Genomic DNA, 144,179 nt, shown 5'->3' on the forward strand with positions numbered 1-144,179 from the left:
CAATAACTAGTCATGTTGACCATGTGTACCCTTGGTATGATGTGGTAGAGGTGGCCCTTTACATCTGTGATCTTCCTCCCCACACCCATAACCCCAGCCTAAACGTGAAAAAGACATCAGACAAATTCCAATAGAGGGACATCCTTCAATTTACCTGAGCAGTGCTCCTCAAAAATGTCAAGTCATTAGAAACAATGAGAGTCTGAGAAACTGTCACAACCAAGAAGAGCTTAAAGGGACATGACAACTAAATATAATGAATGTGGTATCCTGGATGGGATCCTGTAAAAGGGAAAAGGACACTAGGTAAAAACTAAGGAAGATTATTAACCTATGGACTTTATTTAATAATAATGCATCAATATTGGTTTATTGTAACACATATAGCATATTAATGTAAGATGTTAATAATATTATAATGTATACTGTGTGGGGGAGGCTATATGGGAACTCTGTACTATTTGCTCAATTTCTCTGTAAATCTAAAACTGTTCTAAAAATATATTAAAAAACTGAGGAGAAAGGAAAAAGAGGCATAAGTGCCTGCTATGGTCATATAGATGTATAGAATTAAGTGCGCCCCCCCCCCCACATATATATACCTACACACACAGTTCAATACCTTGCTACAGTCTGCGAAAATGAAGGCTAAGATATTGCATAGTAGTTATGTGTCACCTGCCTCTTAATTCACAGATCTTCCTAGTAGTAAGTCTTTGGCCACTGGAGCTTGGTTATTGATTCTCATGGCCATGATTTCTTAGAGAGAGAGGGACAGGGAGAGGAAAGGAGGTGCTGGGTGCTGTGCCTACTTGCGATGCTTTCTCATCATTTTGAAATATATCTATTTTGAGGTTCTATTTATTATGGTTAAAATAGTATGAAGAAAGAGTGAAAGAGAGAGTAAGTAGCTCACAGACTGAATGCTTAGGATCTCCTAACCCCCACTCTTGCAATTCACCATTGTCTTGGATAAAAAGGAGAGAAGATACTCTGTTGAAGGAGAATATCATTCCATATGAAGTTTAATATGTCACCTTGACATAAACTATGCAGTATGGTCTGGCAGTGGTTCCAAACCCTCAAGACTAGTAAATTGAATTACTGAAAAGGACAAAATTTGACAAAGTGTTCAAAAAAGAAGGAAAAACTATAAGGGGACTTCCTGGGATTTTAGGTTCAGGGTCGGCTGTCCCTAAATTGAGAATTAAGAGGAACTGAAGGGTTGTTGAAGAATATACCAGAAAACAAGTAAGTAGTTTATATTAACACATATTTTCCAATCCAAAGTGAGGACACAGGGCTGGAAAGTGTGAGGGAGTTTATAGGGACAAAAGGATGAACACATTCAACTGAAGCTGCTTTGGGAAATCTGGGCCACAGAGTCAATAAAAGGTGAAGAGGTTGGGAAAAGGCAAAGATAGATGAATAGGTAGAGGGTAGATAAGGTGTTGATCCTACCAGTCCTGCTTATGTTTTGTGATTGATGTGCATAATTGCTAAACCAATATTGATTTTTTCTTTTTTCTTCAAAGTAAATGAACCCCTATTTTATTATGTGGAGACATGCCTAGCTACAAAAGGCATTTCCTGGCCTCCTTTTCAGCTGTGAGTAGCTATATGACACAGTTCTGGACAATGAGTTGTAAGCACACATTTCTGAGAGGAGCGTCTGAGAAAATTATTTGAAAGGAACAGAATTAGCTGCCATTTGTCTTTCCCCTCTTTTCAACTAGAACATGGATTCAAATTTGATATGAAGAAACAGTGTTGCCACAATGAGCCAGCATGAGAATGGAAGATACCTGCAAAGTAAGAATGATGGAGGGGAAAATTCAAAAGGACCTGCATCCTTGAGGTCATCTGAATGTTACCATACGATTCTTGGACTGCCAAACTCTGGACTTCTTTTCCATGAGAAAAATAAAACCCCTGAATTTTCTGGGTTATTATTTTTATGGTTTCTGTTATTTCCAGCTGACCCCAATTTTAACAGATAGACCTCTTAATTAGAGCATTTGTTGAATACTATCAAATTCTTTTAAACAATGACTGAGAGTAAGAACAAGAACTAATGGGATCTCTGCTATACTTCATTAAGAACGGAAACCTTTGTATGGTGTCAGATGGGTACTAGACTTACTGGGGTGATCACTTCGTAAGTTATATAAAAGTCTAATCACTATATTGTACACCTGAAACTAATAAATAATATTGTATGCCACTGTAATTGATAAATAAAAAAATTGAAAAAGAATATAAATCTTTGGAATATAAATCTTCCTGAGTAGACCTCAAATGAAGTTGGTGCTGACGTTTTGGTTTCTTTCCTAACTGAAAATGATAGCTCTGCGGCTAAGAGGCGGTGTGCTGAAATGAAGTCAGACGATTTAGGTTTAACAAGAATTTAGTTCCCATCAGTCTGTGTAATCTTTGGAAAGTCTCTTAATCTTTTTGTACCTCTGTTTATTCATACATAAAGTGAGGTTAACGATACCTATCTTACAGGATTATTGTGAAAATGGAATGAGATATGCTGTATATAAAATTTAACATGGTTCCTGTCATGTTGTAAACACTTAGTAGTAAATGGTGATTATTGTTTCAAATAAGTTTTTAAAAGCTTGCAAACGAGTATACAAGCATAACGGATTATTCTTCTGATTATAACTATTCCAGTTAACAAGTTGCCTTTCAGCTCCAAACCCTCCTTTCTAGATCCAGCTCTGCAATGTTGGGGCTGGGACTCTGCAAATCCGATTTGGCGTTGCAGCCATCCCGCTCGTCTTCCATTAGGGGGCAGTAGAGGGAGACGGCGAGGCTGGAGGAGGAAACCTGGTACGGTCCTTCCGGTGCACTTCCTGTTGCTTTCAGACTGGCTTCCTGTTCCCGTGAGCGGCACTCTGGGGACGCTTTTCCACTCCTCTAGGGTCATTTCTTCCCTTAGTCAGAACTGAATCAAGTTTGCAGGTTCTCTGACACTTTCAAATTTCGTGCTCTGCTTCAGTCACCAGCGCTAGCCACACCTCTGTTATTAACGTATTTTTCAGACTTCAACAGATTTATTAGTTTTTGAAAGGAATGCATTTTGAGGAGAGAAAACATGGAGCGGAGCGGTATGGGATAGGAAAATGCAATGTAGCTGTTTGGCTAATTGTTTTATAAACACCACCTGAGTATAGGGAATGCACTGTAATGAAACATCACAATAAACGTTCAAAGGTCGAGGTGTTCGCTTAGGAAAGGCTGAAGATTTCAGTGTCTGGTGTTTGCAACGGAGGCCGTTCTTGGATGCATCACTGGGTGTGGGTGGCATCGTCCATACTTTCAACCGGGTTTGAACAGAAGAATGGCCACTTGGCCTACGTAGAACTACGTCAAGTGTTCGGTTTCATGTGTCATGTGACTACCTAAGGTCCTCAATATTGGCCGCAGTGTCCTCTGTTCTATTTCTCCAACGCCTGAGGAGCACACGCCATGAGTCCTGTTGCATCTCCTCCAACAAATCTGCGTTATTGTTTATGGCCTTTCGGTAGCACGTGGATACGTTGGAGGAGGGGCTGGCCGGCTGCAAAGGTCTGGCTACCACACCCCTCTTTTTTAAAAGTGTCTTCTTTTTAGGGTCTCAGGCCCATGGACCTCCTTTCGCCTTCCCAACGCTAGCTGAGCAGCATCCCGTACTTAGATCTGTTTCAGCTCTGCGGGCTCCTCCTCCGAGCTTCTAAGTTTTGATTAATTTCAGCCTCTTCTCTTTGTTCCTAGGTCCTAGGATTGTTAGCCGTTTCCTGCAGTTGCTATCTCTGCTCAAGCCAGCTCACCCTGGCTTTTGAGAGACAATGGTGAAATTCTTAGAAATTTTGCAAGTCAATTAATTGTTAAACTATTGGTAGCTAGAAATCTGCCATGGTGGGAGTATGTACATCATGGAAATTGGCAAATGCTATAAATCAGGTTTCTTCAACCACAGAGCTGGTTGAAACACTTGGCAACCCACCATTGCTTAGAGTTCTCTTTATACTCTGTCAGTTACCTAGTCAATAACTTTATTTCTAGTTAAGAATAGTTTATATTCATTTCTCTCTATTCAATAACTAGTGTGATTTCTGTATCCTGAATGGAACCTGAGTGATACATAACCTTGTAGAGCTGTGCCTCTATCAACCCCAGTTGTACTCCAGGAAAACTGGTAAGTGTGTATAGTTTTGTTTTGTTTTGACAAATATCTTTTGGAAAAAGTGACTGACACTTAGAATTTTATAAATGTTCAATTAATGTGAGTTGTATTATAACATTAATTAACATCAACAACGTGAGTAGATGCTGGTTCAGTCTCTAGTAGTCATGTGGGAAGCTATCTTGCCTGTTTTAGGATGTGTTACAGTTTGTAATTCTTTTCTCTGTATAGAAGGGAATGAGATATGAGAGCCACTAACCACATTTTTGCTGAGCAAAGAGGATGGCATGTTTCTTGAAAAAGCAAAACAAAAACATTTCAAATCATTTTTTAAACATGTTAGGATACACTGGGTCATAGGAATTTATTATAAATCTTTTGTAAAAGAAATATCCATTCTCTATTTTGGCACTGGTATAGATTTGGTTTCACATGTCAGGTTTCTAAAAAGCAAGGTATACTTGGTATCTCTGATTCCTTAAGATATATAGTCTGGCTCTTGATAACTATATGCTTTCTGTTATGGCTTTTGATCTCCATTTTAACTGCATAATTTTGCTTATTAGAGTTGGAGAAACCTTTCATTGGCTCTCCAAAGCTTTGATCTTGTTCAACATGTCTATGAGGCTCCACAAGGTTATATTCTGGGAAAAGATGCCAACATTCTAACACGATTATCAAAATAACTTGTAAGAAAAAGCAAACTTTTCACACAACTGCTCTATTTAAAGATGCCTTCCTTCCAATAACATTCATTAAGCGACCATCTGTTTGCCTTTGATTATCATCTGGACCACTAATAAACGAGTTTAATCTGAGCAGTGTTATTTGCACGCTACTTCTAAATTTAGTGCTTTTCAAAGAAGTCAGCAAGGCTGGCCTCCAGGAAATATTGGCTTTGATGTAACATCTGGTTTTCAGGGAGTTTCTGTGTAGTGCCCAACTGGGGGGTGGACCAAAGGGCAAGGGGAAATCAAGTGACTTGCCCAGAGTCGTGTAATTAGTTAATGACTTAACCTGGATTACCTGTGGTTTCTGTCTGTGACTGAAAGTCCTAGCCTGCATATTTATTATATGTTGTATAGATATGTTGTATAGATGTTGTATTATATGTTGTATAGCTATATACTATATATGTAGACATACCCACCCCCAACCAAATATTCACAAATATATAAATGTGTGGTTCTGTGAGACTAATTATAGATTTATTTGCATCTTTCTTTTTGGTGTTTTCTCTCCATATTTTGAGAAGAAAAGAAATTTCTCTGTATTAGCCTCCCTTTCTTAAAATAATATTGAAATAACTGTAAAGTGTAATTGCCTGCAAAAACTTCTCTACAAGTGAACTGATCTTATTCCTTGCAAGAGAAATGGAAGGTTAAAGTGAATGGACAACTCAGTTGATTTGAGGGAGACTGGGAGGCATCATCAATATTCAACTTTTTTTTTTTTTCAATTGTTTTCTCCATTTTTCCTTCCCTGGGCTGGGTATCACAGAGCTTTTCACACCTGAAATGCATGATTATAAAGAAAGTTCAAGGTTATGATGATTTTATTATAAAAGCAACTCCTTTTGGTTACTTTATGGGTCAATAAATTTTATTATCAGTATGTGATTTTAATATACTTGTACTAATCATAAGAATATAGTCAATATAATTAGTGCTTTTGGCTCTAAAGGTATTTTCACAATTGTGGTTTAATTTAATCTTCTTAGTTTTTTATTATAAAGTAGTTTGCATATTATGTATGCTTAGAATTTTTTTCCCCATTACCTAAAGGACCAGTCCAACTTTTAGACTGCTAAGCATATTTTATAAGCTAAGAAAATTAAAATTCTAATCTGACAAATTGGGGTTTAAGTCTCAGCTCTCCTGGCGGTGTGACCTTGGGCAAATCATTACATCTTTCTAACCTTCAATGTTCTCATCTGTTAGCACAGTGCTCTGATACACATTAAAAGGTCAGGAAATAGTCCTCAATATTTTTCATATTTTTTTTTTTTTTCTTTTATAAAGTACATTAGAGTCCTGTGCTGGTTCCTGCTTGACTCTTAGAAATTTTATGGAAATCACAGTCACACAGTGAGATGAGAAGAATCTTGGAACTCTTATAAACCTTAATTAGAAAATTAAATGAAATGGTGTGTTAATTAAATGAAATGGTGGACTTTTGTATTTGGCTGGACATGGTCCATTCCCTTTGCTTTGGGTGATGCCACCCTCATTCACTTTAAGGGAGTTCCTTTTGCTCTTTTCTGTACATTCATGGGAATATTGTCAGAAAAGTGACATGCCTTGTCTTAGCCAAGGGCTGGGCACGAGACCTACACCGATTCCCACACCATTTTAATTGTGCCACCTCTCCTGCGACTTTGAATCTTGGCGAAATAACACAAGGGCAGAAAAATGGCTGAAGTCACTTGGAGCCTTGAAGCGACCACCCATCAAAAAAGTCATGTGGTACAGAGTGTCTAAGAGCAGAGGCTCAGGAGCCATAGCCTGGGTTCAAACCCCTTACTAGCTAAGTGACCATAATTGGGGAAGTTATTTAACCTCTCTATGCCTCAGCTCTCTTATCTCTAAAATGGAGTCATTAATAGTACCTTACTCACAGGGTTGTTATGAGAATCAAACAGGTTAGAATATCTAAGAGTTTAGGATGTGCCTGGTACATATTAAATACAGTATACTTTATAACTGCAGCTGCTTATACTTGTACTGCTATTGCTCTGTTCTTGCCGTGATACTCTCAGGCCTCCCTTACTTTTTGTCCTTTCCTGATCCTGGTTCTCCAGCCTTCTCCTTGATTCTGAGAGGTACCTAAGGTATAATAGCTAGAGCTGGTTTCTGTTGCTTGCCACTACATTATCTTAAGCAATAAGAATGGGCCTGCGAAACCATGACATCTCATCGCCTCTTTTTATAGATTTTTTATGTAGATTAGAAAACTGGGTGAAATCTCTTGGCTGAGATCACTTAGCATGTAGATGGCAGTACTTGGATTAGTGCCTGACTGTCCTGACCACTACTCACGGACTTTCTTTGCTGGACCAGGATTATGTTTACTTTGTCCTTACTTTGCTCTTTCTTTAAAACAATGGCACTCCTAGCTCCTTGTTACTAAACCTTGCCTAATTTCTTTTGCACATGATTTTTGCATTCAGTCTTTATTTCTGTTGTTTGTCAGACCAAGACAGTTATAACTTGGGTCTCACTGCTATTTAGGGACTCAGTTAGGACAGATGCTTGGTCCTTGGCCCAAACCCTTTTCCATGAATCATACTCCTATCTTTTCATCTTGAAAAATTTTATTAAGTGATTCATTCATATTTTAGTTGCTTTATTCATGTATTCATTCATACAGTAAATACTTATTGAGCACCTATAATCTAGGAGCTGTTCTAGATGCTGGGGAAATGGCAATACATAAAGCAATGTCCTTTCCAGCAAGGAGCTTACATCCAGTGGATTTATAGACAGATAGAAGACATAGTAGTATGTTACACAGTGATGAAAACTACCAAGGGTAAGGGGACAGAGGGGGAGGGTTCCTGTATCATAGAGGATATTGAGGAAGCAGCATTTGAGCAGAGTCTTGCATGACGTGAGGATGGGAACCTTGTGATCTGTGGAGGAACAGTCACTGGGATGTGCTTATGCTTGGAATGTTTGAAGAATAACAAAGAGGCCTGTGTGGCAAGAGCCAGTGAGCAAGAAGAGCAGTGAGATCTGAGGGGTCGGAGAAACAGGCTGGGTAGGACATTGAATTCATAATAAGACTCTGGATTTTTTCTAAGTGTGGTGAGAACAGTGATGTCCTGGAGCCTATTTCCACTACTCATTTCATCTCTTCCCAACCTCGTGTTTGGTGAGTTCACACAGGTTGTTAGGCACTGATTCATTCCACTGGATGGAAAACTCTTAGAGGGTTAAGAGGAGGAGAGTGGCACAATCACATTGATCTTTTAGAAGGATCATTCTGGCTGCTGTGTGAACAGCTTGTAGCAGACCAAGAGTGAAAGCAGGGAGACCAGTCAGGAGTTTGCTGCAATAGCCCTGGGAGTGTTGATGCTCACAGTTTGGGAGTAGTGGTGGGATATGCATGCACTAGTGCATATATTTGGATGTATTTTGGAGCTACAGTGACAGTCTATGCTGCTGAATTAAATGAAAGTGTGAAGGAATAGAGGAGTCAAGGATAACTCCAAATTTGGGTTCTGAGCAATGGGGTTAATGGAGGTGCTGATTACTGAGATGGGGAAGACCGGCAAGTGGCAGATTGGGTGGGAACTGATATTCAAAAGTTGTAGTTTGGATTCCTGTTTCAAGAGTAGAAAAAAACTGAGGAACAAAGAAGAATACTTTTGGGGAAGAGTAACTATTATTAAAAGGTCATACTCAGAGGAAGATGGAACTAGGAAGTTGTCAGTTGGCCAGCTTGTTGCTGGGAATGAAGAATTGGAATTGAAACCTTTGAGGGCAGGTATCAGCCTGTTAGATGAAGAGTTGGTCCCTTTTTTCTTAAAGTATAAATAGGTTTCTCCGTAACATTAAAAATACACCTCTTGCATACTAAACACCTTGAACAGACATATGCAGAAAATAAAAACATTTAATTAATTATTGCCTTTCTAAGCCTCAGCAGGATTCTCTCCAGTGCCGAAAGAAACTGCTGATTACGATAAGGTTTCTATTGAACAATTCACTCTGATTCTTTTAGGCCATAACATTACGCTGGTTAAGAGAATAATGGTTAAGAGAAAAGGTTCTGGAGCTCAAATGCCTGGCTTTAAATCTCAGCTCTGTCTGTTTCCAGCTAGGTGACTGGGGGTGACTTGATGGAGCAGTCTCTTTCTGCCACTTGCAGGTCTCACAGCTGAAGGGAAATCCAGAGGTAACTGTGTGTTAATTATTAAAGCTTCTTTTCAAAAGTGACTAAAGTGATCTTTGCTCACATTTCATTGGCCAAAGGCAGTTATGTGGTCAAGCTTGACATCAACAGGGTAGGAATGTTTAATCTTCTCACAGAGAAGGGCCACACAAGTCACAAGACCAAGCCTGATTTCAGTCTCCACCAGGAAGTCACAATACGCATTTTGAACAATAATACAGACTACTTGAGAGTAATATAGATACAGGGTAATACATGAACCTCATCTTTAGTATCTAATGACATAGGATCTTAAAGCTCTGGTTCCATGTTTATTATCACTGACAGCATCAGGGTTCTCTTAAAAAATTGAAAAGTTCTCATTGACACCTACAAGGAACAGACCAGAGAATTGCAGTCCTGGCAGCTAATTAGAAGAGAATGGCTTTCCAGTCTTGGATTTTAGATGGTGCTAGAATAGTACATTTCTTTTGCAGGGCCTGAGTTTCTGTGGTTTAGTGTCTGGATTTTAGAATTGCTAGCTACTGCTTGGGTTTCTTCCCTGGCTGTCCCACAGGCACCATGCAAAAACTTCCACTCATTCTATCCCCTGGGTCTCATCATTTTTCTGTGAAACAAGGTAGACCAGTTGTCATCCACTCGACTCGCAGACATGTTGTGAGGATTAATGAGTTAAAGTTTGTCAAACGTCTCCAGCTCTGAAAGGTGATAAATAGAAGGCACAATTATTGGTATTTTCTATCTTTATTTAGACTTGTAAGGCCTTCTTAGTCACGTTTGAGATTTTGACATAAGCCAGCTGCTCTGGTGAATTTCACTTGTTTTACCTCTCTTCTGTTTGACATTTTTCTACCCTCATCTCATCACAGTGGCTTACTTTAAAGAAGGAATGTCAACCTTAACCTTTCATGTCCCCATCTGTTGAGATTTTTGTCTTGTTTTATTGTTATTTTGTGTATTTTGTTCTATCATTTACAAGATTGTGCTCTCAGACCTGTGCTGTTAGCGAAGTAACACAAAGACATAAAGGGTAAACTGTAGTCACATGTTTATTCTGTACGGTGCCTGGTAAGTTTACAGGGGGCTCAATGATTCACCAACACTATTCTCAAACAAAGGCTTCTGGTGAGCTCTCGATGGGAAAGTCTCATTATTAATTTAAAATAGAGTTCAAAACAAATGTTTATTATTAATATATTCAATGCATTAACATATAGATGCTCTCCACTCTTGGCTTTGACTAGATAGCATATATAGAGAGAGCAGAGCTGAGAACTTCTATATAGAGGTTGTCATTTCAGGGGAGTCATTTAAGTTGACACTGTTGTGTTCACTGTGATTTGCCTTTGGGGCACGGAAATAAACTGTAATCCTTCTCCAGCCAGGCAAATTTGGTTTCTCTCAAGAACATGCAAAGAGGTGGTTTCCATTTTCCCATTTTCATTCATTGCTACTGTAAGAGCAGACCTTTCTGTAGATTCTCGTTTCTCCTTTAAAACTTGCCTCTGCAAAGCTGGCTTGCATTAGACCCTCCTGACTCCAATCATGAATTACTTGGCTTTCCTTTAGCACTAATGGAGGAATGGTGGTATGGTAGATAATACCCTTGAAGAGCTAGTGTATGTGAAACCCTATACATAGTGAGGTTCAAGAGTTACAAGTAGAATATAAATCAGAAAATTAGGGTTCAAGTTTTGGATCATTCTTATATCCTACCAGCAAAATTTATAAAGTGCTTATTAGGAGTCAGACATTATGCTTGGTGCTGGGTGCATCTTCCGCCTTGACCAGGGTTCTCCTTTGGGCAAATCACTGAGCTTTCAAGCCTCAGTTTCCTATTTGTAAAATGGGAATAATACACTATCTTGTTTTCAGGACTCGTCTTCATTTTCTTTTGGATGCAAGTTACAGTGTCCCCTTATTCCTGTGTCTTTAGCCCAGCCATTCACTAACTCAGTGCTAATAGGAATGAGCTCTCAAAATTAAATCCTTGGCATCTTACAGACTTTGACTTTGACTCAAACTGTTTTTCTGTATTATTGAGTTCCTGATCTTTTTGTATCTTTTACTGTTGTAGTTATGTGCAAAATCCTTGGTCCAGCTGCAAGATTTGGCCTCAGTGCATTGATGCTTGTTTTTTTTTTTTTCTCTTGTGATAACCCTGGTGTACTACAGAGCTCGATCAAGCCTTGTCTGGTCCTGACATCTAATCTTGCAGGTGACCTGCTGGGCTGGTGACTTGATAAGGCTTGCTCTGGTCGGCATTAAGGGGAATTTTCGCAGATCTGGTCTCAGCCTCATTGAGAGGGGACCAGCAAGTGTTAGTGTAGTCATCAAGGCTCCATTTGTGTGGGGTTCAGGCAGGGCTCCAGGTCTAGTGAAAGAACCTGGGTCCTATTCAGGACCTGTGGCAGAACCAGTCATATGGTTACTCCCCTAACAGTTAAGAGAATGCCATAGCTTGGTGGGCTTATGAGAATACAGGGCTCATTTCAGCACACTGGATATTAAACTCATAGCACTAATCTGTTGCTGTGTTAGTTGGTGGGCCTTAGAGGGGATGGATCAGAAACTAAGTGGCTGTGGCCACACTTGGAGTTTTAGAGCTCACTGCAGAGAAAGACCAGGAAAGACAGATGTCAACATTTTGTAATTTCTAACGAATTACACAAATGTGGCTGTCATGATCTTTAACACTGTGTGACACATAGCAGGTACTCGGTAGGTATTTGTTAAATAATATCCATTGCTTTGATTGATTAGTTTTTTAATTGGTTTATTGGTTAGTTGTTTGCTTATTAGAAAAGATTCTTGTGTCTATTATACATTCTTCTCTTATTTGAAAGGCTGGAAGTGTTGAGGTGCCTGGTACTGGTGGTGTGGGAAATAGTACCATGAAAGAACAAGTTCATGTAAAGGCTCATTCCCATATCCAGTTAACAAACACTTTGAAACTGACTGTTAGCTGAGATACTACCTACCACACGTTCCAGTTTATTTATGCAGTACTCTCAAGTCTCCAGTGAGCCCTTGGTTCATAACAGTTCATTCAGTATGTGGTGATAGAGTACAGGAGTGGGAGAAGCCAGGGATTCCTTTTATCAGTCATCTTTATATTGTACAGAGAATAGACTGGCCATGGGCTAGGCCTTCCTGGAAGGGAGTCATTTAATACATGTTAATTTCTACCTCACAAGCATTTTTTGAGTTAGAACGATTAGATGCACGATTGTAACTGTTTCCTTAGGCTAACTGCTTTCGTTTTTTTTTAATTTTTTATTTGTTTTGAAGACTTGTTTAAAAGCTGAACAATATTAGTGACAATGAGTATCATTAATCATTGCTCAGATTTGATTAAGCGTTCTAAATTGCTCAATGCGTTATTCTATTTATGCTTCTAAAATCCTGTCGTTGATCTTGGGCAAGTTACCTACCCTAGTAGTTTCTTTATCTGTGCAATGTAAATGATCTCAGTTACCTTTCAAGAGTGAAATGAGGACTACATGAAACTATGCAGTTTTTTCTTTTTTTACGAAGCGCCTCCTATGTGTGAGGTACCGAGCCAGCTCGTAAGGGTGCAGCCATGAAGCAAATCTGACATTGTCCCTTCTTTCATGGCCATTACAGTCTAGGGAGGGAAACAGATATTAAATAATATGGACTCCTATTTAATTAAGATTGTAATTAGTGCTGCAAAGGAAAAATCAGGGGGGTGCTATGAGGGAATATTTCAGGGAAGTTAAGAATGGAGTCAGGGAAGAAAGTCTCCCTTGAGAAGGAGACGTATAAGCTTAGACCTGAGGATAATAAGAGTGAGAGGTAGGGAGACTCAGGGAAGACTGTTCACAAAGAGGAAATAACCTCTGGTGAGTGGAAACTGCCTTAAGGCTGTGGTGGCATTTCAGTGAACAAGAAAGAAAAACATGCATGTGAACTCGCGGGGGTCATCAAAGATCTGATGATGCAGGGCTCTGTAGGCTCTGGGAAAGAATTTTGACTTATTTCACTTAGTATCATGCTTTTAAGATTCATCCATGTTATAGCATGGCTAAATAATATTCCATTGTATTGTATACCACATTTTCTGTATCCATTCATCCATTGATAGACACTTAGGTTGTATCTCAATAAAATTGGAAAGAACAAAATAAGTTTGAATCTACTTTAAAAGTCATAGCAACCATTGAAACACTTTAAGTAGATTTTCTTTAACTTTTTATTTGCCTCTGATAGCATTTAGAGAAAAGTATGGAAGGTGTACAGAGTGGATGCAGGGAAACTGTTAGGAGGCTCCTGTGCTTGTCCACTGTAAGGTAAGAAGTGTCCAGGTAAGAAATGCTGGTGCTCTGGGAAGATGGAGGTGTCCATGGAAGTGGAGAGAAGAGGTGAGGGTAGGTTAGGGCGCGAGAGGGGTTAAGGATAACACCCAAGTTTTCTGATGTGAGCTAGTGTGTGCAAGGTGTTAGCAGTGTCTTTATTGAGAGACGAGACACTGGAGGACAAAAAGGTTTGGGGTAGACAGAGAATACTAAGTTTATTTTCAGGCATATTAAATTGGAGGTGCCTGTGAGACAGCCACATGAAGACAACAGATACACAAGTGAACACAGAATGGTTTAGAGCTCAGGAAAGAGGTAAGGATGGAGAATAGATTTTGATGTAGAAGGGATGGTGATTACAGTCATGGGATAGATGAGTGGCATAGGGAAAAGGTGCAGAGTAAGAAGAGAAGATGACCTACGACCATGCTGTAAGCAGTATCAATACAGATCGAGTAGGAGGGATAGGCCAAGAAGTCTAGGTGAAAATGGCAAAGAAGGCAATAGGGAAATTAAGAATATGCCGTCACAGGACCAAGGAAAGGGAGTTTTTAAGAAATAAGGCATGGATGGGCCCAAGGGATATTTTTGGAATGATGAAATGTTTTAAAATTGGACTGTAGTGATGACTGCATGATTCTGTACACTTACTAAAACGAATTGAATTTTACGTTTAAAATGAGTGAGTGTTATGGCAAGTAAATTATGCCTCACATTTTGTGCAGGAAAAAAAAAGAAAAGGCATAGTAACCATGTTGACAGTTGAAGAGTGATTGAGGCAGATGAAGACTAAGAAGTATCCTTTTTTTTTTTTTTTTTTTTCATAAAAAGGAGGCTTTCGTTAGAAAGGTGGAAGATTGTTTGGGAGGAGTTGAGAATTGATGGTGAAGAGTGGAGATAGTGAGTGCTGACTAGACTTTGTAGACCCTAAATTGCTTTGAAAACTGTAAATCACATTATGTTTATTGTGATTTTATTTCTCTAAGGCCTAACAAGCTCTTTCCTTAGAACAGTGATTTCCAAAGTGGGTACAAAGAGAAATATTAGAATTTTCAGATATTAATTTCATATAATAATAAGAAAAATTATCATTACCAACTTTTAATGTATGGATGACAGTGGCTCTCTTTCTTGGTCAGCATGGGCCTTTTTCATGAACAGTATATATGGTGTTAGGGGAAAATGTGGGAGTTTTACAAAGCCAAGGGTGGACAGTGGTACTGGCCTTGCCAACTTCTTCACTTTCAGTGAAATGTAGTACATTCCAGTTTATGTCCAGGTAAGAAATTTCACAGATTTTATTATTAGACTTTAATGAAACAAACTTTCAAAAAGTGGATGTTTCTTAAAAAATGTTCCTGTAATTAAATGATATCATCAGATAATTTTAATAATTTAACTACAAAGAATAAGAAAATGCCCCTTCTTCTTCTAATACAAGTTCTCTGTCAGTCCTGTTACAATATCAAAACAGTGATTTAATATGGCCAGAAGTTGGCCAAAAACACTTGAAACAATTACAATGAATTGAAATATGAGTCTCATGACTGTTGTTACTAAACTTAGTCCTGTTATTTTTCTATTGTGTTTAGTGTGCCTCTATTTTCCAGAGATAAAAACAGCTATAAATCCATTAATACAAAACACTGAAATAATCTGAACTCAGAAGCAATCTTTGAATTGCTGTGTCACAAAGTGTTAAGCCATAGCTTAGAAAAACCAAGCATTATCAGTGCTTTCATGGAAATTAATATTAATTATTTTGTTGAGGGCAAACTAATGTAGTAAAAAACCCTTAAAATGGGCTGCCCCTGCAATACTATTGTTTCCCACCTCGGTCAGTCCAGGGCAAAGACTCTGAAGAAGGTAAAGTCTATTTTTATATTCCCCTCCCCAGTTCCCATTAGCGCCCTTTTCCTCTAATCTAACCTTTTTGGTTATGCTCCTCCCATCCATCCACACGAACCTACTCCAGAAGTAGGTTCTGCTTATGCCCCTGAGCAACCCAGGTAGCTGTAGGTGACAACAGCAATTCTCAGACACTCATAAAGCATATATTCTCCTGCCCTGTCTGGGGGAGTGTAAATTGACAGCATATGTGAAAGATTTTTAGAACTCTGCATAGCCACTGACCCCAAAATTCCCCTTCTAGGAATTTATCATAAGGACATTTTCAGATCACAAGATTGAGCTTTAACGATGTTATACTGCTGATAATACAGAAAAACTGGAAACAATGTAAATGCCCAATATGCAGGTTTTCATTATGCTACTTCCACTTAGTGGATATTTCTCAGCCACCAAAAATGATGTCGCAGGCGAACATTTAGGGACCAAGCTGCTTGTGATACATAACACTTAGTGGGAAAAACATGTATTTTTGATTCCAGTATTAGAAAAAAAAATAATGGTAGAGAAAAGACTGGAAGGATATGCATGAAAACATTAAGAATAATTCCTTTTGATGAGGATGTGATGGGTGATTTAAAATGCTCTCTTTGTGCTTACCTAGATTCCCTACATTTTATAGAAGGAACATAACATGGGTTACTTTTGCAATGAGGAAAAATAAGTTATTGAAAAACATTGTCCTATTGCCCTTCTTCCCCATTATTCCCAAAGAAAGGAGAATCGAGATGATTGGGAAGATCAGAGTTTCCTGTGAGCCCATCGCTGATTGCAAATGGCCAGGATCCCTGATGCTCAGGATCCTTCAAACATAACACAGAGCATCTTTTCAGAGCAGAGGGAGGGGTAATGAGTGCAAAAGCATCAGCCACGGTTACTTGTCTTTTCTGTCTCTATCAGCCACAGAACCTATCTCTGCTGAGCCTACTTCGAGGCTCTTGGAACACAGCAACAAACATATGATGGCCTTGGCCTCAGGGAGTTTACATTCTAGTGAGCAAATACAGTCAATTAATAAACAAACCAACAAATACATGTGTAGATGTAATGAGGTCTATGGAAAAATATAGGTTAAGAAGATGGAAAAATAAAGTCGACGGAAAAATATAGGTTAAGAGATGATTGGGATGTGTGTGTGTCTATTTGTGGCAACATTAGATGGGGAGGTAAAGAAGGCAACTCTGGTAAGGCTATATCTGAGCAGAGACCTTGAGGAAATTATGGATGGACCCATGTGGCTATTTGGTTATCTAGGCTAAGGAAACATTCAGTGAAAAGGTCCTGAGGCAGAAATGTGCATGTCAAGTTTGGAGAATAGAAGTGAGTTACCATATAATCCAGCAATTTCATTTCTAGATGTGTACCCCAAAGAATCAAAGCAGGACTCAAACAGATTCTTGGACACCAAGGTTCAGAGCAGCACGGTTCACAACAGCCAAAAGGTTGAAACAACCTTTGAAAGGTTGAAACAAACATCCATCAATAGATGAATGGATAGACAAAATGTGATACAGATGTACAATGGAATGTCATCTAGCCTTAGAAAGGAAAATGAAATTCTGATACTTGCTACAGTGTGGATGAACCTTTAGAACATGCTAAGTGAAATAAGCAGACATAAAAGGACAAATATTGGGTGATTTCACTTATATGAAGTACTTGGGATAATCAGATTCATAGAAAGGGAACGTGTAATAGAGGTTGTCGGGCTGGTAGGAAACGGGGAATTATTGTTTAATGGGTACAGATTTCTGTGTGGAATGATGAAAAAGTTCTGGAAAAGGATAGTAATAATGGTTGCACAACATTGTGAATGTACCTAATTACACTGACTTGTATGCTTAAAAAGAGTTAACATGGTGAATTTTACGTATATTTTACCACAATTAAGAAAAAAAAATGATAGTGACTTGAATTAAGAGGCAGAGGAGGAGGTGGGCGGAAATGCTGGATCCTGGATATATTTTGAATGTTAGTCAATGGGATTTTCTGATGGTTTGGATTTTTATATGTGAGAGCAAGAAAGGAATCAGTGATAATACCAAGTGTGTGGGCCTGAGCAACCGGAAGCGTGGTTTCCATTTCCAGAGATGGGGAGGCTGTGGGAGGAGAAGGTACGGGAGTCAAGGGGAAGGTTTCAGTTGTGCTCAATTTGAGATGCTTCTGAGACACCCAGGTGAAGATGGTGAGTTATCCCTGTGCTCATCACTGGTCCACCCAGCCAGGCCTTCCCTTTGGAAATCCATTAGGACCTTGCTACAAGAAGTACAGAATAGGGCCTGTTATTTCACATACATCAATTACCTAAATTATCTCTTTATTTGAACATATTATCTGCCACAAATAAATAAACAGATAGATGGATAGATAAATATGTCAATAAAATAAAGCAAGCCAGCTTTCTAGGAGCATAGAGGAGGAGATGTGGTGTTCTGGTGATTATCCTTAATGTAGAAATTGTGGCTGTGTAATCTTGGGCTAATTGCACTTTTGAAATCAGTACATTTTGTTCATTATCTTTTATTATGAAGTGGCCCTAATTCACTTGGTGCTTCAGATAAAGTTTAATGGAAGAATCTCAGAGTCACCCTGATTTTCCTTACCTGACAAATTAAGGTAATATAATATCAAATCTAACCCGAGCTCAAAGTTACTAAATACTTTAATTTTCATCTGTGTTTTGTGTTGGAAAATAATTTTAATATTAAAGGACAGCTGTAGCCTGCTAATGACTTGAATACAGTTTGACTGTTTTCATGAAGTGCTCTGCGGGATGTCAGAATATTTAATTCAGGATGTTAAAAACATCCCAAAATGTCACAATAATTATATCACAGCAGGCAATTAAAACACTGGAAAATGCCAACTGACTAAGAGTGTTCCTTGTTATTTAGGAAACTATTAAGAACCTGACATATAAAGTAAAAAATGCTGGTTATAACTTTCTATTTCAATAGGCAATTCCATCATCATATATGAAATTGACACTTGATACAGTCAGGGTCATGCTAAATATGCAGCCCAAGGAAGAACTAAGAGATCTCCACTTGATCTTCAACTTTATAATATCTACATTCACACATGATAAGAAACATTGTTTGGTTTTACATATCATACCATATGTGCTGCAATACCCTCTATACAGTGGTTGTGTTAATTGTATCATATGTTGGCAGCCTTCATTGATCCGATTTTGCCATCCTAAATTATGGTCAATGGAATTATCTCCTTGTTTTTCAAGTTGTACTTTTGTAAATCCTAATGGATTAGCAATGTAGAGTTGAAAACCGGGGGCAGTGTTTGCTTAATCCTTGAGGATTAGAGTGTCATTCTCAGTGGGAATGTTCAGAATTGACTAGATGAGCTGGAAGGAAATATATTTAGGTAGGGTAAGGTACAGAAAACAGAGTGGAAAAAAGTCCCAAGAGTTTAAATGAAATTACAGGCATGTGGTTATCTTGGGTATAGGTGAACAGTTTGCCCATGCAAATTCTGAAATTCTGAAAAACATTCGGAAGAACTGTGTTAATGGACAAAGAACCCACAGTTAACCTGAAGCTGCATTTTAGAGAGCGATATCTGAGTTTAAAGTGGGTCACCTGAAGGGTTAAATGTTACCTTTAATCAACACACTTAAGAAGGATTTGTTAAGGTATATAATTAGCACCATAGCATTCATAGAGAGCTGGAATTATTATAACCAGCATTATTTTTGATTTTGGGAAATGTGATGGAAAACAATCTCCCTGCCTTCAAGAAATGTATATGATTCAATGAGGTAATGTCGTAAAGCCCTTAATGTGATGTCCAGCAGAAGGTAGTTGCTTAAGACATTTTAGTTTCTTCTTTCCTTTGTGAAAACAGACATCAACACAAAGAACTACAGCATAGAGGTCGCATTGGGGCTGAGCATTGAAGGATAAATAGACTAAATAGAAGAGGAAGACAATGTCTTGGAATAATGTCCAAATTCAGGGAGAGACTTCAGCGTGTATACAATTTGAGGGGGGGAACCCTCTTTCAGAAAAACAACAAAAAATTATCAATACAAAAATTAAGAACAAAAATGACTATTGAAGAATGAGAAAACACAACAAATTACACATTTAAAAATTCTGAAAAATACCGTAAATATCCTAAAATTTAGAAAAACAATTTTTATTTTTATTATCTACCTGCTACACCACTAGAACATTTCAGTTATTTAATAGCTGTGTACATTTTGATTAGGTTTTCATATGATGATGACTTTATATCTTCTATAGAGAGTATAAGTTGATAAGTCAATGTTTTTTTTTTAGCATGGTAATCAAAATTTGATTTTTTAACATTATTGATTTTTTTAGAGACCTTTTTAAGAAAAATTTTCTTTTTTGAAAAGCTTCACAACTCATTATTATTATTTTTAATTAAAATTTGTTGGGGTGACAATTATTAGTAAACTTATATAGACAACTCATTATTTATATGCTTCCTGACTATTTAAGTCTTCTCAAAGTCAGTGAAACCTCTATTAAATTTCTTCCAAATGTAAGTTGTAAGATTTCAGGGCATTTTAAATTTTCTTGTCCAGTGTAATCTTCATACCAGTAGAGTTTATGACATACATTAAGCAATTTGTCAATGATGTCCTCTCTGCAATGGAATATTAAGTGTTAAGCATCGTCTTTGTTGATTTAAGCATTTCAGGTCAAATTAGCAAGAAATTTAAGTCTTTTCCCAGTGTGTTCGTATAACTCCTTCCTTTTCATTAATTAGATTATGAAAATATCCAAGAGCCTGTTCATTACTTCTATTCAAAATTTGTTTCTTCCTCTTAGTCATTTCATTTGGTATGATCTGAAAGATTTTTGTTACAATTTGCTTTTCAATGTCAGAATAAATTTCACTGATTTCATTCCTTATCTTTATTGCTTGTATTTAACATTTTATTATTTTAATATGAAATTTATTAGGTATTTATAAAATAATTTAAAAGTGATACAAGAAGATACCTGTCATATATATATGCATACAAGGTAGGAGTCTATAATTCCTCACTTGTTTTATGGGTACATTTTTCCATATGGCAACAAAAATTGTGCATTTAATCTTGATCAAATATGCCATTTTCATTAGAAAAAGGAAAAAGTCTTTTTTACACTGAGATGGCTTGCAGTAAGTTCACTATACTTGGAAATGATTATGAACACTAAACCCAAAATAAATGTATAGTCAACTCGAGTTCCCTTAGCTAGATCCCCCAAAATGTCCTAGTCACTCCACTGCCATCTGACAGAAGAGCAAGTTAGATGGCAGACAAGCCAGAGTAGAATAGACAGCTGCCATTACCAATTTCAGTGAAAGTGTCTTCCTTTAGCAAAATTTTAAAAAACACATGACTGTATGAATCCCTTGCTAGGGTGCCTCCCAGGACTTTGGACGGGAGGTGAGGGCCTTGCTTCATTAGCTTTAAGGTAAATCTGCTTTTCAGACTTCTTAATATAGGTATTTATGATGTGGTTTCTGTTAACTTCTCCAGCTCAATCGCTTCACTTTCTCCCCTTGCTTTCCTTGCCTGAGCCTTACTCAGTTTCTCCCAGTTCCTTATCTCTGACGTGCTCTCTCTTACTCTGGAGCATTCCCTAGTACTGTTCTTTTTTGACTAAATATTTGTCCTCCACATGTCATTTGGGAAGTCACTTAACTACCCAAATCTGAGATAAATGTCTCTTGTATTTGCTCTCATGATCCAGTATATTAACAATAATGGTAACAACTAGTAATTAACAATTCCATGGTGCAATGTAATAGGAGCAATAATTAAAAACTGTATCATGTCTATTATTTAGTATGTACCGTGTTTCCCCCAAAATAAGACCTGGCTGGACAATCAGCTCTAATGCATCCTTTGGAACAAAAATTAATATAAGACCCAGTCTTATTTTACTGTCATATAAGACCGGGTCTATAATATAATATAATATAATTAATATAATATAATATAATATAATATAATATAATATAATATAATATAATATAATATAATGCCGGGTATAATATAATACTGGATCTTATATTAATTTTTGCTCCAAAAGACTCATTAGAGCCAATTGTCTGGCTAGGTCTTATTTTCGGGGAAACGCAGTACTTGCTTTCTCACCTGTATCTGCCATTAGAGATAATTGCTGTGAGAGGAGGGACTTCACTTTTCTTCTTCTCCGTTGTAACTCCATTTCCAGGCATGGTTCCTGGAACATTCAATAAATTTTTATTGAAATGAGGGAGGTGTAGAATATTCTGGGCTGAGGGAATAGTATCAACAGAAATAGAAGCTTAAAAGGCAGTATAGAATAGTAGTTGGGAGAGTGAGTTCTGGGCACAGATGTCTGTTGCTTAAATCCCAGGTTCATCAGCTCCATGATCTTGCACTAGTTCCTTAACATTTCTGTGCCTCTATTTCCTCACCTGTGAAATGAGGCCAATAGCAGTATCTACCTCATATGGACTCTGAAAATGAAATAGCTCGAAACATGTAAGGTACTTAAAACAATGCCTAGTACATAATAAGTATGCCATAAATATTACCTGTTATTAGAATTCATAGCTTATCCCAGTCAGAAAGTTTACTTATTTTAAATTAATCACCTTTCAGCTTTCATATCCACTTGACATTTACAAGACAAGAGGTCACTTTTGAGTTAGTGGCCTTTAGAGGTCATTGGTCTGGCCTCCTGATGTTACGGAGAAGTAATGTCATGTAGAGAAGCCAGACTAGAATCAGACCTTGACAGATCAAGTTGATGACCGTGGTTAGTTTAGAACCAGAGGCTTGGAGATGCATGGCTTGAAGTAACATGGGATGTAACGGTGGTTGAGCTGCTCCCCTAACAATGGTGGTTGTGCTCTCATGCTGTGGATGCTGCTGCGTACTTCAAGGATCTATATTACCCATTAATTTACCAATGTGGGTATCAGGCTCTGGAAGAGCAACAGACTGGGTCTCAGGAGACTTCTGACTTGTAATCCAGTCCATACTGGCTTCACTTGGATGTCATAAGGGCTAATGCAATGGGTGGGGGCCACCGGGATGATTCTGGATTCTGGCTCTTAGCCTCCAAGTCAAAAAGCTGCATTAATGTACCATCCCTAAGTATATGTCTGTTTAATTCTACATGCCAAGACCCTCCAAACAGGAGGAGGCAGTTCCCCTGTGTAATTCCGCACAGAGGCATGTGGAATTCTAGGACATTGGAGAATCTTGGATGTTAGAGTTCATGTGCTTAGAGAGATACCATGTATTCAGGGTTACAAAGAGGCAATTTTCCCTAAAATCGTTGGCTTAGGTGGCTGGCTTTGAAATTCATCCCAATGTACTGTGACTATTTTGCATGTCCTATCAGATGTTGCTCAAATAGCAGGACTCCCTATTCGTATGTCATTTTATTAGGAAGACTACTTATCACTTCTGCTCAAAGTAAGTAACAGGATCTTATCTAAAAACAATGATTTTGTCCACTGGATTCCGCTATCTTTCTTTAACAATAACTGTAAAGGACCTGACTGAACTTAAGACTTTGAAAGACAAAAGATTGGCTGAGAAACATAGAATGGACAATAAGGAATGAACTGTGCTTATTTTACTAAGCTCATGTAAATATACCCAGAACACTGCAAATAGTACAGAGTTAGATGGATAGAGAGATGGAGTGATAGGTAGGTAGACAGACGGATAAATAGATGCTTAGAATGGACCAGAATGGGTCTGGGTCTGGTTTTAACCTGTCTTCAGAGTGCCTGTTGGAAGGCATTGCCTTTGTCAGATGGGGTTACAGTGTCTTGTTATTGCATTTCAGCTCTGCTCATTTAAATCAAACACATTTAAAAAAATATTGATTAAACTCCTACTTTGTGATGGAAGCTGAGATAATTACTGTGTATGGACAACTAAGGTGTGATTCTCTTCTTTAAGTAGCTTACTTTTGAAGGGGTCTGGTGGAGCTCCTGTGACCTGAGCCAGATAGTTATGAGGTGTTTTGTTTTGTTTTGTTTTGTTTTGTTTTCTTGGTATTGTTCTTTTATTTCCATGTTGATTCCTCCACTGGACTGATTGCTTCTTGGTATGAGAATGTTTTTCCTCAGTACAGAACAACTTCAGTTGGTCAGAGTTCAGTCTTTTACCATCAATTAGAATTCAGCTACTATATGTTTATTGCATTAGCTATTTCCATTTCGACTTGCTATTGCACAAATTTAAGCAATGCAGGAAATAACACAGTGAAAAGATCCTCTGACTAATGCTTTTTTGCCTGTGATTGCTGAGGTGGGAAGAGGTTTATAGTCCACTTTGATTAGGAGCTGGAAAAAAAAGACATCCTCAAGTCTGGGTGTTGCTTAGAAGACTACTGTCTGTCACTCTAAAATCCTTTCCTTTAGTAGTGTTTCCTGTCTCCCACAAGCAGTTCAATTCCCTCTGAAAGAGATAACATTTAGAATTAAGAGCTGTTCCTTGTGAAAAAAGTGCAGTGCTCTTAGGCTTTTCCTGTTTAAAGTCTCATGTACTCTCTATGTGAACTACACTTAAACAGAGGTGTGTGAAGGCTGCTTCACAACTATAAAGACTAGGTTGTTTGGTTCGTTTACAGTTGCAAGTATTTTTGCAAAATTCCCACATTTATACAATGTCTGTGTGTGTACATTGTGCACACTTAAATGTTACATTTGTCTTTTATGTAATTATTATTATTTTTTATCATATAGAGAGCTTTTATATCATTCTCTTCTGGTCTTTAATCTGCCCAGTGCTATATTGCAGGAGTGCGTGAGATAACTACCCAATGACAGGTTAGGAAATTAAAACTCAAAGAATTGACTTGCCTCAATAGTGTGATGTAAGGAGCAGAAATAGGACTAATTAGGTGTTTGTTTCCCTAGAATCTTTTTTCTTTCAGCAATGACTTCCAAGTTCCACTTGGGGAGCGATGCCTTCCCCACCTTCTGTCTGTGTGGACCGGATGGGACTCCCCCCATTGTTTCCGGGGTGTATCTGGCCCCAAAGGCGTAAGACAATTGCATCTCCATTGTCTGGCCCAGTGATGAGTTTAGAGCAGGCAAATGACCACCACCGGCCCATCAGCAGGAATACTAGGCTTTGGGGGAGTGGCGTGGGAAATAGATCGTCTTTCCCCTGGGTTTTGTATTGGGAGGAGTTGGAGCTGGAGCTGCTTACTACTGCACGGAGTCTTGGATGAGAGCCAACAGAGCAGAAGGCAATGCCAGATAAGGAGAAAAAAAGAAACTATGTGCTGGTAACACCACCGATGTAGGTAAGCACCTGCATTAAGCCACACCCCAAAGTCGGCCTTACCTTTGGCCTTTTAATTAAGTGAAAAGCCATTTTCTGCTTACGCCTGTTTGGTTTGGGCTTGTAGTCCTATATGGTACAACTCTGTAGGTGAATAAGCCACAGTTTCACTTTCCAGTGACCAGTTTCCCAATCTGGAAAATGAAGGTGCTTTTCTAGCCTGTTATGGCTCTAACGTCACGATTCCATCTTGGTTCTCTAAGGGTCGTTGTAACAGTAGGCTGGGAGACAATGGATGTTTTTTGGTGTCTGACAATTTGAGTTTACTCTTGGCTGTGGTGTTTCTTTCCCTTTGGCAAATAGTTAATTTTCCCAAGGCTAATAGAACCTAGGAAAGATTTATTGTAACTCAAGATTTTGATTCAGAAATGGTTAGGCTGTCACCTTTTAAAATATTAATAAAAACTGTGAAGGTTTCAGGCAAAAGTTGACACCAGCTAGACTATATATCCAGTCTGACAGAAATCTATGCACTAAACCCATGCATTATTTTGGCATTAAATAATTTGTGACTTAATATATAAAGGGAGTAACTGCCTTCCATGACGATAAATATGGTCCCCAAAATTTAGTCATGAAAATGTGGTGCTTTGTTGTTGCAATGTTAAGCAAAAATAATATTGTATATCATACACTGAACTGAAAAGGGGCTGAATGATGAGGGAAGAGTCCCTTTTAATATCATCCTTCTCCTTACAGAAGAGAATTAACCCTTCAAAGCTGTCAGGTGGGGATGCTGAATGGAAGTTAGGAGCAAATTGCCAATTTCTTCATGGCCCTTATGTGTTGCATTGTGATGTTTTATTGCATTTGATAAACTGGCTAAATATCCTGTTTAGATATTCGTGACAAATCAAATGTTTGGGGAAGGTTACTAGGAAGTGATTTCTTATGGTGCCTGGAACAACACACACAGGTGTTTCATATTTCTGTGCTTTTGCACATGTGTTCCACCAGCCTGAAATGGCATTTTTGCCTTCTCCAATGAATGAATCCCTGCAGACCTTTCAAGAAGTAGTTCAACAGCTTTGTTTATATTTGGGCTCCTCCTCTAGGCATTTGATTGCTCTGTCCATGGTCCCACCCGTCCATGGTTTTTGTCGTAGAATTAGTCAGAATCTATTATACTGTTTCTCTGCTCCCTGTCTCTACCAGTGGACTTGGAGGATCTTGGATTCAAAGACTTGCCTCACCCTGCAAGTACCTAATACATGTTTGCTAGGTGAATAAATAACCTTGGTGGCCCTCATTTTGGAGCATCTTCTAGCAATGATGATAATAGCTACCCATTTTGAACACCTAATAGTGGCCAGGCAATTTATATACATTGCAGTTTATTATAATTTAATCTCTAACTCTGCAAAGTGTGTATTATCCTTCTCCCCATTTTGGAGATGAGAAAACTGAGGCTTAGAGAGGTTTAGAGGGTTTCCCAACCTGCCACTATTAAGGGGTAACGCAGAGATTCAAAGTCTATGCTCTTTTCTCCATATAGCATCTCCAACTTTACTTGAAATAGTTACTTAAAATTCTTTTTTAAAAGCTTCCTTTTAAACATTCCCTGAATATTCCCTTGAGGGCTCTGTTTCCTGCTAGATTCGTGCTACCTGCTTCCGTCTGCAAAATCAAATAAGCTACTTTGTGCAGCTCCTTCCTCAGGAAATCTGGAAAACGGAGCTGTTCTTTCTAGGAACACTAACAATTCATCTCCATTTAACGGCCCGGCTTATGATTTTCAGTTTAACCCATTGTGGCTCATGTTCGCTGGCCTGGGGTTGGGAGCCCAATGAGTCTAAAAAAGTTTTATTCCCAGCAAACAGAATTAGGAAGCAGAAGCAGATTTTTGGAAAGACTGGTTAAGAAAAAAGTTCTTTCAGTAATTGGAGCCAAACAAACATTTTGATTAAAATGATTTAATTCCAATTCTTTGCTTTGCCGGTGTGGATCTGGTCCACACCTATGATACTCTGCAGTGTACTTAACTCTGGGGATTGCCAAATGCAGGTTTGTGAACTTGACCTGCTCCAGGTTTTGATGAGGGTTTCATCAGACTGAAGAGAAATCAGAAACGAAGAGAGTATTAAGAGAGAATGAGATTGTGCCTCTGAATGTAAATGTACATATGTACAACACACACACACACTCACACACACACATACTCACTCAAACTCATATACTCACAATCCCTTTTCATAAGGATTGTTTTTTTTATTCTAAGATTATTTCTTTCTACCAACTTTTGGCATTAAAATATCCTTTCTCTGAAGAAATTATGGTACGAATAGAGGATAGATAATTTTCTTAATGCCGCAACAATACAAAATGTCTTAACAATAAAAATGTCTTAGAAAGTCCTGTTCACCTTGACTTGTGAGCACATTTTACGGGACTGTGAAATTCCTGAGAGCTGGAACCATGACTCCCTTCCTTTTTCTCTTGGTTCTTTGCTGAGCCACAAATAACAAATCCGCTCCCAAAGAAGGAAGACTAGTGTTTTCAGAGTGGTTTCCTCCTCTGGGCTCTAGTCTCACCTGCTCTCTTTTCCCCTCATTGGCAGTAAGAATATGATGCCTGTATCACTCATATAGATTTATGTCCTAGCTAATAATATAGATGGTAACCGTGCCTACAAGATAGGCATTTCTTTCTTTCCAGGGATTGCCAGAATCTATACAATAATAGATGCTCAGCTGTTTTAAAATCGATTTAATGTCAATAAGTTGGGGGAGGTGCTGGAAATTAGTAAGATAATAAGGATAATAGATTAAAATTAATATTTATTAAAAGTGCTTTCTATACAGTAGGCACTATTTTAAGCATTTTATATGTGTGACTCAGTCCTCCCTACAGTTATAATAGATGGGTTTTATCTATCGTTGCCTTCAGTTTACAGGGGAGGGGATACTGAGGTAACAGAGGGTAAGGTAACCTGTCTAGAGTCATATGGCTTTTACTTGACAGTGGTGGGATTTGAACCCGGATCAGTTTAGCTTGAGACGTCAACATTACTAACCACCACACCACGCTGCCTCCTGTCAGAACAGTTCTGACAGCTGCATCTGGAGAAGAATGACAGTTACAGCAGCAGCAGTTGCAACTAGAATTAGGATGATCCCAGGGCTGCACGTGTGCTAAAGGCTTTATATGGATTATTTCATGCTCACAACAACTCCATGCAATCTGGGCTCCTATCATCCCACTTTACAGATGAGGAAGCTGAGGCACAGAGGTCTTGAGTGACATACCCCAAACTGGGAAGTGGCAGAACCTGAAACTTAAGCATAGGTTTGTCTGACTCCAAACCCCTTGAGCTTGGATGCAGTACTTGGATGCAGTACTTAGATGAAGTACTTGGATGAGCGTAAGATTTGGGGGAGGAAAATTTCGTCTCCAGGCTTGTCAGCAGCTGAGCAGTCATGGCCGTGTCACTGGGCTCTCAGAGATTATTCCATCATCTATAAGGAGGAGGCTATGCATGTAAGATGCTTAATGAACACTAATGTGCTGTTTAAATGTAATTTATTTACATACGTGGCAGAGGCTTGTTCCATTTCCTGGACCTCTGAGCATTCTGGAGATTCAGAAGCTCACTGCCTTTCCTCTTTGCTTCCCTTGCTAGCTTTCCATACCAGCAGGCATCTCAGAAAGATTTGGGCTCCTGTTGCAGAATAGCTCTAGGAAATGTATTTCGAGTCACCGATCACCTCGAGCCACGGAAAGAAAATCAAGGCAGACAAGCACCATGCTCATTAGGCAGGCTCTCAGTTTTACCCAGCCACAAAGATATTAGGAAAAGATATTTATAGCTGACCTTTCAAGATTAATAATTCCCGTGAAAGAGAAACTGTGGTATTCAACGTAATTAAAAAAAAAAATCTTGAGTGTTGAAGGAAATAATTATTTTACTGTGTGTATTGCAGTTTGTTACATTTATTAAAAATTTAATAAAATGCACATGCATATCTATCACACTTAAACAACAGTGATAATGTAAAATCAGTTCAGTTTGTTTCTTTAAAATTGGATGTGTGACATTCTTATGACTCCTAATCATTTTGATATTTTAAAATATATGCATTGATCTTGTAATTTGAGAAAGTAAAATTTATAACAATCAGTTAATAAGTATCTCAAAAGTGGATCTTTTAGGCACATCAAAATCAATTGCTAAAGCATTCACGATTTTAAATGCTAGGGAATAAAAACAGAAAAAGATAAAATATTAACATGCTCCTTTTTCTTAACTTTTGATCTTCCCTTATTCTTCCTTTTGACTCTACTAAGATTGACAACTACGGATCTCATGTTGAAGTGTCATGTGTCTGGTGAAGATCTTCCTGGCTTATCTTATTGTCTAGAAAAGACAAGAATGAGGAGAATCCATTTTGTCTCCAAATAAATGCATTCTCATTGAAGCAACTTCAGTTGACAATCCTTATACCATATGTAATTAAATGCTTTGTACTTTGATCATAAAGTATGCCACACACTGAATGCAAAAAACCCCCACAACCTTTCTAAATGGAAGGGACTGGAGTTTTTGAGACTCGGAGGGCTGGGGTGGAGGCTAACAGGACACAATGCAAGTTAATATTTTGGGAATATTTGCTTAAGTACTGGATGCTTTTGGTGTGTTTTGGTGGAAATAAAAGGTTGTTGCAAATTAAGTATAAAAACAATTTAAAATAGTTTTATAAACATAAAAGCATTTCCTGAATAGAAACACCTTATCCTTTCTTTTTAAAATTGTAAATTATTATAAAAGGATTTCAGAGATTTTTATAAAAACCGTGAACACACCAAATAGCCATTTTATTTATGCATATTCCTTTAAAGTCTTTGTTCATATACTATAATAAGAATTTTCAATTTTATATTATTTATATTTGACATGACATTAAATTGACTTTATTATTATCATGATTAAAATCTACATAGTACCTTGATTTGCTTAGTTACTACTTATTTAATCATTTCCTTATTTTTTTGATAATTAGGTTTTTGTTCATTTATTTTGCTTTTCTAGAAATGACAACTACACATTCTAGGTTTTCTAAATATTTTGTTACTTTATTCCTATATTTTTCCTTGTTTTTGTGTATCCTGCTTTTTGCTTTAAAAAGTATGGTCTTGATAGTCATAGTTAATAATACAACATGCCTACAGAATTTATTTCGTGTGTTGAGTTTTTTCTTTTGGTCAAATTTTCTTCCCTCTGCCTGAGTTACTATTTTTTGCCATATTCTCAGAATGAAATCCTATTAATTATTTAATACCCAGCTTTAATATCTTTTTGCTGAGCCTTTCATTGATACTGGCTAGCAGTGTTTATCTTTTAAACATTATTTCTTTATAGAAGAGAATACATGGTAGTGCAATAATGTTTAATTTAAAAAATTTACTGCCTCTACTATACTGAGCTTTTGTTGAGGATGGGCCCACATATATCTCAACTTCATAGAACAGTTTTGGACAAATTCAATATTGATAAAATAACGGAATGAATTAAATAAAAGAGCTTACCAGGGTCTAGATCAGGGGTGTCAAAACTACGGCCCACGGGCCAACTGTGGTCCGCAATCCATTGTTAGTTGGCCTGTAGCAAATTCCAAAAATATATTTAGTTTACTTAAATAAACCAGGTGAGGCAATATGTACTTTACCTCGAGTGAGTGGCCTGGCTGTTTGTGTATTTTACCGCATATGGCCCTTGGTAAAAAATGTTGAAAAAAGTTTTGACACCCCTGGTCTAGATGAATGGAAGGAAAAATAAATAATTGCATTAGAGGAGTTCCGGGAGAGGAAAGACCATTTGGGGCTGGAAGGGTGGGAGGAGGGAAAGGGCAGGAAAGCTATTTCTGTTGAGCTTTGTTATGTGCCAGGCACTGTGCCAGGTACTTCATGCCCCTTATCTCATTTAACCCTGAGAATAACTCTTGAAATAGGTTCTTTCACTCTCATATTGCATATTGCAGATAAAAAAAAAAGTTCATAGAGATTGAGTAATTACAAAAGTTTACTCCACCATTAAGTTCCAGAGCTGGAGGAGAGAAAGAAGGGGTGTTTCTCTGAAGTTCCAAAGAAGGGATGGATGGGCGGATTCTGCATAAGCATAAGCACAAATACCGATAGAAGTGATCAGCTAGTGTCTATAGGTTTTGTGGGGAACAACCTGGCTAAGCTGGACAGTCTGAATGCAGGGGGAAGCTGGTAATCTGTGTTCATTCTGTCACACACGTAAAAATCATTAAGTCATTAAGATCTCTGACAGAGTGGAAGGGGTTAAGGTTTTGCTGAAGGGTGTGTCTGTATAAATAATGGTTACAGCATTGGCCTGGGCAACTCCTGATACCCAAGGCGGGTTATATTCTCACTACTGCTCTGTTACCAAATGATTATGCTTGAGCCCACAGGAATTAATTTATTGCCCAGAGCCTTTGGGAATGCCCAGTTGAGAGTTTTAATGAAACAAAAGAGATGGTTGAATCAGGAAAATAGTTCAAGATAGAAAGAAGGCTATACTACTTGAAGGATTACATTAAAAATCAAAATGCTTTATTTAAAAGGAAAAAGAAGATTAATGAAAGTTGTTATTAAATCTCCATTTTTCTTCTCTGTAGAAACACTTGTAAAATGAAATTCAACTTTTAGGCATCGGTGGTGTCTTAGTCCGTTCAGTATGCTGTCACAAAAATACCATAGACTGGATGGCTTATGAACCACAGAAATTAATTTCTCATGCTTTAGGCTGGGAAGCCCAACACCATTACACTGGCAGATTGGGTATCTGTGAAAGCCCCACTTTCTGGTTCGTAGATGGCCATCTTCTTGCTAGAATCTCACATGAGATTATATGTGAAGGGCTCACATGAGGTTATATGCGGGGCTGTGTAATAAGATGACAAAAGTGAAAATTAAACATTTGGGGATGAGGTGAACAGTGAGAGTCAGATGCAACGGCCCACATTGATCATTTCTGGACAGAAATTTAGATAAGCTTGATTGGTTTAGTCAAAATCCTGTGCTTATATAGGCTTATACTCAAACTGCCTAAACAAGGAGAGGTAGGAAAAGGGATTTTGAATTCTACCATGGAGAAGTGAGCGTCATAATTTAGGGCCTTCTTCAAACATATGAAAGCTGTTCAGAAGATGCTTTGAGAGCCAAAATATCATAGGCCCAATACAAATAGAAATCCTCTTTGAATCTACTTCCATCCCCTTTTTCTAGATTTGAGAGATCCATACAAATAGTGCCTGGGACTACTGTGTGTGGAAGTGCTGGCTGTGCGCTGCCCGGCTTCTCAGATTGTGCCATTCACACAGACTCGGATAGGAATGGCTCCCCTAGAGTTGTACACCTTGGCAGCCCTCAGTGTGCCCCTTGCGTTTACAATAGTAATGAATCACAGAAGCATTACCAATTCCCCAGTGTGATTCAGGTTCTCTCCTACTGCAGAACAGTGAGGGGTGCAGTCCAGAGCACGGACTTTGAGGTCTAACAGTCTTGGGTTTGAATTTCACGTCTGCCGCTTACTAGCTGTGTGGCATGGACAAGTTATTTAAACTATTAGTCTTATTTTCTTTGTAAAGTGGAGGTGCCTATACTTGTTTTCATCATTAAGTTGTTATGCATGCCTAACCCAGGTTGAGCATGCGGGAAAAGGGAGCTGTAATTAGGATTCACAAGCATTATCTCATATAATCCCATTATAGTCTTACAATTTAGCTCTAATTCACGGGGAAACTGAGGTTCAGAGAACATAAGACCTACCCAAGATGAGCTAACGGTGTGGTGGCAGAGCATGGATTCATACTCGGATTTGGGAGCCTGTGCTCATTCTACACTGACAGTGGATTTTTACCTGTTTCCAAGGAGGAATCTTCCATCTAAAGTCCTTTCCTCTGAGCCTCTCTTGCCTTGTCCAACATAAATAAATATCAATGCAGCTACCATCTGTCACCATGTAAAAACACTTGGTCAAATATATTTTAGCAAATGAAGCAAAATATCCTTTTGTTTGGTTTAGTGTAGGTATGTGTTATGCTTCTTTTGACCATCCAGTCTGTTTTTGAAGTGTTACCTAGGGAACAAGCATACAACACTGCTAATTTTTTTTGAGATCCAAGTTCAAAGTTGTTTGAATTGTTGGCTGAATTTCAACTGATGACCACTGCACTGACTGGAAAGTCACATAATTTTACTTTTTTTGTATAAAAATAACATTAAAGGTGAGAGAAAATTAAACGAGTTGCAGTCGGAAGCTAGCTAATTGGTATCTTTATTTCAGAATGTATAATTTGCACATAATTCTTAATTGCTTTGGGACATGTTTTATATATTTTTAAGTGGAAATAAATTTCACATGCCATGTTTTAAGAGGTATATAGCCATTAATGGTTTTAAGTTCCTTTCTGGAGTGGCACTACATGTGTAAAGTTGATGGGATCTTGCCTCTTCCTAGACTTACCTTTCTTTTTAAAGAAGTCTGGGTTTAAGATCAATGATTCAAAACTTTCACAATGCACCAACTGTCATTACAAAAATAATTAAAATTTAAAAATGAAATAAAAATTACCCAGCATCGCTTCCTCCATCTCAGGGACTGCAATATGTAAAGACAAGGCCAGAGCAGAGAGATCCAACCTGAAATGACACAGGATTTGGGGAACTAAAGGCGTGAGTCAAAGCAATGTTTGTGTGAGAAATGTGAGGCTTCTTTACCCAGGAGTATGCCATGAGAGCCAGTCTGAAGGATGTAGGGACGGAAATAGGAGGCTTCACAGTGACAGGTTTGGAGCCAGGTAAAGACTCCTAGGTTATGAACCTGAATTGCAAATGAATGAGAGAAAGATGGATACGATTTGTGTTCTACTTTAATGGTGGCAGGCGATAGAAACTTGGGTTGGTTGCTGCATTAAGGGGCCAGTGTCAGGGCAAACATGTCTTCACAAAGCATATGTTTTAGTTTTTTTTTTTTTCCTTATCTTTTAAGTCAACCAGAATTAAGTTTAACCATGAGGGACAATTTTCAGTTTGGTTTCCTAAAAGCAGAGCCTGAGAATATGGAGTCAAGGGAGGTATGTTAAACAGTCCGGGGCTGAGATTGGAATTGGGAGCCATGTATATAATTACCCAAGTGTTAATGTAATGGGTCTGGGCAGAGAGATGACCAATTATGTGGTGGGAATTAGAGACGCCGAAACAGAAGAAGCAGGATGGGAATAAAAGGCAGGAGGTGCTGGATGTGCTGAATGTAGCCACAGAGGCATTTCTTAAAGTGTCTGTGGCTTGGTCTGTTAGAGCCAGATGGGAAGTTCTTACGGGTTCTCAACCAGTTCAGACTCATTGCACCTTGAAGGGTCGGTAGAGTCTGATGGAGCGATATAAGGGGGAGGGTATTTCAATGGAAACGTGCTTAGGATGAGCCAATATGGGAGGAGCTGTGTGATACCAACATTATGTCATTTAAGGTTCACTTTCGTTCTACATCTGGGTTCTTTCAGTTGAATCCTTAGCAAATACTGAGATAATAAAGCCAGCTGTTGGCGATGCCGTGAGTTAGGGGGGTAACCATTAACATTGTTCTAAAGAGTCTGCCTCACACTTACATAATATCATTTTGATGAGTGGTGAAATATCAGGACAAAGAGGTCTTGGCCTGCCCTCTGAAACAAAAACTCATAGACAATAGTTTAGTGATTACCAGAGGGTAAGGGGGTGGGGGTGGGAATTGAGGGTAAAGGGGATCCAATATACGGGGATGGAAAGAGAACTGACATCTATATATTACACAATGTGATATAGAGATGATGTATTACAGAATTGTACACCTGAAACCTATGTAACTTTACTAACAATTGTCACTGCAATAAACTTTAATTACAAATAAATAAATAAATAAAAATCATTCAGACTGAAAAGATGGAGGACTTTCCGGGAAGTTCACTGGAAGGCCGAGTATTTTCAGCATGAAAGGGTCAGTGACAGTGAAGGACAATGACTAGACTGAGCAAACACTGAATAGAAAAAAAAGTGTGCAAGGGCCAGTAATTAGAGGAAAAGGAGAGGCTGAGCTTCCAAGAACTAGTCTTTGGAGCAGGAAGGCCTGAGTAATGCAATAAAGAGGTGCAGAATAAACATAATGGGAGTTGTGAGTGAGCTGCATCCACACAGGATGACCAAAGGAGTGGAGAACACAGGCAAAGGCTGCAGTCAGTGACCGGCCATGTCTGGGGGTGTGTAGACCAGCTCTCGGTGGGCGGGGGGACAGGTGGTTAAGACTAAAGCACAGGTGCTTCAGATGTATACGATATGTGTCTCGTTTAGCAAAATCATTTAGTGTATGTAACGTTACTCCCAAGCATGTTCCTTTTTAACAATTACTAGCTCCAGCTGACAATACCAGTAGGTTAGTGAAATACTTCAATTTGGTGGATTTTACCAGCCCCCTGTCCCCTGGATTAATGCCCAGACTGGAGCGTCTCTCCTAATTTGAGTCTACCTATCTCCTTATTCTCCTGATAGCAATGAAAGGGCTTTGGGTACTTGTATATTTGAAATAAAAGATCTTTGATGTAATGGAGTTGTGTGTAAGTGTAGACAAGCTGCCTACTCTTAAAAACACTTCACTTTCCAAGTGCAGAAAGGTGTACATTTAATGACAATGTATACAAATAAGTCACTCTAGATACACATACTGATATGTGTATATACAACGCTTCACAAATAGAAATAGACTAAAATGTTTATATGGACATGTAAATTCTTCACATTTGAAAAATATGACCAAGGACATTAAAATTTTCATAGAAGCGCTTTTTCAAAAGAATTGACTTCAGACTCGTTCCACCGGCAACAGACTGCATTGAGTTGATAGGAGGAGGACTAGGAAAAAATATGTGTCTTTGTCCCCACAACAGGTGCTAAGCCCAATGCTCTGTTGGAGAACAGTGCACTTTTAAACCTGTTCTGAGTGAATTGTTGGTAAATTATAAATCTGAGTTATTATAAATCTGGGAGCACTGAATTATTAGATTTAAATGAGCAGGCATGCATAGTCATCAAGTAAATGGTGTATAATCTAGTTGTAGTTACATATGGTGCTATTTGATAATCTAAAAAGCATGCATGGAGGCATAAAAATGCATCTCTCAATAAGATGCACAGGAGAGAAAACCTTGGCGTTATTGGCTTTAATATTTGCGGTTTTTACTATTTCTGAGTGACCTTGGAAAGCCAGGAAATGTAATCCTTTGCCATTTTGCACAGGCACAAGCTTATATTAGTCACAGAATTTATGTTAATAACTTTGTAAATTATTTTCTTTCTGTCCCTATAGAATCTGTATAGTTGGGAGTCTGTTGAAAATTTTCAGTTATACTTAGTCCATTTTTAGAGAAGTTATATGTTACAGTGACGTTTTAAAACATTTCTCATGGATGTGAAGGGTCTGGAATGTGAATAAAGGTATTAGAAGTATGTTTCCATGTGTAATAGGAATTCTGAGAGGGAACAGAGCCCAGTAATGATGAGCTGTTAGAACACATGTGTGAGTGGTCCATGAGTGGTGATAAAGAAGTGACGTGATTTGCTGTCTATAGCTGTTCTCTGCTATTGCTTTTGTGTTTCCTTGTAATTCCTAAAGAACAAAAGTGATTCCAGGGAGATAAGAAGGCCAAAACTGTAGGTCAAGTTCAAAGAGCAAGGCAAAGCTTGAGGGCATTTGGCAGCCAAGAGATTAAGGGCATGGAGGGCATGGATTGAGGAATGAGCGGGAGTTCACAGTAGCAAATGTAGGCAATGTCAGAGGAGGATGAGGATTGGAGGTTGTCATATTGCCTGGAACTGAGAGCTCCAGCTTTCTTAATAGGGGGTGGTCTGCTCTCGTTTTGAATATCACCTTAGTCATGAGACATTCTGTTTTGGGGTAGTTCTGATATTCTACAAGTTATCTTTTATATATCAAACACAAATCTTTATGTTCTTTTTATCCATTGGTATTAGATCATTTCTAGATACCTCATGATTCCTTAATTTAATAAATATTTAGTGGGGACCTGCTACGTGTTCCCTAAGAACCTAAAGATATACTTGTACACAGCACAAAGGCATACATCTAAGCATATTCAGTGTTGTTTAGTTTGATGCAGCAGCTGACTGTAAACTATATCAGTGCTGACCGACAAGGTAGGTTATACCATGTCACATCCACACAATGGAATTTTATGCAGCTATTAAAGAACAATGAAGTAGATCTGTAAGTGCTAACATGGGCAATTTACAAGATGTATGGTTAAATGAAAAAAATCAATATGCAGAACAATGTATAGAATATGTTCCCATTTGTTTTAAAAATAAGGATATAGATATATATCCTATATAGCAATATATGCCTTCAACATATGTGTGGAATTTATTGATTCCTTTAACTGAGAAATTTAGAGTTGCGATGTCCTCATGCAAGAGCCTCCCAGGATGTACTAGATGCTGCTTCTCGCTCTGTAGCTGGGTTCCGCTTCTCTGTTTTTGGCTTCATTTGTTGGACAGCTTCTATGCCGTTGGCAGCTCCAGGCTTCCGTGGTTATCACAGTGCATAGGAGACATTATCTACCTCAGTGTTCCTTTGTCAAATCTAATAGAATTCGTCTGGTTTGAGTTCTATGCCCACCCTTGATCCATCACAGTGAATGGAGGGATGAAGAGCCTTGACTGGCCAAGTGGGTCATGTGCTCACACCTGTGACTAAAGGTGGGAAAGAACATCTGGGGAGGGAGCAGTTCAGTGGAAGGGATGATTTGCAAATTAAACCACATTTGTCCATATCGTGACCTTAATAGCATCTTTTCTGATCATGCATGGCTATGGTGATTTTTCTATAAAAAGTAGCTAAAATCTGCTCCTGCATCTCAAGAAATTATTTCACTCTCTGCCACTCATTCTCAAGTTTGGGCACTCTCACCCTTTTCTTGTTCCCTTGGTTTCCAGCTTGTGGGCTCTTTTCTGTTTTTCCCTTTATCCCAGTCCATTTGGACTGCTAACCTGCTTGTGCTATCTGCCAGGGATTGCATTTGGTGTTCGTCTTTGACCTTGACCCTGAGATCATACAATTGTGTTTAATGCACTTCAGCCTCTGGGTATGCTTTGCTCCCCATCATTAGTTTTAATTGAGTTCAATCTCTGAGCTTCCCATGTCTGGGAGGGGAATCAGACAAAATTATTCAAACTCTTGTTCTGGTTGTTTTTATTAGTCCTTATGGATTGGCTAAAAGGTCTGCTTTCATGCCTGTATTTTTCTGCCAGGTCCTCTTGGTTCATATAAAGTTGCATAAGTGGATACTAAATTGAATATAGCACCTGCTCTGCTGCTTATTTCCAGTTAAGAAGCAGGAAATATTGCTGAGTGATCATAGATTATAAAGAATTAAATTATTTTATGAGCTCTTTTATTTTATATTCAAAATTAATCTGGTTGTTGGCACTCTGTTTCTGAATGGAATAGTTTCTTCATTGTGGAATAACATTAATTAATCTGGAATTGGTTTGGATTAAAATTGTTCTAATTGTGATTACCACAAACTGTCTAGAGAGGAGCGCAAGATAGTAAGGTAAGGATGTGTTGAGATAAAACTAAGTTGAGGGATGATATATTAATAGTGAAATAAAAAGGATAAAATTGGATAATTGAGTGAATTTTAAAAATGTGTGAAATGAGCTGGGCATCACCCAGATTCAGTCAGCCAGAGAGGCACAAGAAGCTCAGAACACAAAAGCTTCTAATTATAGAAATATATCTACTCAAGTCGTACATTGCTAGTTTTGAAATAAATTAGGGTTCAGAGAAAGGGACTGCCTTGGTTTTAGCTTCACAGATAAATTGTCTGATATAGTAATTGATTTGGTTGATACTTATTCATTCACTTATTCTTAGCCAATCATGGTGACATATTCTTTAGTCATATTTGTGTTTAACTTTTAAATGAAAACAATCCATTCATCATATAGCTGAGACCATGTAAAATTCCAACCCCTGCAAGTATTCCCCCCTCCCATCTTTAGGATTCACACATGTCACCCTCTTGCTCTGCCTGGCTCTTTAATATTTGGACTAATGTATTCAGACCATCTTTTTTGATATTTTATTTAGACTTCCCTGCATACTGGGCTACCCACTGGACCATTTAAAAGTTATATTATTCATCTAATTTTGTTTATTGCAAGAAAAAGAGAAAATAGAATTGTAAAGAATTACATAAAGACCAATTGTAATTCCAGCTACGTAACATAATCACCAGTGTCAAATAATTACTAATATTTTACTGTATTTCATCAAATCTAAGACATTATTAACTATAATTTACATCGTTTTGCCACTGAAAAAGAACAAATACTGTTAATTAAACCTTTTACGCGCTGCTTTATTTTCTATTAAAAGTTTATACTCTTTGGAAAAGTTCTTTTAGATACAGACTTCTATCATGGATGGCTTTAGAACATATCTAAAAAAGAAAACATGAGAAAAACACACTGGTTAAAATAGTCCTAAAACCTCTTCACATTCAGAATCCAATACTTCCATGTCACTTTTTGATTCAGTTGTCAATATCTGTGTCTTTCCTAATGGTTCATCGTCTGTGCTGTCAAAAACAGTGCTGATGCAGCATTGCTGAAAAGAGAGCTGCACTGTTGTCTCCCAGATTGTCAGGCAAGCGCATCCATTCTCTCTTTGTTCCTTTTAGCACTAGAACTCTCCTCTCCAGTTTTAGGTGGTCACCTTGTGGCCTAGTTAGAGACATTTCTGAGGCTGCCTGGTAGCGTGGTGCTGGGGTCTGAATGCTTGTGTTCCCCAAATTCCTGTTGAAATCCTAACCACCAAAGATGATGGTTTACATCAGTAGGTGAGGCTTTGGGGAGGTGATTAGGTCATGAGGGTGGCGCCCTCATGAATGGCATTAGTGCCTGTATAACAGGGGTCCGCCCCCACAGAGCCCCTCTGCCATGTGAGGCTACAAGGAGAATTCTGCAACCCAGAAGGGGGCCCTTCCCTTGACCATGCTTGTACCGTAATCCAGGACGACTAGCCTCCGGAACTGTGAGAAATAAAGTTCTGCTATTTGTAAGCCCCCCAGTCTGTGGTATTTTGTTGTCGCAGCCCAAGCTGCCTAAGACACTTGGTGTGACCATATTCTGACTGGTGGGATCAGAGAAGTGGTGTGTGCAACTTCTCGTTCAGGGCCTGAGGAGGAAGCTGCATGCCTTCTCCTTTCTCCTTTTCCCTTTCTGTGGGAGAAAAGCAGACATGGTGATAGTGAGCCAGCTTTAATCATATAGAAGAAGATACCCTAAGGGATGGTGGAACAACTAGGTAGGAAGATCTGGATCTTTGCTTTACAGGTAGGTTTGTCAGGAACTGCCTACCTGACAAGCCCACACAGCAGCTCTTACAGAAGGGAAAAATAAACCTTCCATTTTGTTTAAACACTGTGATTGTCAAAGCCAAATTAACATCCAATGTTATATACTATTTTTAAAATTCTTTTTTGAATTTAATATAATGTTGAGAAATACTTTTATTTACCATTAAATATTTTTAATGACTAAATAATATTCATGGTATAGATACACCATTATTGAACTAAATCCTGTTATTGGGAATTTAGGTTGTTCCAATTTTCTGTTATAAATACTGGAATAAAAATTCTAATATATATATTATATATATATATATATTATATATGTGTGTGTATATATATACACACACACACATATATAAACACACAGTAAACACATCTATTTGTATGTGTATGCACACAGAGATCTGTTTATTTCTCTAAAACAAATTCCTGTAAATAGAATTATTTGATCAAAGGGCTTTCACATTTTTAAGGCTTTTCAGATTTATTCTCAAGTTGACTGCCTGTACTTCTTCACTAATTTACCCTTCCCCTGGAAATATGTATAGATTGTTATAAACTTTTGGATTTGTAAAAATGTTTCTGAAATATAACTTGCATACGATAAGCCCACAGATCCGAAGTGCTTAATTCCACCAGTTTTCACAATTGTATATGCCCATGTAACTGCAACACAAAAAAGATATGGAACATTTCCATTCCCCAGAAATTTCTATTGTGCCCCCTTCCTCAATCCTCACCCCACAGAAGCAAGTACTGTTTTGATTTCAAACTTTGTCTATTTTTTGGACTTTATATAGATGAAATCATACAGTAGGTATTCTTTTGTTTCTAGCTTCTTTGCTTTCATTTTTGAGATTCATCCATGTTGCAAATATCAGCAGTGTTCTGTTGTATGAAGTTACTACATTAAGAAAAAATCTGTTCTCCTGTTGATAAATATTTGTGTTATTTCCAGTTTTGGGTTATTATGAATGTGACTTTTTGTGAACATATGTTTTTTATTTTGTGTCTCTTGAGTAAATACCTAAGAGTGGGATTGCTGGGTTATAGGATAGATGCATATTTAACTTTTAAAGAAACGGACATACAGTGCTCAAAAAATGATTGTATTAATAACAACTTTATGCTCCCACCAGCAAGGCATGAGAATTTTAGATGCTTCTCATGCTGACAAACATTTGGTATTGTCAATCTTTTAGATTTTAGCCATTCTAGTGGCTGTGGAAATGTTGCTTTCCTTTTGACTCCTTTGTATATACTTCTTTGCTATTTGCATATCTTTTGTAAAAGGTTTGTTCCAGTCTTTTGGCCATTTTTACCAATTGAATTTTCTTTTTATTGTTGATTTTTAGGAGATCTTCATATATTCTGGATGCAAGTTCTTCATCAGATAAATGTGTTAGGAATTTTTTCTTCCACAGAGTAGCTTATAAGCAGAAATTTTAATTAGGATGAGGTACAATGTATCAATTTTTTCTTTTATATTTAGTTGTTTCTTGTGTAGTCTAAGTTTTGCATACCACTAGGTTACAAGGACATTATTCTGTGTTTTCTTTTAGGAACTTTATGGCTTTAATTTTTCCAATACAGTTAATGATCCATCTCAAGTTAACTCTGTTATTGGAATAAGGTAGGGGACAAGTTTCATTTATTTTCCATTTTTTATAACAGGTTTTTTTTATACATTAGTTAAAATAACTTCATTTTAGTTTCTGCCAATGTGATATGTATAAATGGCATTTTATTGTTGTTTTATGCCTTGATGAACTCTTGACTTTAGCAAAATACCTCATTTTCTTTTTGAGAGATGTGAAATTGCCTTAGAAGTACTGATCTATTGACATCTGTGTCAATCAAGATTAGAAAATATCCAGAAGAATTATTGGCAGCCATCAATCTGTTTTAAATTAGTCAGGATTTAGACTGGCTTATGGAGCCTTAAGAGGACCACATTTGAATGATGTTGCTCAACGGGAAGAGGGTGGATTTTTCGAGATAGGTTAGAACAAAGGAAAAGACTCATTACACCAAAGTCTAAGAGTAGTGTAATAACTGTGAGTTCTGAAAACTATGAACTATGCTTCCCAGGGAAATAAATAAAACCTGTTTAAAAAATATTTAATATAAAGAAGAACGGAGAATGCATTTCAAGGAGGCAGCTTACGCTGACAAGTTAAACCAAATTACTTTTGGTGATTTTGACCTTAGATTTCTATGACCTACAAAAATTAGGAGGCATCATATGATGACAAAATCTGAGTTTCTCATAAAAGGGTAAGCCTCAACCTTGCTGGGTTTTTCAGGGATTATGTTGTATTTTACATAGATGGGCTAGAACTCTAAGGAGAGTCAAACATTCACACTCATTTTGGAGGGTTAATGTCTGGGAAAAGTGACTAGCTAAGCAGCTATAATTCCAATGGACAGTACATTTACATTTTTTAAATAATACAATTCATGTAATTCTTTATGCCACATAAATTTTTTCCATATATTTCTAGATATTTGGCTTCCATAGGATCTGTACAAGCTATAAAATGAGCTCAAATCTTTTTTTCTGGTAATTTTCTGTCAATTAATGTTTTCCCATGACCTCTAGTAGTTATGTTGTGTCATTTAGACTTAGAACCCTAAATAATTTTTCTCCATTCTCCCCATCTTCTTTTCTGACAAATGTAAAGATTATTAATTTAATTATCTTAAAATATTTCCCACATATATTGTATTATAGTTTATATTTTGTAACTCACCACATCTTAATTTCTTACTTTCTGTTTTGTGACTAAAAAATAAGGCCAGGCTTCAATATAGAGGTAATTGCCATAAAGAGAACGTTGTCATAATTTCCCCCAAGGAAGTCTATCTTGTTAACTGTTTAAAATTGCTTAGCACATTTTTCTTAAGGGATTTAGCTTTTTTGTGTGTGCTTTTATGCTGCTAAAAAACTACTTGATGTATTGAGTAGAGTTCTAGTAATATCTGTGACAGCAGTTCTGTCAAAACACTTGAAAAGTATGCTCACTCATTATGGAAATTTTGAAAGCCTCTGTCCCTTCAAAAAATGATGTTTTGCTTTGAAAGCTATGCAAAGCAGCTTAAATTTTGGAGCACCATTGAGAGCAATCCTCAGAGAAACCATTTCAGTTTTCTAATTTGAGAATCCAGGACAATATTACAGGAACCAGTCTAGACAATATTACTTTAAGATAATTCTAACACCTTCTAAAAGGTTCTTGGCACCAGAGAAGTTTTTTATTTTTCAGCATTGCCCTAATAATGGATCGGTAGCTTAAAGAATTGCTGTGCTTTAAATGCAAACCATTGAAGATCCAAATGCTCTGAGCTGGTCCTTTCTGACAGAGGAGAAAGGCCAACAAGCCAACCCCAAATGGTGTCATCGGGAGCAGTGCATAATTACCAGCCATCTGCATGTTGTGTGTACCCCTTTCTGTATGTGAAATAGGGCCAGCTCTATATGAGTGCTTAAAAGCTCCTTTCAAAAATTTTAAAATCCTTATTGAGACATCCCCTACAATGCAGAGAATAAGACAAACTGAAGTATTCATGACGAGCCCCCTCCCACTTCTTATTTTCTTAGAATATGTGTGCGACAGTTACAGCTAAATTAACATAATGCCATACCACCACCCTAGAAATGTTCATTGTCAATTTAAAAATATTCTATAGTTCATGAAAAGAAGTTAAGTTCTAGGAGCTAAGAAAATAGTGTTGTGTGTCTCCATCAAGATTATAGTCCAAAGTTCATTCCGAATTCTAACGGAGGCTGTACTTTACTCCCACAAACAAATGCTAGTTACTAAGGCCTCATTCAGAAGTTTTATTTTTTCTTGTTTAAAATGAACTTGATTTCTAAGTAGATATTACAAAGAATTGTGAGTGTGTGTGTGTGTGTGTGTGTGTGTGTGAGTGAGTGTGTGTGTGTTTAAGAAGGAAGTAACTGGTAAAGGAGCATATTCATTAGTTCCTGTAATAAGCCCGAGTCAAAACCAGGTGATGTTTTGGGTGTATGATAGCCTGGCTAGCTTAAGGGAACATATGTGTGTAGCCCCCAAATTCTAGAAGATTAGCTCATCTTACACAGATCGTGGGTACCATCCAAGAACACATCTTCTTGTTATATCCTTGTGGTTTGGGGTGTTATGTAAGGGAATCTGGATTGTTATAGAGGGGGAAATGGGACCTGTTGCCCTCTAAAGTCCCTTCTAACTCTTAGATTCCATGATGTTATGAGTTTTAATTTTAGAATGCTAAATGTGTTCAACAGTCAGTGAAAGTATGTAGGGTTATTATGTAAATTTATTTAAGAATATTTGAAGATCTGGAATTTAAAAAATGTTCATGTTTACATTCAAATTTTTAAAAAATGATTTTGCTTCCTATATATCTTACCTATAGAATTTATATCACTACTTTATACTCTTTATTTCCCACGACATAGAATCCTTTCTTTTGAGATTTTCAAGCCTAATTTCTCAGAGGTTTAATTTAACACACCTTTCCAAATGTAAATACGTAGTATGTTCAGGTTGGTATACAAATAGCCCTGAACTTCCAGGAGGGCTAACTGGTCACTTCTGGTTGTTTTTTGTCATTCACAAATGCAGCCAGAACTCAGTCTTTCTGAGTCTTTTGAGGTCACAGGACATGGTAATCCCAGAATATCATCTGTTGTTTGTGTGTCTCTTGTTCTTGCCACAAAACCGCAAGTCTTCTCAGAGCCACCTGATCTCGGTGTGGTTTTGCATGGCCAGGGGATGCAGTACTTGAAGTGTGCCGGGACTCTCTGAAGCTCAGCGTCTTTGTCCAACTGGTTTGAGCTCTAAAGAGTGGAGGAAGCCTTTCATTTGTTTTGGTCTTCAGATGCCATTTTCTGGTGTAGGATTGATCTTTGCATGGGGTGATACAGAGGAAAGATGCATTCCCTGCAGGGAAGTCTTCATCTCCCCCCTCGGGAGTGTGGTCAGGCTTCAGTGGACCTGACAAGACAATTATTATAGTAACTAACCTGATATGAATACCAGGGTTATGTGGTCATTTTCATTGTCAACTTCTTAAGCATGGACAATCTAATGAAGGGATTTTCTGAGGTGCTATATCCATGGAACTTAAGGGGAAGCAAATGCAAGTGTGTTAAATTCTCTCTTTTCCCCCTATTCAAGACTATTTTTAAAAATCCCAGTTCCCCAATTTTTAAATCTCCATAATAACTCCCAAATCTAGAATACTCTTTATTTAACAATGATTATTATAAATTGTACTCAGGAGATAACAAACACAGACTTGGAACTTATTCAGCAATAGTTTTGTGGTTCTGTTTACTGAAATTATATATATATATATATATGTATATATATGTATATATATACACACACGCACACACACACATATATATATCATATCACATTTCATTAATTCCATAAATATTTATTTCATGTTTACAATGTGTCATCAGAATTATGGATTCTCTGGAGACCATGAAGAGTATACGACAATTCAATAAAATTCTCGACATTTGAAAACCTGGGAGTGAAGTGGTCATAATAATAACAATCAAGAGATCCAATAATGGGAATAAATATGAAATAAATGGCTTATTAAAGAAATTGTTTTCAACAAAGTATAATAAAATTCTATGGAAATGTAGATAAATTCACAGTTATTTAAAAAACTATGAAACTTGGTATAACACAAAAATTAAACAGTATTGTTTATACAAAAGAGAAAAAAATTGCTCAGAGAATTTCTGCTTTCCCCTTGGCTGTGGCAAAATTTTGCTGCTCTGCCTTATTTTCTTATTTCCCGCAAGCTATAGTGTGAAAACAAACCTTTTATCAAAAGAACTAAAAATGTTTCAATGCAGTTCAAATTGATAAAGCAAGGTCTGTGCATTTCATTGTTTAGCATTGTTTTACATAATTGGAAGGCACGGTTTCAAGGATGTTGGTACTGAAATAAAATTTAATTGCTGATTTCATTTACATCCATGACTACAGACAGTAAGGGATTAACTCTTTTATTTCAAAAGTGGACGTTGTTTCTTTCTAAATCATATTTTGAAACATGTTATAAATTAGAGATTTTTATTTGACTTAATGCTGCCACCAGAAGTGACAGGGAACTGACATTTTCTTTTTCTTTTTGAAGTCACATAGTACTTATTCTGGACACTTTCTGTGCATTCCTTCATTTAATTTTCATAACTTTAGGGGGAAGCTGATCTCTGTTCATCTCCCTATTCACTCACATACCCAATAAATGTCTATTGCTTGCTTGGCAATAGTAATAACATAACGATGGCAATAGTCGTAACAATAAGGCGTGTGTTATACGTAGTAACGGGAAAAGTCTGTGCTCCAGCTTTGAGTGATCAGAAGGGGAGGGCTGGTTCTGGACTTGACATGTCACTGATGCTAAAATCCCTACTGATCCCAGTGCCCGGGGAACCATTGCAGAAGAAAGCGGTGAAGACAACTACCTGGAATTCGGTCAGAATTTCCCAGGATGCCTGAGTTTATGGTCTATATCACATGGACAGTCAGCATCAGGGAAGAGGTCCCTTTGCACGGGCTGATGATATTGTCTGGCAATGGGAAATAGGATTGTTGCTGTGGACAGAGAAAGCAGCATTTGTTATCCGAGGGGATACCTGGCAGCAGTTATTCTCAGGACTGAAATTCTCCGGGTGGGATTTTCGATGTACTAATTTAGACATTCAAAGACTGATATCACCGTGTACCCCAGGATAATAAGGTTGAATGAAGGGGTTATGTAAATATGAAGAAAGTGAAGCTTTGATAAGTCATACAGTGATAAACAAAGACACTGGGATTCAAACCCAGGCTTGTACTACCTCCTGGGGCAACTTTTTTGACCATTTGTAGACACTTATTTGAAATGTTTTCCTTGGAATTTGCCTTTGCAACTGCATGAAAAAAGTCTGTATAAAGTGGAGGACTGTTTGTAAGAGCAAAATGCTTCAGTAAATAGTGAGAAAGTCATTCCAAGTCGTACTCTGACTCTCTGTCCTTTGTTCATATTGTACTATTCACATATTCAGAGACAGAGTGTCTCTATGACTTAATTATGATGAGTATGATAATTGAAAGTAGGTGGTTGCATTATGCCAGAGGAGATAATTAAAAAAAGGAATTGCGCTATTAGATGGGCTTTTAGGACCATGCATTATCTTTATGAAAGATGATATTATCATTCTAACTATACTGTTGCTGAGATAAAAAATATTTACAGAGTCAACGCTTCAGATCAGAGAGTATTAAGAAGTACATTAGCTATAGATGGCATCCCAGAGATATCATTAAAAGTACTTTGGAAATTTTTATAAGCGTAAGCACAGGGCACTGACTTTCTTTTCCCCCCAGTAGTTTTATTATCAGTAGGACTGGCAATTCTTCCTCCACCTACATGTTCATAAACTGACCATACCTGTGTAACAGCACCCAGGTAAAGAAACAGATTATTACTTGGTCCCCAGAAACCACCTTATGCTGGGAATGGCCTGGCTTTCTTCTTGAAAATACATATCCCAATTTTCACTCCATCGCAGGCTTGAGAGTACAGTTTTTACATTTGTCTCTCATGTTCTTGATTACGTCTCCCACTCTCGTTAATTTCCTTCCCACCAGAAAAGAAAATACCTCCACTTTATCATTATCTTGTGTTATTACTTTTTTTTTAACTTTACTTTTTAACAGCTTGGAAACGTTAACAGAAGAGAGAATTCAATCCTTCATCAAGCCGAGCAACACAACAGCATCGTGTAGGATGGCAGGATTTTCTTCCCTAAAAGAGACAGAACATAACGCTGAGAAATAACATAGTACTTCACCTTAAATAGGTTAGCGAGAATGACGCTTTGTGTCTTCAAGGTAGCATATGCACAGACGAACGACAAAGTTGCTATGGAAACTATTGAATGATCGAAAACAACAGTTGCATAAAATTTATGTAATTCATGGATTTCTGAGAATTTTCAGCTCTAAGTTTATAATACACAGAACTTCTTGCCCATTGGGGCATTTTCTATTTGGTAAACACCTCCTTTTGTCCATAAACGCTGAAATACTTCTATTGATTGAATTATTCTGAAATACCTGCTGGAATCACCAAATTCTGTTTTGAAGGCTTAAAATTATTAAATATGCTTGTTTTTTATGTACACATATTTATACACACATATTATTCAAAGAGTCAATAAAGTCATATAAACAATTTATGTTATAATATAAAGGTGCTGTTTAGGCCTTTAGAAATTTGACAGGGATAAATAATCTGTGGAAAATGAGAAGACTGATACCTTAGAAGTCAGTACATTACAAATACTAATTTTTGACTCCAAAGTGGATCTGAAATTAGTTTAGAAAAGATGGTGGGAATCTATGTCATAGACCACAGATATTTTCACCGTCCTTTTCAAAAGAAAAACGTGAATTCATTAATTCAAGATGCATTGTTAAAAGCCTTCTTTGTTTTCAGTGTTTTCCCAGGCCCTTTGGGATACAGCAGAAAAACAAGGCGTTAGGAGCAAAATTCTTGTTCTCAGAAGGTTTACATTCTAGCAGTGGTGTAGGCAGATGGTAAACAAAAATATTAGCTAGCAATAGGTGCTACAATGAGAATCAAATAGGATGGCTATTTATTTCACTAGGAGGTGGTCACGAAAGTTCTCACCAGGAGATTCCATTTGATCGGAACCCTAAATGGCAAGAAGGAGGCAGGTGGATGAAGGTTTGGGTAACAACACCAACACAGAGGAAATGCTACGGCAAAGGCTTTAGGAGGTAGATGAGTTTGTTTCTCTCTCCCAAGAAGTATCACTTGCTTTTGGTCCCTAGAGCCCATATCCAAGTGAAATGCCAATGAGATCAGGCACGTTCAGGGTGGTGTGGCAGTAGGCCCAGGTGAAATTCAGAGACCACTGTGTTGTTTGACATTTGGAGTATGTATGACATTAAAAGGAAAGAAACGTTTTGCCTTTTTGTTGACTGCCTTCACTGCCTCCATGGACTTGATGCTTCAAAGTGATCTCCTCCTGCCAGCAGACGAAACAACATTCAACAGCAGTGTTCTAGCTCTCATACCTCTTTTCCATATACATCTTTTCTTTCTCTGTCCCTTTCCCTCTTTCTTCTTGCTGGCTGGTCTTCCCTTCTTTCTGCCCTTCCTTTCTCCCTTCCTTCTTTCCTTTATTTCACAAACATCCGTGAGATGCCTAGGGTGTGTGTAAATGACGGAAGCACAATACAAGAAGTTTTGTGGGAACAGATTCGTCAGTTGGAGTTCATGAGGAACAGGTGGTCCCCATCCAAGAAATTCAAACACACAGCTTGCTTCAGCTTTGGCTGATTTTCTGAGGCAGAATTTAAAAGTTCCAGATTCCCAAATTTCAAAACACAATAACCTCTTCTGTTTGTTTCACTTATTATAGCAAATGTCTCTCATTTGTGAGATCAACATTTTTGGCGTGTGCATTTTGAGGTGGGAGTGTGTTATGCCAACAGTCAGGGGAAAGGAAACTGTTTTCTAGGCATGAAAATAATGACTAATTCCTTTACATCAGGATTGGCCTTTGGGATTTTGATTTTGAAAACTTAACTCATTGATGGGAGGGGAAGAACAACGGGCATACAAATGAAGCCATAAAAAATGCAAAGTAGACTATGTACTAAAGATGAACATTAAGACCTATGATAGCACATCCAGACAAGAATATATTTTAAAGCAATTTTATAGCCATTGTATAAATGGGTTGAGAGAAATTATCTGTTTTGCCCACTCTGGACTTCAAAATTTTGAGTACAGTTGTTGACAGAATCAACATCACTTGGGCATTGTTATTACTAGTGTTTTAATTAACACTATCTGAGGAGGTTCGTTAGAATATGAAGGGATTAAAGGGTTCCTAGAGAATCCACACTAGCAAAGAGAACTGTGTACAATTTATTTACTATATATAACTTAACCGTAATTACATTTTAGTTCATTGAAAATAATAACTAGATATGAACTTCCTATCTCTTCTCACTAAGAACTTGCAAAACCCTTAGCCTTGCATTGCCAAGAGCAAGGTCCCTGCTCTGGGATGACTGGCATTCTCTCTTCTTTCAGTCTCTGTTGATCCACATCCCACACTACTTGGTTACAGAAAAGCTGCTTCATTGTAGATGATGGTTAATGTTATGTGTCAACTTGACTAGGCTAAGGGATGCCCAGATAGCTGGTGAAACATTATTTCTGAGTATGTCTGTGAGGATGTTCCTAGAAGAGATTAGCATTTGGTTCAGAAGACAAGGAAAGAAGATCCACCTTCACTAATGTGGGTGGGCATTACCCAATCTGTTAGGAGCCCAAATAGAACAGAAAGGTGGAAGAAGGGTGAACTCTCTTTTTTCTTGACCTGGAATGTCCATCTTCTCCCGCCCTCAGAAAACAGAGCTCCTGATTCTCAGGCTTTGGGACTCTAGTACTTTCGCCATCAGCTCCCCTGCTTCTCTTTGGACTCAGACTGAATTATATCCCTGGCTTTCCTGGTTCTTTAGCTTGTAGACAGCAGATTGTGGGACTTCTTGGTCTTTATAACCATGTGAGCCAATTCCTATAGTAAATCTACACACACACACACACACACACACACACACACACACACACATTAGTGCTGTTTCTTTGAAGAACCCTCACTAATATAGTGTATTAGGTTAAGACCAATTTGGAGAATTCTCAATATCTGATTCTTCCGTTGTTTGATGTTTGATGTTTAAGTTCTGCTATCATCTGATTCTTTGTGTCCTGCCCTCCCCCAAATTCTTATGTTAAAATTCTAACCTCCAAAGTGATTGTATTAGGAGGTGGGGCTTTTAGAAGGTGATTAGGTCATGAGGACAGAACCCTCTTGAGTGAGACCAGTGTCCTTATAAAAGGGACCCTAGAAAGTTCTCTCACCCTCTTTCCACCATGTGAGGATACAATGAGAAGTCTGCAAATCAGGAAGAAGTTTCTCTCCAGCATGGATTTCTCGCCATGCTGACACCTTGATCTTGACCTTCCATCCTCCAGAACTATGAGAAATAAATTTCTTTTGTTTATAAGCTACCCAATCTGTAGTACTTTATTACAGCAGCCTGAACTAAGACATCTCTTTTATTCACTCCTTTCCAAATTATGATTTCCAGCCTAACTCATCCCCGGCTTGTATATCCAATTGATATCTCCACTTGGATATCTAATAGTCTTGCAAAGTATGAAACCTGAAATGGAACTGTCAATTCTACCACCTGTCTTCCGTATCTTAGGACTCTACTTTTCTAGTTACATAGGAATCATCCTTGGCTCCTCTCTTTTTCCATAATTAACGTTCTAGACCCTTATTGAAGGTTGACTCCCTTAAATGGATGCAGTTAATGATGTTCCTGTGTCCACATCCTTTGCAATGTGGCTTTAATGTCCTTATAAAAGAGGCCCCAGAGAACTCCCTCACCCCTTCGCCATATGAGGTTTCAGTGAGAAGATGGCCATGTTTGAAGAAGCTAGCTCTCACCATATACGGAGTCTGCCAGTGTTGTGATCTTGGACTTCCCAGGCCCTAGAACTGTGAGAACTGTAAGCCACTCAGTCTCTGGTATTTTGTTACAGAAGCCTGGATGGACTTAGACAATTTCTAACCACACATTTTGTTACTTTTCTTCCATATTCTTTTCAAAGCACTGGCTGCCCAGGTCTGCTGTTGTACGGCTCTGTGTTCTTAGCAGCAACTCTCTTCTCTCTGCCAGGTCCCTCCAGATTTCAGCATTGGTGACCTGGGTTTAATCAATCCTGATTTTTGTTTGTGTGAAGCAACTTCCTGACTGGATCAGAACCAATAAACAATTCCTCTTTTCAATGACTATCTATGGACACTGTTGTCCTTCCTGACTCTACTGACAAACACCCCTCTGGCTATTAGAGTCAATAAGTTCTGACCTCTGTCTGCGTACCTACCTATCTTCCTGCCTGCCTCCTGCCTGCCTTCCTGCTGCCTGCCTCTGTCTACCCTCCTGATCTTTGTGCTCCAGATATTCTGGACTTTGCTTAGTCCTGGATCTGCCATATTCATGCTTGTCTCAGGGCTGCCATACATGCTGTTCCTTCTGCCTGAAAAGCTTTTCTGCTTGTGCTAGCTGATTCCTACTCATTTCTGAGATCTGTTAAATGCGACTACCACAGAGATGATGGCCTTGACCATGTAATCTACATTGGACTTGCCTGCAGTATATTCTCTGCACTAGTCAGTGTGATGATGCTAATTAATGTAACTTCCAAAGTTCAATGGCTCTACCCAAAGTTTATTTCCTACTCACTGTATTAGTTTCCCATGGCTGATAAAACAAGGTACCAAGAGCTGGATGGCTTAAAAACAACAAAAATGTGTTGCCTTACAGTTCTGGAGTTAGAAATCTGAAATCAACATGTCAAATGTTCTTTCTGACGGCTCTAAGACAGAATCCTTCCCTGTGTTTTCTAGCCTCTGGTATTTGCTGATACTCCTTGTTGTTCCTTGACTTGGAGATGCATCACTCCAGTTACATGCCTGTTTCCTTCCTGTGTGTTTCCACATGGTCTTCCCTCTGTGCAAGTCTGTCTGCGTGCCCACATTTCACCTTTTTATTGGGTTAGGGCCTACTCTAATGACCTAATTTTGACTTAATGACCTCTGTAAAGACAATTTCCAAATCAGGCGACATTCTGAGGTCCTGGGAGTTATGGCTTCAACACAATTCAACCCATAGTGCTCACGTTATATGTACGTTTTTGGTCAGTGGGCAGCTTTCCTATCTGTGATGATTTAGGAAGCAGACTCCTCCCATTTCATGGCTCTATTGTCTCTCATCTGATGAAAGAGGGACAAGAGAGTGTGGAGAAGACACATTACCGCATTCCCATGTTGGCCCAGAAGTGGTGCGTTTCCCTATCCCTTCTGTTCACACACCGCTGGGAAGGACTTAGCCCAAGGCTCCACCTAGATGCAAGGAGAGAATGGAAACTGCAGCCTGGTGGGTAAGGCTTCTTAAGCCAACTGTGGTGAAGAGCTGCTATGTCTATTTACACTTCATCACAGACCAATATTGTATAAAATCTAATTGAAATGTGTTATGTTTAAAAATGAAATTTAAAACATACCAAATAAAAGAACTTTTTATTATTAAAATTTAACAGACAAAAAATTACCAAAATTCCATGTTTCTAAATATTTAAACTCTCCAGTTCTATACTTACGGTCATCGTGGACCACTAACCGACAGTTTGGAGATGGCACTAGTCCATAGCCCACACGTTGAGTACCCCTGTCTTACATTGTGGAAGGGAGTTGTCTTTCTCAGCGTAGGCTGCTATAACAAAATGCCACAGATGCGATGGCTTAAACAACAGACATTCATTCAGGAGGCGGGGAAGTTCAAGATCAAGGTGCTTGAAGGTTTGGCTTGGTGAGGGTCCTCTTCCTGGCTTGCAGACAGACAGCGGCTTTCTCACCTTATCCTTTCATATGTCGGGGAGAGACCTCTTCCTCTTCTCACAGGGACACTGCTCCCATCGTGGGAGCTCTATTCTCATGACCTCATCTAAGTCAATTATCTCCTAAAGACTCCACCTCCAAATACCATCACTTTGAGGGTTAACGCTTCAAGATGAATTTTTGGGGGATACAGGGCTTAATATTTATCGTATAGGTGACTATCTCTGCCTAACTTTGATAACCTCTGGTACTTACCTCACCCCAGCCTTTACACTTTATTATACGTATTGGTTTGGCGTTTGTCTTTTCATCCCTTGGGCTCCAAGCTCCGTGAGGGTAGAGACCATATTTGGTGAGCTTATAGCTGTGTCCTCAGCACTCAGTTGAGTGAGTGCTTGGCATAAAGTTGGAAATTAATAAGTACTTGTGAAAATTCTGTTTCTGTTCTGCCCCTGGAACAATTCCTAAGAAAACATGTTTACCTAAAATTTGTGACATTAATTTATTTAACAGAAGCTCTATTATTTCCTTCAGCTTTATGTTTTCCTTATGTCTTGTTTATAAAACGCTCATGCTCTGAGTCTATATAATGCAGAAAAGAAGGATTTCCTTGGAACAATGGGCTTAATGAAACGACAAGCAGGTGGTCAGGCTGAGAGGCTGGCCTGGCTTAGGGCAAGAAGAGTGGCAATAGTTGTCAGGACTCTGACTGAACATAGGAAGAATACATTTGTAAGCAAAATAAGAATATTTTGGTAAAGAAGTAAATACTGAGCAATAAAGAGAAGGCCCAGCTAGTGGCAATGAGAGCTCTTCTAGTAAGACAAAAACAAAAATTAGAGATAATGACTGCTGAAAACATGTAGCCATAGAGAATGGAATGCCACTGAGTTCTGTAAAGGATACATTTAGTTGAGTATTCTAAATGCCAAAGTCAGATGTGTCCCCATTAGTCAAGCAAGAACCTAATAAAAGACTTGAGAAAGATTATTTGCAATATTTTTCTATAGCAGCTAGATATATTATTCTGCAGGAAAGAACTTGGGTGGATTTTTTCCTGATTTTCTATCTCAGAGTCTTTCTCAAGAGTCTGGTTGCTACATACAGAAAGGAATGTATTAGCACACAAATAGATAGCTAACATTTACTGAGAACTTGCTTCTGTCAGGTGCTGAACTATGTACTTATGTGCATTGTTTGTTAAACCCTCACAATAGCTCTACAAGGTAGATTTTATTTATTTTTTTTTTGCATTCCATAGGTAAGAGAACTGAATCTGTAAAAAATGAAGTGATTTGCCAAAGTCCCAGAGCTTGTAAGTGAGGAATACATACCCAGTTGTTAATAACTTCTTATTTTAATACCAAATTCAATCATCCAAAAGTCAGTCTTTCCCCAAGGACAAATAAATCACTGTAGATGTCTTGTAGTTTTAGAAAGAATGACATCCTCTGTAAGCATAGTTTTTACTCTTTATGTTATATTATATTACTTTACGTTGTGTTATACCATCTTCTGTTATTAATTTTTGGTGACAAAGATTTTTGTAACTGGTAACGGTTTGAATATGGCATCACACCAAATTTTCAGAGCTAATGTAATTCAGAATCAGAAGAACAAGATAATATATGGGGATTTAGATTAACATTATCCAGATTTCATATGCAACCCACTGCTTTCATATATTACCCTCAGGAGAGGTTCTTGAGCTATATAGAAAAATGTTAAACTCCAGTGACTCTAAACTAGCAAAATAATGTGTTAGAATGTTTATTGAAGATGGAATTCTGATGGAATAAAAGTTATTGCTGCAAAAAAGGAGATGATGGCAACTTTCAGTGACTCACTATCTTTCCAGCAGTTAAAATATGTTTTAAACCCAGAAGCTTTTGTTGCATATTACTTGAGTTTCCTGTCTAGCAATCTTATTGATTTAGTATGGTATGACCTTCCCTTCCTCCTTTAAAGTGACAGCCAACTCAGGTGTGTTCCTTTCCTTTTGTTCCTCATATCCTGAGGCTTGTGACAGATGTGTGGCCCAGTAGCTTAGTAAGCATCCTGGGAAGGAAGCATGGAAGGCCACTTGCTTGGCCTCTTGTCTGGAACACAATAAACCATGATATAATATGTTGTGTACTCTCAAAGTACTAAGTATATTATGCTGTGGATGCACAGATGAGGGAATTAGTTGTATTATAGGGATGAAGGGAGTCTTAACAGAGAAGGAAAAATTTAAGTATATTTTTTAATGCGTCAGACTAGCAGTTCTATGAAGGCAAAACTTAAATCGATTTGTGTACCACTGTATTACCCACAACTTACAACCATTCTTGAAACATAACAAGCACTAAATAAATATTTGCTCAGTGAATGAATAGATGGATAAATAATTGAGAAACCACTGTGGCATAGTGGAAAAATGTTAAGGATGTGGAGTTGAATATTCCAGATTTCCTTCCTGGGTTTGCCCCTCCCAGCTGTGTAGTCTTGGTAAAGTCACCTAACCTGAGTGTTAGTTTCCCTCACTGTGAAAATGGAAAGAGTAAAGCAAATGTTCAGATATCATTGTGAAAGTTAAATGAAGTAAAATATGTCAAAATACAAAAAAAAAGAAAAGAAATTAGACCATTAACACATTTAAGGTTGTTTGTTTTTTTTTGATACTGAATTTATAAAGATTTCTTTAATAATATACCTTGAAGCATCCTACATTTTTATAGTGGCTCTTTCAGATTTTATTAGGGTTAATTTCCAATTACCATTTTAAGAAATCTTGAAAGCAGAAATAAACTTAGCCACCACCCATTGTTATATAATAAGTGATGATGTAAAAATATAAATATATTTCCTTTCAGAAGAACAGATATTCTTTTTCGGCTCGGCATGGGCAATTTTGGTATATCTGAAAATGTGTAGTCATTTTCTACATACAAATATTGATATTTTTTCCTATGGTTGACTGTATTTATTTGAAAAGATATGTTCAGTGAGTTTAATAATACAATATCTGAAACTAGACTTTCGGAGACAAAAAGAGCTGATCACAAGCTATTCAGCCTTTCCCACAGTTCTAGACCTATTGTCCATGAAATCTCTCTTTTATAAAGCCTGAGATCCAGCATTTGCTTTTCTGGCAGTGTTAATAAAACATATTTTGACAAATTTAAATAAAAAGGAATTCCATTTTTTACTTTTATTTCTAAAAAATATTAAAAGGATACAGTGCAGTAGACAGTATTATAAGATGGCCACCAAGATTCCTACTCTGTGGTTTACATGGTTGATGTTATCACATCCCCTTGAGTGTGGATGGGACCTGTGAATATTAGGTTACTAATCAGTTGAATTTGAGTTAATCAAAGGGGTATTATCTTGGATGGGCCTGACTTAATCATGAGCTTTTAGAAAAAGGGGTGGCTTGGAAGAAAACAAATTGACCCATGTTGTGAATCGACTATGAGATATGAGGCAAGGAACTGTGGGCAACCTCTGGACACTGAGAGTAGTTCCCAGCCATCACCAGCTATAGTAGCAGGAAAATGTGGACTTTTTCAGTCCTACAACCCAAAGCAATTGAATTCAGTCAACACTGAATGAGTGAATGAGCTTGGAAAAGGACACCATCCTCCAAATGAGAACTCCAGCCCAGCTGACACCTTGAATGCAGCTTTGTGAAGTGGTAAACAAGTTCCAGTTAAGTAATGCCTGGACCCTTGATCCAGGGAAACTGTGAGATAATAAATTGTGTTGTTTTAAATCTCTAAAGTTGTGGTAATTAGTTATGCTGTAATAGAGAAACCAGTAGTACAGTTTTTTGCAAAACTCATTAGAATTCCTTTTCCTGGGGATTTCAATTGTCTGAAAATTTCTTCCTGTTAATCAGGTCCAGCCTGATTCTTAAAGTTTATTATGCTTTTTTCCCTTCTAACGTCCACTCAGCATTTTATTAGGAAGATCAACTTAACTTTCCTTTCAGCAGGAAAGCGTCTTTCTAGTAAAAGTGAGGAGGAGGGCTAGGCAGGTAATTTCAGGAATAGTCTATGAACATGCCTTTTATTTTTAACATTTTTTGTGCGTACATGCACATACTTAGTCAGACATGCACGTGCATGATGAGGCTTAACCTTTCACTTTTGACTCTTGAATGAAATCAGAACCTGTTTAGCTCACCCATGTTTCCCCCCTAGACACCAATTATAGCTTATCTTTTTCTGGGTTTCTTGGCAGAAATCGTATTCCAGTATCTATTCTTTTGCTCCTTGGTAATAGAAGTTTTACCATTTGGCCCATGGCTAGCATTTTAATAGATTACATTTCCCAGCCTCTCTTGCAGCTAGGTTCAGGTGAATATGATATAAGAGAAAATTATATTTGCAATTTCTAGGGCATGCCCTTAGAAGGAAGGAGTGAGGTATCGACTCTGCTCATTTCCTGTTGGCAGGAATGTGGCCATGGTGGCAGGGAACCATTCAACTTTACTGCAGGATGAGATGGAAGCCACATGATGGCAATGGCAGATCCATAAGATAGAAGAAACCTGGGTTGCAGGGAAGTTAAGGGTAGCTTTTTGTGACAGAACTTCTAATTGTCCCCAATATTTATTCTCCATTTCTTCTTTTTAGCTTTGGACTCTATGCCCCCAGATTTACCTAGACACATAGGCAACCAACTAGATAACTAATTTCTTAGCCTCTCTTGTAGCTAAACATGGCCATGTGACCAAGTCTTCACTAATGAAATGTAAACAGAAATGCACAAATTCTACCTTTTCCTAATTAAAACATGTTTACAATCCTTTTGGTGTTTTTGGGATAGAGGTTGGGTCAGTTCAATCCTGGAGATAAAGGTGGATTACTTGAAATTTTTGTATCAATTGGACAGATTGTCTAGCAGCTTTCACCATTATGTAGTATAATTGCAAGCAGAACATTTGGTTTAAGTGCCCTTTAGTCTGAGTTAGCTCCCTGTTCGACTTTTATCAAAGTACTGGTGTTCTGTGTTAGTCTTACCCTATTGCTAGTGATGCTGTCTGCTAGGAATGCCTCGGGGCATTCACCTTGGCCTGCACTCTTTGTGGAGAGCCCCCACTGACATTTCCCCAACTGGAGCCAGCGTTGTGGCCAGATCAGTACTTTGGTTCTTACTATGATTGTGAGACACACCTCAGCAGTAGGCATCAGGGAATTTTAAGAAGCAAGGTTTATTACTCACAAGTCCTGGAGGTTCCATGCATGCCCGTGGTGACACAGCGAGGTCAAGGAGAAAGAGAGAGAGAGAGAGAGAGATTAAACCTGGGGTTCTGCCTTTCTTGGAATTGAGGTTGGGGTGCCTAGGGTTTCTTGGGTTCACTCTTTATCAGTGAATTTAAAGGATAAAAATGAGAATTAAAGCAGGAAAGGAAATGCAGGTTCACTCAAGGGGTCATTTATCTGAGTCACCAGGGCTTTCTAAAAGGGGAACTTCATGGATGGGTTGCCCTGGCTCTTTATCTAGTTGTATAGCTGGCAGCATATTTATTAGAGATGGATGTCTTTGAAATAGATACCGTGGCAATCAAAAGCTTAATGTCAGGCACTTACATTACAATAAAAAAGCTAATTGTCAGGCACTTACACTACAAATTGTCATTGGCATTGTTGCTTTAGTTGTCTGTTTTATCTACTAGATTGTGATTCCTGGAAGACGAGGCTTTGGCTTAATATTTCTCTGAATTCCCAGTTCCTAGAATAGGGCCTAATACACAAAAGGCACCCAGTTGATGTTTGCTGAACAAATGAATGAAGGTAATGTCTGATGGTTGTGGGAAATTGGAAGGGAATAATGGGACTGTAGACTACATACAGAACTGAGAGTTAGGAGGTGGAAAGAAACTTGGAGAGATTATTTCCAAAGCTTTCATTGGTCATGGGGTTGGTTACTGGCATATCCAGAATATGAATATGTCGGCTGACTCCTAGTTTCTGCTTTGGCTATACCAGTGTAACTACAGCTATGTGTGAATCAGGAGATGTTCAGGAAGGACATCTTAAGGAGAGGTGACAGACAGGAGCAGGAGACAACACAGAACAAGAGTGTGTTTGTACATATGAGCATGTGTGTGTGTGTACCTGTGATACAGTGGTTTATAATAAGAATATACATTCGGTCTTCCTCTTGATTCCTGAAACAGAGCCCCTAAAACCCTCGGAATATCCTAAGTGATTAGTGCAATGACAGTGTCTTTTGTTATTCATAACAAGCCCCTTTCAGTCACACCTGAGTTTATATTGATGAGGTGATTTTTGGAAAGCCCTCAGGGATAGGTTGCTAGGGGAACCAACCAGTGATTAGAGAGTTGAAACTTTCAGCCCCATTCCTTGACCTCTGGGGAGGGAAGAAGGGCTGGAGGTTGAATTAATGGCCAGTGATCAATGAATTAATCAACCATAACTAGATAATGAAGCCTCCACAAAAATCCTTGAAGTATGGAGTTCAGAAAGCTTTTGGGTTGGTGGTAGGAGGGTGATACCCCCAGAGAGAGAATGGAAGCTCTGTGCTTCTTTGACCATACCTTGCCTTAGGTATCTTCTCCATCTGGCTGTTCCTGAATTTTATACTGAATCAGTAATCTAGTAAGTAAAATGTTTTCCTGAGTTCTGTGAGCTGCTCTAGCAAATTATCAAAGCTAAGGGGGTGGGGGAAGCACATGAGAACCTCTGATTTATAACTGTTGGGTAATAAGCCCAGGTGACAACCTGTCTGAAGTGAGGGGCAGTCCTGTGGGACTGAGTCCTTACCCTGTGGGGTCTGTTTCTATCTTCAAATAATGTCAGAACCAAATTGAACTGTAGGACACACAGCTGATGTCAGAAAATCGCTTGGGATGGTGAAATCTCCCACACGTCTGGTCAGAAATCTTGGAAGTAGAGTATGAAAAAAGAGTCTTCCCTTTCAGTACCCACACAGTGGGTTTTGGTCGGGTGCGTGAATGGTCATAACTCTTTACTTCCTTATATATCCATGCCTGTTGCCTTGTGACTTTGTGGGTTATCCCATTAAAGACGCAGAGTGTATTTCCCTACTCCTTTATTTTGTGTTCAGACACATGCTTTTGCCAGTGGAATGTTAACAGACATGACATAACCAAAGACTTGAAATAAGCCTGCGTGACTAAGCTTGCTCCTATTACCAGGAGCTGGACTGTAGACAAGTTTGAGCCCAGTCTAGAATCTGCTGACCCGCTGACAACCTTCAGACATGTGCGAGCCCAGGTGAGAGCAGTGAAATTGCTCAGCTGAGCCCAGTGTAAATCAATCTACCCACGGCAATGAGCTAAATAAACCTTCATTATTGTATGCTGCTGAGATTGCTATAACAACACTATTGTAACCATAATTAACTTGTAGGGATTATTGCTAGAAATAGGTGATATACATGATGGGGAGTGATGTCAGCAAAGGTTTTCTGAAAAGGGACTGTGTGAATTAAGGATTGCGTTTCAGTGGTAGGGCAAAGCCAGTGAAATGCCACATTTGCATGTTAGACTTATAGTGGTGTCCTCATGACACACATTTCAGTTTTAGATGGCACTATTCCATTCTAAAAGTGATTAAATTATTTTCATTTTACAAAGATTAAAGAGTCATGAAACAGTGCATTTCCTAGATAGGGATGAGTGGGAAGTAAGATAAATATGTATTCGACTCTTAATTATTGTTGTATAGTTGAAAAATTAGAGGAAAATCCGCTTTATTAAAAGATGTAGAGCTCAAAGTTATTTGTAATATTTGCACAATAAAGGGCATTTACTTTATGGGGAAGCCACTTTACTCCATCAACACATTTGCCTGTATAATTAGAGAACTCACCGCTGCCAAAAATACATTACTGACTTTAAATTATGGCAGGAAAGTGAAATGCTCTTGGCTGAGAATTTTTCAGATTCCTCTTGATTTAAATCAAGAGGCTCAATGTGAGGTAGTCTCTCCTCTCTCCCTTCTCTCCTTCTTCAGCCAAGTCCTCTGCCTCTGTCATCCTTAGAGCTCTTTTATTTCTTTGCTTCTAGCTAGGAATGTCCTTTATTCAACTTTAGTATAAACACATTCTTATGCCCTTTACTCATAATTCTCATATCTCTTTGTGTCCAAAATATACTAAGTTTAGGTGGTAAGGGCTAGGATCCCCAACCATCTGAGAAGACACCATGCTGCTATAGCAAGGAGACACAAAATTACATAGGCTCACACAAGAGCAAAATTTACTTCTCTCTCATTTAATGTTCCAGAAGGAGGGAGTAGTCCAATACAGGAAGAGGACTCTGCCTCACAAAGTCAGCCTGGAATCCAGTTACTTTAAGCATGTCACCCTGCTATTGATTAGGATGTTGTTCACATCTGCATTTTTGATGCTGGTGTTTTATGGTCACATTTAGGTTCTAGTGTTTAGGAAGAGGAAAAGAGAGAAGTAGAGGGCATCTGACTCCCATTTACGAAAGTGGCATAAAAGCTGCACACTATACCTCTCTTTACGTTCCATCGATGGGAAGTTAGTTACATGGCCATAATTAGCTGCAAGGGAGTCTAGGAAATGTATTAGCCAATTGATTGACCACATGGCATGCTAAGCCTTGTTGGTGGGGATGGAATATTAAAAGGAAAGAAGGAAAGACTGAACATTAGGGTCAGTTAGTAAGCTCTGTCACAAGGGATCTGTAATTTCCCTAGAAATGCATACATGTTTATTGCATGCGTGCTTTTATATAATAGCAAAATTCCTTAGTAGAGCTGAGGAATAAATTTTGATACCACTGCTACTCCCATTGTGTCAGGGATAGGAAATGCTATAAACATCTTCAGTGTAGGTTTTAAGATCTTCTGGTGCTGGAACCATGAACTAGGCAATAAACTGGCCCTTTCTTCAACTGAAACTGTCAACTAACTACCGTGTTTTCCCAAAAATAAGACCTAACTGGAAAAATAAGCTCTGGCATGATTTTTCAGGATGGCATCCCCTGAACATAAGCCCTAATGTGTTTTTTGGAGCAAAAATTAATACAAGACCCAGTCTTATTTTCGGGGAAACACGGTACTTAAAATGAAAAAAATGAAGACATTGTATACTTACAAAATATATAGAACAAATTATGGAATGTATTTTTCTTCCTTCAGAAATACTACTTTGAACAAAATAATATAAATAGAAGATTGTCAAATATATATCCTCTTATCTCTAATCCTATGTCACCAAATATCAAAGCACCCTGAAGTTGTTTTCTCCTTATATAATTGTATCAATAAGACCCCCAAATAATTTTATAGTTTATCTGGAAAAGCTTCTTTTGGGATTTGAAAGGGATGGAATCTTTCCATTCCATTCCATTCCATTCCATTCCATTCCATTCCATTCCATTCCATTCCCATTCCATTCCACGCTATGGAGTGAGTCCCTCCCTCCATCTGTCCTTCCCTCCCTCCTTCTTTCAGTTTCTATTATAACAATCAAGTTTCAGTCAGGAAGCATAAGTCATTCAATTATTTATTATTAAGACAGATTTATTGAAGTATAATTGATTTACAGTAAACTGCATATTTAATGTATAAAATTTGTTTTGACCTATGCATACACCTGCAAAACCATCACCACAATCAAGATAATGAGCACTTTCATCACCCCCAACAGTTTTCTCATACCCCTTTATATTCACTCCCCCATAACCCCTTGCCTCAGGCAACCACTGGTCTGCTTTTTGTCACTGTACATCAGTTTTGCATTTCCTAAAACTTTAGAAAAATGGAACAATACAGTATGAATTCCTTTTTTCTATCTTCTTTCATGCATCATAATTATTTTAATTTGATAAAATTTGTTCAGAATTTATTCATCTATGTTCAGGAGGGGTACTATCAATTGTTTTCTTATAAGGTCCTTGTTTGGTTTTTGTATCAGGGGAATTTTGGTCTTGTGGACTGAGTTAGGAGATAGTCTCTCCTCTTAATTTTCTGGAAGAATTTGCGTGAAGGTTGGCATACTTTGTTTCTTAAATGTTTGGTAGAATTCATCAAGGAAGCCATCCAGTCCTGGATTTTCCTTTGTGGAAAAAGACTTCTTTTAATTACAAATTCCTTTTCTTTAATAGATATATAGCTTTTCAGGTAATCTTTTTTTTCTTATGTGAATTTTGATAATTTACATCTTTCAAGGCATTTATCCATTTCATCTAATTTGAATTTTTGGCACATAATTGTTTTATCTTCTCAAAGAACAAGTTTTTAGTGTTGGTTTCTATTTTTTCCTGTTTTGTTGCTTTCTGCTCAGATCTTCATTTTATTAATATTTCTTTACTTACTTTGGGTTAAATTTGTTCATATTTTTCTAGTTCCCTAATGTGCAATCAAAGTTTGAGAACATCCTTCTTTTTTAAGATAGGCATTTAGTGCTATAAATATTTCCCTAAGTACTGCATTAGTGGCATCCCCAAATTTTGATATATTACATTTTCATTTTCATTCAGTTCAGTCAAAACATTTTCTAATTTTCCTTTTGAGATTTTTCTTTGATCTGTGGGTATTAGAAATGTGTTATTTACATTTCGAATATTTAGGCATTTTCCAGAAATATTTTTGTCCTTGAGTTCTAATAAAATTGAACTGTGGTCAGAGAACATATTTTTAAATGCACTGAAAAAATTTTTATGATCCAGAAATATGACATATTCTGGTAAATGTTCTGTGTGTACTTGAAAAAAAATTATTCTGCTGTTGTCGTGTGGAGTGTTCTATAAATGTCAATTAAATCAAGTTGGTTGAATGTGTTACTTAAATTTATGTCCTTACCAATTTTCTGCTTAGTCATTTTATTGATTATTGTGGAGGACTGAATTGTGTCACCCACCAACTCATATGTTGAAGCCCTAACCCCCAGTGTGATGGTATTTGGAGACACCAGAGAGTATGTGCGCTCTCTCTCTCTCTCTCTCTCTCTCTCTCTCTCTCTCTCTCTCTCATTCTTGCTCTCCTTCTCACTCTCCCTCTCTCTCTGCCATGTGAGGACACATCTAAAAGGTGGCCATCTGCAAACCAGGAAGAGAACTGTCATCAGAATCCAACCATGTTGACTCTCTGATCTAAGACATCCTGCCTCCAGAACTGTGAGAAAATAATTTCTGTTGTTTAGGTCACCCAGTCTATGGTATTTTGTTATGGCAGCCCGACCTGACAAAGAAAGTTATTGAGAGAGGGGTATTGAAATATCTGATCAAAATTAATTAATTTATTTCTATCTTCAGTTCTGTCAATTTTTGCTTTTTATGTTTTGAGGTTCTATTATTGGGTAACTATACCTAAATGTAAAAACTAAAAATTTCAAACTTCTGGAACAAAATATAGAAACAATTCTTTATGATCATGGATTGGCAAAGATTACTTAGGGCACAATAATCATGAGTCAGAAAGAAAAAATTGATAATTTAGAATTCATCAAAATTAACATCTGTTCTTTGAAAGATACTTACAGAAAAATGAACGGGCAAGCCATGGACTGGGAGAAAATATTCCAGGGCATAAATCTGATTAAAAACCTTGCATCCAGAACATATAAAGAACTCTTATAAGTTAATAATAGAGGACAAATTACCCAATATAATAAGGGGATAAAATATTTGGACACAAATATACAAAGGAAGATCTATAACTGGCTAATTATCACTGAAAATATGTTAAAACTCATTAGTCATTAGGAAATGCAAATTAAATCACAATAAAATACTCCTATACATCCAGGGGAATGACTAAAATTACAAGACTGACCACACCAAGTGCAGAGGAACTGGAACTTGCAAACACGGCTGCTGGCAATAGAAAATGGTACAACCCCATTCAAAACAGTTTGACAGTTTCTTATAAAGCTAAACATACAACTACTATAAGACTCACCAATCCCACTACTAGGTATTTATCCAAAAGAAATGAAAACATATGTCCATTCAATGACTTGTACAGGAATCCATAGCAATTTTATTTATACTATCCCTAAATTGGAAACAGCCATATGTCCAATAGCAATGCAAAGAAATCATTATCAGTAGTAAAGAGAAAAAAAAATTGCTAATTCTTATAACCACATGGGAGAATCCTGAAGACTTGATCCTGAACAAATGAAGCCAGACACAAAAAAGTACAAACTGCATGCTTTCAATTTTATGAAATTCTAGTACAGGCAGAACTAGAAAATGGAAAACAGATCATTTGTTTTCTGGGACCTTGTTTGAGGAGAAGTATTGATTGCAAAGAAGCACAAAGTTACTTTTGGGGTGATGAAGTTATTTGCATTTTAATTGGAATGATAATTATATGAGTATACTCATATATCAAAACTCATCAAACTGTATAGTTAAAATAGTAACATTTTATTTTATGTAAACTAAAGCTCAATATAGTTGATTAGAAAAAGAAATCAGAGGAGAATTTTGAAATGGATTTGAAACTGTCGTCTCAGTGAAGGGGCACCAATGTCCTGATACTGGTGTCATTGTGGTAGCATGATGACGCTGCTTCTACCAGTGTGGGAAAAAAAACCAAAAACCCAAATGGATTCAGCTGCTGCTCCAGAAACACACAGCTGGAGATAAAGAAGCACGCCTGAGGCGCTGTTCCCCTAGGAAGAGGGAACAGACAGGATGTCCACAGTAAGCAAACGAGATACGCAACTGCCGTCTTCCTCCTCTAGCCGGCGTCCTCCCTGTAGTGCATCCTGGAGCAGAGGTTTGGTTGCTGTCCCAGCTCACACAGTAAGAGCAGAGCGGGTTTGGAGCTGAGAGACAATGGCTTAATAATGGGAACACTGGTCAGTGATATAATTTCTGTGATCCTGAAAAGTTGACTGTGTATGAAAACCTACTATATTTAAAACATAAGGATTTGTTCTTAATTAGCTTCTCCTCAATTAATAAAATCTTTATTGACTAGCTTTCAAAAACAACCTATCAGTACCACACAGATTTACATGTTACTTCTTTGAGTGTACATAAAAACTCTTTCATTAGGGTTTTGATTTGCCGTGGGTTGCCGAAAGGTATTTTAAAATTGATGTCACTGGATATCATTATAAATAGGATTTTCAGGAGATACAGTTTAACATAATGCTCAATGGAAGGAGACATGCACGTTGTTTTTCAAGATTGTGTGTCAAGATTGTGTGTCTATGTATGGCAGACACATTTGTAATCTACCATAACTCTAAAAAGTGCTGGATCAAGTAGCTGACTGCAGGTGCATGAGGGAGGCCCAGCTGAGATCAGTTGAACCGAGCCCAAATCTCTGACCTACAGTTTTATGAGCTCGACAAATGGGTGTTTTACCAGGTCACAGTTTCATCATCCAAAGACAGTGGCTGCTGTCTAAAGATTTGCAACTGTAACAGACATTGAAATTTGTTAAAACAAAACAAAAGAAAACAAAAAAAATCAACTGGCACATCTACTGTGTGCCAAGCAGTATGCTTACTTTTATAGGATGGACAGAGGTTAGTGTTTGCCTTCAAGGAGCTTACAATTTTGTAGGGAAGGTAAAGCATGTGTATCAATAGCTGTAACAAAAATTAACATGAGATATCGCTATTCTAGGAGTATGAAAACAATACGCTGAGGGTGGACAGAAGGAGGGTAAATCATTTCAGATGGGGTTTGGAGAAACTTCTTTGGGGAAGTGGTATTTCAACTGGTAACCACTTATTCTTTCAAGAGTTCTCTGAAAGACTTCCTTTTTGGGGAAGGCTTCCCTGATCCCCAAAGCAAGTGGATGTTGCTTCTGTTGTATTTCCATAAAGTCATACCTAACACTTACTGAACACTTACTATGGACCAGACAGGCACTGGCCTAAGCTCCAATGTAGGGATTATCACTTTTAATCTAGACAGTAACCCTATGAAGTTGATCCTATTAGTCCCCATTATACCAAAGAAGAATGGGAGGATAAATAACTTGCTTATTGGTAGTAAAATTGCCCCAGATTCTGATCCAGGTGATCTGACTCCAGAACTTGGGCACTGATCTATCACATATGACTGTTTTTCCAATAAAGTCTATATCTTCATCAAAGCACTTTACCATATGGTTATTATTTGTACAGAGACCTGTCTCCTTCATGTTAGTTTTACAAAGTATTGTTCAACTTTGTTGCCATAGTGTGTAGCCCAGTGTTTGGGCCTAGTAGTTCCTCGATGAATGTCTTTGGAGTGGATAAATATGGTTGCTTCCGTAGTGCTTGGCCCTTGTCGTGCGGGGCGGCCTGTGGGGTCTCAGCTCCTGCTCCCCACATAAGAACGCAGGACATGGTAAGGCCAAAAAGGAACAGCCACAGAGCCATAGATAGGGGAGTCACACCACTATAGTCTCGCTGGTGGCTGTGTTGGAGACACAGGAAACAGGAGCCACACGATCTGCAACCCGCACTCCACCGTGCTAACTGCAGTCCGTGCTTGCTAGCTCAGCCACCATCTTCTTGCTAGCCCCCATTTTCTGCTAGCGTAGCCACAGCAGTTATATTAGTGGCCAATGGCTCACTGGTTACAGCTGACGGCCAGCTAGCCACAGCTGATGGCCATGCAATCACAGTTGATGGCCATTTACTACCTGAGTCAGCACCTCTCTATGTGAGGCTGAGAGCCTGGAAAGTGCTTTCTGGGGCTCTGTCCCCACAGCACTGTAGAAGGGAAATTACAAAGTGGTGTCCCCTAGGAGACTCCAAAGATCAGGAGAGTGTATATAGTACTCAGTGTTCAACCAGGACAACAGAAATCTGTAAATACTTAGAACAGAGGGAATTTAATGCGGAGAATTGGTTGTGCAGGTTTTGGAGGGACTGGGAAGTCAAAGGACGCTGTGGAAACCTCGAGATGAGCAATGCAGGAATCCATGACTGCCCCTCCACTGAAGGAACACGTGGAGGAGGTGGAGACCAAAACCTGTGCAGAGGGTCTAGAGATGCTGCTAGCGATGCAGCCTGAGGCAGAGAGGGAGGCACGGTCTACCCTGCTTCTTTTACTTCCTGTCTTCTAATTTATTTCCATGACTTCGCACTGGCTTTCACAGGTACCTGGAAATTCAGCCTGTAAGAGTCAGTGTACACATGATACAGAGCAGAGCAGGTTGGGGTGAGAACTAGATCTAAGGCCAAAGAAACCCAGGAGTGGTATAGGGTAGTGGGTTCTGGCATCAGCAAAATGTGGGTTGAAACTTGGGGTAGGCTCCAGAAACGGTCTCTCAAGAGATGGAGTCTCTCACTAATTTGAACCTGAATCTGGGCTGGTTTTGGGCCTGCATTTGGCCAATGGGAGAATAGTAAATGCAATGCAAGCAGAGGATTAAAAAGTATATGCACATTGGGACCTGCCCTCTCGCTGTGCATGGAACCCTAAGGCTACCATGTGACTGAGCCTGAGTTAGCCTTCTGGATGGTGGGAAGCCACATGGATGAGGACCCTCGTACCCCAGCTAGCCCCCAGCTGACCTAGCAGCTGACTGCAGACACGTGAGGGAGGCCTAGCTGAGATCAGTTGAGGTGAGCCCAAATCTCTGACCTACAGTTTTATGAGCTAAACGGTTGTTGTTTTAAGCCACTAAGTTTTGGGGTAGTTTGTTATGCAGCAAAACTAACTGATAGAGAATTCCAGATATGCTACTTACTAGCTATGTGACTTTTTGCAAATTGTTTAATCACTAAGCCTCACTTTCTATGTTGGTGACATGGGGATGATAATAACATAAGGACAACTGGGAAGATTTAATGAAATAATGCATTCATATGCATAAAACAGAGCCACACAGTGAGAGCTCAGTAAACTGTAGCTATTATGAGGACAATTTGAGGCATTTTCAGCCTGTCTGCTTTGTCTAATTGTTGACTCTCTAGGTGGAAAAATGATGAAGGGGTTATTACTTAACAGGGTGCGGATTGACACAAATGTTTTATTAAGAAACTGTCTTAATTTTCCTGCTGGCATGAGGCAAATGAAGGGGGCAGATATTTTGTTAATTAAAATCTTAAAAGTACATAATTCTGTCTTTGGAATAAGTCTACATGTAACTCTGCAAAACAAAATCTCTGAAACAGAGAATTTTCACAGAGGTGTGGCTTGAATAACAATTATGATTCCCACAGAATGTACATTTGTATTAGAGATGTTGTGGATAAGATTATGTCAAAAAGTGCAGGATAATAAATTGCTGAATCTCATCAGTTCACATAAAATTGACGTGCAGGGCCATATTCCAGATGCTTGATTGCAGTTCTTTAATATAATGAGTTGCCAATTCCCTTCTCTAGAAAGGATTGACAGATTGTAAAGCAATCTGTTGGTGCTCTTTGATGGTGGTTCTCAGTCATGCCACCACTGCTAAGGAGCTGGAAACCTCACCACCAGGCTTTGCTGTGGGACTTGTGTGTCCGTGTTGGGTGTTATGGCCATTCCCATTGATATCGGGAAATATAAGCTATCAGTTAAAGAGTGAGATTTGAGGAGTTTCAAAAAAAGAAGCAGAAACTGGCTAAGAATATTGCACAGAGGAGCCAACAATTAAATTACGTTGTGTGTTTTACGGAACAAGATGCCTTTACCAGAGACAAAGGAAAGCTGATAAAAATGAATTATAGGGAGATTAAAAGATCATGAAACCGAGTTTGTTGAAGCTTGCGTCTGTAAATCTTTGGGCAGAGGTGAGGGTGGGGAGAAGAGATTTGGTGTGGCTAGGAAGATAAGGTTGCCTTTGAAATGTGTAGGAAAGATCACGGGGGAGAAATAAGTTCACAGCATAATGCTGCTGATTTCTGGTTAGTAAATATGGTTGTTTTCAGTTGATATTTAGATATTATTTTATTTACTCAAATTATAAAAATAGTACGTATTCATAGATGGTAACGTGATACAGTGGTTAACATTTGGAGGTAGGCTGCCTGTGTTCAAATCCTTCATAGCTGTGAGTTTTGAGAAGTTATTTCACCTCTCTAAGTTTTATGTGTGTAATAGGGATACTGGTAGGACTTCATATGGTTGTTTTGAGGATAAAATGAGAATACAGCATGGAAAGTGCTTAAAACAGTGCCGGGAAAATAGTATCACTCTACAAATATTAACTATTGGAGAAAATTTGGAAAGGAAAGCAAAAATAATAAATAAATAAAAATACCACCTATCACCTAGAAAACAACTACAATTAATGATTTCCTTTTGGAATTCATGTCTTTTAAAAAGGATATTGGTGAACTCAGACAAAGTCAGGGAAGACTGCATCTCTATTAATTAGGACACTTTTTTTTTAGGGAGAAAATGGAAAATAAGATTGGTTAATTCAAATGAGAACACTTTGTATTTTATAGCAGGTAGGCTTTTAAATGAATTCAGAAGATGCCTTGGGATTGAATACTTGTTATAAGATGATAGAAAAGCTGGTTTTGAACATCTACCATAATGCAAAATTAGGAGAATTTGAGAATATCCAGCGTGGCTGAGAGTGTGGGGAAAAGGCTATATCTAAACACTGCTTTTGAGAGTGCAAATTGGTGTAGCCTGTGGGAGGGTTGTTTGGCAATGCCTATTACATTTTGTAATGTACATTCTCTTAGACCCAGCAATAGCGTGCTTGAATCTTTTCAAAACAGGGCATGTCCAAGAACATTCATAACAGCATTTTTAGCAACAGGAAAAGATAAGAAACAATCTAAATGTCTGTTAAAAGGGGGTAATAATGATAAACAGTGGTATTTCCTTACTATGGTATACTATGCAGAAATTAGAAATAGTGAGATATCTACATATAATGACTTCATAAAAATGTCATAATAAGGGACAAAGGTCAATTGCAGGAAAATGTATATAATATGATAACATTTATGTTAGAAATAAAAACAAAATTATAAATTTCTATGATTAGATAATGTGAAATCGAGTAGGAAAAAAGCTGAAAAGATACCAAGCTGATACTGCTTGCTTCTAAATCAGGAAGGGGTGGGCATGGAGAATGGGAACTTACATATTTTATCTCTATTGTTTGAATTATTTACAAGGATGAGGCAGTCATGTGTTTTTTTGTATCATTATTAATAAATTGAAAAGACTAAATATATACACAAACTTTGGTGTAAATTTATAGGATTTTTAAAAAGGGAAATGGCATTTGTGATTGTTAGAACATATTTTCAGAGAAGTGTCTAATTTTGTAGAAGGCATTGTAAAACATATTTAGCACAATTTGGCAAGTTCATTTATGAATGAACAGAAATGCACCCAAATATAAGATAGGCTTTTCAGTTCTGACTCAGACATTCGACTGTCTTCATTAAAAAGATGAAAAAAATTTTTTTAAAGGATCAGAATTGCTGTCTTGCTTAAATTTTTGCCAGAGGAGGATTTTCATGATTTTAAGAACAGTTATTTGGAGGCTGAGCACGTGGTGACCTCTTCCTTGATAAGTTAGTACAAGGGACACGGGTCCTTTCCAGCTGGGCTCTTGCCTTGCTCATCTGGTTTGCCAGTTTCTTTCAGGAATTTCTAGGGCTCTACTATACCAATGGTTCTTTTATTCTCTCAGCTTTATTGAGCTATATTTGACATAGAATACTGTGTAAATTTAAGGTGCATAGCATGTTGATTTGATAGACTTACATGTTGTAAAATGATTACCACCATAGTGTTAGCTAACACCTGCATCACGTCACATAGTTACCACCTTGTTTTTGTGGGGAGGAATTTAAGATCTACTCTCTCAGTAGCTTTCCAGTATATAATTCAGCATTTTAACTGTAATCACTGTGCTATACACTAGATCCTCAGAACTTATTCATCTTATACCTGGAACTTTTGTACTCTTTGACCAACATCTTCACTTTTCTCCCCACTCCGCAGCCACCGGTAGCCTCCATTCAATTCTATTTCTGTGAGTTTAGCTTTTACAGATTCCTCATATAAGTGATAGCACAGTATTTGGCTTTCTCTGTGTGATATATTTTACTTAGCATAATGCCCTCAAGATCCATCCACGTTGTGGCAAATGACAGGATGTCCTTCTTTCTTGTGGCTGAATAATATTCATATATATGAATACTATTTTCTTGTTCTTCATGTTAAGTGTAGAAAAATAGGAGTTTCTGATGAGCTAAAATGGGATGGTTCATTCCTTGGCCTATTTAGTGAATTATAGATTTGTAGATTATTGCATATTGCTTCTAGGAAGCCAGTAAAGGTTAAATAAAATTAACATGTTTTTAAACCCCAATTTGATTATGTTATTCTCCTGTTTCAAGCTTTTTTGGAGTTATATGCCCACTTTTATAGTGATTTTGAGCATTGGAATTTAAAGATACAAACTTTCCTTCAATTATTCATGTATTCATTTTTTTCACAAGTGTATATTGAGAATTTATCATGTTCCAGACAAATAATAAATTGCCAGATATGAATAATAGTCCTCAAAACGCTGAACTTAAAAAATGTTAATGTTATGTAATAAAATCCTTCTTTGCCTCAAGTAAAATTGCTCACTCATGTAGTCAGTCCCATTACGTAGTGAAGATCTGATGGTTATTTAATAAATTTCAATTATGAGGTCAAATGGATAGCTGATGCTGCAGAGTTGGTTTCCTGGATCAGAGGATCTGGTTTTGCTAGCCACAAAGATCAAATAATGGAGAATTTCCAGATAGCTACTTCATTTTGTGTTGGGTGGACACAGCCAGAGATGGGCAAGGAAGCTGTTTTAAAAGGCAGCATGATTTCAAAGACAGGGTTAACACTGGGGGAATGAACTCAGCATCATGTGGGAGACCACCGGTTCCACAAGGCTAGATGTAGCTGGTGTGACACACAGAGAGGACCAGGTATCTTAGGCTCTGGGATGGTCGAGGGGCCTGTGGAGAGTGGCACAGAGGACACTGGCTGAAGGGTTAGTCTTGGGGAAAAAGTCAGCGCTGCTGAAACTGGCAGATTCAGTGTAAAACAGGGTGAGTAGATCTGAGTCTTCTCTGACCTCAGATTTGGCACTTTTAATTGCTATCTAGGGTTACTGGCTGGGAAGCGTGGCTTTGGATTTTGCTAGGGGTGGACAGGTTTTAGGTGGAGAGATGGGTCAGAAATCCCAGACTGTTCGGGATTTCAGGCTGTGATCCTTCGGTGCAGGTTCTGTGTCCAGGTCACCTTTACATGCTGGGGCCAAACCCCGACCTCAGCTCTGTGTAGGTCACTCGAAGTGGTGGGATGCCTGCATCTATTGTTTCTTTATTGCTCTTCAGATAAAGGTCCCTCCGGAGTGAACTCTTCCCAAAGCTGGAAAGACCAAGGATATCTGAGAAAGGGTGTTTGTTTCAGCAGATATATTCACCCTGTAACCTCATCTTTAAAATTCATGTGCCCGAAAGGGAGCAACGGGCTTTAAAGACCTTTAACGAGATTTTTACAAATACAACTTCTTGCATGGTACACAGTGGTGTATTTAATATATAGTAAAGTCATCAGAGATTATTTATTTAATTAAAAAAATTGGGAAAAAAATCTTGAGTAGGTTGTATAAGCTCCACACCCCTCCAAACGTCCAGATGTCAACTTGCAGTGTGGGATGGGGGGAGAAAATCGGAAAGCCTGAACATTTTTTTTTTTTTTGAAGCATCTAAGAAGCCACTAAGATACCCAAAGAAAATATCAAACACACATTCTCTCAATCTTTTAACAATAGTGTGGGGAGATCCTGGCCTGTGCTCCTGGGATGGGCCTGAGTCAGTGAAGTCGGGAGTTTGGCTTGGTCTTTTCCAATCCCAGCTCCTCATCTTTCTTTCTGTGCCCCTCTCCACTTTAGAAAGACCGGAGTCATGAGGTTGCACAGGGGGCTTAAACTTCCTACAATAGACGATATTTGTGCCATCTCAGTATAGGTAGGCTTCAAGGTCTGTCAGCTCCATCTCCTGTGCCTCCTCTGTATGTCCTTTTTCAAGACAGCTCATATGTCACCTGCTCTCTCCAAGCCTTACACTCCCCTAGGCAGAATTTCCCTTCTGGGCACATTATATTATAATGACTTGTCTTCATGCCCAGCTCCGTGATGAGGCTGTGAGTCTATAAAGACAGCACTTTCTCATTTAGTGTCGTATCTCAGTGACAAGTAAAGGGATGACCTATAGAACTTGTTCAATAAACTGAATGACTAAATTACTCATACTTCGAAGCATATGCATTGGGAACCGTGTTTTTCAAGCGTTGACTTTGAAAGGGACAGTCCAAGGACAGAATGAGAGATCCACAAAATGTTAAGATCTTGTCATTATTCCTGAGGTATATGTGAGTCTAACAACTGAGTAGAGTTCAGGCTAGTTTTAAGAGCTCCAGAAAAGGTTTGAACAACTGCTCCAAAAGAAGACTGATAAAAGTGATTCTAATATACCATACGCAGAAAAGACATTGCCTCCGGCCATTGCCCCATTATCTTGGGATAGGTGAGTGAGTAAGAAACGGAATGACTTGGATGTATGCAGTGCTTTATAGTTTATGAATCCTTTCTCTAGGTGATTTCATTTGATATGCGTAAAACACTGTGAAGTAGGTATAGAGTTTTATTCCCAGTTTAGAGATGTAAAGAGTGAGGGTCAGAGATGCTAAATGACCACCTAGGTCACATAGCCAGTGCTTTCTTCATTCCATGTTGGCTATGAAAGGATGCCGTCTTGTTATCTGGCTGAGCAGAGCCACCATATAGCTCTTGTCATGGAATAATAAGAACTAACACTTATCAAGTGATTTTATGCCAGATGCTGGGTCAAGCACTGTTTGTGCATTGATTCATGTAATGCTCACAAAATGCATTATAATTATCCCCATTTCATAAGTGTGGAAACTAAGGCATAGAGAAGTTAATCAACTTGTCCACAACCACATAGCTGCTAAGCAGCAGTGCTGAATTTAGAATTCAGGCAGTCTGAGTTCAAAACCACATTCTGAACACCTCTAATACCTTGTCTTGCAAGAATACAGGTTCTGAAATTAGATCACACCAAGTCCAGAATATTGGCTGCTACTCTTGCTAACTGGGTATCCTGGCCAAGAAATGTAGCCTTTCCAAACCTCAGTTTTCTGATTTATAAGGTGAGGTTAAACATAAAGCCAGGAATAGAAGAATGAAATATGCCACCAGGTCTGACACATAGTAAATGTTCAACAAACGTTAGTTGTTATTTTGGCAATAGATATTCTGTAATCCATCCCTAGATGACTTGATGGGAGGTAGTGACAGGAAGTTATTCCTGGAACTTTGAGAATTTCGAGAACATAACAGATGAGAATAGAGCCATTAATTCACTCTAAGAAACAATGACTCCGAGACTACCAAAACCTGACTGTAGCTTAACCAATAGGTTGTGAAAGAGCATGAGGATGGAAGAGCAAAGCTCAGCATGGGAATCAGAAAAAAAAAAAAAGGTTTAGAAAGGCAGCCATGGGGTGTATGCATCCAACACTGTTAGGGGCGATGGTGACTGACCTAAACTGGCCATGCTCCTACCTGGGTGCTTGGAGGGTATATCAGTGTGCGATTAATCATGGCTGCATGACAGGAATCTGAATGCCAAGGAGTTATCTGACGGAGGATTTACTTTTCTCTCATATTAAGTCTTTCGACAAATTACCTGGGGCTGCTACTCCCAGAGACTGTGCTTCCTCCCATGTCTCTGCTCTGCCATTCTTGGCTGTCGTCCTCATGGCTGCCTCGTGACAAGGTGGCTGTTCTTTCTCTCCCCTGTTGTCTGCATTTAGGTAGGAAGGAGAAGGCACAAGAAGGAAGGAATGGCATTTATAGTAGGAAAGGAAAAATTGTCCAAAACTTCCAAAAAGCCTTCTGCTTATATGTCATTGACCAAAATTATGTCACGAGGAGCTATTGAAAAGGAAACATGTATTGGAAATAGATACTGAGTAATTGCGTAGCACTTTTGTCCTCCTGGACCCACGCTCCAGCCTTCTCCATCTCTCCTGCCCTGGAAGCTGATTGGTATGGATTGTATCACTGAGTTCTTGGGCCTTTGGCTTCCAGCTGGATTTGGCCATGGGACTGGATGTGGCAGGAGACTGAGGGGAGTGAACAGGGGGAGATCAGGGCATGTTTCCTCAGGCTGTCCTTGAAGGATTACCCAGAGTGGGCTGTGCCCTTGACCAAAGGTCACAGCTCCTCTAAAATGGCCCTCTATAGAAACTTTTCTTCTGGGTCCCAGTGGCCATTCCATCCTCAGTCTACTTAGACTTCAGGGGTTGTAAAAGCCCTAGCATCATGCACTTCCCCTACACCACACCCACAATTTTGTAAATAGTCCTTTTATTAAATCTTCTTGAAATCATCCTCATTTGCATATATGCCATCACTTTCCTGGTGGAAACTAACTGGTAGAGAAATCATTAATGTCTGCCACTCAGGGCATAGTCCTATATTCCTGTGGGAAAAATGGATACATTAAAGTATTATAGTGAATGACATAATTTATTTATTGAGCATCAGTGTATCAGATCATGAGGCTAGATAAAAATCCAATTTCTTCCCCTCAAGTAGCGCACAGTTATTTAAACATTTACATTGTCCAACTCGTTCTCCTTGTTCAGTTTCCATGCTTGTCAAATCAACTCTAAATTACAGTTTGGCTTTTTGTGTAACTTTCCCACAGGGATCAATTCACTTTTCATGCTGTCTCAGATACAGTTGACTATTAATTATATTCTTATTTAGGTAGGCATAGATTTTGGAGTCATATAGATGAGCGTTCTAAACTCCCCAGGATGTGTAAATTACATAAATGGGCAGGGTACATAATCTCTGTGGACCTGAGTAGCCTTACCTATATAGATGGGGCTAAATTGCAGTTGCTTCCTCTGATTGCTGTGACTACTGAAGGAATTCATGTCCACAAAGCTCTTAGCTCAGTGTCGGGTACAATAAATAAATGGCAGCTATTCCAGTTTACACATTACTTTCTTATATGTGTGGTACAGCTATCCTTAAATGATCGGTCATCTCTTGAGTGACCATTGAGTTTCTTGACTTGCAAAAATTAGGACCAGACCTTGGTCTATGATGACTTCACCCAGAAAATGCAACCAAGGAAGGTTCTGTGTGGGCAGCCTGCACGTTATTTTCAATCCTCTCCTTTGCTTGGGGATGCAATCCACCTTAACAAGAAAGTCTGAGTCCTTGGAAATCTGGAGTCTGGAGACTAGATCTAGTTCCAGCAGATAAGAAGAAGTAGGGTATCTAGGACGAGAAGAGGTGGGCAGGACCAGGCAGAAGCTCTGGGGCCAACAGGCTGCAGACGGGGTTATTTGAGTTCAAGTGAGTCAGTAAATAAAGGAAGCATCAAATAGTATAGATGAGCTGAATCGAGGGTACAGGAGGAACTCAAAAGCTTAGGAAAAATTCTGGCCAGGCAGGAGACACCAAAGTAGAATTCTGACTACCTGCTCTCTACAATTTTTTATGTCTTCTTCTCTGGCATGTGCAGGCATGTTTAAAGATGTGTGATTTTAGCCAGGGGAACAGAATTGAGAAGGTCTGATCAAAGCAGGGAGAGAGGGTTTAGGAATTCCAGAATTTCTCCCACGAAGACACTGATTAATAAAGATTATTTTGAGAGAAACTAGAAAGAATTTCCTTTGTTTGGCTATTGAATTTCCATAATCAAAAAGCTGGAAATAATTCAAAGAGTCTCTCATTATTAAGAATCTACAGAACAAAAAGCATTTTACTACTACTCTCTTATGTGGTTCTGATTATACATTGTTTTTAACTTAATAATACCTTATGATTGCATAGCACATTACAGTTTTCAAAATGTTTTTACTGTGATGATATATAATTTAATCATTATAGCAGCATTATGAGGTGGTTATTATCACTCTCTTAGAGGTTCAGTTCAGCTCAATTCCACTGAATATTTATTAAACACCTACTGTGTGCCAGGCATTCTGCCACATGCTAGGATTTAGCTTCCTTCACACAAGTGAAGACCATTCAAATGAGAACAAGTAAAAGTTACTTATCCAGAGCTTTCTATAACAAAAGAGTCAGCCACCATCACTTGTGTTTGGCAGGACTCAAAGGCAGGCAGAGGAGTGGGAAAGCTTTCTAGTGAAAAAAAAGGGAAAATTTCCGCTGTGCTCGGATTGGAGGCTATTGTCATGAGGAAGTTGGGAGTGGGCTCTCTATAGCAAAGCAAACTAAATTATTGGTTAAGGGAGCAAAACTGGCCTATCCTGGTGGATCCCAAGTTGGAAATGGGGGCAAAAATTAGGGAAGCTGTGTTATTGATCGAGTCCTGGCTGTTGTGGGTGGATTGCTATAGAGGTTGCTGTGTTGTTTCTTGGACTGGTTGCTGCAGAGGTTATGGGTCAGAGTTCTATTTCTAGAGGTGGTCTGACCATTTTCTGTTTGTATATTCAGTCTCAATAGTGTGTGTGACAAACACATAACAACACTAACAGGCCATAGAGTGGGGAGCGTCTGCCTGAGGAGATGAAGAAATGGGCAGGGAGGTTACCCAACTTTCCTGGAGTCACGAAGCACGTGGAGTGAAGAACTGGAGTTTAATTTGGGTTTTCCAGCTCTGCTCAGTACTCTCCACGGTCATGGCTTTGGGGGGTTTAAACTCAGTTTGGGGATGTTGTGAGCAGAAATCTTTCTTTTAGTGTAGTAGCAAGGCATTACTGAGCGTGAGTAAAATTTTCCCCTTGCGTCTTGTGTCAGTGTGCTGGTGATCAGATGGTGATGGTGATCATTAGAACATCTTGCTTATTTGCACTAAAACTTTGACAAGTAAGCCTGGTACAGAAACAAAGATGCTGCAGAGCCCAGCCCCAGGTCTCCCGTTTACCGGCCCGAGGTCTTCTTTGGGGGATCATGGGACTGTTTTCTGTTCTCCTGGGGTTTATCACCGTTATTTGCTCACCTACCACACACTGATTTCCCTGTTGGTTTTCGCTACTGCTTTCCACCTTCCTATACACCCCATCTCCCTCAGCAATCCTTGGAAAGTTTGACGACCATGCTGACCATCCTTCCGGTATTACGGCATCGCACATTCTTTCTTTATTTGTGTTTTTTCATTAAACAGAAAGTTACTATGCAATGATTAGGTAACAGGGACTGTTGGATGTCAGGAATACAGAAAGGAAATGACAGTAAAATGTCCACTCTCATGGTGCTTACACTTTAGTGGGGATGCTGACAAGGAAATGAATAAGTATGTTACGTCAGTTGGTGATAAGTGCTACGAAGAAGACTAAAGCAGGTCAAAGGAGGCAGAGTATGGTGTGTGTGTGCATGTAATGGGCACAGTTTCTTTAGGTAAGGTGATCAAGGGAGATCTCTCCAAGGAGGTGACTTTATGTATTTATTTATTTCACAATATTATTGACTATATTTCTTATGCTGTATATTACATCCCCAAGACCTGAAACTTTGAACCTCTTATTCTTCTTTATTTTTCTCTTTTAAAAATTTTCAGTTAGAGTTGACATTCAATATTATTTTATATTCGTTCTAGGTGTACAGCATAGTGATTAGACATTTATATAATTTATGAAGTGATCCCCCTAACTAGTACCCACCTGGTACTATACATAGTTATTACTATATTATTGATTATATTCCCTATACTTTACTTTATAATCCCTGACTATTTTGTAACTCCAATTTGTATTTCTTAATCCCTTCACCTTTTTCACCTTCCCCACAACCCCACTCCAATATGTCACCCTGAGAAATCTAGTACCCATCTGACACCATACAATATTACTGACTGTATTCCTTATGCTATACCCTACATCCCCATGACTACTATGTAACAACCAATTTGTACTTCTTATTCCCTTCCCTTTTTCATCCATCCCCAAGCCCCTCTAATCTGGCAACCACCAAAATGTTTTCTGTTTCTATGAGCTTGTTTCTGTTTCATTTGTTTATATTGTTCTTTAGATTCCACTTATTAGTGAAATCATGACATTTGTCTTTCACTGTCTGACTTACTATACTCAGCACAACCCCCTCTAGGTCCATCCATACTGTTGCAGATGCAAGATTTAATTTCTGTTTTACAGCTGAGTGATGTTCCATTGTGCATCCACCTGTTTAATCCATTCATCCATTCAGGAACACCCAGGTTACCTTCATATCTTGGCTATTGTAAATAATGCTGCAATGAACATATGTGTGAGCATGTCCTCTCAAAGTAGCATTTTGGGTTTCTTTGGATAAATACCCAGAAATGGGATTAGTAGGCCATTATTTGTCTCTTGTTATAGTCTTTGATTTAAAGTCTATTTTGTCTGGTGTAAGTATTGCTACCCCAGCTTTTTTTGTTTGTTTGTTTCCATTTTCATGAAGTACCTTTTTCCATTCTTTTACTTTCAGTCTGTGTGTCTTTCAATCTGAAGTGAATCTCTTGTAGGCAGCATATGTAAGGGTCTTGTTTTCTTATCCATTCAGCTCCCCTGTCTTTTGATTGCAGCATTTAATCTATTTACATTGAAAGTAATTGTTGATAGGTATGTAGCTTTGCCATTTTATTATTCAGATTTTATATATTTTTTGTCTTAAAGAAGTCCCTGTAAGGTTCCTTGTAATACTGGTTTGGTGGTGATGAACTCCTTTAGCTTTTTCTTGTCTGGGAAGCTCTTCATCTGTCCTTCAATTCTAAATGATAGCTTTGTTGGGTAGAATAAACTTGGTTGTAGGTCCTTGCTTTTCATCATGTTGAATATTTTGTGCCAGTCCCTTCTGGCCTGCAAAGTTTCTGTTGAGAAATCAGCTGATAGTCTTATGGGAGCTCCCTTGTAGGTAACTAACTGCTTTTCTCTTGCTGCTTTTAAGATTTTTCTCTTTGTCTTTAACCGTTGACATTTTCATTATGATGTGTCTTGATATTGGCCTCTTTGGATTCCTCTTGTTTGGGACTCTCTGTGCTCCCTGGGCTGTGTATCTATTTCCTTTACCAGGTTAGAGAAATTTTCCATCACTATTTCTTCAAATAGGTTTTCTTTTTCTTTTCCCCCCTTCTTCTGCCTCCCTCCCCCAACTCTGGTTTAAGCTGTTTTTCTCTATCTAGTTGTGTAGGATCCAGCTCCCTGGCCCATGCTGGTATTATGCCTTGCGTTCCCCCCAGCTGAGGCAGTTGGTTACCTGTCGTCAGTCAGCCGCTCATAGCAGCTCTCTCCAGCTGCTGGCTGCTCACGATGGCTGTCAGCTACTCATGCTGGCCACTGGCAACTTCTGGTAGCACACGGCAGCACACAGCAGCCCGCAGCAGCCCGCAGCAGCCGGTGCATCTCACTGGCCCATGTGGGAATCGAACTGGTGACCTCGGTGTTAGGAACATGGGGCTCCAACCACCTGAGCCACTGGGCCAGCCCCAAATAGGTTTTCAATTCCCTGTTCTCTCTCTTCTGCTTCTGGTACTCCTATAATGCAAATGTTGGTATGCTTGATATTGTCCCAGAGGCCCCTTAAACTCGCTTTATTTTTTTGGATTCTCTTTTCTTTTTGCTCTTCTGATTGGGTATTTTCTGCTACCTTATCTTCTAAATTGCTTATTTGATCCTCTGCTTCATCTAATCTGTTGATTCCCTATAATGTATTCTTCATTTCCATTATTGTATTCTTTATTTCTGACTGGTTCTTTTTTATGTTTTCTATCACCATTTTTCTGTTTCCTATCTCTTTGTTGAAGTTCTCCCTGAGCTCTTGAGCACCCTTGTAATCAGTGTCTGGAACTCTGCTTCTGGTAGATTACTTGTCCCCATTTTGTTTAGTTCTTTTTCTGGAACTTTGTTCTGTTCTTTTATTTGGGACATGTTTCTTTGTCTCCCCATTCTGGCTGCCTTCCTGTGTTTGTTTCTATGTATTAGGTAAGGCTGTTATATCTCCCAGTCTTAGTAGAGTGGCCTTATGTAGGAGGTATCCTGTGGGGCCCAGTGGTGCAGTCTTCCTGGTCACCTGAGCCATGCACTCCAGGTGTGTCCCTTGTGTGGGTTATGTGTGACCTCCTGTTGTAATTGAGCCTTGGTTGCTATTTGCATGTCAATAGGAGGGATTGACCCTTGTGCTCAATGGTTGTAAGGACTGGCTGTGACTACAGTGGAGGAGTTGTGGTGCAGAGGCTGACCCTACAAAGCAGAATCCGCCTCAGCAGGGCTCTGGTGCCTGCCAAATCCTCTCCTTGGGTGTGTCAACCTTGGAGGCGGCTGGGTGATGTTCCAGCTTGTTTTGAAACTGGCCACTGGACATGCCAGCCTGAGGGCCACCTGGGAGGGTACCCACTGCAGGTCAAGTTCAACTGCAGCCCATGCCCCACCTGGAGCCACTTTTTAGGAACTACAGATGGCTGCTGCCCGTGCCATGTTTGGAAGTGCCTCAAGAGGCTATGCTGTGAACCAAGGCTAGCTGCTGCTAGTGCTGGACTTAGCGCTGCTCAGCAAGAAGTACAGGACATGCTAAAGCCAGATGCTGCTTGTCTGGGTTCTGTGAACCTTTGAGAGATCCTAGGAAAGTCTGCAGCATGAGCCAAGGCAGGCGGTTTGTATGAAACAGCCATTGGAAAGGGCTTGGGTGTGCCTGAAAGTTGGGTGGGGTGGGGTCTTGAATCACTAGGGTGTGATGAACAAATAACACTGGCCAGCTTGATGGAGAATCAGATATGGCAGCCACCTGTGTCTTCATGTTGGAAAGGGGGAGGACTCAACAAAGAAACATTGGCCTCCACCAGCTCCTCTGTCTGGAAGAAAGCTTCCCCTGCATCCCCCATCCTGAAGCCAGATAACTCAGTTCCCCACCATATGTCCTTGCCACCTCTCCAGCTGCTGCCCCAGCACTGGAGCTCAGAGCAAGTGATTCCATTGGTGGGTAAGTTCACGTGCATCCCTTTAAGAGGAGTGCCTGGGACTCCAGCCTCCCTTCATCTCACTCCGTCACACTCTCTGCTGGTTTTCACAGCCAGAAACTATGGGGACTTCTCTCTCCAGCACTGGAATTCTGGGTTGGGGAGGAAGTATAGCCCCTTGCTCCTTGGGGGTGGAGGGAACCTCTGCAGCTGAGACATCCCTCCCGAGTTTTAATGGTCACATTCAGGTGTGGGACCAGCCTGTTCTGTGTCTCTGCTCCTCCTACGAGTCTCAAGGTGGCTTCTTCTGCATGTCCTTAGTTGTAGGGCTTTTGTTCAGTGAGATTTCAGGTGATTCTCAATGATGGTTGTTTTGTAGTTTAGTTGTAATTTTGATGTGGTCATGAGATAAGGTAAGCACAGCACTTACCTATTGTGCCATCTTGACTGGAACTAAGGAGGTGACCTTTTAGCTGAGGCTTGAATAGAGAGAGGGAATGAGCCATGGAAGTTCTAAAGGTATATCATTCCAGGAGCCATACTAGCAAGTGCAATTTCTGGAGGCATTGGAGTATTTGTGGGATAGCAAGAAGTCCTGTCAGGCTAGAGTGGGATTAGTGAAGGAATTTCTGAAGCTATAGTTTAATAACTATAATTTTTACTTGAGAAAGAAATGTCAGTAAAGGCTTAAAGAGAGCATTTGTTCGGTAATCCCGTTGGTTAAAGGAACATAGACAATTGATGTCCATTGTTTCTTTTAAGTATTAAGGATGTATATGGCTCTCCAGCTCATTGCACCTTTTTATCAGGGAATATTATGGTGTGTTTTGCCTTAACAAACTTTGAGAAGAGTCATCTTTTATTTTTGTTTTATTGTGTTGTGTTTTCACGTCCACGTCTTTGGCCGTGACCTGCACTTGTATAATGCTCATGTACTTGCAATTATATGATCAATAGAGAAAGAGGGAGGAACACAGGAGGAAGATGACATGAGTGTGGGACATTCAGTGGATACTGTGGGTTTGCCTGCCCACCACCACTTCTTCCTTCTCCTTCTAACAGTACTGTGCAGCCCTTTGATCTAAGGTACTCTTTACTCCACATCAACTATGGAGTTTGAATAAGAGCTGCCATCTTCTTATGCCACGTTGACCCCTCAGAATGGTGGATGATACCAGGATGGACAGTAGACTTAAGCTGGGCCAAATAGAGAATTTTCATAGATGTTTTTTGGGTTGGTGCTATAGAAAAGGACTTTTACCCTCTTGGATGGCAAAACCTACAGGTGGGTTGGGGTATGTGTGAAGATCTGTTGGTAGCTATGTTCTTTGCTTTTTTGTACTTTGTCAGACAGTATGAAGCAGGCACATCAACACAATAGCAAAGATGAGTGAGGGTCTGGTGGCATTTTATCTCTGGTTCCATTAACCTCTGAAACCTGGCTGTGTGCTTCTCTTCCCTTTGTTACCTGAAACTTCGAATACATTTCTCTTTGTAATTTAAGCAGGCTTGAGTTGCCACTTTCAATGGAAAGTGTTTGGACAAATACAAAATGCATTTAAAAATATACCATTTTGAGCTTGGGTACATTATTTTTTTATATTCAAAATCATGGTTATAAGTGATCCTATAAGTACCAGATGTAGTCCTTAGAGTCAAGTAGAGCAATACTTCTCAAACTTTAAAAGTACATACAACTCACTAAGGAATCTTGTGAAAATGCAGGTTCTGAATCAGTAGGTCAGGGTGTGTCCAGAGAATGTGCATTTCCAGTGAGCTCCCAGGGAACGCTGCAGGTTTGACGACCCAGCACATAGGGTCACAGATGTCACTTGTTAAATACATGCTTATTGAGCTGAGTGAAAACTTTTACATCCATATTGTTCTGTTGTGATTGGATAATTAAGTGGTGCTGTCAATTGGGAGAACAGTTTAACACTTTAATACAAGGCATTGTGAGGTTTCCTCACTAGAAAATCACACTCATGTTTTTTTAAGACTTGAAAATACAAATAACACATTAAAAAAAAATCCTTTGACAAATTGAGACCTGGTGTTTAGAGAGTGCACGGTTCAGTGGAAAGAATGATCATTCCTGGAGCCACTCAGCCTGGGGCTGGGAACATGCTCCATTCCTCTCCAACTGTGTGGACCAAGAAAGTCCTCATCCTTTCATCCATATGTAGTGGGTAATTTTATGGTCAAAATGTGCAAATATGAAATTTTCTTTGTTTCTCTAATAACTGAGCTAATCTTTTCAGTGTCTTAAAAGCGTATATATTTTTAAGCGTCTCTGTTTCCCCTAAGAGCAGGAAATTCAATCTTCCTAAACCTTGGTAAACTCAAGCACATTTTTCTTAGTCCCTTTTGGGTAAAATTTATTCAATTCAAATTTCTCCACCTGCTTCTTTTCTTATCTTGTTCGAAGATTTTTCATTGTAGGAGGGCTCACGTGTGGTTCAGGTGTTGGTGGGAGGCAGCCTTTACTTCTCATCCTTGATCTCTCTTATTTCTGTGCTGATATTTGATGCTTCTGTATCTTGTACATTTGTTCCTTGTCAATCTATTTTTAGGCCTTATCTGCTGCTAAATTATCTACAGCCCCTTGTGTTTCTGGTTTCTATGTTCTTGCAGACCATTTTGCATCCTTTTTGTCCCCTGAATGACCTCCCTAAGTCAACTGACCAATTCTCAGACACTTCTGAACACTCCCTGGGGGCAAGGGAAACATTTAGAATCTCTCGAGTTTCTCAAGGATGCGTCTTATCCATCTTTTATGAAACTATTCAATAGATATCAAGTGTCTCCTATGTAACATGCCTGGTGCAGGACACGAGCACCAATATTCTTAGCCCTAACAGTGCTTAGCGTACAATAGGTACCTAATGAAAGTTTATTGAGCACATGGATATTTCCTAACATGCAAAATTTTCTAGGAAGAAATGAAAATAGTTAGATAGATAAAATTTTCCCAAAATAACAACCAGTCATTCATGAAAATAAGTAGAAATGTTTCAGAATACTTTATCTAATACAATCTAACCTCTCTGAGGGTGGAGTGAAAATGTACTTTGTTTTGTACACTGAAACTAATATTAAAAAAATGTAATAGTTAGACATTTATCCTTTATACCCCTCACAAAGGGATAACTCCCCTCCCCCCATCTACTACCCCTCTGACATTGCATAAAGCCGTTACATCTCCACTGTCTCTATTCCTTATGCTGTACTTCTCTTCTTGTGAATATATATGTATATATATATAATATATATATATATATTATATATATATACATATATATATGTATATGTATATGTATAATTATAGCTGACATTCATTATTATTCAACTTCAGCGTCAGGTGTACAGAGCAGTGATCAGGCATCTACATCATCCCTGAGGTGGTCTCCCTAATAAGACAAATGTCCATCGGATACCCTACAAAATCTTTACAACATTATTGATTATGTTCCCCAGACTATCTTTCGTATCCCTGTGGCAATCTTGTGGTTACCGACTGTGCTTTCTAATCCCCTAACCTTCTCCCTCATCCCCATCCCCCTCCCATCTAGCGACTCAGTTTTTCCTCTATATCTCTGAGACTGTTTCTGATTAGTTTCTTCATTTATTCTATTGTTTAGATTCCACATATAAGTGAGATCATATGGTATTTGTCTTTCTCCGTGTGACTAATTTTACTTAGCATAATGTTCTCTAGGCCCATCGATATCATTGCAAATGCAAGAAAAATCACAAATCAACAGTTTATCCTTACACTTAAGGGATCTGGAAAAAGAACAACAAAATAAGTCCAAAGGGAGTACAAAGAAGGAGATAATAAAGATCAGAGTGGAAATAAATGAAATAGACACCAAAAAAAACAATACAAAAGATCAGTGAATCCAAGAGCTGGTTTTTCGAGAAGATAAACAAAATCAACAAACCTTTAGCCAGACTCATCAAAAAAAAGAGAGAGCGAGGACCCAAATTAATAAAAACAGAAATGAAAGAGGAGAAGTCACAACAGATACCACAGAAATATAAAAAATTTTAAGAAATTACTATGAGCAACTATATGCCAACAAATTAGACAACCTGGAAGAAATGGACAATTTTCTAGAAGCATACAACCTTCCAAGGCTAACTCAATAAGAAACAGAAAACCCAAATAGACTGATTACTACCAGGGAAATTGAATCAGTACTCAACAAGCTCCCAACAAACAAAAGCCCTGGACCAGATGGCCTTACAGGTGAAGTTTACAAAACAGCCAACAAAGAATGATCACCTATTCTCTTCAAACTCTTCCAAAAAATCCAGAAGGAGGGAAGGCTCCCAAACCCTTTTTATGAGGACACTATCACCCTGATCCCAAAATCAGACAACGATATTACAAAAAAAGAAAAAGTCCTTTGGTATCATAACAGGACACTGAAGATGCCCCTTTAGAGCATATTTGATGTTCTAAAGATGTCAGTCTATGGGCAAAATGTTTCACAGTGCCCAGCTGCGGTATCATTGATTTACTTAGTTGGGATTCTTGATTTACTTAAACCTTAACTTGTTATTTAAAGTGTCACTAATTCTAATACCTGATTATTCAAGACTGTGATAGTCCCTCACTCCAGCTTATTTCCTGCCTCCTCTCCCCTCCTTTGGCTACATTAGTACCTTTGTGTGCATTTTGTGGGTTAGCGGCATTACTGATGGATGGCGTGCTGGGGGCTATCAGACACATTTACAAATATGGAACATATCTGATTGTGTTGTTCTGACGTCTCTGTCCTATGTTATTCCTGGGTCTTGGAGATTTTTGTGGGGGAGGAGGATTGGAGCTACTTAAGTTTCCTTTGCCTAAACATGGCCTTTTATCTCTACAATGGCTTGATAGTGGATACTCAATCCTGGGGAATGTGGTGGGTTAGGAAGAGGGCTTTGGTTGGACGTGACTTACAGATTGCCTTTGCTCTGGAAATACCCAAACCTATGTGGAGTTTTACCAGCTTTCCCTGGGCCTTGGCTGGAGGTGGGTAGAGGGAACCCTTAGGTTGCTGGTACCAACAATCAAGTCTAATTACTTCTAATTTTCTTCCCTTCACTAGTTTTATGAAATTTAATGTGTTTTTGTTGAGAGAAAAAAAGGCTTGCACAATATAATTTATTCTTTTCTATTCTGAGTTGATGTCGTCAACTTTCTTCTCTAAGTCTGCCAAGCCATTAGCTTTTTAGAGTTCAAACCCCATTTTCCTTCTCTTATGTCTAGCTTTACCATAGACAACTTTAGCATTCAGAACTATTTTCTGAGCTCTGAATTAAAACAAAACCAAACCAAACAAAACCAACAGTCTATTCAGAGACTCATTTGACTCCCTGGCTTTTATCTTCATTAGCCCTCCCTGCAGAATGATGAAATCCCCTCTCCAAAGCTGGTGGATCACAGGGCAGCTGGAAGACTGAGGGAAGGAGAAACCTCATTCACAGTCCTAGAATTTTATCCCTTCATTATAAAAGCAGCAAAGGGTGGAGAGAGAGCCAGACGTGGAACAGGTTGACCTTCTCCCACAGGATCATTGCTACCTCTTGGGCTCTAAGAAATGTACCACAAAGTATGGAGAGGAAAAAGATAAAGGCAGCAGATTTTACTTGCAATGTTACTAACTTGCAACTAATTTGAAACATTTATATTAAAACAAGTGTTTTCTAAGTACACAGAATTTCCATGTAGCATTAACATACCCAGCTTGCAGAGCACTACCCACAGCCCTTGAGGGAACCTGTTGGTGCTGTTCTGCCATTAGGTGCAGGTAGTGGATGCCTTCCAGAAGCGCTGGGTGAAGGGAATTGTTCTAAACTGCTTCGCTGGGGATTAAGACAATTCTCCCCTTCCTCTTGAATGAAATCTTCAATCTCTATCACAGGGCTAAAGCCCAGTCTGTCTAAGAGAGGGAGCTGGCTGTGCTACAAGAATTCGTTTCCATCAAGTCCCATCTGTGCCCCGGATGTCACCTGGAGAGATGGCTTTTGGAAGAGCAAAACAGGGACAGGCCAAGGACAAAACATGGATGAGTCAGTCGGGAGCCATGGGGCAGGGGGTGGGGGGGTAGGGGGGGGGGGCAAGGCCTCGCCTTGCCTTCTCACATTGTTCCCGGGGATGAAGTGGTTTGTTTTACTGTTCCTTTCCTGAGCTTTTAAAGGCTGTTTTCTGAGATTGCAAAAGCTTCCTGAGACCTTTAGAAATTCTGCCTGAGCCCTTACCTATCTCTGAGCCCTTTTGAGGTAGAACCCTGAGACATTTGCTTCTCTCCCCAGGATTATATTTGTAATTTTAAGGTTATTTCTAATGACCATGGCTGAGAAGAAACAGAAAAATAATCATTTGTCATGGAGTTCCTTTCCCCTACTCAGCACGCGCGCGCGCGCGCACACACACACACACACACACACACACATGCATACATGCTGCAAATGGGAAAAATGTTTGAAATAGAGGCAGACTAATTATCCAGGTTGGAATAGGGCCAGGATATTGGTCATTGGATTCTCTCTCCTCCCTCCCTGGTTTCTTTTTCTCTCCCTTCTGTCATCTTTCCCCAACCATCAGGTGGGTGGGTGGGTTGCTGGCTGGCTGCTGGTTGGCAAACAGAAATAGTTTAGGAGCAAGTGTTCTTGGGGTATGTTCACTGAAGGATGAACCAGAGCAACAAAGGATGTTTTTCTTTCAACGTTCAGCCTATTTACATCCAGGGACAGTGGGTGGGGAGATGTAATTTGTAAAGGACTGCAGACACAGAAGTTTAAACCTAAGTAAGTGATAGTAATAGTTTCCGAAGTGAAAATATGGAATGTAGACATTAAATAATCTTGAAGAAATATGAGTGGGGTGGGGAGTGTTTTACCCAAAGAGCAATAAATAAGGGATGTACATATCTGTCACAGCAGATAATAAATCACTCCATTTCTGTCTGAGGGGTGCAAGAATGAGTGTGGACGCCTTCAAAGAGAATAGATTCCACTGTGGAATGGGCACGAGGGTAATTAAAACCCTTGAAGTTGAAGACACCAGAAATCGAGCAACTGACATGGGCCTGGGGTGTTCAATGAACTAGCCTTTTCCTGGTTGGTGATATGTCCTTTTGTGAGCCACATCACGTAGGTCATACCAGCAAACTGCTCACAGATGAATTAATTCATCAAAGATACACCTAATGAGTGCTACAATTTCTAATCTGGATTTCAAAGCTGCAGTCTGTTGATGTGCAGACAGTTTAAGAGGATTTGTTCAATAAGCAGAGATTTGTCTTGCAACAAGATGGTCTGGGCCACCTACAGAAGAAAGCAGCTAAACTTCCTCAACTGTCCTTTGAAGCTCTGTGGCAATGGCTGCCCCAGACCTACCTTTCCATGCCCGTTGCTGGCTTCTTCAGGCCCCATGATCCCTTAGTTCTAACCAGGCTGGGCCCTCACCACCAAAAGCACCCGTCTGCCTGATTCCGGCAAGTGTATCTTGGCTGATGCGCTTTCTTTGATCTAAAAAGAACTTTTTCTTCTCTTTGGCCAATCTGGGTACATAATTTTTCTTCAGGGCTCTCCCTCTAGATGAACATCTTACAAAACACCTTCAATCTGTGATGAGAGAAGGGAGGGAGGAATAGAAAAGACGATCTACTGGAATCAGTCCTCATTGCTTAGTGTGATGGGAGGGACACAGCCTTGGAACATGAGCTCCACTTGGTAACAGTCATGCTCTACTTTAGATCCTCATGAAGTAATTACAGTCACTATTTCACTTATTGCTTATAGCGATCCTATAGGAGAAAAGTAAAGCATGGAAAGATCAAATAACTTGCCAGGGCTATACATTGATTTGGAATTAATAATAAAAAAATCTCTTGGATTCCCATGCTGGATGCATACGGCTACTACGATCTCTCTGGCTTGGGCAAGTTATTTGTGTTTCCAGTACCCTCCAGGCCATATTTATCAATTGTGGACAAGGATTAGAGATTCAACACAGGACAATGCCTGGCAATGTTAAGTGCTTCCTAAGAGTATTTGGTTATTATTAACGAACATGGGGTTTTTCCACCCCTTGCTATTCAGAGTTTCCTCTCTGGACCAGAGAGTTTGCATCAAGTCCACCTGAGAGCCTATTAGACCTCTGGGCAGAATCATGGGCTGACTCTAGAACTCCTGAATCAGAATATTATCTTCTAACAAAATCCCAAGGTCTGTATGCACTGTAAAGTTTGAGAAACACTGGACGACTCCACTGCTTGCATACTCACTGAGGACAAGTCATGTTACCTTTTTCTTTACTCTTTAGACTTTAGTTCACACTTACAGAAATATGGTGGGGATAGTACAAAGAATCCTGGTTTCTTGTAGTGGAGAATGGTATTTAGAAATTAAGACCCATGGGTCAAGTGTGATCAAAACCACAGGATTCCTTCCAACTTTTCCCCTTTTCATATTTGTGACTCCCTTCTCTGATGTTGTAAAACCTGGCTCCATTATCCCCAATATATTTACATATTTGCTCCCTCCCTTTGTATGCAACCGGTTTCCTGATTGGCTGGTCTTCCCATTTGTATGGGTCCTGACCCCCGCCAGCTTACCACTCCACTTGGCGGCTTCTTAGTTGTTTCCTGGGGCAGCTCCGTCTAGCCCAGAATGGGTCTTACCAAGAAAAGGTTCTTTCTTGTATTGAACAAAACTATACTCTTGTATCTTCCTTTCCTCTCTTCCTACTTGGGAGTTTGAAATGTAAATGTGCTCAGATATAGCATGATGTGCTTGGAAAGAGCATAGCCTGGAACATGAGACTTTGTCCTGTTGCTCAACTATGTGAGACCTGCTCAGGCTGTGTTATCACCCATTGCTTCAGTTTTTCCACTTGCAAAACTAGGGACAACATGTCTACTTGGAGGTAATTGAGGACCAAAAGAGACAAGAATATAAATGGCTTAGCAGAGTGCCTGGTCCATATCAAAAGCAAAATAAAATGTCCTTCAAGCTTCCCACCTCCTTCCCTCCCTCCCTCTCTCCCTCCTCCCTTCTTTCCTTTAATAAAACATTTGCTAAGTGCTTAATCTGTGTTGTATAGCAGTAAACAAAACAGATACGGGGCCTTCTCTCAGAGATCTTACAGGATAGAGGATAAGTAGGTATTTGTTAAAAAATTACCTAAGCATACAGTTAGAAATTGTGACAAGTGTATGCCATAGGTGCTGGGATTTGGGAATGAGCTAGAGAGAGAAGGACCCTGCTCTCATGGAGTTTATATACAAGGTCTGACAATTAAGTTCATGGACTGGTTGCAACGGTGTTACTAACCTTTTTTGACATCAGAGGGATTATTCATTATGAATTTGTACCTACTAGACAAACCATTAACCAAGTTTACTATTTGGAAGTGCTGAAAAAGGCTGAGTGAAAAAGTTAGATGACCTGAGCTTTTCGCCAACAATTCATGGCTCTTGCATCACAACAATGCACTAGCTCACACAGCACTGTCTGTGAGGAAGTTTTTAGCCAGTAAACAAGTAACTGTATTGGAACACCCTCCCTACTCATCTGATCTGCCCCCAATGACTTTTTTCTTTACTTGAAGAGAAAGGAAATATTGAAAGGAAGACATTTTGATGATATTCAGGACATCAAGGGTAATACGACAACAGCTCTGATGGCCATTCCAGAAAAAGAGTTCCAAAGTTACTTTGAAGGGTGGACTAGGTGCTGGTGTCAGTGCATAGCTTCCCAAGGGGAGTACTTCAAAGGGGACTGTAGTGATATTCAGCAATGACGTATGTAGTACTTTTTCTAGGATGAGTTCATGAACTTAATTGTCCATTCTCATATGTTCTAGGGAATGCGAGAAACAATAAACAAATAAATGCATAAGATAATATCAGATAATGATGAGTGCTGTGAAGAAGCAAAAGCAGAATGATGTGATTATAATGGGGCCAGGAGACCCTCTTTGGAATAGGAGGCTGTGGGAGACGTCTTTGATGAGGTGGCCTTTGAATCGAGCCCCGACAGTCAAGGACTCAGTCACATGAAGATATAAGGAAAAATGTCCTAGGAAAATGGAACAGCTGGACAGAATGACATTTTGTTTGAGGAGCAGAGAGAAGGCCCATGTGAGTGGAGCTCAGTGAGTGACAGGTGGGTGGTCTGAGATGGGGCTGGAAAGGGAGGTCTAGCTGGGTCCTGGGGAACCTTGGACCCAGGTTGTTCTGTGCCATGTCACTCTTTGGAGGGCTCAGTTTACCTGTCTGTAAAAGGAGGATATTAACATTCCTCAAGCTGATTCATGAGGTTTGTTGGGAATATAAATCAAGATAAAATATAAGAATTTTGTAAATTGCAGTGTGATTATTTTGTCGTGGCTAGTAGACATTTGATAGAACTCTTGGTGATGAAGAGATAAACAAAAGGCTAAGATAACAAAGGAGCAAAAGATGGCCAACTATGCAGTCTGTCTTTCTCATTCCTTAAAGGAAAGAACTAGATGCACTTGGAAAAGGGCTACAAATTTGAGGTCACAAGAAAAAAAGCGTTTTTTTTTTTTTTTTTTAGATGAAACTTTAGAATATGTTTCCAGGGAGGCAGGTAGACAGCATTTAAATGGCTTGACAAAAACACTTTCTTTAAAATGCACAAGGAAAAAGGTTAACAATTTGAATCTATCTTGACATTTCCGAGTGTCAGTCCCAGGGCTATTTTCTTCCTTGCTTAAGATCATCATCTTTCACATATTGAGATTGCTATTTCCTGGGCTGGACCACCTCCCGTGGAGTGGAGGCTGAGCAGGAGCGTAAGTGGGAGCAGTTATTGGGCAGCATCCACACTTCCTGTGCGTTTCTCTCTTCTCCCCTTTGCCTCCTCATCCCCTGTTCTTGTGACCTGGTCATCATGCAGGGTCAGGGGGGGTTTCATCCCCTATTATCGGGGCCTGGTGATCATGTGGACCGCTGTGGTCTCCGACGGGCGCCTGTCCTTACACATGCCACAAAACGCTCGCTAGGTTGAGCAGGCCTTATGTTTCATGGATACCAACACTGCTCTCCAAGGAGCTTGGGAACTAGCACAAACAGAGCTCTTGGTGATGTGGGCTGGTTTTAGGGAAAACTGGAAGAAGGCAAAGGATGGGTGTCCTTTACGATTTTATCCTTTTTTTTCTTTAACCAACGCTGTGGTGGATCTCTTCCATTTATTCCTGCTGATTCCCTCTCCATTCTCTTTCCTTGCTCTCTGCCCCTGGAAGCTGACTTATATGGGCTACATCAACAGGGCTACCTTGGCTTTCTAGTTGGGACTACTGGGCCCCTGGCAGGAGATGGGAGGGAGGAAGGGCAGTGAGGCTAGGATATTTTCATCATTCCTGTAAGGCCTCTTTAGAGTTCCCATATACCCACACTGTTAGAAATAGCCCTTCTGTAAATAAACACTTCTCCCATCACCCCACTGAGGGTGTGCTGTCTGTGTGGGACCCTGACTGCTACAGGTACTGCAGGCTGGCTCACAAAGCCTGTAAGCGTGGCCTGTGCTAAGAGGCAGCGCCGTGTGCAGGAGAGGGCTCTGAGTTTATCTGGACTGTGCTTGAATGCAGTTTTGTTAGTCCCAAGTTTGTAACTCGAGGCTAATTTTATGTCTCTGGTCTTCAATTATAAAAATAGGATGATCATATCTCTAAACAGAGTTGTCTTATTTGATGCTAGCAAAAAATGTCTGTACACAGTAGAGCCTCAAGAAGTGCTTGTTTGTCCCTATTATAACAAGTGTTATAAGAAAAAAGGCCACATGAGAATAGGAGAGGGCCAGCAAAGCTGGTAAAAAGTGGAGTTAGGCCAATGCGTAAAAATCTCTTCATCGAGCCCCGGCATTGGTGTCTGTCTTCCCAGCTGCCCCCTCTGCAGAAAGGGGAGCTGAGAGATGTGTTGCTCCTCAGGTCAGGGACACACTAGCTCTCATTGGAGAAGCTCCTCTCAGGCAGCCAAGCAGAGCGTGCGCCAGCCCAGCTGGTGTCCTGCAGGCAGGGACAGCCCTGGGCTCCCAGTGCTCAGAGAATGGCAGCGATGACGAAAGTGCGAATGGTGGTGATGGCTGGAGGGCCACTGGGTCCCAAAATGCCTCCTAGACTTGGAATCATTTGAACTTTCACCCAGCCTCCCTTTGGATGCTGCTCTGTTTTTGCCAAGTTCTCACTTATCCTGCTGCCATGTTTCGCCCCACAGATGATTTATTCTCCACAGTAATCAAGAGTCTGCTTTTTAAGAGCAGAGCCCAGGGATACTCAGAGTAGGGAGGGGCCACTATAGATAGGGTCTGTTATTGCCGTGCTTATTTTAATGATGGGGAAAAGACACAGAAAGTTTAGGTAACTTGCCCAAGATCACACAGCTAACATGCCCAAGTTGGGCTTTGAACCTGGGCCACGTGGGTGCAGAGTCTGTTCACTTCATTATTCTATGCTCTCAAGGTGGTGGGCCTTCGGTCTGTTAAAACTGGCCTCGAACTGTTTGTATCTTTTCTTTTTTCAATCAGGAAATTAGTGAGCAAATCCTTAGCATTTTTTATTGTGACTTCCCTATGACCTTTTTCCTGTCCTCACAGAGCAGACATATTGGGACCCACACTGAGGGGTTCAAAGGCTCTGGGATCCCTATTCAGTAAAGAAAGGAAGTTGGACTGGCTCAAATGAAAGTGCACTGCACATGCACCTTGCTGCTTTTCCCACCTCTTGTTTCCCTCTGGGATAATTTCATGTTTCTGTGTTGGTTTTTCCTCATCATTAGTATGAATTCGTGAGGTCTGTCCCTCTTTCCTCCCAGGATGAAATGGGCAAAGCCATTTCATCTCCTATTGCAGGAACATTCTCCTTATTCCTGCCACATACATAGGGATTCAGTGACCTTTGCTTTTCCTATTACTTGCAAAGGTATCTGTCTTTGCAGGTAAAGTGACATGAGCTGAATGCGTTATACATAACAGTGAGGATGCCCCATTGGCTTATGTTACATCTGTATGGCATTTTTCATATTATCTGTTCACTTCTCAATATAGTCTAATTTGTGTGCTTTTTGACCCCTGTCATGCATTCAGCTAATATCTTCATTGGACTTTCCGCAACAATGTCTAGATCTGTTTTCTGTGAGATGGCAATTAATTTAGATATCTCAGTATATGAAAACATTCTGCAGTCTCCTGTCCAAAGTTCTATCAAAATAGGGATGTGAAAGATTAACACATTTAATTAATACACACGATATGTACTTGTTTCTAAGGCTGTCTATTCCAAAGGGAGATAAGCAGTTTACAAGATATAATTCTAACTGTGGGATGAGAATTTTAGTGCTATTTCTTTATAGTATGCATAGGAATGGTATGGCAATTTGAAATAGTATTATTGTATAAAGCAATTCCATGGAGCATTATAAATAGATCAAATATTCTCTCTCTTTATCTCTCTGTCGGACACGTGTAATGCATATATATAAGATCAGACATATCCTAAGTTGTACTATGCAAGGGTGTACACACTCACTCCCACACATGCACTTACACAGTTCTACTGACCCAAACTCAATAGGGTGCGTGACATTTTCGACCCCTGCTGACAGATTTTTACCCATTTATCCTACCATTGTTCCTGGTAGCTGTGACCACCTCCCTTTGGACTGTATCTCTTTTTTCTCTCTCCTTATAGAAATCCTTTCCTTCCTTTAAAGGCCAGATCAAGTCCCAATTCTTCCATGAAGCCTGCCCTGATTTGTCCAGCCCCCTGTGTTCTCTCCTTTCTTTCTGTTCATATAGGATTTATGGTCAATAGCTTACAATTGGATATTACAGTTATTGTCTAACTGCTTCAGGTGAATTATATTGCTCAGATAGGATTAGGGACCCACGAAGAACTCTGATAATATCTGTCTTTGCAGGTAAAGTGACATGAGCTGAATGCGTTATACATAACAGTGAGGATGCCCCATTGGCTTATGTTACATCTGTATGGCATTTTTCATATTATCTGTTCACTTCTCAATACAGTCTAATTTACAACAGTGCCTGGAATAGTGCAGGCTTTCAAAAATTAAAATTTAGCTATTTAATTAACATTAAACATTTATATTACATTAAAAGGTTGTTGCTTCTAATATGAAATATTAAAATCTTTTTATTCTTCATGAACATCTACTTGGATACTGGAGCTCTGTAACTGATGTCAATACGTATTGCTTTGTGTAATGCACTGATAAGGAAAGACAATAACCTGTGGTAAAACACTAAGCTTAACCATATTGGAACGTATTTAGCACCGGCCAGTTGTTTTTTCCTAGAACGGGAAGTTTTTCATCAGTGCAGTTTTCGCGAAGCTACACGTGCAGGAGTAGCCTTTGGGGGTGTTTAGAAAAAATCTGTCTCCGAGGAGCGTTTAGAAAGTTGGCTCACTGTCAACGTAGCTTCTGGGTTATCCTCAGCAGGGAGAAACTGATGCATGCGAAGGGAGTGGAAAGGAAAGCATGTGGATTTCTGTCCCGGTGGCTAGAGGGCTGCCTGGCCCCAGTAGGGACTCAATAAATATTTATTAGATTCACTTAGATATACTTCACGAATACTGATGTCAAGTAAGTTTTGTGATTTCTTCGTCTGTTGATCACAAATATTCATGCCAGACAATATTTCTGGAAGGAATTACATCAGCATAATGCAAAACCCAAGACAGTCTTTGCATAACCAGCTGGCCACGTTTTTGCTGTTAAGCACTAACAGGCCTTATCAAGTACGTTAGGGGCCCAAATGGTTCAGTTCCTCAGTTTCAGTACCAGTGAGGAACTTGATTCAAATGTGCCACAGTCAGGACCTGTCTGTCCCTATCAGCTGATGATTCCTGTTCCTTGCTTCCTTAACTTGCCATTTTGCCTAGAGAAAAGGCTTAGAATACGAGGAAGCTGGTAACAGGTGTAGTGTACGTTCTTGTTTTTCCTAGTAGCAGATGGTGCTGAAAGGAGATCATCTCTATGGGGCCATTACAGGATAATGCACGGGAGTAAATAAGCACAATCATGGGTCTTAACAAAGATAGCCGGGTCTTGGGGTCAGACCCACATTTGGAAAGGGTATAGATACAATGAACAGGCTTATCTGTAAAATCAGAAAGGCCGATTTAAAACTCTAGTTCTTTCCTTTGTATTTTCCTCCATATAAAAACACCCCCACCCCCAAATCAAACCAGCCTGCTTCTCACTTGAATTATAGGTAGTGTATTAACAAGGATCTAAATAAAGGGAAGTTCTTTGCAACAGTGCTTTGTACTAAAAGGAAAGAGGTAATTTTCCTTGGAGTTCCTTCCCAACCCCCAGCAATTTCTGTTTTTATTTTAATGGGTTTGATGGGACCTGGTCTTTTATCTTGACCTCTTAAAATCCAAAGGAGCAAAGGAAGGTTAATTCCAGCAATTCTCCCCTAATGTACGTTCTGCTGTTCTGTATCAAGGACGCTGCATGAAGATAATTTAACCTGGTATTGGACTGAGGATATGATTATTTTCTTTTGTGCAAAGGTAATTTTTGCCTTTCCTGAAAAAAATTAACCTCCATGCGTATTAGTTTTCTATATATGTATTCATATATTTGTATATTCATATGTATATGTGTAAAATAGATTATACTCTTATATTTCTTGTGTTCAAATTTGACAATGCCAGAGCAGTATTTCAGCAGGACCTAGGCTCATCTTCTCCCTCTCCTTGTTTAAATTTTATTTCTTAATATTCCAGCCTCAGCAGTATTTGAGGAATATTGTTCCCTTGGCCTAATGTAATTTTTTCCACATGATGTATTCTTAGTCTGTCCCTTATCTTCCCTTCACTTGCTGACACCACTGTTTAGTCCATTTGTGGCTAAAATGCGCTGAAAGCAAATACGTACTGTTTTAGCATTCTGCCTGATTCTTGTTCATTAGCAAGAGAGTCTGTCCAGCAGGTTGGTTAAATGGCCTTCACCCCTTTTAAGACAAATGAGCAAAGAATTCTGTGTCTTTGACAAAAAGAGGTGGTGCACAGAAATGAGCTTATCAAAAATAATAACATTTCCCAAAGCATCTGATTGTGTATATGTGTGTGTGTGTGTGTGTGCATGCACGTGGGTTTATACATGTAATCATGTATCCACAACTAGATTCATGTTTTTATTTCTCAACACTGTAATTATTGATGCGTTCTGAAATCTCATTATTCATCTAGATCTAAGACCAACTGAAGTGTTTCTTTTCCTGGATTAAAAAAATCATATTTAATGTAAATGTTTAAAATGTGCCTTTTGTACGGTAAAGTGTACATAAATATAGGCGTTTGAACTATGGTTAACCTCTGCCGTGCAAATATCTGTGGGCCCCAGTGGGTTAATTTTTGATTGCCTGCTCTACCTGCATCCTTGGAACGAAAGAAGCGTGCATGAGAAAGAACAAAAACAGATTGCCTTTGTGATGTCACGTGCATCTGCCTCTAAATTCCAGGATGGAACACAAATGGCAACATGAATTGAAAGAGCAAGCAGAAAAGAGATTGCTCTTGAACTGTGATGATTCCATTTTAAAGCTCTAAATTAATTATCTCTTCAGTTTTGCAATTTCTCAAACATGTGGTGCAAGTATAGGTGGTGCTGGGGTGTGCCGGGCAAAAGTCGATACATAAAAATTGGCTAAATCTGAAGAAATCTTGTCATTCCCCTGCCCTCTAATTTGGCTAAATTGCCAAGTAGCAATCACTGGGATATAAACAGAGTTAAGAGAATAATTTTGTATTATTTTTGGGGGGATCAAGGTCTTGTGTCTAATAGTAACGGACACGTAGAGAAGGCAAGGTTATTGTAATGCCGATCATATATGCTAAGCTTATTAAATAAAAACAATGCATTCTGCAACTGAGAATCCCATGAAAGATCTCCGCTTTAGTTGGACAACTTAATATGAATTTATTTTATTGTTTACCATGTCTAATTAGCCTCAGCTTCATTTCATAGGCAATATTTAATTATTGGTATTTTTAATTTACCTTTTTTAAAAAAATATTATCATCTTACCTCGAGTGCAATTATCTATTCCTGTCTAGTAGGAGTAAATTTGCTCAGGAGGAGTTACTGCAAGATAAACATTGCTTAGAAACAATGATTTTTCTATTGTACTTGTCTAGTTAATAAAAGGAGGCATTTTATTTTCCCCTGGTTACCACTTGTACTTTGTTCAGTAATTAAGGGAGTAAGTCGGTGCTCCTACATGTTAGCCTTCCTATAACCTCTGCAGATTTGTCCGGGATGCCAGAGCTGGTTGTGTTATGGTTTGGGCTAGTTATGGAAAAGCCGGGGATGAAAGCAGAGAGGATTCTAATAGTAACACCTCATATTAGTATCAATAATTTGACCAATCTCAAATATATAAAATACATCCTGCCTGAGAATAATTGTAGGTATCTTTTCAGCATGTATGAGTATGTTTCCGGGTTTTCAGAAACAGTTCTTTAGCCACAGTGAAATACGTTATAAAATGCACGTCATCTCTGTATACTTTCATGTATACACATTTGCTCAGAGGAGAAGCTGCATTTTGCTGTCAGATGAGGGTATGAATCCGAGCTCCACCACCAATTAGCTGCATGATCTTAAGCAAGCTACTTAACCTTTTTCTTAAAGCTTTTGTATTCTCATCTGTGGAGTGAGAATAATATTGCTTACTTCACAGTATTAGTGTAAGGCTTAAAAGAGGCAATGCATGTAAGGCGCTTTGTGGTGCTAAACACATAATAAGAGTTCAATAAATATTTTAATTATTCCCATTGTTAAAGTGTATTTATATAGAGACTGTATGTTGGACTAAATGGTTGCGATGCTGATTTTTGGACAGAGTTCATGAAATCCTTCTACTTACTTTTCACTTTGTCAATAGAAAGCACAGTTACAAGCAATCCTTGTGAAGGATACTTTTCTATCTCGTTCCACTCGTACTTCAGATCTCCACCCAGATGTTTTCTCTTCTTGGAACCTTCTCCTCACTCCACTCCCTCCTGCTGGGACCTTTTATTCTGTGTGGCACGGCACTCTAACCCTATCTCTGAAGGCTCGGTCGCTATGTGTGGACTATAATTGGTTTCCATGCCTTCCTCTCCAAAAGGTGGACTTCGTGTCTTGTTTATCTTGGCATTCCCACTGCGTTGTGCACGTGTGGTCATAGCAAGAGAGCAATAAAGATTTCTTGAATAAATCAGTGAAATATAAACTACTATTATTTAAGTAGGCAAATCAGCACTGATCTTCTTCAGTGATGTTGTCTTCCCTTAGATTACTTTCCCCTTGCGTTATCTTTGACCGTGCTTTTGTTTTTTTATTCACGTCATCTTCAGAACTTGTGACATAACCTTTTAGGATGTTGTATCATGCCACATTTAGGAGAGTTATAGGTCATTTTACTTACACCCCTTAGATCCCATGTGGTAGCCATTCAGATGGGTGGGGGGAGGAACCTTTTCTGAAACCATTACATTTTTAACTGTTTTAGTTAGTGGGTTGACTTGCCAGTTGTTAAAACTGAAATGAAAAGTGGCCAGGGGAAGTCACATGAAAGTAAAGTTGTCGTCTAGGGATGGCATTGTTTATGGAATTTGATTTGCTACTTACCAATTGCTTGGTCTTTTCCTAGTATGTATGTCGGTGAGCTATGATGCTCGAGTTTCTGGAAAAGCCTAGAGTCTTACTTACAGATCGTGGCCCAAATAGGCAATTGCTTTAGCCTACACTGTTCCTACTAATATATGAAACCAAGGAAAGGGAATTATTTTTTAACCATAGGTGAACCTTTAATGATTGTACACATTAAGATTGAAAAGATTAACCTATCTGAAAGTTCAAAAAAAAAAAAAAAAAGAAAACACCTAATTGTAACCAATTAAATATCTCAAAGGCAGGAAGAAAAACAAATGTTAAAGGTAGATTTTATGTAATTTATGTAACTTTGATTATTTGTACTTCAGATTTCCTTAAATAATTCACCAGGAACAGTTGGAACACCCTCTCTTTCCCACAGAGAAAATGTTATTTCTTTGTTTGTTGAAGCACTTGCTAGATCTCTAACATATTGTAGGTGATATTTTGTGTGACAGCAAAAATATGTGAAAGTCTTATTAGGTACATGTTACATTTTGAAAATTAGCTGCAAATAAAAAATGATTCCTCAGAGGCTATTTTACTTTTATAGAGATAAAATCAATGACTATCATATTAAGAGCTAAAAATGCAATATTCTGGGCTTAGCAGTGAGGTTAATTTTTTGTTATTTAGCATGCCCTCATTTAACATCCATTCACCTCTATTACGACCAGGCACATGGAACGTGAAGATGATTGGGGAATGGCCCATATGCTCAAAGAGCTTATGAAGCGAGGACAGGAGAGGAAAAAAATATCCAAATAACTACAACACAAGGCACAACATGATAAGCACACCAAGGCAGGTACTGAGTTGTTGGCAAGTTCAGAGCCCTTGTATGCAAGAGAGACTCCATATGTGGGAAAGTTTAGGAAGACATCTTGGAGATTGCGGCCTTAGAACAATGCCACAAAATATGAGTAGGTCTTTGCCAGAAAGAGAAGGGCTGAAAGTGATGGGAGGACATTTCAGGTGGAGGGAATGGTGCGAACCAGTTGTGGAAAAGGACACTTGGTGTGGTAGTGTTTGCAGCACAGGGACATGGGCGGGTAGCTGGTGCAGGAGACACAGAGGACAGGAGTGGGAGAAACGTCTCAATTATAGGTTAGTCCCTTCTCATGAAGGAACTTGACCACATGGTTAAGGAATTTGGAATTTGTTCTGAAGATAGAAGCACTAGAAGTGCCTGCACAGCGGAGTGGCAGCATCCGCCATGCTTAGGAAGACTCCTTTTGTAGTGTGTGCAGGTCTCCCGTTGATGGTGGGATCAAATCCCAAATCCTTACTGTGGCCTATAAGTCCTGACTGTCTCTCCATCTCTTCTCTTGCTTCTGTTGCATCTCTTCTCAGGCCTCCTTGTGCTCCAATCCCACTTGGATTTTCTTAGCCTGGGGCTGGGGGTACCATGCTGCTTCCTGCTTCTCCCATACCCCTTCCACAGCTAATATCTATTTCTTCTTTCACAACTTAGGTAAATGTCACATCCTCAGGGATAACATCCTTGGCTACCACGCATCTTTTTCCATTTCCTTTGTATTTATCACTTATCCCAATGATGGAATTAGTAGTTTACTGTGTCTCTCTGCCTGTTACAGATAAGAGAAGTGAGGCTCAGAGAATTGCATTTAGTTGATTTTATGCAATGATTTCTTGTTTGTAGTTCTTGGATTTGAAAATATGAATGTGTCCTCTTTCAGAATAGCTAGCCATTATATGGAGGTTTATAATTTTCATGTTCACAGGAATGTGATCTTTATATCTCACTTGACTTTATAACATTCCTGGGGAGTGTGTAGAGCAGGTGTTACCTGTTTTTTACAAAGTGTGGTTGAGGGCAGAGAGGTGATTGGCCCAAGGACATGGCTATTAAATAACAAAATGGGACTTTATCCCTTCTGACTTTCCTGGTCTTTTTGATTGAGTTGTTTTTCCTCTCAAATAGAATATCATGAAGAGAAATTAATATAAGTGTAAAAAATGCTGTATAGTGTGTAGCATAAACATTCGGTATGCAGTTAACATATGGAGAAATGGCGGGAGAACAGAGAGCCCACCAAAAGAACAGAATAAAGTCAGATAAAGGCTTTGACACACATCCAACTTTAGCTAGAGAGCAACAATTCTTTAAGTCATTTTGAAAGATTGGCTAGGAACAAAGTATTTAAATTCTGCCTAAATGACCTCAATTTCTATTCCAATAAATTACTGGTCTTCTTAGCAATTAGTCATCCAGCTTGTCAACCCTATGAGCAGAAGATTTATTTTCTGTTTCAGGCAGTTCTGTTGAGCAGATGGGCAGGCTGCCATGTTACAATGGCTATGCTTCCAGGTGATAAGGGGGGTGGGCAGGAGTGGAGGGGCGGGGGGCAGAAGCTGGGATTATCATCTCGAGAAATTTTCTCATTGTTCAGTCAGCTCCGAGTTGATATTCAGGCTTTGTTCTAAAATTTAGTTTTCGATGCAGTTTTTGGAAGTTGGGAGACTTTTTCCTATTACTATGTCTGTCTGGCTCAAGGCCAGCTGGGCAGAGGGGAAAGCAGAGTGCGTGCCGGGTTAGTCCTAGCAAACATTGAGGGAGTGATGCTTAGTTCATCATCTGCAAGGCAGGATCTTGAGTGGCAGCCAGATTTAATTACTTCGAGGTCACCGGAAGGTGCTGTGATCTGAAGCAGGACAGGGGTAGCAGACCAGAGCCTGGAGAAACAGAAAAAGGGGACCAAAATGTAGGAAGGAGCAGACTCAGAGCAGTGACTGATCCTGTCAGAGGATGTTGCCTAGGGTTGTATTCACTGGATTGTTGCAGGGATGTGTCATCTTGCCCATGGGGTCTTTGTGGAGCTTGCAGCTTCACATAGTTCTAAGTTGCCATGAACATCGTAGGTGAAGCCACCTCCCCCCGAAGCTCCTCCTAAGACATTGTTCTGATAGTACCATCAAACCTAGACATCGTGTGTAGCAAAGTTTCTGTGAGTGACACAGGCAAGATTTCAATTTGGCCGTTTTAGTTTAATGCAATCGTTTCCTGTCTTTCCCTTTTGGACCCTTGATTTGCTTCAGGAATATCTCAATATGGCAGTTAGAGTGATCCTGTTAAAATATGTCCTCTCCTGTCCCTTCTTTGTTCAAAACCCTTAGATGGCTTTCTATTTCACTTGGAGTAAAATCCAAAGTCTTTAAGCTATTTACCCTCCGACTCCTTACTTATGGGATCTTACCGTCCATTGCACTTACTCGCTCACCCACGCAGGCCCTACTGGTGTCCTTGCAGCTACTCAACTGTACCAGGCGCACTCCTACACCAGGGCCTGGCACTTGTTCTCCTACCTTCTTAGATTCTCTGCTGGCCTCCACAAGTCTCTTCTTCGTTACCTTCAAATCTCTGTGAGCAATCCCCTTATCAGAGTCCATTCCTGACTACCCTACTTCAAACTTCACCTCACGCCCTCACCATCCTCCTTCCATGCTTTATTTTTGTAACTTTCCATACTCTTTACTTAATAAGTTTATTGTCTGCTCCTCCTTAATGTAAGGTTGCATTAGGGCATTTTTTTTTTTTTGTCTTTTTCAAAACATTTTTATAAACTCTCGTGTCCTCAGTGTCTAAAACTATGCCAGGCATATAGTAGGCATTTAATAAGTATTTCAATAAATAAATAAATTGGGCTGGCTCCTCTGCTCTATTTTTTTTTTAAACCATCCATCCATCCATCCATCCATCCATCCATCCATCCATCCATGATCCAGTTACTCATCACTTCCTCTGATACTGCTCTCCATTTTGTTCATTATTCTTCAATTTCATTTGCATTCTTTTTCATCCTGATCAATCTAAATTGGTTTCCTTCTGAAAGCCTTTATACTTGCCCCTCCCTTCACCTGGAAAGCTTTTCCTCATATCGTCTCGTATCATTAGATCTCAGCTCAAATGTCTCCTCCTTAGAGAAGTCTTCCTTCACGACCTTACCTAAATCTTCTCCTGTTCCCCACCCCAATTACTCTGGTCACTGTGATGTTGTTACCCTATTTTGCATCATTTTGGGAATAAAATATCACCGCCTGGAATTATTTTGTTCATGTATTTATTTACTTATTTACTGCCTCTCTCTCTTCCTGTCTTGTCCCCTGGTAGAACATAAGTTCCATTAGAGTAGAGACACTGATGATTTTGTTTCCCATTGCACACCCAGTATCTCTGCCAATGCCTGGAACATGTTTGCTGCTTAATAAATATTTGTTGTTTGTCTGATTAGGAATACGTTTCCTGGAGTTAAACTACCTATATTGCAACTTCAGCTTCACCTTGACGATCCCTCTGACCTAGGGATGGTGTTGGACTTTTCTATGCCTCAGTTTCTTATCTGTGTATGAGTGTTGTAATAATAAGTCTCTCATGTGATTGCTGTGGGATTCGTGATACCAATAATAACAAGGATAGCTACCACTCCTGGGCAGTTACTGTAAACCAAGCACTGTTTTAAACTCTACCTGTATTTAATTATTTAATCCTCATCACAACCCCAAGAAGCGGGCACTATTTCAATTCCGTATTTCAGGTAACTCAGTTAAGTTTTGGAAAGGCAGATAACATGTAGTTGCTAAGAGATAGAAAAGGGATTGAAGTCCAGGCAGTTTGGTTCCAGAGCCGGTGCTTTTACATGTGCTCAGAATATAGTAATTACTCAATAAATGCCAGCCATTGTTGTTATTAACTATATAACATTACAAATGAATACACTGTAAATCTTATTATTTCCTCAAAGATGTCCACTGTGAAACAGTCAGCATCATATTAGATTCCAGGAAAAGCAAGAGGAAATTCACACTGATGTTAGAGTATAATTTGAAAATACAATCCTTTCATTATTTAGGGAGTAATTAAAATACATACAAATAAATTTAATTTGGTCATTAAATTTTATTGAAAATATAACATGTGCTATATTATACTGGCAACTGACATTTGTTGAAACAAGCTTCCAGAATGCCAATTTGGCTTAGGTAATTCTGTGAAAGAGGTTTCAATATCTGTGTTCTGAATAATTCCCCAATAAAAATATCTTGGCAAATTACAACATACAGACTTTCAAATTTGCTTTTGAAGAGTTAAAACTGAACTGCAAATCTTTAAATGTCAAGGGAATACTCTGCTCTTTGTTCTACACTTTGCAACTTGCATTATGGACATTTGTATACTTACTATATTTACTAAGCTGCATATTTTTTGAGAGCAGGTAATGTACTCATATTTTCTTAATTTTTTCCCACTATACTTATGCCAGAGCCTTGCATTTTGTAGGGAGTAAAAAGAAAAATTTTTTTAACCAGTCATAGATAACTATTCTTAACATGTACATATGTGGGATTTATATTTCATATTCAGGGAAATTGTCTTTCCTGGAATTAGATCATGACATTGAGTGATGAAGAGCTATACATGTCAACTACAGTTTCTGGGAGATGCAACACCTTTGTTCAAATGGAAGATTTGTGTTTAAACTTCTATAAAGGCAGTGCATATACCCAGGGGACGCATTTAGAGAATTACAGGATTTTAGAGCTGGAAAGAACATTGGGACCCTATAACCCAATGTTTTCTTTTACAAATGAGGAAACTGGAAACCAGGGAGAGTGAGTGACTTGTCTAAAATCATACAGCTAGTTAGTACCACAACCAGAGCTCAGACCCAGGTTTCCTCATTCCTGTTTTCAGGCTTTGTCAGAAGGAAGAGGCAATATGCTCCAGGAATTTTGCTTTCCTGTCACAGACAGTAGAACTTAGAAGATCTAGATGAATCAATAGTTAATGTGCCCTGTAGATCACCTGTTTCAAAAAATGAATGCATTTAGCAAAATTTTTATAAGTCTTTTAACTGAATCTGTTAATAAGAGTCTGTGGTGAGTAGAGGTATGTATTTTAGTTTTAGGAAAAATAATAAATTTCTCTGATTAAAATAGTACACTTTCATTATAGAAATTAGTAACATACAAAAACCCATGGAAATAAAAGTTACCCACCATTTTACCATCCTTAGGCAGTCATTGTTAACTTATGGATATTTGGTTTCTATATTTCATGTGATATGTGTGTGTATGAATATATATGCGTGTATAAACTATATGGTTGTATATGGTAGAGACCAATTATAAACATATTATACGAAGTGTGATTAAAAAATACAGTGAATATTTAAGTAAAAAAAATTATTACAGTAAAAGACACATTGCCATTAACCCCCTTTGAAATACTCCCCTTACTTCAAACACACTTATCCCATCATTTTGCCACTTTCTGAAGCAGTTCTGGAAGTCCTCTTTCGTGAGTGTCTTTAGTTGTGCTGTCGTGGCTGCCTCGTCCTGAATCGATTTAAAATATTTACCTTTCATGGTCATTGTGACTTTGGGGAAGAGCCAGAAGTCACACGGTGCCAGATCTGGTGAATAAGGTTGATGAGGACACACCATAATGTTTTTATTTGACAGAAATTGCTGTACCAGTATTGATGTGTGACAGGGAGCATTGTCATGATGGAGGATGAAGTAAAGACACTGACAAGAGAGGACTTCCAAAATTGCTTCAGAAAGTGGCAAGAACGGTGGGATAAGTGTGTTTAAAGCAAGGGGTAGTATTTTGAGGGCATTAATGGCAATGTGTCTTTTACTGTAATACATTTTTTTATTTAAACATTCACTGTATTTGTTCACACCTCGTATATTAATATGTATCAATACACACCTATTGTGTTTCCCCAAAAATAAGACCTAGCTGGACCATCAGCTCTAATGTGTCTTTTGGAGCAAAAATTAATATAAGACCCGGTCTTATATTATAGTAAAATAAGACTGGGTCTTATATTAATTTTTGCTCCAAAAGACGCATTAGAGCTGATGGTCCAGCTAGGTCTTGTTTTCAGGGAAACACGGTATATTATTATATGTAATATATATTATGTAGTTTTATATACATGTAATTAACATTTGCTTAATTGGGATCATATGAAACATTATTTTAAAATTTTAAAATATGTTGAATATTCTCTCTTTTCTTATCCTTTGTCTAAGTTTAACTTTAGAATTACTTCGCTATTGGGTAAAACTCACTTTGGACGTGATTTTTGGGGGGATAGATGTTTACTAACTCAGTTTCTTAAAAGTAGAGATTTATTAAGTATTTCTGTTTCTCCTTGAGTCATTTTTGACATGTGATAATGTCACGCGGGGTGTCATTCAGCGTCTCAACTCCCGCTCCCCACATAAGAATGCAGGACATGGTGAGGCCAAAAAGGAACACCCATGGAGCCATAGATAGGGGAGTCATACCACTATATTCTCTCTGTCGGCTGGGTTGGAGACACAGGAAGCAGGAGCCATACTATCCGCAACCCGCCATCCACTTGTCTCTGCCAAACAATCTCACTTGCTAACAATCCGCTTCTCTGCAATCCGCAATCCACACTTAGCCCTTGCCAGCCACCATCTTGTTGCTAGCCCCCATTTTGCTGCTAGCATAGCAATTATATCACAGCAATTATATTAGTGGCCAATGGCTCACTGGTTACAGCTGATGGCCAACTAGCCACAGCTGATGGCCCTCTAATCACAGTTGATGGCCATTTACTACCTGAGCCAGCACCTTTCCATGTGAGGCCGAGAGCCTGGAAACTGCACTCCTGGCTCTGTCCCCACAGATAGTTTTCAAATACATTGGTGTAAATTTATTCGTAATATTATACTTTCAAAATCTATTTTGCTTCTAGTTTTGTCCCACTTGTATTCATAATATCTTTATGTTTTTTGTTTTATTTATCTTATTTACTTTTGGATCAAATTTGTCAGATTAAAGTCAGTTTCTTAGGCGTTTCAAAGAACCAGCTCTAGTGGACACAGATATGCATCCAGATCGTTCTTTTAGGAAATCCTTGTTGTCCCAGCTACTGGGCGTGCTATCAGTGGACAGCCTTCAGCTGTCAGTGCTTTCAGGACTGCCTCAGCTACAGAGAACCACTGAGTCCAAGGTCACATGCTCATCCCCCCACCCCCCTGCCAGCAGCTCACATACAATGACTGATTGAAGCCGGGGTAAAAAGGCCAGCTAATTTGGTCCAGTGTGGGGCAATTTTAATGAGTCAGTTCAGCTTCAGAGATCTCCCATAGGGTTAGCTGAAGCTGTTTGGCTTGCACTGCAAATCATCTTCTCCCTCTGCTTCCTCCCCTTCTCTTCCACAGGTGTTAATCCCAAGAACACTTCTTAATAAGTGTCCTGAACACTAAACTCTTAGAATCAGCTTCTTGAAGAACCCAAACCTCAGCAGTTAGTACCAGGAGTAGGCTGAGAAAGATGGTAATAAGGTGGGATTTGGAGCTGCCCAGTGGGCAATGAGGTTACCATTACTTGATGGCAGGAAGAACACAGATAGCCCTGGCAGAAGGTGGTGGTCCAGTTGTGAAAACTTTCATTGGTGGTAATTTGGGATATTTTGCTAGAAGGCAATGCATTACTAGCTAGTGTGAGGTATTAATCATTTGTAAAAGATGGTAGAAACAGTAAGTAGTAGAAGGACAATGGGATTGGATAGCTGTTGCTATGTTGTATTGAAGCTCTTGAAAAAAGACAATGAAAGACTGAAAATGAGTAACAGGCAGTTGAAAGCCAAATGTGAAAGCCTAAGGGCCTCTTTGGAGGACTGCATCCCGTAATGCGAGGGAAGAAAAAGCTGAGGACCGGGTCTGTGACTTCATCAAAGAGTATTTGAGCTCCAAAGAGTAGTTCAACTTCCAACCAAGGCATGTCTGCTACACCAAGGGCCCCTGTTGGGAAAGAATGGGACTGTGACACTTGGAATGGGGACCTCAGAGCTGATACCCTCCCCCAAACTATGTCCCAGAAACACGCCAGTGGGCATAAGTAGGGCATCTTCCTAATTAGGATCTGCCCCACCTCTCCTCCTGGCCATTAAGGTTCTAACTAGGCTTAAGTTGCTGCATGACCCAACTGGGAATATGCTAGACCTGATAAGGAAAGCAAGGGACCATACCCCAAGGAGCAGCATGACCCAGCCAGTTATGAACTAACAGAAGCCAGGGAAGGATACATAGTAGGACTGTGTTTTGAGGGTGCTTGAACAAGGGGGTCAGAAATTAAAATTGGGAAGGGAGAGTTCATTGATTTTAGAATAGTCACCTGAGATACAAGATTTAACACCTTGAAAAGACCCCAGGTGATGGTATAAAGTTTTTACTAGGATGGCTCCTAAAAGCATGGAAAAAGTGATGGCTCATGCTAAGTGAGGTCAAAATCCCCTAAATACTGGTATCCTTATAAAACAGTGCTGTTTGGACACAGAAACCAAAATGCCGAGAGGGGTGATGATGTGAAGACATAAGTAGAAAGTGGAATTATGTTGCCACAAGCCAAGGGATGTCTGGGAGTGCCAGCAGCTGGAAGAGGCAAGGAGGGATGTTTACCCTGCAGGTTTTAGAGAGAACATGGCCCTGACGACATCTTGCTTTTGGATTTCTAGCCTCTGTACTGTGAGACAAAATATTTCTGTTATTCTAAGCTACTCAGTTCATGGTACTTTGTTTTGGCAGTCCTAGGAAACGACTATAGATAGTATCAACAAAAGGTTATGAACAGAGATTGTAGAGTCAGACTGCTTGTATTTCAACCCTAGCCCTATAATTGATTAGTTATGTAGTCTTAGTAACTTTTTGTGTATAATCTATGTCATCTCTCTCTGGGCCTTGGTTTCCTTATCTATAGTATCTACATTATAAGATATTATTCAATAATAAATAAGTTAGTACATACAAAGCACTTAAAATAGTGCCTGACACATAGTAAGTACTATATAAAGGTTAGTTTCTAATATTATTTTCTCCATATTAATCTAAAGTTCAATGGAATTTTAGTGAGCTAATAAGTGTCTTTTTATATTGCTAAGTTTATGATAACACGTTATATAACAATAGGTAAGTAATGTAACACATTTCCTATGACTCAGCAATTCCACTCTTAAGAGTTTCTTAAGCCCTCAAGAAACTCTTGAATTTCTCCAGGAGGTAGGTACAAGAATATGTGTAGCAGTATTATTTGTAAAAGTAGAGCTATAAACACCTATATAAGAGTCCATAAATAGGAAACGGATAAATAAATTTTAATATACTTTGCAAAAAAGGAGCAAAATAAATGAACTGCAACTACAAACATGAACCTGATGAAATTCATAAACACAATGTTTAGCAAGACAGGCAAGACACTGAAGAATACAAACAGAGTGGTTCCATTTGAATACTACAAATAGTTCAAATAGTCCAGTTCAGATAGTACAAAGCTAAACAATATATTGTTTGGGGCTGCACACTTTTCTGAAAGGAAATTATAAACATAAAATTGAGATAGTTGTTTTTTGGTAAGGTTATTATAGAAATTAGTATTTTATAGGAATTCGATTGGGGAAGGCTTAATTGAATTGCAGTTGGCTTAAAAGCTATTGGTAGCATTCTCTTTCTTAAACAGGATTATAGATAACGTGATTACTTTTATAATTGAACTTTAGTCAATGTATATTTTATATATGTTATTTTGTCTGTATGAAATATTGCACAATGAAAATTGATTCAAGACTTTCTATCCTAAAAAAAAAAAAAAAAGAAAAATTATAGGGAACTAGATCGTGATGGCCTTTTCCTTTGACTTAACTGAAAAACGTAGCCCTAAATATTGAAAAAATTAATAAGTTCTTGACTGTCCCATGGGGTACATCATTGGTAATGGATACCTTTATCTTCTAGTCTAGAGACTGGGCTTGGGAACATAGCATCCTCAAGATTTGTAGGGGCTTTTCTCAATTATCTATAGTTCTATTTTCCTGAAACCATTGCCAAAAAGGATAGAATGAGAGAAAATGATATATGTCTAATAGGAACTCAAGGTAAAGAGGACTGGAAAGAAGTCATGCAGAGGAGATAACGGCTGGGAATTTTCCAGACTTGAAAGACATGAATTCTCAGATTCGGAAAAAAAAAAAAAAAATGAAGTTAAATAAGACTCAGTCTTTCATAATGAAATTGTAGAACACCAGAGGAAAAAAGATCTGAAAAGTAACCAGAGAGAAAAAGTCAGATTACTTATAAAGGAAATATTATTAACGTGAGAGCTATTTCTTGGTAGCAATAACAGAAACTGGAAAACAACAGAATATCTTCTCAAAGGAGAGCCTTAAAGATTCCTGGAGAAGATGCTATTATATATTATTAGTTTAATAATAAATATAAGTCAAGAAGCCTTTAGTGGAAAACTCTGGAATAAGAGAGTACTTGTTTGACATTTATGACTTATTAAGATTATTAGAGCAGTATATTAGTTTTTTATTGCTATTATAATGTCACTGCAAATTAGTGGCTTAAAACAACACAAATTTATTATCTCACAGTTCTGGGGGTCAGAAGTATAAAATAAGTTTTATTGGGTTAATTTCAAGGTGTTGGCAGGCCTGCATTCCTGCTGGAGACTGGGAGAGAATCTGTTTCCTTGCCATTTCCGGATTCTATAGGCCGCTTGCATTATTTAGACCATAGCCTCTTCCTCCATCTTCAAAGCCAGCAATAGCTGGTTGAGATTTTTCTCATGCTCTGTCACTTTGGCACTCTTTTTCTGTGGTCAGATCTCATTCTGTCTTCCTCTTATAAGAATACCTTTTTTTAAAAAATTGGGTCTTTTATTTAAAGTAATATGTTCACAGGTCCTAGGATTCAGATGTTGACATCTTTGGTAAACTATTATTCAGCTTACCACACGCAGAAAGGAAACTTCAAGGTCATTGTGCCCAGATATTATAATGTGAAGAATTCTGGATTAGCAGGGAATCTGGGGACATTTGTTTTACTTTGTCACTAACAACCAGCGTGACCTTAGGCAGGTCTCTTCATCTCTCTGGGCATCTGATTCTTCCTTCTTTCCTTCATACATTAATTCAAGAAATATTTCTTGTGTATTTCCTATATACTGGGAATTATTGTAGATTCTGTGAAAATGGCACTTATTCTAAAAGAATGAGAAAGCACATGTTTAAAGCACCTAGTAAGATTCCCGGCATCTAGTGAGAATTTAATAAATCAAAACCATTATTATTAATAATGTTATAGATTGAACTAGAAAACTAAGACATATTAGTTGCCACTACATCTTCAGAAGTTGAGTCCAAGAGGGCAAACATTCACTCACTGAGTGTTTGTACAATGCCTACTGTGTGCATCATGCCAGATGCTGGCAATACCAAGACAAGTAAGCTCTGTTCCCTGTTCCTGAAGAGAATGTATAAACACGAGTAACTGTACAAGGCAGAGTCCTAGGAGCACAGAGATGGAATCACAGAAACAGCATCGTCGGCTGACTAAGCCCGGTTTGACTCCCAGAGGTGGAATTCTTGTCCTTACAAAGTGAATCAGTCTCTGGAAAGATCAGCTGAAGTGTGTGTGTGTGTGGGGGGTCTACATTCTCTTTGTCTTTTGTGCTCTTGCTACTCTCAAGTTTCTTAGTCTTTGGCTCTCCCATTACACCATGTTTCTGTGTGTGGAATTGCCCTCCTTTTGTGCTATTTCTCTCTCTGTCAGTCTGTGATCAGCAATATCACACTGCCCTTCAAGGTTTAGATCCAATTGCCTACAGCCCTGTTTCTATGTTCCCTGGGAAGTCCAATTCTCTCCCCAAGGGGTCTTTGGTGCTTCTGACTCCGAATTCCTTCCTCAGCTGACTATTACTTTTGTCTCACGTTCCATGGTGGTCTTTCTCTTCTCTGTGACACACCCTATATGAATTTGTTTTTGTTGTCTTTCTATGGATTTTCTCTAAACGTCTACACATTTGTGCATGAAACAGCTGGCAATTTGGAGAGGTGAAGAGACTTTAGTTTGTAGCAGTGCAAACAAATCAAGATAGGCTATTATTCATTTCGGATTTTGAGTCATATGGCAAGTCTAGCATAGGGATTTCTTACTGGCTCACTCTGAAAGGTCCAGTTATTATTTGTGTTGCTCTGTTCTCTGCTTTTCACTACTACTTAACATTCTGTTTGTTTCTAAGGCAGAGAATATTAACATTCTCTCAATGTCTCTTCCCAACTCTTGCTCTCAAGGTCTATCCTTCTTCAGGCAAGCTTTATCAGAACACTTTCCTAATCGAAGAAAGTTCTCTCCCGAAGAGAAACCTGGTAGATATCAGCTACTCATTCATCAACATTAACTCAAATGTCACCTCTTGTGTTAAATGTGCTTCTCTCTTCTTAGGCAATTTATACTTCCTTCCACAGTGTACCTATAGCTTATAGCACTTATTCTACCATGATTATTTGCTTTAGTTTCTGTCTTTCCCACTTAACTTGGGAGGGACTAAATCCTATTTTTGTAAAAGCAATGTGTTATTTTTGCCTAGTCCAAGAGTGAGTGTCAGTTGATAATTGTTGCATGAATGCGTGCCTGTAGGATCAAGGCGTACCTTAAAACAATTAGCGGGCCCCCCAGAATTGGTCTGATACCTTTTCTCAAAACTCAGAGATCCTCAAATTTAGGGCTGCACCCAGGTAGGAAGTCTTGCTTGTTATTTTTGTCCTCTAGGCCCATTTGTGTTTATTTAATTAATGTGTCAAGAACTTTATATGCGTGACCTCCTACCATCCTTAAGACAACTCAATTATGGGGATATTAGTATCCCTGTTTTAAAGAGGTCAAGGCTGAGGCGAGGTAACTTGCTCACGATCACATAGTTACAGAATGGTAGGAAGAGGATGAAACCCAGGCCTGTCCCTCAAGCTCCTTCCATTGCATCACATTCTCCACCCACCAAAGCTCTTTAGCTGCGAGGTGATTACTTGGCTTCCTTTGGGCAGCAGACTGGGGAAGGAGGAGGCTCCATTATGATACCACCAGGGGGTTGGTGCCATGACATTCAGGAATTCCTGATGACTGCTGCTGTCAAAATGATTGGTGGCCACTTTGAACGAAGGCCAGGCTGCTGGCTGCCTTTTGGGTTAGCAAAGTGTTGCTTTTTCCTAAAATAACACAGCAAGCTCAGCTGTTTGAAGTGGTGCTTTGGTATGTCTCTGTAGCCTTCCTTCTGTCTACCTTGCTTATGACTTCCTTCTGATGGTGGCCATTCAGTGATATTTTAGACATCCCACAGTGGCCATTGCGACACTGGGTCCTACCTACCTGGAGGGTATTGGCTGCTGTTTTCACTGGCAAATGCTCCTGCTGTATTGACTGTCCTGGAAGGGATCCGAACTAATATTTCAATATGCTAATGAAATTGTTCTTGCTTGAATGATTGGAGCTGCCCTATTGGAAGATTAATCTGACAGCCTTGGGAAGGTAGACGGGAGCAGCGAGACATAGAAGGTAGACAAACCAATTAGAACATTAAAGCTGTGGGAGAGAAGGGATCAGGGCCTGTACTAGAGTGGCAGTGAAATAAAAGAAAAATACAAGAGATAGTAGAGCCATAACTAAGGTGATTGCTGAGGCAGTCCCAAATTTCCTAAGCTTACAGAAGTCAGGGCATTGAACTTCCTTATAAAACTTTATTTTCTAAGGAACCTTCATACACTGTTGGTGGCAATGCAGACTGGTTCAGCCGCTATGGAAGGCAGTGTGGAGGTTCCTCAAAAAATTACGAATAGAATTACCGTATGACCCAGCAATCCCTTTCCTGGTTATCTACCCCCAAAATCTGAAAACATGTATCCATAAAGACATGTGTGCTCCAATGTTCATTGCAGCTTTATTTACGGTGGCCAAGACATTGAAACAACCAAAATGTCCTTCGATAGATGAATGGGTAAAGAAGTTGTGGTATATATACACAATGGAATACTATTTGGCAGCAAGAAAAGATGAAATAGGACCATTTGTGACAACATGGATGGATCTTGAGATTATAATGCTAAGCGAAATAAGTCAGACAGGAAAAGCAGAGAACCATGATTTCACTGATATGTGGTATATGAACCAAAAACAGCAATAGAACAAGACAAACAAATGAGAAACAAAAAGTCATAGACACAGACAATAGTTTAGTGGTTACCAGAGAGTAAGGGGGATGGGGTGGGTGGGAGATGAGGGTAAGGGGGATCAAATACATGGTGATGGAAGGAGAACTGGCTCTGGGTGGTGAACACACAATGGGATTTATAGATGATGCAATACAGAATTGTACACCTGAAATGTATGTAACTTTACTAACAATTGCCATCCCAATAAACTTAAAAAAACACACAAAATACCCACTTTATTTTCATTTGGTCTCAAATTTGATGGAGCATAAATTCAATGTAATTCAAAAAGCATTTGTTGAGCACATGCGATATGCCAGGAATGCTCTTAGTAGTTGTGAGACCAGCCCTCAAACATCTTGCAATATAGTCAGTGATATAGATAAAAGTGCGAAATATGGTTCACTTGAATTGTGAGATTTGGGGGAAAGTTATATGAAATCGTTGGCAACTGAGATGGGTTTGACAGATGGGTGTGGCTTTTAACAAGCGGTGCTAGAGGAGGAGATAAGGTATTCCAGACGAAAGAAGTTGTATGGGGGCCAAAGAGGTGCCAATTTGGAGTAAAGGTGTCCGTAGGAGATAAAACTGGAATTTGGTCTTCATTCATATTTGTAGGGTGAGGAAGTTTATTCCATTTAACAATAGGGAACCATTGAAGAGTTTCATGCTAAGTAACATGATGTGAGCCGTATTTTAGGAAGATTAGAATCTGGCAACCATGAGGGGGGTATGTTGTTAGGAAAATAATTTTGAACTTGAGAAGCAGTGCACTTGGGTCCTTGGTGTAGCTATTTTATTCTCTAGTTAAGCAACCTTAGATCGCTCATTTAGTCTTTCTGAATTAAGATTTATTCATCAAGAAGAACAGATAATAATCTCTGAGTTCCTCAAAGGTTGTGAGCACCAAATGAGACGGATGCATAGATTTAATAATCAAATAAGACTAAATCAAGTTATTGTTAAAGATCGGAATGGACTTAAACAAGAGGGTTCTATGAGGATAGAGAATGTGATGACTGTTTGAGGTGATAAATGTGAGTATCAACTGAAGTGACAGTGGAGGAAATGGAAGGAAACAATTTAAAAATAATAACTAACACCTTCAGAGTCCTTCGTAAAAGGTGTTCTTCCAGGCACTTTGTATACATTAATTCCACAACCCCATGAGGCAGGAGCTATTATTATCTTTACAGAATGGTTAAAAATCTTGCTCCGGTTTATTCCACAGGGGAGGTTAGGATTTGAACTTGGGTAGTTGACTCTATAGCTTCTGTTTTCACTACTATGAAACTAACCTTCAACGTGGTAGGGGAAGGTTTGGTTAGCATGGAATTTTTGTATTAGTCCTGCTATTAACATGTCGGTAGGAAGATATTGTATAATGGTCCAGTGTATGGATCTGGAATCAGACAGTTTGAGTTTACATTCTAGTTCAGCTAGTTTTCTTAGCCCTCTGGCCCTTGGTTTTTCCACCTGTAAAATGGGGATTCATTTAGTACTTAGCTCCTCAGATTGTTGTGAAGATGATTACAGATAATCTAGTGAAGCACTTGGTATAAAATTGCCCAGTTGATTTTAGCCATAATTATTTTTGTATTTTGTATCTGTTTTTCAGAGCATCACTCCATTCAGGGTTATGGTCCCCCCCACCCCCAGCCTGGGTTGATCTTTCTGTTGCCTTTGTGTGTACCAATTCCATAGTATCTTTAGCATTGAGTTTCAACGAGAGCTGCATTGTTCAATACAAGCCCCCATGACTTTCAAAGCACTGTTGTCTTTGATTTATTGTGACTTTCTGTTGTGCACTTGACCTTTGTGGGTTTCAAGTAGCTCTGTCTAGGAAAAGTTACTTGCTCTTCCCACAGAAAACTCTGTTCACCGGAATAGAGTGAAGGTGGCTTAATCCTGGATGAGAACAGTGTCAGAGGGTTAAGAAAGTGGCCGGAGACTTTGTTGCCACCAAGCAGGAATGACAGATGGATTGGTCTCTCTCACTGAGGGTTTCAAGCCTACAGGAAAAAAGACATTGGTTATGAGGGAAAGACAGCACTGGATATTGAAGAGAGGCTTTGAAATCACGCAAACCTCAGCTGAATGCAGCTTTGTGCTGACTTTGTGACTCTGTGACTTGATCTCCCTGAGCTTCAGTTTCCCTTTTTTAAAATCTTAAGAGTAACGATAACCTCATGATACAGTGAGGATTAAGTGAGATAAAGTGTAAAACGGAGCAGATACTTGATAAATGCTATGGCTGATTTCCATATTTAGGCTCTTTTTTTAAAAATTTATTTTTTAAATTTATTGGGGTGACAATTGTTAGTAAAATTACATAGATTTTAGGTATACAATTCTGTATTACAGCATCTATAAATCCCATTGTGTGCTCACCGCCCAGAGTCAGTTCTCCTTTCATCACCATATATTTGATCCCCCTTACCCTCATCTCCCACCTCCCACCCCCTTTACCCTCTGGTAACCACTAAACTATATTTAGGCTCTTGAATGAGGAAGGAAAGTACCCGCTGACTATCATGGTGCTTTCCTCACACGTTCTGAACGCCTCCAACGGCCAAAACTTTGTCCACTGAGATGGGAGACAAGTTTGAGAGCCATTCTTATTCAAAGGTACCTAGAATTGCCGATGTCATTCATTTTCATTTTAATTAAAAAAAGTGTCTTGCAGAGATAGTGCCATTACCTCCTTAACCAAGTGACCACGCTTGACATCTCTGATGCGCTTCAGGAGGAGTTCACAGCATCACCTACAAGTGCTCTTACTAAAAAGATTTAAATTGAATCTAGTCAAGTGTCTATACCTAACTTCCATTTTACAAGACATATGGGGGATGGAGGATCAATGATGTTGTGAGGAAATAGCCTAGAATGTGAGACATTCTATAAGAAAACTGGTCTGGACCCCTTAAAAAGTCAGTGTCATAAGAAAAGAAAAGCTAGAGAGACTGTTCTAGGTTAAGAGTGATAGCAGAGACATGTAATTATATGCAAGGTATGGACCTTAACTGGGCCCTCAACTGGAAAATAAAACTGGTATAAAATACATTTTGGGACAATTGGTGAAATTTAAATGTTTACATACTAACTGTTGGAAAACATGTTTGACACCTCTCTTCTCACCCCCACACTAAACCTCATCTCCCCTATCTTCCCTACCTCTGGCCCTATATTCTGAATCAGTTAGTGGGTTTGTGATGGGGCTAGGACATCAATAGCTAGTAACAATCCCCCAGGTGATTTTAATGAGAACCACAGCCCTAAAATAACTCTTACTCTAGTATATTGGGAGACACATACAAGATAGTTCACAACAACACTGCTTGTAATATCATAAAATGCAAACTACCCACATGTCCAGTAGAATAGATAAATGGTGCTGTTTGTAACAAAGGAAAATAGTTGCTTGAAGTCCTATGAATGTCTGACAGTTAACTTTCTGGTCCCTTAAACTGAATTCCCAGTTTCCACTTGCTCTATCCTTTTGCTCCAGCATTAGTTGTATATTACAATAATGACATTCCTAGACATTGCTTTAAGACCTGAAGTTACCACTTAATTTCTGGAGATTGCATTCACTGGTTATCAGCATCGCTAGAGTGAATTTTGTCATTTTGCTCGGATATATAATTTCCAGCTTCCAGTTTGTGGTTTTTGGACAATGGGAACTGGTTTGCTTCTTTAAAAGCCACTTGCGGTAGTCTGCCTGGAATTTAAAATTTTATGGCTTATTCCATTAGTCCCCGTGATATCGCCCCATCTGAATTTAGCTAACTGAGCAATTGCATAATTAGCATTTCTCTCCACTCGTACCTTTGCCTCCCTAATGAGTTGGGAATTATATTTTCACAGTGTGTACCAGGAAGGCAGACATGCCTGGGATGACTTTCTGAGCTAATAGTCTCTCTCTCTTCCCTGTAAACTCCCAATTTGCTATTTTGGTTATAATTTTTTAAAAAGATGTCCTAAGGAGATGGAAATATCATTATTTAATAAACTTAACAGGTTTGTGTTGCCTCATAAGCTCGAGTTTCAGCATTCTTACTTTCACTATCAACTTAATTAACTGGGTCTCCCCTCATGAAAGCAGCAGTGGTGTTTTATTTCTTACTGTTGAGATGTGTTAATGACCCATCAGCAGGGTATTAATGTTCATTTTCACCCAACAAGGACTGAAGATACAACTTTCACAGTTTATTAATTTTAAGGTTCCCTGGATCAAAATCATCTGTGAAAGGTAGAAGCCTCTTAAATATTTTAATGCACTTACTTGGTTTATGATTATTGGAGCCCACGTTTGTCTTGACAAATGGTAGTATATTAGTTCATGAATGGATAATGGTGTGTGATCAAGGTAAACACCTTTTGGAGCTTCCAAGGTAATTTCAGAAACTGTCACCAATTGAAAATTTAAGATTCAGGTGCATTTACCACTATTAGAAAGAGATCTGTGATAAGAACCTTTGGATTTCATTTTTAAAACGTTACAGGAGATAATGGTGTGGCCTAAAAGAACATTAAATATAGAAACTTAGAGGTCTGCATTTTCTGTAAGTTTTTTGCAGAGCACCATGCCAAAACAATTCAGTTAGTGGGTGTGTCAGTTAGCGTTTGCATCATAATAAACCATCCTACTATTTAGTGGTTTAAAATGACAACCCTTTCATTAGTTCACAGTTCTGTGGGTTCGTAATTTGGGCTGGGCTCAGCTGGGTGATTCGTTTGCTAGTTTCGGTTGGAGCTCACTCGTGTGTTGTTGGTTAGTCAACAGGTTAGCCGAGGGCAAGTTGGTCCAGGAGAGACTTCAGATGGGATGGCTGGCCTCTGCTCCATGTTCTCTGACATCTTGTAGGAATCTAGCTGGGCTTCTTCACATGATGGTGACAAAGGACCCAGGGGCATTGAGAGACGACAAGCCTGAGGACACAAGCAGTTTTCAAGTCTCTCCTTGCACCGTGTGTTTCGTGTTGTCCTGTTGGCCAAAGCAAGTCCCATGGCCAAGCTAAGAATCAGAGTGTGTGTGGGAGGGGGAGTGGAGGGAGGATGGGGGGATGGGTGGGCGGAAGAGGGGAGCTATCAAAGGCAGGGATATAGTGAGGTGTGGACAGATCAGGGCTACTACTGCAAACAATTCACCAGTGTGATAGAGTATTTGCCTAACTTACTGTAGACAAACATTTTACTGAGTGGATTCTAGGAAATGGTGGTTTAGGGAATATGTGTACATGGTATTGGAAAGGGAATGCTGAAGTTAAATAAATTTGGGCAATATTGGATTAAGCAAAGTGAAAGAGGCTTCTTCACTGCAGGACTTCTCATAGTTGTTAATATGCTAAGGATGATTGCAAATCTTCAAGCATAGATGCAGAATTTCCCAAACTTATTTGACTATAGAACGTTCTATTTCCCCCCCACCTGCCATGTATCTTCTTTAGAGATATGTGATCTTTAAAACATATTTAAAATGCTCCTATAGACAAAAGATGAGCTCCTTGACTAGCCTTTTATTTTTCAATCCTTGTTCTTTTTCCTTAATAATTAAAAAAAATTTTCAACTATAGTTGGCATACAATGAATATTATATTTGACTATGTCCCTAACTGTATCACCTTAGTGTATTCACCTCATGATTTTTTTCCCCTTCGTTCGTTTGTTCGTTCCTTCCTTTTTTTGTTTTTACCTGTTACCTAGTATTATTGAAACCCATGTAGTTTTACTAACCATTGTCACCCCGATGAATTTATTTAAAAATGGAATGAGTAAATTTTACTATTAAGTTTTTCAGGAAGAAAATAAATCATGGTAGAGATTGCTGTTGAGAAAGGAATTCTGCTTTTGAGGAAGGGATGGCAAGAGCATGGGGCCTTGTTATGGATTGAGGTTTAACCTAAAGCTCTGATTTTTATGGGGTTATCACAGAGAGATTCACTTTCTGGCCCTCACAGGCCAAAACTTGCTTTCATCCCAGGCCTTTGATCTTTGTGCATGTTCTGCCTGACATGGTGCTTTTTTTTTTTTTTTTTAATTAAATCTGGCAAGTTTCAGTAAGCATATTTTTGACTTTCTTTATTTTTTCTCTATATATCACATTGTGTGCTCACCATCCAGAGTCAGTTCTCCTTCCATCATTGTATATTTGACCCCTTTTACCCTCTTCTACTATCCCCTCTCCCTCTTTACCCTCTGGTAACCATTAAACTGTTGTTTGTGTCTATGGATTTTCATTTCTTTAGTTGTTTGTCTTGTTCCTTTGTTGCTTTCAGTTTTATATCCCACATATGAGTGAAGTCATATAGTTCTCTACTTTTTCTTTCTGACTTATTTCACTTAATATAATAATCTCAAGATCCATCCATGTCACAAGTGGCAGTATTTCATCTTTTCTTATGGCAGAATAGTATTCCATTGTGTATATATACCACATCTTCTTTATCCAATCATCTATTGAAGGGCACTTAGGTAGTCTCCATGTCTTGGCCACCATGAGTCATGTTGGAATGAACATCGGAGTACATACTTCTTTATGGATAAATGTTTTCAGACTTTTTGGGTAGATACCAAGAGAGGGATTGCTGGATCATCTGGTGATTCTATTCTTAATTTTTTGAGGAACTTCCATAGCAGCTGTACCAATTTACATTCCCACAAACGGTGTATGAGGGTTCCTTTTCCTCAACAGCCTCTTCAACATTTGTTATTATATTGTCTTATTGATGATAGCCATTCTAACAGGTATGAGGTGATATCTCATTGTGGTTATTTGCATTTCCCTAATAGCTAGTGAAATGAATATATTTTTCATATATGTGTTGGCTGTTTGTGTGTCTTCTTGGGACAAGTGTCTGTTCATGTCCTCTGTCCATTTTCTAATTGGATTGTTTGTCTTTTTTGTTGTTGAGTTGTATGAGTTCCTTATGTATTTTGGATGTTAGCCCCTTATCAGAGGTGTTTGCAAAAATTTTCTCCCGTTCAGTTGGCTGCCTCTTTGTTTTGTTGATGGTTTCTTTTGCTGTGCAGACACTTTTTAGTTTGATATAATCCCATTTATTTATTTTAGCTTTTACTTGCCTTGCCTTTGAAGTCAAATTCATAAAATGCTCTTTGAACCCAAGGTCCATAAGTTTAGTACCTATGTTTTCTTCTATGCAGTTTATTGTTTCAGGTCTTATGTTTAGGTCTTTGATCCATTTGGAATTAACTTTGGTACATGGTGACAAATAGCAGCCGAGTTTCATTCTTTTGCACGTGGCTTTCCAATTCTGCCAGCACCATTTGTTGAAGAGGCTGTCTTTGCTCCATTGTATGTTTTGGCTCCTTTGTCAAAAATTATCCATAAATACATGGATTTATTTCTGGGTTTTCAATACTATTACATTGGTCTGTATGTCTGTTTTTCTGCCAATACCACACTATTTTGATTATTGTTGCTCTGTAGTACAAACTGCAGTTCTTGTTCTTTTTCCTCAGGATTCTTTTGGCTATTCAGGGTCTTTTGTGATTCCATACGAATCTGATGATTTTTTTGGTTCTATTTCTTTAAAAAAATGCCATTAGGATTTTGATGGGGATTGCATTAAATCTGTATATTGCTTTGGGTAATACGACCATTTTAACTATGTAGATTCTTTCAATTTATGAACATGGATTGTCTTTCCATTTCTTTGTGTCTTCAATTTCCTTTAGAAATATCTTATAGTTTTCAGTTTATAGGTCCTTCACCTCCTTGGTTAAGTTTATTCCTAGGTATTTTATTCTTTTTGTTGCAATTGCAAAAGGAATTGTTTTTTTCATTTCTTTTTCTGAGATTTCATTGTTAGTATATAGGAATACAATGGGTTTTTGTACGTTGATTTTGTAGCCAGCAAATTTACTGTATTTGTGTATTGTCTCTAATAGCTTTCTGGTGGAGTCTTTAGAGTTTTCTATATAAAGAATCATGTCATCTGCAAAAAGTGACAGTTTAACTTCTTCATTCCCTATTTGGATGTCTTTTATTTCTTTCTCTTGCTTGATTGCTCTGGCTAGGACTTCCAACACTATGTTGAATAGCATTGGTGCTAGGGGACAGCCCTGTCATGTTGCTGAATGTAGAGCAAAGGGTTTCAGTTTTTCACCATTATGATATTAACTGAGGGTTTGTCATATATAGCCTTTATTATGTTAAGGTATTTTCCTTCTATACCTATTTTATTGTTTTAATCATAACTGGATGTTGTATCTTGTCAAATGCTTTTTCTGTACCAAATGATATAATCTATGATTCTTATCTTTTATTTTGTTTATGTGATGTATCACACTGATCTGTTTACATATGTTGAACCATCCTGTGCCCCTGGGATGAACCCCACTTGATTGTGATGTATAATCTTTTTAATGCATTGTTGTATTCGATTTGCTAGAATTTTGTTTAGGATTTTTGCATCTGTATTCATCAGAGATATTGGTCTGTAATTTTTTATTTTTATTTTTTATTTTTATGTTACTCTTACCAGGTTTTGATATCAGGGTAATGTTGGCCTCATAAAATGATTTAGGAAGTATTGCCTCTTCAATTTTTTGGAAGAGTTTGAGCAGGATTGGTATTAGATCCTCTTTGAAGGTTTGGTAGAATTCACTAGTGAAGCCATCTGGTCCTGGACTTTTGCTTTTGGGAAGGTTTTGGATGACTGATTCAATTTCGTTACTGGTGATCGGTCTGTTTAGATTTTCCAGTTCTTTGTGATTCGGTTAGGAAGGCTATGTGTTTCTAAGAATATGTCCATTTCTTCTAGGTTGTTGAATTTGGTAACATATGGTCCTTCATTGTATTCTTGTATGATCCCTTGTATTACTATGTTAACCGTAGTAACTTCTCTTTCATTTCTGATTTTATTTATTTATGTCTTTTCTCTTTTTATCTTAGTGAGTCTAGCCAAGGGTTTGTCAATTTTATTAATCTTTTCAAAGAACCAGCTCTTTGTTGCATTAATTTTTTTTATTGCCTTTTTGTTCTCTATTTCATTTAGTTCTGCTGATTTTTATTATTTCCTTCCTTCTGATGACTTTGGATTTGTTTGTTCTTCTTTTTCTAGTTCTTTAAGGTAATGTTAGGTAATATTAGGTTGTTTATTTGGGATTTTTCTTGTTTGTTGAGATAGACCTGTGATGATATAAATTTTCCTCGTATTACTGCTTTCTCTGTATCCCAGTAATTTTGATAGGATGTATTTCTATTCTCATTTTTTCTATGTATCTTTTGATCTCTCCTCTTATTTCTTCTTTGACTCAGTCATTCTTTAAAAGCATATTGTTTTTATCTCCACATATTTGTGTTTTTTCCTGCTTTCTTTTTGCAGTTGACATACAATTTCAAAGCCTTGTGATCAGAATATGTCTGGTATGATTTCAGTCTTCTGAAATTTGCTGAGGCTAGTTTTATGTCCCAACACATGGTCTATCCTTGAGTTGTTCCATGTACTCATACCCTAGAAAACAATGTATAGTCTGGTGTTCTAGGATGAAGTGCTCTATAAATGTCAATTATGTCCATTTGGTCTAATGTGTCATTTAAGGCAGATATTTCCATCCTTACTTTCTGTTTGGATGATCTGACATGATGCTCTTTTCAAGGCTTGCACATGGTTTCATGCCATTTAAGTGTCATTTCAACAGTTAGTGCCTCAGCCCTTCCCTGACTACACTAACTGAAGCAGCCCTTTCCCTCCCTTAATTGTTCCCTCCCCAGTTTTTGTCTCATCACCGAACTGCTTTATTTTCCTTATGCACTTAGCATGTTCTGATATGACTTTATCCATTGATTTTTTTATATGCTTTTTGTCTGTCTCTGTCCAGCTAGAAATTAACCTCTGTGAGAGCAGGAACCTTATATGGCCAGAGCCTCACACATGGTCTGGCCCACAGCTGCAATGTAGTGAATATGTGACTGGATGCTGAATAAACAGAGACCTGGCAGAAAGTTCATCTTGTGGACTTGGCAGCGAAGGTGTCACATGGTCATTCCCTGAGTCCATCTCTCTTCCCTGTGGCTCTAGATTTTAGTGCTGGGAGCCTTCCTGGCTAAGGGAGAGGAGACCTTTGATACACATCACATTAGTCTGAGTGTCAGCTCTGGACCTGCAGCAGGCAGAGACTTTGAGGTAGAAGTGGACAAACCTGTGAAGATCCAGGGACAGCAGAGATGGGGGAGGTGAAGTGGAGGAATTTTATGCATTCCTCCAAGTGGGCTGGGCTGTTTCCTGGCTCAGTGCTTTTGCTCAAGAAGCAACCTCCACTTACCTTTTAGGGCTCAGCTCCAGCATAATGAGCCTTTCCTGACTTCTCCTCCCAACGATAGAATAAGCTCCTTTCTCCCTTCATGTTCTCCCATGTCATGAAGACGCTTCCCTGACCTTATTGCACCTTATTGCACATCAGTATATTTGACTGTAGAGGCGTCTGCAGTTTTTATCTGGACAGCATCCATTTCTCTTTTCTTTCATAAGAGCACCTTGATTTCTAAATTCATGTTCTCAGTTCTTGTGGTTAGGTAGAACTGACCACCCTCCCTGCTTGGCAAGGAGCAGGGGATAACTGGCCCATTGGCCATGCCATCTCCTTGACCACAGTAACTGGTTTATGAAACATGAAAAAAATGCATATCACAAGCCGGATGAGTCAAGCCCAGTACTTTTGCTGGAATTATTGGAAAACAGACTCTCCACTTCTATGGTTTTGACAGACGAGTAGAAGATAAGTCTGGACAGGCTGGAGGAGATTTTACCACCAAAAGTGTAGAAACGGACAGTAACAGATATCAAACAACATGGAAGAAAGCAGGTTTTTTTATGGAGACAGAATTCTGTTATTTGAATATGTGAATTCAGAAGTTGCCAGTTGCCTGATGCAACTGTACCTTTCCAGTGACATACTGTTTCTCTTTTATGTTTAGGTCAGTTTGGATTGAAATTAGCCTCTCTTGTAATCGGTGTCCTGGCTAGGCTTTCCAGGTGGGAATTCCCACCTATTCTCAGGAATTTTTTTCGCTTTCCCGTTCCCGAATCTTGAGATATAAACTGTTTTCTGTTCTCCACGATGAATCGTTTCCACAAAGTGATGGCCGATACTACCAACCACCTTGGTTCAAGGAGCCGATTTTCCCTATTTCCCAACCAACTCTTCTCAGGATTTGGGAATGGAAAAGTGAAAAAAATTCCTGAGAATGGGCAGGAATTCCCGCTGGGAAACCTTAGCAATAAATAGGAAAAATGTCTAAGAGATACACTGTGAGTAGTACATTTATTTCCCATTGTGGGTATTACTGGGTTCAAGGAACTGATTTTTCCCATTTCCCGACCAACTTTTCTCGGGATTTGGGAATGGAAAAGTGGAAAAAATTCCTGAGAACGGGCAGGAATTCCTGCCTGGAAACCCTAGTCCTGGCTAGTGCAATGCTTTTTGCCCACAACCAGCGTGGGAGCTTCTTGAGAGCTGAGACTATCTCTTTATCATTTTGTCATCCCACCCTCAGCTCAGTATCTGTCTCCTGACTCCGCCTGAAGGATTTCATGAATTAGTGAAAGAGATTAGTAGGCATCGGATTACATCTTTCATGACAAACGTGGGATTTGGGATTTTTGTCTTCCCTGGTTTGCTCACACAGTTCGCTGTGTCATGGACTGGGGCTGTCAGCAACTGGAAGTACTTCTTCCCTGCTTCTTTAAAATGTCCATTAGCTTGTTTCACTGTCATTTGATTCTTTGTGCTGAGGTGCAGGGGAAACAAATTCCCTTTAATTGAGGGTTCCTGTTAGGAGGATTTGCATTATTGCTTGGTTTTAACAAACAGGATATTACAGAAACTGGTGATTAATGTGATGGGAAGGAACAAACATGCTATATGAGTCATTACATTAGACCCAACATGTTTAATGGCCTGTTATGCAGGGGCCCTGCTGGGGGAAAGACAAAGCAAAAGGCTTCAGAGACTAATTTTGTTTTTCAAACTGTCTAACTTATAAGCAGAGAGCTGTCGCCATTCTTTGAACTGCAAAGCAAGCACCAACTCTGAGGAATTTCTTTTCTTCCTATGACCAGTGGGTGTGGATGTAGGTTGACCCATGTTGTTAGGAATGTTCTAAAGTGACATGATGAAGGTAGTGATGGTTCACTCTTGGGACCAGATAAACTCATTGATGCATTACATCTGCTTTCATGCCTAGATAGTAGACAAGTAAGAGAGACACAGTTTAAAAAATCATAATGAAAACACACTGGGCTTGTTCCAAGGTCTGTTTTCAGAGGGGAAACATGCTAATCAGAATACGAAAGCATTGAACTGGGAGTCGGGAGTCTTGGTTCTAGTGTTAGCTCAGCTTCTGCTTGGATGCATCCCCTTGGGCAAGGTAGTTAAGATTTTGAGCCTTAGTCTCATCTGCCTGAGAGGCTTAGAACTTTCTATATCACAGAGTGATGGTGAGCATTGAGAAAGGATTTGTGAAATGTAAGGCACCATGAATGCAAGGAAATTGGATTATCAAGTAGTAGTATTACTGATAATTATACTGCAGGTCCCATGAGATGCCTAGAATTATCAAAGTATGTTCTCAGATATTTTCCAGGAATGTGCATGAAATTTCTCTCCACTCCCATCCTTGGTAGCTCTAGTCCATTCTTCACACTGAAGCTAGAGTGATATTCCAATAAAATAAGTCTCATTTTATCACTTCCAATGCTTGAGGGCCCTCAGGGGGTTCCCATTGCTGTTAGGATGGAAACCAAGGTTCTCAATGTGGCTAACAAGGCTCTGTACCATTTGGCCCATTCTTACATCTCCTTGCTCATTTCACAACATCTTTTCTTTTGCTCTCTGCGTTCTACCCACCTTGCTTTCTTACAGGAGCTCAGTGCATTGTGTTCCTTCTCATCTCAGAGCCTTCGCACATGCTGTTCCTTTAGCCAAAATGTTCTTCCTTCTCTGCTTCTTAACTCTCACCTCATGCGGTAGGCTGAATAATGATCTCTCCCTCGTCCTCCAAAGATGTCCATGTCCTGAACTCCAGAAGTCATGAACATGTTATCTTACATGGTAAAAGGGACTTGGCAGATGTGATTATGGATCTTGAGATGGAGAGATTATTCTGGATTGTAAAGATGGGCCCAGTGTCATTACAAGAGTCCTTATCAGAGTGAAGACAGTGAATCAGAGTTAGTAATAGGAGATACGATAATGGAGGCAAAAGGTTGGAGTGAGTATAAACAGTTACCATTGCATGTAGCAGGTCTGCCAGTGAAGCACGTGGAGAGGGCCCATGGGCCATTCTTGAGAATGCCATCAGTGGAGGCTTATTACAGGAAAAGACTCAAGCGCTGATGTTTGAGCAGCAAAAGGGGTCTAGCTGAAGGGTTTGGGGCAGAGAATGTTTGAAGTAGCAGGGACACGTGGGCATACATTCCTGTGACAAAAACCGGGAAGAGCACAGAATGTTCATGTGTGCAAACGGTGATGGGTGAGGTTGGAGAAGTCGAGGGCCCAATTACCAAGGGCCTTATGAACGGTTTATTTATGCCAAGAAGGGCTGTGGGAGGATTTTAAGCAGGGGAGAGAAATCATGAGATTTGAATTGTTGGGGGCAAGTGGGAAAAGGGAGACAAGGTGGCTTTCTGTATTTGGCAATGGGTGGGAAGACTTTGTCTGAAAAGGGAGTGGCAGTGAGAATGAAGTGAACGTGACATACCCTAGAGATATTTCGGAGGTAGCCTCAATAGGACTTGCACTGATAGGATATAGCAGGAGAGTGAGAGCCGACATTCCTCCTAGATGACTAACTTGGAAAACTGAAGAGATAAGTGATGGTGCCATTCATTGAGATAAGGAACAGGTGAGGAGAAATGCACTAAAGGCAAAAGTCATCTCAAAATATCCTTAACAAACAGATGCTTTGTTAAGAGTCTGTGAATTGAGCTTTAAGATAGAAGGGCTGACCAGGATGGATGGCAGATGGTAGAAGTGATTCTTGTTGTAGATTTGGTCTGAAGGGGGTAGATTCAGAAGACAGGCCACATCTGAGAATGCCAGATAGAATCAGGATAAATATAGGGTCATGGATTCAAGTTCCCAGATTTGTTTATCTGCACAGTATAGGATCAAGAAGACATAATTTCCTGTATACGGAAAAGATATCTTACATAACTGAACACAAACCCTAGAACATTATGTAGTTTCTGAAAAGCTAACGTGACCTTTGGTAGCAGTATTAGAGACAACATTTAAAATGAACAAGAAGGGGCTGCTACTCGACCCTGAGCTGCTCAGTCCACTTCTGGGGTATTATATTCAGGTTTGGATGCCACAAATGAACAATAACACAGAAAACCTTGAGGCTATTCACAGGAGAGTATCAAGGATGGTGGAGCAATTTGAAGCCACTGACAGAAATGTTTCAAGGAATTGGGGGTGTTCTCAGAGAAGAGAGACTTTGTGTGTGTTCCTCGGGGTTTTGGGGGAAGATGCATAATATTATACAAAGGCTATCACGTGAAAGAAGCATCAGTCTTACTTTATATTCTCCCAAGTGATAGAACTGGAACTAATGGAAGTAGATAAGGAGGCTAGGGAGATGAGAAGCTTTGTGTTGAACACATTTGTGTGGAACAGCCTTGCACTAAGTATTGAATAGAGTATCACAGTTCTATCACACATAAAGGAAGACCACTGAAATAATTCATTTTTATGAAGTTGAAAGAGGCTGCCTCAATTCAATACCTCTGGAGGTTTGTATGTGGAAGTTTATGTTCAGTATTCACAGGATCCCTAGACTAAATGGCTTCATGTCTGTTTTTTCTCTGAAGGACACTAGTTATGTTGCGGATGAGGGTCTGGGTGTACCAGGCTGCTCAGGTGAGGGTTCTTAGGATTAGGGTCAAGGATGAGGGAATAGCAATGGCTGCCAACCCCATGCATTCACTATGGTCTCATCTTTACTAGAAGCCAAGAGGGAGTGGGGGACTGGCGTGTCCATGAGTGTGTCTGCTTGCCATCTGTAGTTGAGCTGTGTGAGCTATGACCACACGCTGAATAGCTATGTGGGAGGAAGGCAGATCTGTGCACCTGGAGTAGACTGGTCCAAGGGATGATCTTGACTGATCCCGCCCATCATTTTTAAAAATGCGGTATCCTTGAATTTCAATGATCTACAGGACTTTATGGTTCAGCTTCCCAAGTGACTTCCGATTCAAATTCTGCTGGGAATGACAGTGGCTTCTCAGAGGTAGGAGTTCCTGAAATGTCTCAGGATGACACAACAGTCTCTATGGAAGGCAGTGTGGAGATTCCTCAAAAAATTAAAAATAGACTTACTATATGACCCAGCAATCCTTCTCCTGCGTACCTACCCAAACAATCTGAAAACATTTATCTGTACAGATATATGTTCTCCGATGTTCATTGCAGCTTTATTTATGGTGGCCAAGACATGGAAACAACCAAAGTGTCCTTCGATAGATGATTGGGTATAGAAGTTGTGGTATATACACAATGGAATACTATTCTGCCACAAGAAAAGGTGAAATAGTGTCATTTGCAACAACATGGATGGATCTTGAGATTATAATGCTAAGCGAAATAAGTCAGACAGAAAAAGTCAAGAACCATATGGTTTCACTGATATGTGGTATATAAAACTGAAAACAACAAAGGAACAGGACAAACAAATGAAGAAACAAAAACTCATAGACAAGTTGACGGATTAGTGGTTACCAGAAGGTAGGGGGGAAGGGAGTGGTAGATGAGAGAAAAGGGATCAAATATATGGTGATAGAAGGAGAACTGACTCTGTGTGGTAAACACACAATGTGATATATAGATGATGTATTACAGAATTGTACACCTGAAAGCTATGTAATTTTACTAACAATTGTCACCCCAATAGACTTTAATTAAAACGAAAACAAAAGCAAAAAACAAAACAAAACAAAAAAACAATCTCAAATTTAAAAAATAGTATTGTGTTTTGGATAAATTTTACGTATGTACACAGTGATTTTAAAGACACTGAGAAATTGTCATACTACTCTGGTTCTGTGGAATATATGACAGACACATATATAGCATAGTTCCTATATGTTTAGCAGTACAAAAATTTTGCATCTTTAAAAATATTTGCTTGACTATATGAATTTTTCTTAGTTTCTGACTTTCCCTCCCTCACCCCCACCCCTCAAATAGTATTTTACCAGGCGGAACTAGGGAAAGAATGTCGAGATTTTACTCCTCCCTGGGCCCTGGAAACCACACATTGTTCTACGAAAGACAGAATTGAGTTCATTGTCTGTTGCTGAAGGGATCAGCCATTTCTTTCTAAAAGCTGCCATGGTGACATATTTCCCCTCATTTATACTGGAAAGTGGGCCATTTGCTTGTAAGACAGGTTGAAAACAATTTATCTGGCATTCTGAGAAAGGTGGAAAACGAACCAACCTCCCTCCCTCCCTCCCTTTCCTCAGCCCTCCCTTCTTCCTGCTTTTTGACAGTTTGCATGTAGGTGAAGAATATTATAGCAGTAGGGAGGCTAATTAAAACCAATTATAGCCTGACTGACCTGTCACCACAATCAAATTACCAAAAGAACAGTGTGGCATATTTGGAAAACAGTTTCTTTTAAAGCACACATGCCTGATTTTGTCACATTTTATTTTAGGGAATCTCAGTACAGTAACCACTTAACTGCAACACCAGTTGTTTCTTATCTCTTATGTATTTTTCTGCATTAGGATCCTGCTCTTAGAAAATCTGAAAGGAAGTGAGGAAGTCATAAGGAACAAATAGGAAGGTGAAATAGGGAAGTCAAAATTGCCTTAGATTAGTTGGGATAGCATAGATTTTCATTATTATTCTTTTTTTTTATTCAGTAGTTTGTAGAGTCTTCAAGCTCGTTATGCTATAGGGAGCCCTTGTTGTCACATTGGAACATATTTCTTCAGCCTCATTTCTCTATCAGACAGTTCACTCTAATCACATTAATATTATCTCTAAATTAGTTCATAAAAATTCTCCAAATCTCCAGAAACTGCAATAGCCCTGTTTCATTCTTTTTTGATTGCTGCATAATATTCCGTTTTCTGAATGCCCCATTATTTATTCAAGTATTCCCTTATTAATGAGTGTTTATATTGCTTTCAGTTTTCTTTGCTACAAACAAAGCTGTAGGGAGATCCTTCTACACAGATTGCTATGCATTTGTGGTTGTTAGACAATTCCAGCAGTGGGGTTTCTAGATATAGGATATGTGAATTTTTAATTTTAATAGATATTGTTAGATAGTAACATTTTAGGTAACACCAACAATTTAAGTACAATTCCCCTCACATTATTACCAAAAGTTAAGTGTTACAGCTCTTTTCAATTTTTTTGGTAAGTTTGATGAGGGTATAAAGTGTATTTTATCTACATTTTCCTGGGTATTAGAAAATTTGAGTAACTTTTTCAATACTTTTTTTTGCCATTTGAATTTGCTGTATAATGAAATGTCTATTCAAGTCCTTTGCCTGTTTTTGTACTGAATTTTTCTTGTTAGTTTATAAGACTTATTTGTATATGATAGATACCATGTTTCCCCAAAAATAAGACCTAGCCAGACAATTAGTTCTAATATGTCTTTTGGAGCAAAAATTAATATAAGACCTGGTCTTATAGTAAAAATAAAATATAATATAATAAACTTAGTAAATAAGATATAACAGTAGAATAAGATACAGTAAAATATAAGACCGGGTCTTATATTAATTTTTGCTCCAAAAGACGCATTAGAGCTGATTGTCTGGCTAGGTCTTATTTTTGGGGAAACATGGTATTACTTCTGTGTTACAAAATTTCCTAATCATTTTGTTTATGTTATCTTTTGCATAAATTAAAAAAAAATATTTTACTAACAATTGTCATCCCAATAAATTAAAAAAAAAGAAATAGAAAATAAAAAAATATTTTTATATAGACAAATACTTCTGTTTTTTTTTTATTTCAGAATTATCTTCTGGCTTTCCAATCTTGATTAAAAGGCTTCCCTTGCTTTTGATTGGTGGTTACCTAGATATTCTTTCAGTATTTTGTCTTTTTAGCTGGTTGTATTTATTAGACAAGCTACATTATCTCCATTGAACTGAACTTCTGTGTTTGTCATATATTAAATTTTATATAACCTGGGATTATTTTCCATTTCTATGCCTGTGTCATCCTGATTTGATTAAAATAGCTTTATGATGTGTTCTGGTAACTGGTTGGGTCAGTCTTCTCTCAATGTTAAGTGTATTACATTTATATATTAATTTTAAGATGCTTAGTGGTTTTATATTAACTCTTCTCATCCAAGAATGATGATGTGTTTTAAAAATATATTCAGATCTTGTTTTAAGTGCTTCAATACTTTATTATTTATATGGATCCTTTGTCTTTTTGTTAAACATGCTCCTTTGAATTTTAGAGTGAATGGAATATTTTTGCTTCAATTTCACATATTGGCACTTTAAAATAATACTATTTAAAAAAATACATATACTTATCTTATATTCACCCATAAAATTAAAAACATTAATTCTAGGAGTTTCCTTTTTAATTGAGATATCTTATTTTTGCTCTTATCTTTGTGCAAATGGTTCAACTTGTTATAGAATTCTGTACTGAAATTATTTTTCTTGATAACTTTAAAAGCACTTGTTCTTTTGTCTTTGAGTATTCAGTGTTATTGATGAACTGATACCAGTTGGATTCTCATTTCTTCTTCATAGATGAATTTGATTTTTTTCTCTGAAACTTTTAAGGTATTTTTTTTAATCTGTAGTATTCTGGAATTTCATAGTTTTGATTTGTAGTGGGTCATTTACTCTGCTGAGCCAATCAAATGGTCCATTTCAATTTAGAAATTTCTCTTTTTCTTCAGTTCTAATTTTTTAAAAAAATAAGTCTTGTCATTATTTCCATCTTTTTTTCTGTTCTGAGTTTCTTGAATTCTTCCTAGCCTAACATTGAGTCTCCTGAATTGATTTCCTATGTCTCTAATCTTTTCTCTTCTATATTCTAGGAACATGAATTGGAGTAGAGATGCCCTCCCACCCCCGAGTCACTTTCATAGCCACCCTGCATCCTTCATTGTAACATAAGCAAGAAATACATGTTTGTTGTAAAACACTGAGATTTGGGGGTTGTTGGTTGCATAGCAAAAGCAGACTGAGGTAATCTGTATATTTCTTCATCCTTTTGCAATATACACTGATAGATTAATTAATCCTTTTAAATACTTCAATATACCTTTCTATTTTTCTAATTGTCCCTTTTTTTGGTAAATGTCTGTGTTTTTGCATCTTCGGATTTCTTGCTGTCTTCATAGAGGACACTAATTAGGTTTTTAAAGTTCATCACTTTTTTTAAAATTACGTCTCTTTGTGGTCACCAGTTCTGTCAATTTATAAAAGCACAAATAGAGTTGAAAGTCAAAGGATTAAAAAAGAGAGGATGACAACTGTAAGCATAAGGAAATGAGTGTTGCCTTAGGAATATCAGACAAAATAGTTTTCAACCCAGAGAATTGCCAGAGATAAAAGGGATATTTACCATCATAAAGTGGTACACCTAAAGCTATGATAGAGTGAGGCAGATTTGTTTTTTAACTCTGTGGCAGGAGATGGACATTTTGTTTTCTGATCTACGTTTCTGATCTGATCCTTCCCTTAAGGATAGACATCCCTTCGCAGGTCCTACTTCCTGGAAGAGTATGAGGTTTATTCATGGGCCAAAGGTCCCTTACCTGTGTTACCAACAGTCCTGTTTTTTCTGGGTTCCCCCCTTTACCACTAGCCAGCAGAGAAGTCCCAGATTTTGTATTTACTTATCACTCATTTTACAATAGAGGACTAAATTGTTTGGTCTTTGGGGATTTCTCTGGCTTTCTTTTGAGCTCAGAAATGTGCTTTTAATCCATATTTGTTGTAATTCATCTAGTATCTATACAGTTTTCAGCAGGAGGGATTTTAGTAGCTAGTCTAACACTCTGCCCAAAAAGGAAGTCTTCTCTTGCCTTTTAAACTCTAGTTTCACCATTTACCCATAACTTGAGGCAACTTAATCTCTATGATCCTCAACTTTACCTGTAAAGGGACATAGTAATCTCTACCTCAAAGTTTTATTTTAAGTGAGCTACTATAGAATACATTGAAAGTGTTAACAAAGGGTCTGACACATAATAAGCAACTTATAAGTAGCAGCTATGTTTTTCCTATGGTTTACACTATTAGCAAAAATGAGGTAATCTATGTTGAATGAAGTGGAATCATAAAACATTCACTACAGGAATTGGCAAATGACTGCTTGCAGGCTGGGCACCTGTGTTTGTATTGGAGCACAGCCATGCCCGTTTGTTTATGTATTGTCTAGCGCTGCTGTTGCATCATAATGGCAGATTGAATAGTTGTAACAAAGACCAATACGAGCTTGCAATACTTACTATCTGGCCTTTGAAGAAAAAGTTTTTCTGTCCCTGTTGCAATTTATAGGAGCCATGGATGTTCAAGACTGAGCTCAAAGATAAGCCTCCTGAGGACTTACACAATATCTGCATTAGATCTTCTATTATACTCTGTCATTTCCTTTTTAAAGTAATTCCCTTAATTACTTCCTCTTCCCTCAAGCCTTCAAGCTTTCCACTGTCTTGAACCCCGAATGTCACACTAACTCCTCAAAATGGGACATTTCTCAATTATCCTTTTTATCTCTTCTATGATTAACCCACTCTTTTTGCTCTATGCCTTCTCTTGGATCATCTCATCATTTGCATATCTTTTATTTCTTCTCCTTTATTCCATCTTTTTGTTTCAAACAAAAAGCACCCAAATAAAATAATACATGCATGCAATCCGTTTTCGAACTGTGACATTTCTAAGTTGGCTGTTATTCTTGAATCTGTTGACCTGTTTCTCGTTTTAACTGCTACTGCCTGAGCTTATACTTTGTTCCTTCACATCGAGGTATTTTTTTCTGATCTGGGCTCATCTTTCCATTCCATCCTCATCTTCCACTATAATCTTCATATATCTGAAGTTCTGTATTCTTGAGGCTTTTCAAACACCTCCTTGCCTTCCACACCTTCTTGGCTTTGGATGGTTGGACCTTAGATTTGCCAGGTCTTCATTTCCCCACCCATCAGTATCGTCCAGCTCATCATTCAAGCCGTAACTTAAACTCTCTCTCTTCCTAGAGTTGTTTCACTGTCTCCCCAAGCAGCATGTCCTTCTTGCTTTCGACAACCAGTGCTCCTCTAATACTTTAGCGTGTTAAACCTATTCTTACTAAATTGTATTATTATTCTTTCTTTATACATCTGTTGCTGCCACTAGATTATAAGACACTTTAGGTTAAATGTGGCATCTCATTTACCTTTGTGTTTAGTGAGGTGCCCGGCACAGAAGCCTGTCCAGTGAAAGTTTATGAAATAAAGGAGTAAATTTAAAGAGGTTCTAAATAATTTTCATCAAATTGTGAATAATTGCTCAGGTATAGTTTTTTGGGTTAGATAGCACAGAAAACAACCGCAGCCTCAACACACAAATACTCGAGACTCTTGGACTGACCTATTGCCGACGTTGGATGGCAAATATTTATATCATAAATTACCCTGAGCAAGCTGCTCTGTGAAAATTTCTTTTTCCTTTAGGGAGTGAGTAACCCAAAGATATTAATTGTGAAAACAACAAAAAAAAGTCACAATCTGTGGGATGATGGTTTAGAAAGCTTGAACTTTGGCTAAAGATAAGTTTATTCAGACAGTTCTCCTCTATTCATGTTGAATAGTATAAAAGCCTCATGATCAAATATTCAACTAATCATTGTCTCCCAAACAGTGCATGGCATTTGGACAGATATCACATATCATCTTTACGAGAAAGATGTCTGTAAACACTTTTTCAGAGATCGTCAATCTGATGCCCATAAAGCATCCTGGGCAAGGTGAGACTAGTCTAGGGTGGGCTGGTAGAGCTGGTGTTTTCCAATGCATGGATGATCTTCTGGCTGGTATCTGGCTTGAGCCCACTGGAACTGTATCTGACCTCGGATTGCAACCAGTAACTGCAATAAAGTATAATTAAGTATAAAAGTAGAGTCATTTATAAATTACAATGAGAATGCTAACCTAATTTTTCAGATGAGGAAATGAAGGCTGAGTATTTTTCCAAGGTCATTTAGCTAATAAATGACAGAGCCAGGATTTGAACACAGTTCTGTTTTATGCATATGTGTGTTTTTTTAATCAGTGTGAGTCTATATTTCTGATATATACATACACATACACACATGTGTTTATATACCTACACATACACATATATGTATACATTATTTGCAGTATATGATAAAAATCCCTTACTACACGTGAGGAACTCAGGAATCTTTGATCTCTCTCTGTGGTTGAGGAGCCTATTTCTTTGACTATTACTGTGTGACAAATTAGCCCCAAACTTTGGTTTAAAACATCAATAATTTGTCATTTCATAATTTCTGTGGGTCAGAAATCTGGGACTGGCTTATCTGGATTCTTTTGGCTCAGTATTTCTCATGGGGTTGTAGTCGTCTATTGACTGGAGTTATGGTCTCATCTAGTGTACAGAGTGGGAGGGGGCTCTACTTGCAGCTCACTCGTGTGGTTGTTGGTGAGCCTCAGTCTTTCACACACGGCTGTCTTCACAATGCGACAGTTGGCTTCTCACAGGGTGAGCAATCCAAGAGCAAATGAGTGAGAGCCCTTCAAGACAGAAGCCACATCTTTCATAATCTAATCTTTGCAAGTGACATACCACTATTTCTGCCGCAGTCTATTCATTAGCAGTGAGTCATTGGGACCAGCCCTCATTCAAGAGGAGAATTACTTAAGACACGAATACCCGGAGATGTGGCTCATTGGACCATCCTGGCTGCCTCACACAGGAGATATGTCTTAGTCTTTTTTATCATCAGCCTTTTCTAAGACGCTGTTCATTTTCCTGGGCTGAGCAGTATTGTGCTTAGAGTACTACCTAGTCACTATTGCAGGCATCAGACAGAAATCGGGGCAAGATGGCATCATATATTATCATTTTGGGCCATCCTCACAGCTAGTGTTTCTCTCTGATGACAGATCTGTAGGTGGTAAAGCATTCTGTTAGGCTCAGTACATTAGGTGATCATTATTAAAATTGTCTTGGGCAAAAGCAGAGCCACAATAATATTTACCTATTCATTACACATGGCGAGTTGTTAAGTATTAGGCTAGTGCAAAAGTAATTGTGGTTTTTGCAATTATTTTTAACTGTTTAAACCTCAATTCCTTTTGCACGAACCTAATAACATTATATGTATCCATATGTCCAATAGATATTGTTAAGAGCCAAATTTACATTAAAAAATAGACATGTGACATGGGTTAGCAGACTGGGACCTATTCTTTGTTCTGGCTTGTGGACGTGCTGTTTAATCTCTCTGGTTCTCAGTGTCCTTATCTGTAAAATGAGGTAGTTGAACAAGAACAGGGATTGACAACCTCAAAGCCTTCTGGGATCAGGCAAGTAATATGAGAGAGTGACGTGTATAAGGTATTAGATGAAAATGAGCAGTGGGACAATGACAACTAGCGAGGGCACAGACTATGTCCGGGGGGACCTTTACTGCCTTGGGAGGTGTCAGCACAGTGTTGCCAGATCTTCTGACTTTTCGAAATAAGTTAGAAATCAAGCCTTTTTGTAACATTTTCCTATTTTTAAAAATCTGTACAGGGCAAACACTACCTATCTTGTAGGTGATCAGTTTGAAATCTTTGAGCATATTTCTAAGACCTTTCCAGTTAAAAAATATACTTCTGTTTTTCATTTAAAAATACAAACTTAGGAATACTGTCATGTAGAACACATTGCATATATTGGAAAAACATCTTGTTTACAGTATAATTGTTATAGGCACACATAAAAATATTCTTTGTCTTCTTTCAGGGGGTTTGCTTTTCCAACATTCCAATTGCTTTGGAAAGATCTACATTTCTGCTCCAAGAAATCAATAAAGAACAGTTAATATGAAAGACACTTCTCATTTCATTTATATTTGACCCTTAGTGTTGCTGGGGAAATAGAACAGGAATCACAAAATGAGAAATTTAAATGAATCTTGATGCTATCTGATAGAAAATCTTCACCACCTTAGGTCATGGACTCAGTGATAACATCTACCTAATACTTGTTAAAATTAAGTCATAAATTATATTCATAAAGATTTTTCTAAATAACCTCACACAGGGTCAATGTCAACAGAAGAAATTAAAAAGGCAATTGAGGGACACTGATGGATGAGCTCATAAGCTTTGGAATTGACTGCATGATTGTCAGGACCCAATTTTTACCTAATAAACACGCAAATGCCATCATTAATATTGACACAGGGAAGTTAAATGGAGATACTCTCTATGATAAAATGTCATTTTTAGAAGAATTAATATGAAGATCATGAATTTAAATATATAGAACAAACATGAAATGGAAAATTCTGGACCCTGAAAGTTGTGGAAGTGATAATTGGGAGGGCACTATTTCTAGAAGGTTCTGTGTAGTTTTTAAATTGGTTAGGTGAAAGAGACTACTATTGCACTAATGGTAGGGAAACTATAGTCTTCGCCAGTTTCTGGCTTCAGAGAAAGTACACGTAACCCCAGTGAAATATGTTGCCTTCTCTGCCTTTCTATCAGCAGCAGGCCCCCTGATGTCTAGCCCTCCAGCGAGTATAGTACCCAGCGTAGCATAGACCTGGTGACTTGTGCTCCAGGATCAGAATTTGCTAATCATCCTCCTGGACTCTGGCTCCTGCCAAACTGATTAGACAGCACTGATGGTTCTGAGGCTGTCTAGCAAAGAGGTTCTCAGCATGAACTCTGCACGGAGACCTCCTGCATTTGCTTCCAGTTTAGATCACCTACTTGTTAGCTCTGTGACATCTCTCTGCCTCGGCTTCCTCAGGCCTCAAATGGGATTGAGGATTAAATTAGTTGGTGCATGTAAAAGATAGAAAGTACTCATAATACACAGTGAGCATTCAATCAATTTTAGCTATTATTGTTATTATTGTTTTTCCCTAACGCCTTTCCCAAACTCATAGGACTTCTCACCTTGCTTGCCACGTCAGCCATATCTACTGCCAGTATCTGGTGCCAAACTTGCTTCAAGGGTTCCATCTGTGATTAGGAAAAGTTCTGTCAACAAAAACTCATGGACACAAACAATAGTTTAGTGGTTACCAGAGGGTAAGGGGGGAAGGGGGTGGTAGATGAGGGTGAATGGGATCAAATATATGATGATGGAAGGAGAACTGACTCTGGGTGGTGAACACACGACATGATATATAGATGGTGTATTACAGAATTGTACACTTGAAACCTTTGTCACTTTACTAACAATTGTCACCCCAATAAACTGTAATTAAAAAAAAAGGAAAGGTCTGTCTGGTCATTCCCTTCAAAGTCATCAATGGCTCAGAATTTCTTACAGATGGCAGGTACCTGGATTACACTTAATAGATAGAAAGGCTCCTGAATGTGTTTCCAGGGGACTGAGCTACTACAGAGCTCTGTATGTGGGCCCCAAGATTCTGGTCATAGGATACCACCACCGACAGCCGTCTTAGAATTAAAAATTGTATAGTAATGTTCAATCTCTTTCTCTCTGTCTCTCCAATAAGAGAGCAACACTCATATCTCTTTCTAGATTTTGCTCATATTTCACCATCTTTTAAAATGTTTTGAGAGCCCTTGTCCTCCATGTAGAATCAACCCCTTCCTCCTTGGTGCTGCCACTGTATCCTGCACCAGCTTTTATCCTGGGAACCACACCATTTCCGTTCAACTTCTGTGTCTATGTCTGATCTCCTCCACTTGTGTGTCCCTCCAGTACTTAACACAGGCCTGGCATAGAAGAGACCTTAAAAGTGCATCTTGAGTAGGGTGAGGAGCAGGTTGGCTGCCAGGAAAATGGCTCTGCTGGTGAGGACCTTTGTGGAGGAACATTTGTTTGTTCACTCAGACTGGATCAGGCTCTGTTCAGACACCATGTTCTAAGGAAGATGGGTGACTTGAGCCACATGTCTGCCCACAAAGAGAGCGATTCCCAAGAAAGTTACTGTTACCTGGACTTGGTACAGCTATCTTTAACAATATTTGAATAAGGTTATCTAATTCAAGACTTTGTAAAAGTAACTAAAGGATTTTATTTTTGAGAATGTAGCCCGAATTGTGGAGTGAACTTGTACTACTATTAATACTCGGTGTAAGCATATGATCACACGCACGCACGCACGCACACACACATGCGCACACACACACACACACACACACACACGAGAAACATCTTATGTAGGAGTATTGAGGTGTGGTGTTAAATTACCAAACTCTTTTACTATACGTACGTACCAGGGTGCCAAAAAAATGTATACACTTTGGTCAGTGTTTCTCAAACAGTAGTTCGCTGCAATCAGAAGTGTCTGGATGCCGATGGTAACCACTTTGAGCACCTCTTGTAATTGCAGAAGTCAAATGGGATTTGTATTCCTCTTTTGTTATCGGTATATATTGAGTATCACAATTTTAATAGTTTTTTCCTTTCTTAAATGTGTATACTTTTTTTGGCACCCTGTGTAGTATGTTGAACGCTTTAACCAGGAAGGTAGTATTTCTTCTGACCTCGGTAGAGTGTTCTCATCTTTGGAGCCCTAGGTTTGGGTCTCTAACTCACTTGGCTCCCTTCTGCATCTCATGCTGGCCTTCTGGTCTAGAATCTGCCTTGTGTCTGAGCTAATATTTTCAGCCATTTAGTCAATAGACTTGAATGTAAATTCTTCTAGATTTTCTGATTTGATTATGCTGAGTATAGCAACCACATTTCAATGGTCATTGCTGTTTCTGTATCCAATTGTTACTACACAATTAAGTTAAAATTGTTAAGGAACAGTGACACTTTC

General features: G+C 38.9%; 1 pseudogene; it reads right to left on the reverse strand.

The window, feature by feature from the left end:
* Nucleotides 1–3,327: 3,327 nt before the first annotated feature.
* Nucleotides 3,328–90,874, reverse strand: LOC141568867 (dynein light chain 1, cytoplasmic-like; annotated as a pseudogene).
* Between the last annotated feature and the right edge of the window lie 53,305 nt (nt 90,875–144,179).

This window comes from Rhinolophus sinicus, linkage group LG02, assembly GCF_036562045.2.
Source record: "Rhinolophus sinicus isolate RSC01 linkage group LG02, ASM3656204v1, whole genome shotgun sequence".
NCBI lineage: Eukaryota > Metazoa > Chordata > Mammalia > Chiroptera > Rhinolophidae > Rhinolophus > Rhinolophus sinicus.